At 38.2% G+C, this 144,179-nt stretch overlaps 6 protein-coding genes across 15 annotated transcripts in view; 4 read left to right on the top strand and 2 right to left on the bottom strand.

Annotated features, from left to right (window-relative positions):
* Positions 1-12,329, top strand: part of impdh1a (IMP (inosine 5'-monophosphate) dehydrogenase 1a) — a 19,580-nt gene extending 7,251 nt beyond the window's left edge. For 3 of the 5 annotated variants that reach the window (XM_057347793.1, XM_057347797.1, XM_057347796.1), the window contains exons 3-16: positions 1,400-1,448; positions 3,090-3,191; positions 3,284-3,358; positions 3,519-3,725; positions 4,048-4,135; positions 5,096-5,295; positions 7,160-7,250; positions 7,414-7,509; positions 8,581-8,724; positions 8,851-8,995; positions 9,264-9,407; positions 9,986-10,069; positions 10,232-10,350; positions 11,108-12,329. In XM_057347793.1, the coding sequence (XP_057203776.1) occupies positions 1,400-1,448; positions 3,090-3,191; positions 3,284-3,358; positions 3,519-3,725; positions 4,048-4,135; positions 5,096-5,295; positions 7,160-7,250; positions 7,414-7,509; positions 8,581-8,724; positions 8,851-8,995; positions 9,264-9,407; positions 9,986-10,069; positions 10,232-10,350; positions 11,108-11,202 (1,639 nt within the window). In that variant the 3' untranslated portion in view covers positions 11,203-12,329. The remainder of the gene's footprint in view (positions 1-1,399; positions 1,449-3,089; positions 3,192-3,283; positions 3,359-3,518; positions 3,726-4,047; positions 4,136-5,095; positions 5,296-7,159; positions 7,251-7,413; positions 7,510-8,580; positions 8,725-8,850; positions 8,996-9,263; positions 9,408-9,985; positions 10,070-10,231; positions 10,351-11,107) is intronic. The other 2 variants (XM_057347794.1, XM_057347795.1) reach the window with 2 other exon arrangements.
* On the bottom strand, positions 11,401-22,442 carry prrt4a (proline rich transmembrane protein 4a). The gene is made up of 3 exons (XM_057347792.1): positions 22,126-22,442; positions 19,906-20,637; positions 11,401-15,688 (listed from the first exon to the last, which is right to left on the bottom strand). The coding sequence occupies exons 2-3, from the start codon at positions 20,561-20,563 to the stop codon at positions 13,782-13,784; spliced, it is 2,565 nt and encodes an 854-aa protein (XP_057203775.1). The 5' UTR covers positions 20,564-20,637; positions 22,126-22,442; the 3' UTR covers positions 11,401-13,781.
* A 2,909-nt stretch (positions 22,443-25,351) lies between these two features.
* si:dkey-5i3.5 (uncharacterized protein LOC565091 homolog) lies at positions 25,352-35,084 on the top strand. 2 transcript variants are annotated; one of them, XM_057348599.1, is made up of 3 exons: positions 25,352-25,664; positions 32,969-33,467; positions 33,861-35,084. In XM_057348599.1, the coding sequence occupies exons 1-3, from the start codon at positions 25,497-25,499 to the stop codon at positions 34,220-34,222; spliced, it is 1,029 nt and encodes a 342-aa protein (XP_057204582.1). In that variant the 5' UTR covers positions 25,352-25,496; the 3' UTR covers positions 34,223-35,084. The 2 variants fall into 2 exon arrangements, with proteins under 2 accessions (XP_057204582.1, XP_057204583.1); XM_057348600.1 differs by lacking the exon at positions 25,352-25,664 and adding an exon at positions 29,032-29,163.
* Positions 35,085-43,508: 8,424 nt separating this feature from the next.
* On the top strand, positions 43,509-45,192 carry tmem243a (transmembrane protein 243, mitochondrial a). Its single transcript, XM_057348402.1, has 4 exons — positions 43,509-44,053; positions 44,192-44,242; positions 44,401-44,505; positions 44,651-45,192. The coding sequence occupies exons 1-4, from the start codon at positions 43,985-43,987 to the stop codon at positions 44,771-44,773; spliced, it is 348 nt and encodes a 115-aa protein (XP_057204385.1). The 5' UTR covers positions 43,509-43,984; the 3' UTR covers positions 44,774-45,192.
* Positions 45,193-47,083: 1,891 nt separating this feature from the next.
* On the top strand, positions 47,084-86,356 carry elapor2a (endosome-lysosome associated apoptosis and autophagy regulator family member 2a). 5 transcript variants are annotated; one of them, XR_008963954.1, is made up of 24 exons: positions 47,084-47,586; positions 49,622-49,742; positions 50,521-50,710; positions 51,091-51,238; positions 54,142-54,231; positions 54,366-54,471; positions 54,558-54,710; positions 54,811-54,899; positions 55,290-55,470; positions 55,558-55,686; positions 56,718-56,808; positions 58,046-58,148; positions 58,360-58,497; positions 59,013-59,276; positions 59,348-59,521; positions 59,595-59,778; positions 60,793-60,889; positions 61,040-61,141; positions 61,989-62,115; positions 62,216-62,394; positions 62,479-62,650; positions 64,853-65,015; positions 75,450-75,712; positions 75,855-75,942. XR_008963954.1 is itself a non-coding variant. In XM_057347483.1 (22 exons), the coding sequence occupies exons 1-22, from the start codon at positions 47,401-47,403 to the stop codon at positions 64,913-64,915; spliced, it is 3,087 nt and encodes a 1,028-aa protein (XP_057203466.1). In that variant the 5' UTR covers positions 47,084-47,400; the 3' UTR covers positions 64,916-67,321. The 5 variants fall into 5 exon arrangements, 2 of the variants coding, with proteins under 2 accessions (XP_057203466.1, XP_057203467.1); XR_008963956.1 differs by lacking the exon at positions 64,853-65,015 and adding an exon at positions 85,938-86,356 and having other exon boundaries at positions 75,445-75,901; XR_008963955.1 differs by lacking the exons at positions 75,450-75,712; positions 75,855-75,942 and adding an exon at positions 65,140-67,321.
* On the bottom strand, positions 71,916-104,867 carry grm3 (glutamate receptor, metabotropic 3). The gene is made up of 6 exons (XM_057347485.1): positions 104,708-104,867; positions 92,685-93,292; positions 89,805-90,678; positions 76,772-77,847; positions 74,687-74,864; positions 71,916-73,491 (listed from the first exon to the last, which is right to left on the bottom strand). The coding sequence occupies exons 2-6, from the start codon at positions 93,141-93,143 to the stop codon at positions 73,415-73,417; spliced, it is 2,664 nt and encodes an 887-aa protein (XP_057203468.1). The 5' UTR covers positions 93,144-93,292; positions 104,708-104,867; the 3' UTR covers positions 71,916-73,414.
* Between the last annotated feature and the right edge of the window lie 39,312 nt (positions 104,868-144,179).

Raw genomic sequence — 144,179 nt, 5'->3', positions numbered from 1 at the left:
TTTTTATTTTATTTTTTTTAGCTTTTCTGTTTTCACTGTCTTTCCTGTTTTAATGTTCTTTGTTCTTTTTATTATATAGATAAATTATATATATTTGTCTTTTATGGCTTTTGTAAAGCACTTTGGTCAACACCAGTTGTTTTTAAATGTGCTATATAAATAAAATTTGTATTGTATTGTATTGTATTGTATTGTATTAATTCATTGCCCCTTTAAGACAAAGTTCAAACATTTCGCTCTAAATTGCTGGTGATTGTGTGAAGTCACTTTGGATAAATGCATTTGCAAAAAGACTAAATGTAAATTTACTTCACTCAAAAATTAATAATAACATGTATTTATTATGAAAGAATTTTTATTGATCAACCAAAGTAAAATAAGCCGATTCATTTATTACATAATTTATTAGATACCAAAAGTTTACCAAAAGTTTTTAGTCAGATACTTATTGGTAGAACATTTGAAGTGGACTTATTAGTCACACAGTATGGTTAAGAACATTACCAACATATCTCTCAAAACCACATTCTTAGATAGATTACACTCTGTACCTTCTTTTGTCAAGACCAGAAGTATTTAAAGCAAGGGTGTAACTTTGGTTTGAGAAGTGGGGGGGACACAAAATAGGAGAAAATGTTTTTGATTTGAATCCTATCACAAATTCAAAATACCTATGTTTTGCGTTGTTTTTGATTGTTTAAATTGATTAAACCATAAAAGGTGTTTTTATTGTGTAGCAAAATTTGATGTTCATGAAGGGGAAAAATGCGAGTATTATTGACTGAGAAACAGAGGAAAACATGGCTTGTAAACCTGAAACTGCGATCGGAAGGAGACGAGCCGGATGACTTTCTAAAATGCTTAACGAGGTTTAACATACCTAAACAACGACCAGGGAAGCCCACGTTTCTGTCAAGCCTTATAAACACTAACTGCTGTTAAAAGAACAAGTCCTTATTAAACGGAAAAAGTAATAAATCACGCGTTACACGTTTCTTCCCCATAGAAGTCCATTATAAGGAAACAGCTTAGCATAGCCTACTGAAACAACGACCACATAAAAACAAATTTCTATTAAATTCTAATCAAAACCACGTGATTGAAAACAATCTTTCAGTTATCTATTTTCAGAGTGTGCACAAATTTTGTAGAAAATGTGATCTTGATCTAGTAATTACAGTCATCGTTGACAATACTGTGCATACAGGGGCTTTTGTTCTAAGATGTTCTAAGATAATATCATATTGGAAAAATCATAATCTTAATATTGGTTTGTATAATGCTTATTTTTTATTATGTCGTGATTTATAAAAGCCTCTTTGTGTGTAATTTCAATAATGTTCTGATTCATAAATTGCTGACGTAACGTCAACTCTACCATCTGTCCTTTTTCCATCAGTGACTTTCTGATACTGCCTGGCTTCATTGACTTCACATCTGATGAAGTGGTGAGTATTAACATCCAGGTAAACAGCACACAACCGACACAGACTTCAACTGTACTACTGCAAGCGAACCATTTAGTGGGAGGGGTTACTTTTAATAACCGTTACTTAGATTGAAAAATCATGTGAGGTGCTCTGCAGATGGAAAATAAGATCTTGAGTTTTTAGTGAGGAGGAAGATCTGCTGAAGACTCTGTGTGTGTGTGTGTGTGTGTGCTGACGGTAAGCCGATGAGAGGGCTGTGTTAGCATCTATATGTTCTCGGGAGAACCGGGCATGTTATCACAGGCAGAGACGACCAGGTGTGTGGATGTGAGAGAGACCAGAGGACAACACAAATAGCAGTCCCCCTGGAACCAAAACTTTAAGCACATTTTTAATTAAATACACATTGAGTTCCCTCTAAGTTTAAAGCTACAGTAATGATGACTCAGTGAAAACCAGGCAATCTGTTGTGATTTCTAACTATTTTTATGAACTAATATATTGTAGGATTAAGATGTGACACTCTCGACTGTGTTTGCATCTCTGTTGAGTATTTGTGTACATTCTTTAAAATGTAAGTGTGTATTGGATGAATGTTTGTTTCTATCCCTTTAGGGCAGTTACTGTAGGTTAATATCCTGCTGATGTACAGTAGATATACACGATATCGTGCTGTTTCTTTAAAGCACTTAAGAGATTAAGCTGAGCAGTGGGTAATGATGGGCCACAGGTGTAGGACAGAAGTAAAATAAGATATGACATGTCTTTAAGTTGACAAAACCAAGTGACGCAACTTGAAGTTTACTATAGTTACAATGGTGCCATTGAAGTAATAATTGAACCTGCAAAAAAATATATACAGCTGCAGAAAAAATGAAGAGACCATTCCATATTTCAGCATTTCTAGATGTGTCGTGAGCGTTCCAGTCCAGTGTCTGTTGAATTTCAACAAAATCAAACCTCAGGAGTGACAAAGTCATCCAACAGCAATGTGAAAGACTGACAGCATGACAAGACACATGAAAACTGTGATAAAAATCAAGGTTATCACTTAAAAAATTTGAACACAGAACTATAAATATTCAGAAAAACTGAAAATGGTCTTTGAAATTGTCTCTTTCTTTTTACGTGGCTGTATGTACATATTATTCTTAGCCTCAGAACATTAAAACCATTATTTTATTTCTGGACATTTTTGGGAAATGTCAAAATATAAATACATAATATATATAATACTATAATACATAATAATTATATAATACATAACTACTTATACATTTTTAAAGTATCTTTAGAGCCTTTTTGCTTTTATTCTTAAGAGGACCCTTAAGTGTTGAAATGAAAGTACGTGGTCAAAGTGGGATCGGGACATGACCCTGATCGGGCTCAAACCCGGGTCCCTGCGAGCCAACAGCCCTTATGTGTATTAAGAGCATTTAAAAATGTTCACTGACATCTGATAAACACCTTAAAGAAACATTAGCAACACACAAAACACAGTCTGACTTCATCCTTTTGAGTGTCAATAAGAAAAAAATATTTGGGTTAGATAGTGTTATTAAAACATCCATAGGACACTAAGCCCCTAGTTTACACAGACAATTTGTGCATTTTTTCTTTTTTGTGTGTGTATGACTGTCATGCATCATGATGTCTTAGGATTTGACCTCTGCCCTGACCCGGAAGATAACTCTGAAGACGCCGCTCATTTCCTCTCCAATGGACACAGTCACTGAGTCCTCCATGGCCATCGCAATGGCTGTAAGTTACACACACTGATGGAATTTCACTTGCTCCTTGCATGTATTAAACAGCGAGCGCTTGCAAATTTTACTAACTGGTTTGCCTTGTAGCTTATGGGTGGAATAGGAATCATACATCATAACTGCACACCTGAATTCCAGGCCAACGAAGTCAGGAGAGTCAAGGTTAGTCAAACGTTTAGTACGTGCATTGTAAATTAGATTTGTAAATGAACAATGTACTACCTTAAATTAGCATTATGCCTGCAGTTATTAAATGACATGCATAACATTCTAAAACCAGTAAATGTTTCGTAATGAGAATGTCCTGTGTTTTTACTGGTAGAAATTTGAGCAGGGCTTCATCACGGACCCCGTGGTGATGAGTCCACGACACACGGTCGGTGATGTGTTTGAAGCAAAGGTTCGCCATGGTTTCTCCGGCATCCCGGTTACAGAAACAGGCAAGATGGGCAGCAAACTGGTGGGCATTGTTACGTCACGAGACATCGACTTTCTGTCAGAGAAAGATTATGACAGGCCGCTGGAAGAGGTTTGTGATATGTAACTTTGTTTTAAAATCGTTCAAATTCTCATAATGTTTTAAATATTGAAAGCCACACACCAGCATTTGTATTTCCAGTTAACACATTTACATTTATGAATTTGGCAGATGCTTTCGAAGGCAAGCTACATCGCATCCAGAAATTGGGATTTTGATGAAAGATTATCATTTTTTAAATATAAAATACACTGATAAATCATGTAGATAAACATCATTTAAATAGTCATAATAGTACTGTTTTTTGAATTCTTTTATTAGTTATTTTCTTCATAAATGTTGTAAATAATAACCCAATACTTCTGTCTTTCAGGCAATGACAAAAAGAGAAGACCTGGTGGTCGCTCCAGCCGGCGTAACATTAAAAGAAGCCAATGACATCTTGCAGCGCAGTAAAAAAGGTGTGACCACTAATCTCAATCATATTTGCATGTATTTAGCAGATGCTTTTATCCAAAGCGATTTACAAATGAGGATTACATACGATTGAGACTTAGGATACAGGAACGTGATACTGAAGCAAAAAAGATTGCATCTGAGATTGTTTAAAGGGGTCATATGACACGGCTAAAACAAATATTATCGTTTGTTTTAGATGTAATGCAATGTGAATACACAATGTAAGGTTCAAAACGCTGTATTTTCCACATACCGTGCATGTTTGTATGTCCTCTTTGCCCCGCCTCTCTGAAACACGCAAATTTTTTACAAAGCTCATGGCTCTGAAAAGCGAGGTGTGCTATGATTGGCCAGTTAACCAGTGCGTAGTGATTGGTCGAATACTGCAAGCGTGTGAAGGAAATGTAACGCCTCTTACCATATTTGGAACATCAGGTTCCAAAGCAATTGTACTGACAGGTACGCCCACCTTACTTGCGTATACATTTGGGGGGTCTTAGTCAAATCATACCACGAACTGACGTAGATTTGTGGGGGTGTGGTTACACGAGGCGTTTCAGGCAGGTCTGGGTGAGCATTCGCTTTTAGATAGAATGCATCTTTTGTGCCGACACTTTAATTTTTGCAACTTTAATGCACGCATACATGCATGAGCAACTTATAACACACCAAAGACACAGAAAAACACGTATTCGCCAATGTTGCTTGGTTACAAGCGTTCTTCAAAATATCTTATTGTTTGTTCTGCAGCCGAAAGAAAGTCATACAGATTTGGAATGACACGAGGATGAGTAAAAGATTCCCCCCCGGCTTTAACACATTAAGACAACAACATTTTTCTAAATCAATGTGCATTGTGAAAGTGCTAGATAAAAAAACGGACTTGTTTAGGTGCCCTAACAAAGCATTTAAAATCTGTCTGCATGTTCTTTATTGACGTTTTTATTCACTTAACATCTCAGGTAAACTGCCTATAGTAAATGACAGCGATGAGCTCGTGGCCATCATCGCTCGCACTGATCTGAAGAAGAACAGAGATTATCCTCTAGCCTCCAAAGACTCTCGCAAACAGCTGCTGTGTGGAGCTGCCATCGGCACCCGAGAGGACGACAAGTACCGGCTGGATCTGCTCATGCAGGCCGGGGTGGACGTGATCGTTCTGGTGGGTTCTAATAGGAATGGGTGAGCGTTTATGTTGTGTATGTTGTGTGTAGGGGTGCACCGATACCAAGCTCATGTACTCGTACACACCGATACCAAAGACCGATACCTCACGTGACATACATAGAGCCCTATGATTTCCGCAATGCGGAAAACGCGGACGTAATTGAGGAATCCAGGCATTTCCTAACAAGAAATTAGCGCTGAACAGTTAACGTAACAGTTAACGAAATATTCAGATACTGTTTAAATGTGTATTCTGCTTGTTTTGCGTTACCGTGTGTGAAAGAGCGGTGCGGTTGCGTGTACCGAACGCATTGTGCTTGTGGAGCTTTCAGCGCCAGCGTTTCACTGCACGAGGACACGAACACATAAACAAACACCATTTGCGGCGATCCGTCAAAATAAAAGTCCGGTTTAACTTAAACAAACGCTCTTTGCGGCGTCCCGTCGAAATAAAAATCCGGTTGACTTGAACAAGTTATAATACACTCACATTTCACCACACCACCCCCCTTAATTTTTTTTATAATTTGACCACAGAGTATATTGTTTACTTTAGTAAACTGATGTAAATGTGTTAGTAAAATTGTGCTACTTATCTTAAAAAATAGAACTTGATTAAAAAATAGTACTTAAATTTAAGTAGACCTAAAAACAAAAGAAAAAAAGAAAATGTACCAGTAAGATACTGGTTTATTAACATTATTGTACATTATATATCGGTACTCGTACTCGGTCTTTTAAAAACGATATCGGTGCATCCCTAGTTGTGTGTCTTGAATTAAACACACCTGAACTAACTATTCAAGTTCTTTGTGTGTTTGAAATACTGCCAGATGTTTTAGGGCAGGGTGGGAACTGAATTATGCAGGATGAGATATGATGTCACAATCTAGGGCATTTATTTTGAATAAACAATACAATACATGTATGATGTACTCTATGATCCTGTAAAACTGCTTTGGAGTTTGTTTTCTTTCTAAGAAAAGAGGTTGATCTGTGGCTTGGTATGTTAATTTAGCAGGCCAGACTTGTGGTAGATAGCAGAGCTGTCGCTGGTATTTATGGGTCCCGGGACAGAATATTAAGGGTGTGCTCGCCGACCCCTCGGTGTACAGATGGATTTAGGAATTCCTTCATCACAGAGGCCGGACAGCGTTGCGTTATCCCCCCTCGATGACACCCCCTTGATGACAAAAAAACCTTTATCCATGTGCTTGCGTTCCCATTCTCCTGCATTAATGATGTGGACAGTCAGTCTTATTATAAAAATAAATTTGATTTATGTTTTGTGTGAACAAGGCCAAAATCACCTTTAGGTTTCATTCTGTCTCAAACACACCTGATCTAGCTAATCGGGTTATTTGGATTTAGTTTGAAAGTACTGACAGGTGTTTTCTAGGAAGGGTTGGACCTACATTCTGCAGGGTAGAGTGACACCAGCTGTTTGTGAGAGATGTAATGTTCAGAGTAAGAGCTTAACACACACACGTACACAATCAATAAATAAGTGAAATACAGGTTTTAGTATTTGCATAATGTTCTTAGTGTGTTTCAAACAAAGTTTCGGAATATTTATTATTTACATATTTAAATGTACTACAATTATGTTTCATTATTATTTACGTATCCAGTTTTCTTTTTGCTGTGTATATATACTCAATGCAAATTTAATCAATACATTAAGCAAAAGCAGTTTGAAACATAACTGTAAGAATTTAAAACGTATATAAATTTAGATGCCTGGTTTCACAGATAAGGCTTAAGGCTAGTCCCAGACTAAAATGTGTAAAATGCATGGTTTGATCTTAACTTTGAGGTGAATCAGGTGATCTGGATGTGTGATGGCTTCTCTGTTTCAGGACTCCTCTCAAGGAAACTCAGTGTTTCAAATCAGCATGATAAACTACATCAAGCAGAAGTATCCAGACCTACAAGTGGTTGGAGGAAATGGTGAGTTCTTTTTGAGTTGAACCCTATGAACTCCACAACTGTCACTTTGAAGATATTATAAAATACTTGTGTGTTTTCGAGCAAAACTTACGACAGTGGCCCTCCAGGATCTGAGTTAATAACTTGCTTTACATTTTTTACCCTTTGATTTTCTTCCACACAGTGGTGACCGCTGCTCAGGCGAAGAATCTTATAGATGCAGGTGTTGATGCTTTGAGAGTGGGCATGGGCTGTGGATCCATCTGTATAACACAGGAAGGTGTGTGTGTGTGTGTGTTTCTGGCGTAGCTCTTGAAATGTATTAAAAGTTCCCTGAAGATTGATAGAAGTTGTGGAAATGCTTTATGGACGTTTCAGCGGCAACAACATAAACAAACGTTATTTGGCCCAAACTTAACTCCTGGCAGACCTCTGCAAAGAATCAATAACTGTTGAGTAATTTTATGTAATTTAATACAATTAATATACAAAAAAATATTAACATAAATTAATATTAATATAAATTGAATATAAAATAAATTGTTTTGTTATAAACAAACATCGTTTGGAAGTTAACTTCGGGCCAGGCAGGTGTGTCCGATGAAACTGTCTATAATAAGCAGGGTTGCCAGATCTATATAACCAAACCAGCCCAACCGCCTGTCTAAACTAACTCTAGCCCAAATACCAAGACTTAAAGTATGTCACACCCATACCTAAAAATATATATACGTATATATATATTACAGTCACTGTTATGCATTACACACAATTTCTTAATGAAAATCACTGTATAGTAATAATTATGAACATTTAAGAATGACAGCTGAACAAAATGCATTTACCTTTAAACTGGGAAACAAAAAACAACTTATGGCAAAAGTTTAAAAGTAGCACAGTTCAGCGGGATCTGGCCACCCTGATAATAATGCTTTATAATTTTAATTAATGCTTTTAATAAAATATAAAAACGAATAGTTTATAGCAGGGGTTTTTAATTTTTTCATGCCAATGACCCCCAAATATGGTAAACCTTTTGCGAGGGACCCCCTTTCTACATGTCAATTTTTTGTATAAAGAACCATTTATACTGTTAGACAAATAGTAAGTGTGAAATTGTATTGTGAAACTGTAATAATCTTTCTCAAAAATGTTCTCCTTAGAACATTGTGTTAGGCCCCCTGGGGGTCCCCAGTCCCCAGTTTAAAAACCCCTGGTTTATAGTATTGTTAATATTTTAGTCCAGAACAATAGCCATCGGTTCAAAGTTCCTATTTAGTTAAATGATTAAAAATAATGAATAAACAAGGGTTTAGTAGAAATGTACATTGTGTGATTTGTGTATTTTTAGTGATGGCATGCGGGAGGCCACAGGGCACCTCCGTGTATAAGGTGGCCGAGTACGCCCGTCGTTTCGGAGTTCCAGTCATTGCAGACGGTGGCATTCAAACGGTTGGGCACGTTGTCAAAGCCCTCGCGCTGGGAGCGTCCACAGGTGTGTGTTTTTTCGTTCTGGCTGATTTGCCTGAACGATCATTGTTATTATTGGCAGCGATTTGTTTGCCAACATTTTACTGTCGTCTTCAGACTGTGCCCTTCCCTTCTGCTTGTTTTGTTTTAGTGATGATGGGCTCGTTGCTAGCAGCAACCACAGAAGCGCCAGGTGAGTATTTTTTCTCGGACGGCATACGACTGAAGAAGTATCGCGGAATGGGATCTTTGGACGCCATGGAGAAAAATAACAACAGCCAGAAGCGCTACTTCAGGTGACTCATTTGATCATTGGAAGGACTTTTCATTGTTTTTATTCCAAACTAATATTTTTTATTGCCTAAACCTATCCCTCAACCTTTTTGTATTTTTAGCGTTTCAATAAACCAGTTATGGCTGTTTTTTCTTTACAATGTAACTCAGACGAGGACACATTATAGTCACATAAATGCATGTGTACATAAAGATGTTAATAAATAGAAATGTATATTTTGTGGTAGTACATTTGAAGGACAATGAAGGATTTTTGTTTGTGTGTTACAGTGAGGGTGACAAGGTGAAGGTCGCTCAGGGAGTGTCGGGCTCAGTTCAAGATAAAGGCTCAATACACAAGTTTGCGCCGTACCTCATCACCGGAATCCAACATGGCTGCCAGGATATTGGTGCAAAGAGCCTGTCCATTCTGCGGTGAGAGAAACACTTAATAGACATTTTAATCAATTGTAGCAGTAGATATGTGACCCTGGACAACAAAACCAGTCTTAAGTAGCACGGGAACATTTTTAGCAATCGCCAAAAATACAGGGTATGGGTAAAAATGACAGATTTTTCTTTTATGCCAAAAATCATTAGGATATTAAGTAAAGATCATGTTCCATGAAGATATTTGATAAATTTCCTACCGTAAATGTATAAAAACTTTATTTTTGTGAGTGGATGGCCTGCTATAGTGCCTCTGATTAACAACTTCAAAGGCGATTTTCTCAATATTTAGATTTGTTTGCACCCTCAGATTCCAGCTTTGTAAACAGTTGTTGTTCCGCCAGATAGTGTCCTATCCTAACAAACCATATATCAATAGAAAGCTTATTTCTTCAGCTTTCAGATGATGTAAAAATCTCAATTTTGAAAAATTGACCCTTAAGACTGGTTTTGTCATCCAGGGTCACATATACAGTATGCTTTTCTTGGGAATACAGACCAATCTGTCAGGGTTTGTCTCCATGCTTGCATTCGTCTGTGTAAATCTCCCTTGCGTTATATAGATCGATGATGTATTCCGGAGAGCTGAAATTCGAGAAGAGGACCATGTCTGCGCAGGTTGAGGGCGGAGTTCATGGCCTGCATTCGTAAGTCTCCACCCACTCACGATTTAACCCCACCCACCTGACCCGTCATCGTCCCTTTCCTCACAGCATATACCCTCAACAGAATGGCTGATTTCACATTTTTTATTCAACTTCAGTCTAGCGGTCAGAAATTTGGCAATCCCGTCTTTGTGTTTTTTTAAGTGTCTCCCCGACACCCCCAAACCAATCCTACATACAAAGTCATGGAAAAGAGCTTTCATGTGAAAATGTCTTTCCTTCTTTTCTCTTATGCTGTCATCATAGATATTCTTTTGTGCCATGTAAGTATCCAGTCCTTATGTCTCTTATAATAAAGCTTTTGAGTTCTGGTGGAGGGGATTGTGTTGGAAAGAGCGGTAAGGTCTGGGATCTTTAGGGGGCATCGAGACGGCGTATCTCATCTGATGTAGTTTCCTCTTTCTCTCATGTCATGTAGACAGTGTCCACTATCCCAGTGTCCCGCTGTGGCTGTTTACTCAAAACACTTTCTTTGGGACTTGTCATACAGTACCTTTGAAATGATCTGGAAAGAAACACTGACAAACCTATTGCTACTTTAAGTGAATAGTTCACCTGAAAATGTAGACTTATCTTCATGTCGTTTTAAACGTGACTTGTTGTAAAGAATTTTTCAAGTGCTCATTTTTAAAGCTGCACTTTTTTGGCTAAAACATAAGTATGTAAAAATTTGTCTCCTTACCTTACGGCAATTCAAAACGGTAAGCTTCTAATAACGATTCATAAGTTGAGCTGTCGGGTACGATATGGCTGTGATATGTTTAAAATCAAAGAAAAGATAAGGATGTAAAGTAACGTTTCAAAAGGCAAAAGTTATGGATTGCAGCTTTAAAAGTCAGTTTGGTATGTGATGGCAAAAAAAGGAAGGAAAAAATAACTTTTAATGAGATTTTTTCGGTGAACTATTCCTTTCATAGGGTGTGTAACGTAATTTTTTTTTTGTCTAACTCTGACCAATGTAATATCAATAAAGCATCTCATGACTGTTATATAATACGTTTTTTTTTTCTGTTCCGTCAGTTATGAGAAGCGGTTATACTGAGGCGGGCAACAAGGGGCAAATAAGATCCGGACCCAACGTTCCATCACCAGCCGTCACCAATCACAGCAGCTGAAACTATGAATAAAAGCTGAGCCCATCAAAATACAGAATTCTTCACACTGGGAAAAAACATACACATTCACATAGAACTGAATGTACTGACTCTGATGCTCTTTATCTTATTTGTTTCCGGGCTTCCCTGTAAGAAATTAGATGTGGCAGTGGAGAGATTATTTTCAAAATTCTATGAATGTACTACATAATCATCATGTGTGTGTGTCAGAGAATGTGTATACAGGGTACAGTATGTTTTCATTAGCTTTGATTTAGCAGAGGTAGATGTTAGTCATTTTGTTAAGATCTTGAATTTGTATTTTATTTTATTAGCAATAATACTTTCTGTGAGGCACTATGGGTAATTATGTGCGTACCACATTGCCATTAGAGTGTTATGAATTCAGATTTAAGGTATGTTAAAGAAATACCTTTCTCTTTTCAGGTCACAATTCACTATAATTCACATCATGAGTAAGTTAGCTACTAGAGTGATGAAAATCAGGAATACTTTACTATTACACGCCTTACTCTAGTCAACACGGTACAGACACTAGAGACCGCCATAACTTTATTTCATAGCTTTACACATCTGCATCAGAAAACATTCAAAAAAGCATTTGCATACATATATTACACATTTTACTGTATAAAAGTAAACATTTGAGCGTTTACAAGGTCAGAATGTGAACACGGTTAAAAGTATATCTGATTCTGGATAAAATGATCCTGTCTCATAGAAGAAAAACTGTATTTCATAGTCTTAATTTTGTTTGTCTCCAAATGTCCAAGACTAGAATAATTTCTTAATTTTTTAGATATATTTAGATACCATTTTATAAAGACAGATGCATAAAGAGCAATGTAAATAAGAGGATTTTATTGCCACATAGTTTAATGTGTTTTTAGTAAGCGGAAAGAATGTGAGAAGCACCTCTAGAATTTTTAAAGGTTTAAATTGTGTTGAGCAGACACATAAAGCCAAAATGTGATGGGATATAGAGTAAATAATCTCAAGACAGGGATGTGAAAGGTGATTATTGCTCTGTCTGGTTTTTTTAGCTGTTTATTCTACTGCTGTACGGGATGCTAAAACTGTCAATCACAAGGATTTGCATTAATAAAGATGGTAGTGGCATAAATTGGTATGAACTCTCATGTATTTACGACTTCACAACCAATAGGGGGCAGTATTGATCCACCAAAATGGCTTGTAAAGATTGAGGATGTGTTCAAAAAGCCTAAGTGTATTGCCCACTGCAGATTGATCACACGGAGTCCTGCCACAGTATATTTTCTAAAATGATGCATATTATTTAATGAGGAACATTTTAGCAATAGTATGATACACTGATGTAAAAGAACTTCATTATATGCATGGTTAAATAGAGCCAGTTTAAAATAGTAATTTGGCATTTTTAATCCTGTTTTGTTGAAAACATACACTTTGTCTATCTGATTAAATAATGTGCACCACAATACACCACTAGTAAAAATAACAAATAATAAAAATATGGTTTCAGTTAGATGCATTGCATTGTGTAATGCAATTATCCATACTGTGTGTATTTTACTGTCGAGCACATTTGAGCAAATTCAGGTCTTCCTTGTATACAGAAAATTACCAAACTGTATACATAGAAGTGTAATAAATATAATAGTATGCTATTTAAAACTTAGAAAGAGAGTGCAATACAGTGAACATAACTTGGAAGTTAAATACTGACTATATCTTTGACTTTTATCCAGTATTTTTTTTTTTACAAAAAAAAAAAAACATTTTTAACTATGACCCTTTTTTTAAAAGAAAAAGTGACATAGTCTGTAGAAACAAAGTAAAGAACGTAAAGGAAAGAAAAAACAGCTAAACAAAAGCAGATGGCATTTAAATACAATCGCTGATTAAATAAAATAGCAAGAATAATTGTTTTGTCTTAATGCAGTCTTTTGTTTAATACTTTTCCCCATAAGTCTATGTGCCAACAGGACATCAATGTCTTAATCCAGAAAAAAGTTACCCAAGAGACAGAGCTGCCACAGTTTCATTGGGTTTGCTGCTGCAATAATAATGTTGCAATGAATGTAAGTCTCTAGTGGAATCAAAACACTCTGACCGACTTCTTATTATAAAACATGTTCATAAGTGCTAGCTTTATTGCTGAAAGGTACTCAAAAGCTCTATGTATACCCTTCTCCTTTAAATTATCTTGAATAAGTCTTTTAGTCAATCCAAGCGTTTAAACAAGGTTAAATGTGATAGACTGTAGCCTATGTCAAGTATGGAAGTAATTTCTGAAAAAACTGTCAATCCGTGGTTCAGAGGATTCCATGTCACGTTGCAGTTATTTACATGTTTCCACCACAATAACTATAGTTTATGTTAATATAAATAATAGTCAATCCATTTTAAAAACATGGTTGCTACACTTTCACTATAATAAAACTCGTTGTTGTTGACAACTTCATTGTCCTAAGAGTTTTCTTTTAAGTATGCGCCAGCAAATTCTTCTCTAAAAAAATCCCATCTTTTGCGTCATAATAAAGTCTTTTGAACTTTTGTTAACATCTTGCAGGTTGGGCATCATCTCCACTGTTAAACTACAGCTCAATGGTATCACTGCTGACACTCAGAGCATCTATTTGCCTGCATACATGAATGAATTCAGCCTGAACGGCCAGCTCATCAGCATGCGAATGTGTCTCTACATCTAGACTCCCTTTGGAGGAAGTTGAACCCAAGGTCTTGTACCGTCTCTGGAATTGCAGCCCTGGCTGAGAGCCCCTGTGTACGCTGTTCTGCGACTGCTGTTCTGAGTTAAACCTTCTGCAATAGTTTGAATCCTGGCCTCCACTGACAGACGGTCTCCCCGCGATAGTGCTCCATTGCCGGGGTCGGGTGAGTACGGTAGGGGGGTCCACATCCCCACAAGAGGCAGTACGATACAGGCTGGGTTCGGCTGTTGAGTTTCCCCGACAGGGCTGTCCATCCGGTGGCCCACGGGTGCTAAGAGAGAGCTGGGAAGAGCCGAACAAGCTGTGTTGAAAGAGAGCCTCGCTGTTCAGAGCTTCATCGATGCTACGTCGTAGGTCGATAGGAGAAGGAGGCCGCAGATCTGCCGTAGAATCGGCATCCAGGCTGGCGAAGGAGGGTGAATGGGATGCCCTGCCCTTGTTTGCGGTTTGGGTAGAGAGCTTGTGCTGAGGGCTGTTGGGATAGTGGAAGTCCAATCCTTGGGATTCACTGTGTGGGAGCTCCACCAGAGTGTAGAGTGGAATGCTCTCGCTTTCTCGTCGCGCCATGCCCTCGCACAATCCTAATTTTTCTGCAGGCCGCAGCGACCATCCGCATCGACTCGAGAGAATGGTGGCTTTTGCAGATGCGGCGCTCTCGATTTGTGACTTTTTGAAAAGCAAGCCGAAGCCACTTGGCTTGGTGAGAGGAACACCACAACAGAGGAGGGGGTGAGTTATTATTAGAGCAAGGGTCAGACATACGCCCGCCTCGCACACTCTGCAGCTCAGCTGGAAGGCCCACCAAGGCCAGGGCATCAGACCAACCATGACTTCATTGGTGAGTCCTCCGGCGTAAAGCATAGCATACAACCTGAGCCCACCACATGCTAAGAGAAAGAGCGCAGAGAAGACCCCTGCCCTGGCTGCCCTCTCCCACATACGTGCCTCTGTAAATGGACAATGACTGGCGTGGCATGCCGGACGCTCCGGGGAATTTTCGCTGAGCCGGTAGATGTGCTTGGCGTCTGCACGAGCGCAGCAGTACAAAAGCAGGTACGTCATGGACAAAAGTACGGACATCAACAAGAAGGCTGCGGGTGGTATTAGGGGCACAACTGGAAGTGTGGGAAAAAGTTGCAGGATTGCCACAGAAACCATCACCACGGCTACGTGCAACAGGACCAGCGCTGCCAACAGGCAGGAGCTGCGCTGCAAGGTATTCTGGGAAAGAAGCTGAGTGCAAGAACGTGCAGTAAGCAGTAGCAGCAGCAGGCCAAATGAAGCCGCAAGACAGGGATAGGCGGCCTCGTGCAGCAGTCGCGCAAAGCCTGCAGGGATGCGATCTTTTTGGCCGTACGGATCGTAGAGCAGCCACAGGGCCCGGCTCGAACCTGTCAATAGTTGGAGGAGGTGGAGGAGGCTGAAGTAGGCACAGCCAGAGGGCCAGCGCAAGGGCAAACACATCAGGCTGAGAGCGGAAAGCACGGCCACGAGGGAGAACACGCAGCCGAGCCCGTAAACCTGCAGCTCCCAGGCCAGGCCCCATGTGGCCATGGCAGCATTCCAGTCGGTCAGCAGAGGGACCAATAGAGGTGGGGTCAGGGCATCAAGGGGTGGGCTTATGATGCCAGGGGGTGTGGTTTCTGTCAAAGGAGGTGGGGTTGACAAGGTGGTGTTATTTGCACGACTCCTCAAGGAATCAGGGGACTGACAGATCCCAGGGCCAATCAGGTTGCAGTTTGGAATTGTGGAAGTGTCTTGCCAGTCATCACCTAGAAATCACAGAACAAAACATCCAGTTGTAGGGACATTTTATATCAGCATATTTAGAATTGCGAAAAGCTAAATGAAAGTTAACAGCAAATTGTCTCAAAGTTTAAAGAAAGTTTTTTTGTTAGCACATGACAAACAAAATGCTGCATTCTAGCCTGTTTAGACTAGAAACTTTAAAACTCTTAAAGAATTTAAATGAAAGCACATATTATTAATTCATCATAACAAGTAAGGTTTCCATGATGCCCCGTTTAACTTACAAATTATAACGCAAGGTGCATAAGACAGGCATCACTAAAATTATAAATGAATGTGTGTTAACAAAAAACACAACAGACCATGTTTAATAAATGGTTGTGTGCACAGTTTTAGCTATACTGTACGAACAATTTTTCCAAGTGTGAAACAAAAGCATTTGTCACCAATGTGAGTTCCGTGACTTGTCACAAGGGTTTTAATGCGCTGTGCTGTGACGTCATGCGCAGATCAGACTGCGCAGCCCTGCATAAAGTCGAGATTGGTTGCACTTGCACTGTGACTGGGTCAGCATGTGCTCGGTGAACTTGTATCTTTTATCCTCGGCAATAACAATGGAAATCGTAGCCAAACGTTAAGATATCTGTAGTAAAAACGAAAAGGCTAATGCAAATGGTAATCAACCCACAAAAATAATAGTTAATATACTTTTACAGTAATAAAAACCTTATTCATTTTCATGAACCATGGAATGTGACAACCATAGTAGTACCACAAGTCAAGCAATATTAATGCAATTGTTTAATGGATTTGAGTGTTGTCACGTAGCCTACAGTACTGTTCGTTCTTGAATCTAATGCTAGCCTCGATTCTAAACCGTTATGAAACTGGCTCTGAATAATTTCTAATACATTTGTATGTTTTTTATGTTGCATTCATGTTAAACTTTGTAAAGACGCTATGTCCCAACTGCAAAAAATAAAAGCTACACAGAAACGTTAGTATTGGTTATAATGGGAATTGTTTAGGTTAAAATGGAGAGTAATTTTTGTTGTGGGTCTCTGATGTGTTGGGTTCTATTGGTGGAATGTTATCGTGAATGGAAACCAATTTAACGCCAGTAAATCCTCCTGGAATAAGGCCCAGTACATTCTACTGTATATCCACTACATGTGTAAATTTGTAATGATGATTGTAATAAATACCTTTATAACTTGTATTTTTTGCGAGGGCAGCAGCGATAAGGCTATGATTTATTAGCTGGATGAAATGTGGAAGTAGGCTGTTTTAAATGGGGCGTACACATCCTCCCTGACACACATTCAGCACAGATAAGAGGGCATTGACTCTGCTATTCTCTTGTGTGTGACTATTTAAAACCCAGAAACTGACACACTTGTCAATGATGTCACCTACCTGCAAGTGAAAAGGGGGCTGAATGAAGCAGGCTGGTATTTCAAAATAAAACCTCCTAATTTATACGTATACCCTGTGGTCACTGTTGATCCAAAGTCACTTAATTTCTGTTTTCAGTGTTGATTGATTAGTATTGATCATCAGTAAGTGTTTCTGCGTTAGTAATGATTCAGAATACACAGGGGATGAAACTTGAGTCAGCACTACTTTAAAGCAGGTGTTATGTAAGGTCAGAGGATCTGGGGTTGTGTTACTACCTCTAAGGATTAAATTTACCTCATAGACTTAAAGCCGCAACAGAATCGTGTGGATAGTGGGGTTTGTAAGGCAAGCGTGAGCATCATTTTATTGTTTGTTCTAACTGTTAGTTAGATTTACTCCTGACAACAAACACTGGTACTTGAAACGCTAAGGAAACATTAAAGCCCATTCTGCAAGATGTAAACTGTCAAGGGTGATGCACAGGAAGAGAACCCAGATGCAGGCAGCGGTTAAGGGGTTAACAAGCAATATTTATTTTAACAAAAATACAAAAAGACCCACGAGGGGGTAAAACAACAAGGACAAAGGGATAATACTCACAGACAACACAGGAACGTAAACTAACTAAAACTGGACTATGACAACACTTGGCATAAACTAACAAACATAGACTAGACTTCGATTGAGAATCATGAGCAGGAACAAAATGTAAAGTCTTCAAAGACATGGAGAAAACAAGCAAATGGTCCAAAACAAACGAGCGCAGGACATAAGACACAAGGGTATAGGGGAACTAACAAGGGAGATAACAATAGGCAGGTGTCGGGATGAAACCGAAAGCTAAACGAGGAAACGAGAGGGGCGGGGCCAAAGACGAGACCGGAGAGAACGCACATTATGTCGTAACAGACAATAATGTGCTTCTCTCCACACCAAACAAGAGGTTCTGCCATGATCCTGCCACAAGACCAAGACAGACATGACATGAGGCAGAATCATGACAGTAAACAATACTGTTCTGGAAGCACTTCTTGTTTCAGTTCTTTAACACTACACAAGCATACCACCAACAGAACTTTAAAAAATGAATTAAATTGCTAAATGGACTTTTATGAAAACTAAATAAATAAACAGGAAGTGATGTTGGATCAGTGTTGTTTACGTCTCGCAAAATGGTCTATAGACAGTTTCAATGGACGCACACGCCTGTCTGTGTTTGGTTAAAATATAACAATTTAGTTATAATATAACAATTTATTTTATATTACATTTATGTTATATTATTTTATATTAATATTATAATAATATTTTATAGCAGTATTTAATAGATACTATTTACACTAACTATTAGCAGTAGGTTCTGTTTACATTAAGTAAAAATACCAGCATTTCTTAGCGATATGCTATTTACACTAACCGAAAATAGCTGTATTTTCTTTGGATTAAGTAGAAATAATAGTTAGATGCTATTGGTACTCATAAATAGTGGCAGATAACATTACTATTTGCACCTCAGTGTTGTTGTGCATTAAACATTATGCAAAAATGTAAATCATTATATTTATAAAAATGATTAAAATGATGGCAGCTTATTGAGATATTAAAGCCCTACACCTACACCTACCCCTAACCTTAACCTTAACCTAAACTTTATGGATAAAAATTCATTTAAAGTCTTAAATCAATTTTATTGAAAACAAATGCCTTTATGACATATGCTGTAATGTGATAGAAAAAGGTAAAAGAGCGTTTTCAGCGAGAGGCGGATAAGAACCCCGATCTCCCGTGTCAAAGCTATAAAGACTTTACACCTCATGTCACTGTTGCTGTTTAAAATGGTGTCATTCTTTCACTTTCTCTATTCCAATCACATATTGGTGGGGGGGGGGCTAGTGCAAATAGTCTCTGCCAACAAGGCATGTAAATAGACATGATATTATATTGTATATTAAATGAATTAAATAAAAATAAAACTACTCAATAGTTATTGATTCTTTGCGGGGGTCTACCAGAAGTTAAGTTTGGTCCACATAACGTTTGTTTAATTGCCGCTGAAACCGTCTATAGTGCTCTACGTACTGTAAGTACATTTTTATGCAACATTGCAAAGGTTTTGACGATGAAATAGTTAAAAACCTGCAGGATGTGTCTTTGTGACCTTGATCACTATACTAGTTGGTTGGTCACTTTGTCCCTATTTAACTTGGAGATATTTTTATTACTGTTATGATTTTCTGTTTGTATACATATTTAAGAGAGAGATACAGGAAATGTTTTAAACAAGTGAAGTGAAACCGAGAGCTCATGCTATCTTGCAGGCATACAGCTAAACCGATACCTCATCATCATCCTTTCATTAGATCTGTTGTGTTTTTTTTCATAGCCCTGAATAATCTGATTCCATCTGATTTAAATGTGTAGCTTTACATCACATTCTGTAGAATTTGACAGTGAGTCACTAGGGGGCGTGTAGCCGGCCCACATCTGCAGTGATAAACTGCTTGTTCGCTGCTGGAATACTGATGTTTTCACTGCAGCTTCAGGAACATTTGGCCGAGCACATGGTGCTGTTTAACAGCTGAGAATACAGAACTGCTGTACACATGCCGTGGATGTTTGTATATTTATCTAAAGGACATTATGTGTTCGTATGATTACAAGTTTGGATTTTACAAGTACAGTGACATGATTATCCCTGTGCTGTATGTGTTGGTCCAGTATAAACCAATCTGTGCCAGCACTGAAATTCATAATGGTTTAAACTGGTCATGTTTGTTCACACGATATCATGGTTCTGTCGTGAAATAAAGAGTTGGTGCTAAAAGATTGTTAATTCAATTACCTGTAGGGGCATCTGTCAGGTCTTTTGTTTTCTCAGATGGCCACAGATAGTCTATCAGCCCTCTTGGCAAATTCATACCATCTAGAGTTCCTCTGGCATATGGTGTCTGAGCAGGACCAGAGGACTTCCATGGTGTCTGGTAAGTTCCCTGTTTGGTAGAAATCTGGGATGTATATGTCTCTGCATAAGCAATAGGTGTTATGGACTCTGTACTCCAGGTCTGAGGTTTTAAATCAGGCTTTAGTGTTGTCAATGAATGAGTTTCAAATGACAGCGCAGTTTTGCCTTTCATGCTAAGATTGTCCTCATCAAATGCTTCCGTTTGAGGTCCCTCTTCATCTCTCTGGATGTCTAAAGGAATTTTAGGGTAAGAACTTTTGGTCCATGGCGCTCTTGAGGCTGAAAGTAAGACCGGAAGTGCTGTCACTGGACCTTTGGTGGTCTCCTTTGAGTTGAATAATTTTGTGGATAAACTGAGGATGGTAGGAGTATTCATCTCCATTTTGGTGTGCCATGACGTCCACGCTGAGCTGCTGGCTGGATTAGCGGTTGTGTCTGTGTCGGTGGAAGAGAGGGCTCTATTTAGAGATACAGCACTCAGGTTACCACACAGCCAGAAACTGAAGACCAGCAGGAGCGCTCGACTGTGAGGGGTCATACTGACACACTTCTCAAGATATTACATCCCAGAAAGTCACTGGTCTACTTTCACATTCTGTGTTGGATCTGAACCTGTGAAATACACAACATGACAACAGATCATTGATTTGGGTAACCAGATGCAGATTTCAAATAAACATTTGTTCACATGATTGGGTATATCTTGTAATGGAATTAAAGTGATAGTTCACCCAAAAGGGAAAATTCTGTCATCATTTACTCACCCTCTTGTCATACCAAACCAGAATTATAGTTTTGTTTTTAGTTTTTGTTTTACCAATATTTTTTATTAGCTATTATTTTTTAGGTTTTTATTTTTTATGTTAATTTCAGTTACATTTTTAGCCATTGTATTATTTATATGTTGCTCTAAAAATGTATGCATTGTTATTTTAGTTTTTGATTATTATTGGAATTTTAGTGCCTTAAACTTATTTCAGTTTATTTCTGAGGCAAACATTTTATTTTATTTTATTTTTATTTTTGGTGAATATTTGATTTGATTTTAATTAACAGAAATGCTTTCAAAGTTTTAATTTTAATAAACTAAAATAGCCTTGTTTCAAACCTGTATAACTTTCTTTCTTCTGCGGAACAGAAAAGATGATATTTTAAAGAATGTTGGTAACCGAACAATGGCGGTACCCATTCAATACGTATAGACACCAAACAAGGGACCAACATTTTTCAAAATATCTTCTGTTCTGCAGAAAAAAGAAAGTCATACAGATTTGAAATGACAAGAGGTTGAGTAAATGATGACAGGGTTTTTATTTTTGGGTGAACTATCCTTTTATGCTAAAGTATATTTATTTCTAAATTTTTAAAACATATCAAATTCTGAACGAAAAATGAACATTAAGTAATGATCCGAAGAGCAGAATAGAATGTAATGTTATATGTAACATGTAATGTATTATTTGTTTGTTTATTTATTTATTAAATATGTTATAAAGTGTGGAAAAAACTTTTTTATACTTGGGTTCCCAGGGTTGGCTGCAGGTTCTGGGTAGGAGGGAGGTTTGGTGTCTCTTTGTCTTTTTAAAGGTTAAAAACCCCTGCATGCTTTAGACACACAAGATTCCCTTTACCAAAATCACTACTTTATAGAGCAGGACAGGGACATTACAAACCACACTGATGTACAGTATACAACTGTCAGTTTTCTTATGCTTAGACAACACACAATATCTTATACACTATGAAACAAACAAAGGTCATATGCATTGCACTCTGAACAATCTTTCATAAGAGATCTGAAAACATATTAAGACTATAACACTGTGAATAGCATCTCTTAATGCTTAGATTTATGTGAAATGATCGGACAGTTAATTACCAGAAGCATTTAATCTCTCTTTACTTGCTTTTCTGTCTCCTTGATGCTGCATTTATCTTTTATGTTTGGGCAATAGAAAGAGATGCTGGTTTACACACCGAGCAAGCGCTGTTTCTGCATCTTCTGGCATGATCCAGTGACACATATTCTCACCGCAGCAATCCAACTCACACACGCACGCAGACACAAACTTTGATTTAAGATACAAGAAAGGTGCTCACCCTGGGACGCATGGATAAAGAGTCTAAAATAGGAGTAATCCTTCTTCCCGCCGTCCTGGTGCAGAAAAGATTTGATTCTGTCCGTGCCTGCACGGGCGTCTGTTTTAGCACTCTCTCTCTAACACACACACACACACACACATACCCATCTCAGTCCCTTTCGCATGGGCACACTATATCTGACACACCCCCTTTCTGTATCCCATCTCCCCTCTCTCTCTGTTCTCACAACATCAGCGTCTGTCCCAAAACGTCAGGTGTCTGATCTCTTTTTCTTCCAGATCTGGATTAACCATGTTGATGTTTCACTTTCTGTGTTATATCACTGAGCATACTGCTGGTGTAGGAGAAGCCGCAAGCTATCCACTGCAGAGATGGTCTGAAAAAAGGAAAACTGTAGAGAGACAGTATATTTCAAATGCAAGAGTATTAAGCTCTGCAGCCCATTCAGTTAACCGAATCAATACACAATATCGAATGTAATTTTCTGAATCCCTTAGAGAGACTGAGATCAATGTGCAGCCAATGAATCAATGTGTGGAAGGGCCACAACTCTTCAGAACATTTTTATTTTCCTAAATGTATCTAAGTTTGTACTGTTTGTATTATTCTGTAACCTCAGATGATAATGCATTGCTGGTCATTATTAAAACAATATTTTCATAATTGAAACATTAAAACATTGTGTTTTAGATGCTGATGCTTATTTTCTCACCAGTCTACTTTTTCTGTCTCTGGTTTCACCTTATAAGACTCATGTAGTATATGACCTGTCAAGTAAGGATATCTTCAAGCAGTGCAGCTTTAAAAGGAGCAAACTTTAAAAGGCAAGAGTGCCATTAGAATATGTGTAAGTACATAATACATATGTGGATTATTTTGTTTTTGCAAATTCATTTGCTGGTAAACTTTCCTCACACCTTAAAGGGACAGTTCACCCAAAATGAAAATTCTGTCTTCGTTTACTAACCCTCGAGTTGTTCCAAATATGTGTACAATTCTTTGTTCTGATGAACACAGAGAAAGATATTTGGAAGAATGCTTGTAACAGTTCTTGGCCACCATTGACTACCATAGTAGGAAACATGACAATGGTAGTCAAAAGTGCCTCAGAACTAATTTCCATTCTTCAAAATATCTTATTTTGAACAAAGAATTTTACAAAGAATTGTTTCCTACTGTGACCTGTAGCAATCTGAACTAAGCACATGCGCTAAAGTTTTCCGTTTAAAACTGTACTATGCCAACAGATTAAACATAGTCACGAAAACGAAACAAATTAGCAATCAAACCGCATTTTTTTGCTGGACACATCTTAAATACTCACAAAATTGAAATGGACTCGCGTTGGCGGTTGGTTTTCCTACGCCTCGCTTCACTCACACGCATGCGCTGTAGGCAGGATCAGGAAACCAATTCAATTTTTAATCATTAATTCAAGCACCTTTACTCTTATTTCATGTACAAACAGGACAATTTACATTTCTTCAAGGAAATAAAAATACATATGTTTATAAATGAGTAATATTTTAATTGATCTAAAATGGACACTTTATGGTAATCAAATTTAATGCCTAGGGGTTTGGGGCACAACCTCAAATTTCACACGTTCATCCAACTTTACTCTCATTACATGTACAACTTGGACGATTTACATTTCTTCAAAGAAACAAAAGGAAATCTGTTTATGTAATGTATAGTATTGTAATTTAACTAAAATGAACTATTTATGGTCATCCAAAGAATGCCCATGAACATTTTTTGAGTGTATGGTAATCAATGGTGGCCAAGAACTGTTTGGTTATAAGCATTCTCCAAATAACTTTCTCTGTGTTCATCAGAACAAAGAAATGGGATTTGGATACAGATTTGGAACAACTTGAGGGTGAGTAAATTTTTGGGTGAGCTGTCCATTATTTGAGCTATTTTATATGAATAATTTTTTTTTTCTATTTACTAATCTTGTCAGACAGGACATCCACACCAGTGTTAGTGTATAAGTGTGTACAAACACTTCCATTTTCATAACACATAAACACCCCAAAATAAAATTCCTTCATCATTTACTCACCCTCTTGTAATTCCAAATATATGACTTTCTTTCTTCTGCAGAACACAAAAGAGGATTTTCTGAAGAATGTTGGTAACCAAAAAACATTGGACCCCACTGACTTTCGTTGTATGAACACAAAACCACTGAAAGATTTCTCAAAATGTCTTCTTTTGTGTTTCACTGAAGTCTTATACAGGTTTAGAACGAGATGATAGTAAATAAATAATGACAGAATTTTTATTTTTGTGCGAGCTATCCCTTTACAATTTAATGAGTCCAGTTTAGATGGTTCAGATAGATTCACCGGGTTTGTTTGGTCAGACAGAACGAGCAGGATGTAGATCAATCCTTATTAAAACAGACCCCGAGAGAATGTAAACTGGGGCAGTCCCATAAAAATCTACTTGTATCAGGAATGGTTAGGGCTCATGCACTATAATGTTGGTTAGTAAACTGATGATGAAATCCTGTAATCCTATGAAAAAAATCACCATAAACTAACCTCCTTGTACTTGCTACATTAAAGCCTTACTTGATTATGCTTAATATATATTATTTATTATTAATTGCATCATTCTAGTAATATTCATGCCGATGTTAAATTGTTCAAAACAGGATTATCTTTCAGTGTGACAACAGATTCCGTATACTACAAAATGGTTAAAAGCACTGCACAGGGTCTGTGTACAGGAATGCACCAAATGAGCTGGAACTAAAGGGGTGTTTGGTTTTGAACAATGACCCAGATGAGCTGATTTAAACATATGACATCAGCCTGGTGCATAGTCAGATCCCACAGGCTACAGGATGCGTTTATGGCCCTACCAATCATGTGCATCAGTGCTGATGTGACGGGGGCTTGTGAGGTTGTGAACCCATGCAGCAATGCTGACTTCTGCGAACAAGACAGCCATCATTCTTCAGTAAAAAGCATGCAGATGGGTTTGTGATGCAATTGGAGTAAAGATATCACAGAGTCAGACTAACAAACGTCCTTCCAAATCCAGAAGTATCCCCAAATGCCAAATAATGGTCGAAAATTTCACAAGCGTCCTCAAATGCGCACAGAGATTATTATCTGACAAAAGCTTGGACATACGTGATTGCTGGTGAACTTTATCACTGCGCCACCTGCTGGGAATAAAGTGTAGTGTAGCCTCTATATCACGCTTGTTCTGTCGCATCATGCGTAAAATAAGAGCAAGCAAATGCGACTCAGCCTGTCCGCTTAATACACACGCTTGCAGTTTCTCTCTTGACCACTCGTCTACATGCACGAAGAATTTTCCGTACTCGTTCAAGTGGGTGTAGAGACAGCATGCGTGTGTGTGGAACCTTATCATTAAGCGATGGCACACATTTAGCAAGTGCAGAGATGTTGGTTCAGGTCGTGGCAGCGGTTCTAGTTGTCATTGTTCTGTTAAGGACGACTTACAAATACAGGACACAGCAAAACACTGAAACAGCTAAGCTGAGTGCATTTCAGGTGAGTGGAAAGTCTTATACGTATTTTAGAGTTTATTCCCCATTATTTCTATATTGTTGGTTGTGGGATTCATTTTCTGTGAAAGCTGCTTTCCAACAATGCAACATTGTTAAGCACTATAGAAATACGTATTGAATTAAAACGTGTCTCCATTGAAACAAGGTTTATGATGTTACGCAGTTCGGTTGTAAGATGAACGAGGCACAATAACGGGAGATAAACATCAGCAAACTGCATACATGTAATTTATATATGTGTGCACATTTGCAAAGATTGCAAGTTTGTGAAAAGGTTAATTTGTTAAGTACGCGTCAGGATGTAGCTGTCAGTTCAATGACAGGCTATTGGTGGCTTGGCCCCGATACATTTGTGCCAGTGATCTTTATCATCTCACTCAGCTGTCAGACAGCATGCATGAAGAATCGAGACAGGAGTATCTGCAGGTCGGAGAACTGGGCGTACCGAAAGGTAGGGGAGTGCCGAAAGGTCTTTTCAATTGGACACGAAAGCTGCTTGTTCAACATCAGCATAAACGCTATTGGCCTACATCTAAAGCCACTTTTTCACTGTGGTGTTTTTGTATCGAAGATTTTAAATATGAAACCATTTTTAAAGATACTGGTGCGTATTTTAAAATTGGCCTCGACGCGAATCTAATGTGTGAGTTCTCCGTGATCACCGGGCTGTTAGCGCCGCCAAGAACAGCTTGATATGGAAGCATATTGGTAGCAATTTAAAATTTGAATTTCAATACGCAAAATGGCAATGCAGTATGTAAAATGACAATGCAATTGTGTATTTAAATATACATTTTAAATAACATATGTGCAACATTAAGTGCAAAATGAAAATTCAATTATATCAATTACATTTGTCAGTTCCTACACTAGTTTTAATATGTTATTTAAATGGGTATTTTAACGCTCTTTAAGTTGCAAAATTAAAATGAAAATGCATTCCCGCGGAGCCAGCATCGCCCTCACACAATGACGCTATACCGGGGAGGGGGCGTGGCCAGCTCGAAATGCATTTTCAAGTCCACATTGAATTTTGCAACACCCAACGCGCTGTGTGTAAATGAAAATGCAATCCCAAATGTTCGACCTGTTAATGTTAATGCATTTAGGGAAAATAACATTTGAATTTTCATTTTGCTACAGGTTTGCTTTACTATCTTAAACATAATATATAATCAATCCGGGGAATGCATTTTCATTTTAATTTTGCAACTTAAATAGCGTTAAAAATACCCATTTAAATAACATATTAAAACTAGTTTAGGAATTGATACTGAACTAATTGATATAATTGAATTTTTATTTTAATTTTGCACTTACTGTTGCACTATGTTATTTAAAATGTATATTTAAATACACAATTGCATTGCATTGCACCAATATGCTTCCATAGCTTGATGGCAGCAAATACACCTCAAATTGGTCGCTGCCTATAATATCACTTAACGTTAAGTGGCAATAGGATTATTAGCCTAGTTTTGGTTACGTTTCATAATGTGCAATCGTTGGTCTGATGAATCTATTAGTTTCGAGACTAATCATTTTGACTGAGGTCAGTCAGAGTTTCATAACTATACACACCCAGGCCATGTATAGTGGTAGATTTTGTTCCCGGCATTTTTCTTGAAGTTGGCGAGCAATGAATATCATATCTGCAGTGCCTCTGTTTGGGCAAAAACCACTCTGAGACTCTGGAAGGATGCTTTCTGACAGAGGGGTGAGTCTGTTGGCCAAAACCCGAGCCAGGGCTTTCCCTGTGGTGGACAGGAGAGAAATGCCACGGTAGTTCCCGCAGTCTGCCTTGTCTCCTTTCTTAAAGATGGAGACAACCAGGACATCCTTAAGTTGTGCAGGAATTTTCTCTTGTTCCCATATTTTATAAAGCAGGGCATGGATGTGTTTAAGGAGATCAGGGCCGCCTTCCTTTAGGACTTCTGCTGGAATGCCATCCGGACCAGCAGCCTTGTTGTTCTTCATCTTCCTAATAGCATCCTGCCCCTCTTTCAGGCTGGGTGGTTCCCCCATGCTCTCATTTATAGGCTGTTGAGGGAGTTTTTCGAGGGCCTCCATCTCAGGAGTGGTGTCCCTGTTCAGAAGATCCCCGTAATGCTCTTTCCACCTGCTTGCTATTGCTTCCTTATCTTTCAGCAGGCAAAAATTAGTTGCTGCCGAGAATAAAGAAGATCCCAGTGTGATTATAGGATGCAGCATAAAAACAAACATATAAACGCATGTTATATGTATGCCTATAGCCAAAGCACAATCTGTTCTACGAAAACTAGCTGCGCGGCGGCAGCTTAACCACCCAAACAAAAACCATGGGCAAACCGGTCACGCGATTAAACACAACTGCATGCTGCACGGCAACAGCACAGAAATCAACCCGTAACGTTACATATTCTGCCTGTAGACGTAGCCACAATCTCAAATCAAGAAATAACTGTCTTAAATTTCTGCTGGCCTGCATGCAAAACTCCGAAAGTGGCATTTCTTTCTGGGTTGACGCTGCTGAAGTCCTGCATGAGGTAAAAAAGTCTGAAATTCGTTTTTGCGCCATTTGTACAAGACCGCTTATGACACTTGACCTTCACTAACGCAGTGACGTCATAAGACACTTGCGTTGTCATTGTAACAGTAACGTTATTAAAGCAAAAACAGTGACGTTGTTAATGTTTTCAATGGATATTAGTGAATAGACGCATTAATAAAATGCATTATATTTATATTTGATAAAACATTTCATTTACGAGTGTCTATTTACACAGAGTAATGTTACAAATAGCCCGCCCAAGGCAGCAATGCTTTTTACTCTAACCGAAAATAGCTGTATTTTCTTTGGATTAAGTAGAAATAGTAGTTAGATGCTATTGATACTTATAAATAGTGGCAAATAACGTTACTTTACCCTAAACTTTATGAATAAAATTTTTATTGAAAACAAAAGCAAGAGTTTGATTAGAACCCCAGCCTCCTGTGTCACACTATACAGACTTTACACCTTACGCCACTGCAGTCATTGTTCAAAATGAAGTCATTCTTACATATTCTCTATTCCAATCACACATTGGTGGGCGGACCTGGTGCAAATAGTCTCTGCCTTTATTTATTTATCTTTCACACTGTTTCAGTTTTTCTTTTCGCTCGACGCCAGGGGGTGCTGCAGCCCCCGCAGCACCCCCACTTCCCGCGGCTATGCCTGCAGAGACCCCTACTTGGAAGAATCGATTCTTCCAATCGGTACCCGCCCTACGTTGATGAAATGCTATCACACGTTACGTAGTACAACAGGTTTACAATCGGGTTTAAATACACCCGTCTTTTAACGCCGAGTTTGTGTTTATTAATATTGTCGCCGCTCAACAAAGCGTAATTTCTTTCATCTCCTCGTGCACGCGCCTACTTCATCCACGCGCAACGGCGTCTCCGTGTCACATTACGTCACTGCAGCATCCGCCACTGTTTGCAATTCAGTGTAGAAGCAGGTAAGAATATTGGAGTGTTGTACGAATAGATTTTATCGACAGATAAATTAACGAGCAGGTTTCAGAATTTTGCCTGATATTTGTTAATTTAAATGAGGGGAGGTGGGGGGTATTGGGGATTTGTTATTTTGTGTTTTGTTGTGGTTTCTGCGGGTTGCTAATGTAAAGCTAGTCATGCTAACATGAAACTGCGCTGAAATGTATGACCGACTGCTCGAAGTAACTAAATATAAAGGGTGCATTGAGTACAATAATATCTTACAGACATTTATCTTTACTTTAATTTTATTATTCAGCATTTACTGTAGATATTTATATAAAAGTTTGTGACTAACTGTGTTAGCTGATTTGAGTAAATTGATTTTAATTCCCTCCTAGATTATATAACATTTAGGTTTAAGGCTAGTCCCAGACTAAAATGAATGTGTGACCTGTCTTAACTGAATATAACTTGCCTGGAAATATCTTAAAATATATCAGTGCCATTGTTTTGTCTCGAGATGCACACCAGTAATGCATTCTTCTAAGGTATTTTTATAAAAGCGACACAAATATCTTAATTCAACTAAGACATAGTCCTGGTTTAAGATAAACTGTGTCTGTGAAACCGAGCTTTAGAGTTTAAATTGCTAATCTAGTCCAGTAAAACTGCTTATGGTCAAGGTCAATGACAAGAAACACAGGCCCCTCATGCTTAAAGAGAGAATAATAAAACCTCAGCTCAAAAACAACTTAATGATCGGCCCTATATACATTAGAAAACTATAAAATGATATTTATTAGAATGTGCATGATATTTACCAAAGTTCCAGTAATGGCCTGCTTGTGTTCTATATTGTGTATTGTTTGAATGTTTTGATGTTTAAGACAAAACCCTATAATTATATTTTGGAAAAGAAAAATAATCAGTCCTGATAATTACCATCTCTTAAAGGCGGGGTCTCCGATTTCCGAATTACGTTCGTTTAGACAAAGTCGGGCTGAGTACCAAAACAACCTTGTAGCCAATCAGCAGTAAGGTATACAGTGCACAAGACGGACATTAGTCGAGCCGAGCGCTGACGAAAGCGAAAGATGGGGGTATGGGTGTGTCCGTTTTGGTGATTTGAACATCAACAACGGCTAAAAAAGTTACTAAAGTTTAAAGTTATTAAAGTTGATCAGTCAGGAGCAGTGAGTCTGTTCTGTCTTCATTTTTTGTTGTTTGATGAGCATTAAAACAGATATATTTATTATGCTGCTGTCCCTTTAAGAGCCAGCGCGAATGGATCACATGCTTTTTGTTTCCCCTCTGTTTTCATGTACAGCAAACTATAATGGATTTATCAACGTGATATAGAGCTATTTGCTAAATAATAATATAAAATAAATTCAATTGGTTCAACTTGCATCAGGAGTAGGCTTTGAAATTGAGCTTGCACATACAGAATGTACGCATCCTGTGAGCTGTCCTCGACACGACGCTTCTTGTCCGGTGAGCTACTCCGTTAACTTACATGGCGCTTTGTTTGTTTACGTTACACTGAAAGCCCAACTGTCACCACTACGGCCTTGAGTGTGAATGTACATGTAAGATTCGCTGTTTGGTCTCTCTACATAGTTAATCTAGTGTGTGTCGTGGCCTCCGTGTCTCTGATAAGCACAGCTCTTTAAACTGGTGCACCGCTGGTGTAACTTTGTTTTCATTTTGTGCAAGTTACAACGTTTCCGTTCCGTGCAACAGAAACATGCGGTGTAACGGAGCCTTTACGATTAATTAACCGTGCCGTTTTTAAGCGCGGTTAATAGTGAACCTCGGTAATCGCTGCATCCCTAGTGTTGAGTACAGGAAATAATTGTTACGTACTCTATAGGGCTGGGTGGTATGATGGAATATTCCGTTACCATGGAATAAAATGTCAGCCGTAAGAGATTTTTCTGTTCCGTGTATTCCACGGAACGTTAATAAGTAGGTGTGGTTAACTTGGCGCTCTGCAAATTGGGTGTTATTCTGAGAATAAATCCACCCATAACAAATTAATGTATCGAAATGTGACCTTCATTCAGTCTGTAGTTTTGAGATCCGCTCCAGTCCGGCACTTTCTCTCTCACCTGCAGTGCTTATGCAAGGGTGCAGGAATCTGCGCGAACATATAAAAAAGCTCATTCTTACCACGTATTTCAGAAGTCTAATTGCTTTGTGAAGCTGTTAATAGTTTTAATAAAGTTTAACTTCAAGGCGAGTCAAGGTGAAACTTGCGTTGAAACGCGCTGTGATGCTCACCGCGTGAGCGCTTTGACGTGCCGCTTTCCACCGTTTTGGGAGACACGTGTAGAGTCACCAGAGACTCGCAGTGCAAAGACAAGCACCAGAATAAACAAACCTAAAGACAAAGACTCGCAACACACTAAAAATGCTCATCTAATAGAGAGTGAAGAGCGATAAAGAGTCAGTACAGACCCCATGAACACCAGTCATATACTGTACTCTTTGTTTGTGCATATATTCATTGTTATACATGTTGTCTGTCTTCCAACTGTATACATATGATATATCAGAAGATAAATATAAATAAATAATAAATGTCATTCAGAACTTAATCTGATATTACATTTTCATAACTTGCCTACATTTTAACTATGGTGGGCATTTAAATGAACTGTAATAAATAAATAAAGGAAATCGATCTAAGAAAAATGAGGTATAAGATATAGAATTATAATGGAAGATTGTTACCGTGAAATAAAATTACTCATTACTTGAAATTCTTGCCATTCTGCCCACCTCTAGTACTCTATGTGCTCAGAGGTCTGTCAACATTCTCTTGGAAAAGCATTCCAGTGCTGTTTTGACCCACATCAAATTACATGTGCATGTTTTCTGACAGCCAGATACTGACGTGTTGACCTTTGAGTATCACTGCATTTGACCTTGTTGCAATAATACTCCCAACTGTCCACTGGCATTTTCATTTTTCCTTTTGTGAAGTGAAAGTGACCTATTTGTCAAGTATGGTGACCCATACCCGAAATGTGACCTCTGCATTTAACCCATCCAGAGAGTAGTGAACACACGCACAGCAAGTCGTGAACACACGTACACCCGGAGCAGTGGGCAGCTATCACTGCAGCGCCCGGGGAGCAAGTAGGGGTAAGGTGCCTTGCTCAAGGGCGGCACCTCAGTCGTTACCCGCCGGCCCTGAGAATCGAACCGGCAACCTTCTGGTCAAGAGTCCGACTCTCTAACCATTAAAGGGATAGTTCACCAAAAAATTCTGTCATCATGTATTCATCCTCATAGCGTTCAAAATTTATATATGACTCTTCTGTGGAACACAAAAGATCCATTCAGTGGAAGTAATAGGGGGCCAGTTTTGTTTGTTTACCAACGTTCTTCAAAATATCATCTTTTGTGTTCTGCAGATGAAAGAAAGTCTTACAGGTTTAAAATGACATGAGGGTGGCAAATTAATAAAATAATTGTATCCCCTCAAAAGCAATCACAGGTCAATACATTTTTTAAATACACGTGCCAGCTCAGTGGTTCGAGCATGGTGCTAGCAATGCCAGGGTCATGGGTTCGATCCCAGGGATTGCACATACTCAAAAACAAATGTAAAGTATAATGCAATGTAAGTCGCTTTGGATAAAAGCGTCTGCCAAATGCGTAAATGTAATGTAAATGCAAAGTAACATATCTGTGGCAGGGGGCAGTAGTGAGCATATTTCTTCCGTGCCAGTGGACACATCGAGTATGTTATGTCAAAGTCAAGTGTACTGTTTCCAAAGAATAAACTGTTCTTTTCCAACTGTGATCTCTCTTTAGCTCACCTGCTCTCCTGATGTCATGCTTTCCAGAGCGGGAATCATGGTAGGGGTGACTGCCCACAAGATCAGTAAGCATGTCACCCTCCTCGTGAATGACATAGCGGCAACTCCAGCATCCACCATTCCACCTGGTCAGCCCAAACCTTTGTGTCTGTTGTTGCCTTGGCTGGGCTCCAGACCACAGGCCATCGGAAAGTATTGTGATATTTACATCCGCACCGGCTTTGATATACTTGTTGTAGAAAGTGAGGTGAGCCAGTTCTTGTGGCCTCGTTGGGGCCTGGAAAATGGTGCCCGTGTGCTTGAACTGTTAGAGAGCGATCGCTTTTCTCAGCGCCCCCTGCTGGTCCATGCCTTTTCCATAGGGGGGTACACATTCAGTCAGGTTCTTGTTCATGTGGCTGAAGACAACCAGCGTTGCCAAAAGCTGACAAATAGGATCAGGGGTCACATCTACGACAGCCTGGTCATGGGTTCATTGGATCACATGGCTGTCGGTAGGTGTTGTATATTTTTCTCAAAACGTTCCTGTGTGCATAAAATGATCAAAATGTTATGTAATGATCTAATGAGTAATTTTAACTTTAACAGTAAGTGTACACATCACAATAACCTTCAAACTGGTTACTGACCAGCTATTAATTGTTAACCAACAAGACTGTGATCCAGTGTTATTTTGACCCTTCCAAGGATATGTTAATTTGGTTCAGTGTGTTTTAATAGCTCTCTGTGCCAATGGGCACACATACTTTAAACTATCATATGGATAAATAAAAAACAGTGCTTTTTTGCATTATAGCACCCTCATGTGTTCATGATGTTAATTGTCAGACTAAATGATTCCATCTTTTTTCCTGTCTGATCGTTTTGTTGGTTTGTTTGTTCTCCAGGAGTTGGTAAGACCATGTTCCCCCGGCTGGAAAGTCTCATGAGGAGAGCTAGCCATCTGTATTTCCGTGCCTTTAAACGCCAGACAGTCGACTATTTCAACTTGGCAATCAGTGTGTTCTGGAACACTCCCGTGACGACGCCTGCCCTGTTTTTCTTTTCTGAGAATGATGTGCTGTGTGATTATAAGAGCTTGGAGGAGATGATAGAGTTTTGGAGGAAGCGGGGCATAACTGTGGAGAGCAAGAAATGGGAGGAGTCTGTTCATGCAGGTCATCTACGTACCCATCCACAGGAATATCTATCCACACTGGAGAACTTTGTGCAATCTCTCAATATGGTGCCTCTGAAGGCCAAAATGTGATTCTGCTGTCACTATCATTTATTTGATCAAATATCAGATTAGCCTGAAGTGCCTGGGTTTTATCAGTCACCAGACATTTTTGTCTTGTTGGGTCAATTGGTATTAGGTCAGATTCAGTGTTTATTAATCCTTGTTAGTGTTTTCAAAGATATAACATAACTAAATTAAATTCTTTTTTTAACCCAAATATGTAATACTTAAAAACAGTCTGGCGTGTTTTGGTTTATTTTTGTACAAGACTACAATCCCAAATCCATCCAGATTTCAAAAGCACTGTTCATTTAAGGGGGTATAACATTATTTTGTAAATGTTTAGGATATATTATTGATAATAGAAGTGTTAACTTAAAAGGAAGTTGCTGTGAAGATTTTTTTGTTTTACTTGTTTGCAAAAGAAAAAACTAGGGCTGGGACTTTATCGCGTTAATTACGATTAATTAATTACAGAAAAAATAACGCGACAAAAAAATAATGCATTTAATCGCAATTTATTTTTGCACTCCCAAACAGCGCGGAACGTTGCACGAGTTCCCGGCAAAAACGTAATACTGATGCACAGGACACAACACGAGAAATGGAAACCGATGAGAAGTCGTTGCTGGGATCGGTGGGCGGAAATTTTAGTTTTAAAAAACTACCGGGTGGAAACCTGGATAAAAGCACAGTTGTGTGCAAATTGTGCAAAAAAGAATTTGCCTATCACCGGAGCACTTCCAGCCTCCGCTACCACCTCAATGCCAAACATGTTGCAGCTAGCACAGACGACGCTCCTAGTTCGAGCAGGCAGTGTCGCCAATCCACACTCGAACACTTTGTTAACACTCAGTGATGAAAATAAACACGATTTTGTTGTTTAAGCTCATTTATGTCTCTATTCATTGATTCAGTCATATACCAAAATCCATTTAAATTGAAAATGTTGCTTCTTGTGTCAAATATTGATATGCGATTAATTGAGATGAATTATTACAAAGCCTCTAATTAATTAAATTATTTTTTTAATCGAGTCCCACCACTAAAAAAACACTTACTAAAACCTTCCAAATAACAAAATCTAATGATAATTATAAAAACTGTTAATAAATCTTCCCCTAAATCTGTGCATTTTCTTCTATATGTTTGGACAAGTATGTAAAATCCAATTAGATCAGATATGGTAAAATGGCCATGGCAGTATGTGATTTAAAAACTTTAAAAAAGTTATTTAATATTAATTTTGCCTTGGGGAAAATGCAGCATATGCTATTACAGCACATTCTGTAATAGCATAGTAATAGTGGGTTCCTCGCCACAGCAGTGCAGTGTTGGCTTGCTCACCGGGAGACTGCATTTATTTATTTATTTATTCATTTATTTATTAGATGTTATTTATTATAATGATCTTTCTTGGTCTATAAACACCATGCACTGTGCTGTGTTTTACCTTTGTGTTTTTCTTATTTGCTCCTGTAAAGCTGCTTTGGAACAATGCACATTGTGAAAAGCGCTATATAAATAAAATTGAATTGAATTGAATTCAAATACTATTAAAAGTGTGCAGTAATAACTATGAGCCAGAAGATAGCGCCATTGTTTCTTTAGAAGTTTATTTTATATAGCGCCTTTCCACAAGCTCAAGGTCGCTTGACAATGAGCACTTTAAAGCAAAAATACATTTTCAAACAAACATACAAATATACAGGAAAAGATGCTAGATTATTTATAATACATTTAAAACAAGTATGTTTTCAATTGTGTTTTGAAGATGGATAGAGAAGAAGAGTTACGGAGCGATATGGGTAAAGAATTCCATAACCTGGGGGCATTAACACTAAATTACCTTCCCCCTGGAGTGGACAGTCTATAACTTGGGAATGCTAAGAAGCCCCAAATCAGATGATCTAAGATACCGAGTTGGTATATGTGGGTGAATTAAGTCTTTGATATAGCCAGGTGCAAGACTGTTCAAAGCCTTAAATGTCAACAGGAGAATCTTAAACTGAATGCGTGAGGACACAGGTATCCAGTGAAGACTGTAGAAGTGGAGTAATGTGAGCAAAGCGCCTGGTCGAGGTAAGTACCCTATAAGCAGCTGCATTCTGGACATACTGCAACCTTTTAATACGCTTCCCTGGCAGACCGATAAACAGAGCATTGCAATAATCTAGCCGTGATGTAATTGGAGCATGCACTAGGGTTTCTGTATCAGGCAGATTAAGAGAAGAGCAAACTTTTAAACACTGCAGCAATATGAGAGCTGAGTGAAAGAGATGTGTCAATCAGGACACCTAGATTTCGAACAGAGGTTGAAGGTTTAAGAAGAGCCCCATGAATGTCAAAATATAAATCCTCTTTGTGTGTGATGCAGCTGATCCAATCAGCATTATTTCAGTTGTGCTACTGATTAATTTAAGGAAAATTAGCGACATGCCGTGTTTGATTTCAGCGATGTAATTCGTAAGTGTAGCAGGCAAACTTGATTTTTCAGAGGCAGTGGTTAAATAAATCTGGATATCAGCATAGAGATGAAAAAGACCATATTTATGAATTATGTCAACTAGTGGCTGTACAGTATATAGATAATTAAAAAGTAATGGACCGAGAACAGATCCCTGTGGAACACCTTGAGTGTGAGAAACAATGGCAGACCTATAGCCTTGCATGGCAATAAAGTATTTTCTGTCGTTGAGATATGATTTGAACCAAGAAAGAATAGTGCCCTTGATGCCAAGTTCTGATAGAAGAGAAATGAGAATGTGATGACAGACAGTATCAAATGCTGAACTTCAGTCTAGTAAAATGAAGATGGTAGTACACCCAGAATCCATCAAGAGTAGAACATCATTCATTACACGAACAAGTGTTGTTTCTGTGCTGTGCAATGGGCGAAAGCCAGACTGGAAAGGTTAATATGAACTTCAAACAATCATCAACCAGTGAGACAATCTCACCACAAGAAGCTTCTGCATTTATTTGGCTCTTATCCAGGTGAAGCCTTCAGTGAATACAAGTTGGGTGGTTCAATGAGATTCACCAGTCTGTATGTGGTCAGATAGAATGCAGCATGTAGTAGATCGATTCTTATTAAAACACACCCCGAGAGAATATAAACTGGGGCAGTCCCATAAAAAGCAACTTGTGTTTAAACTTGTTGGTCTGTCCCGACTCCTGAGCAGCAACCTTCCGGTCACTCTCGTGAAACCAACACGGACGTGAAACTGCAATTCATTGACTGGCCGCTGGAGACTGTCTCCAAAACCGTGCAGAATCTCATTGAGCCCCATGTTAAAATGCCAAACTTTATAGCAAAAACTTTTATAAAAATTATAGCAAATTTGGCCCTTCATGACAACTGTGAGGGGGGGTTAATTTTTGTACAACTCAACCGTTTAAATTATATTAAGCTTTGACATTCTGCATAATTAGGTGGTCACTTGAGTGACAGGTGATTTCACCAACCAGGCACCTCAGATCCACCCACATTCCCACCTTTTTGCCCATTTTCGATTTTTCGATTTTTCTTCAAAATTGCTCTTCACAAACCTACGGGTGAAGTTACTGACACTACGTCCATGTTTTATAAAGTCTATAGACGGTTTCATCTTAACAAAATAAACAAACGTTAGTGCGCATGCACACTTTAGTGACCCCAATTTAACTTCCGGTACACATTCAAGAACAATAGAGTGCCTGTAGATTATTTCTGTTTACAATCAAAAGAATCCTAGAATATTCACTATTCCCTACATTAGTTCACTAATAGTTCACTTTAAGGAGCGGGTGAAAACGAATGAGTAAAATCGTACACTCATTGCACCGGAAGCGCTGCGGGCGCCATCTTCTGCCGAGACGCGGAAATTCATTCAACGCGACCCTCACGATAGATTGCTAGAAGGCTAGCAGTGAGTGTACATCGGTTGTACACTCGTTATTATGATGCATCATGGGATTGAATGAATGTACTCAATTAATGTCCACTATGAATTCGGACACCACTAAAAATGGATGTCCCATCAAATAGTGCACTATATTAGGGTATAGTGGGCTATTTCGGCCAGAGTCTGCGCAGTAGTGAGCACGAAGTGGAGCACGGTATCGAGGTTCCGCCCATATTCCCTGATGACTCAATCGTAAGAAATTAAGTTACCACACCCCTTTTTTAGAACATCTTATAACTAACTATTTGAAGTGTAATTGGATTTTATAGTTTGGCTCTTGTCCCATTTGCCCTGCAGTGAGAAGCACTTGTAAATGGCAGCATAAACAGCACAACAAGACTCACATAACGCCACATCACAGACACACCTGAAGTGCTTCTGCGAACGGAGAGAAACATCAGCATCGCTGCTTCACTACACAGAGTGGAAGATAATAAGAACAAAAAGACAAGAAAAAACATGAAAACATTTCAAATGGGCATTTAAAAAAATATATTTATTCCATTATTATTATATAGCCTACGTGCGAATTGTCATGTGACTGTGCACGTTAGAAGGGCATTTTCGGGGTTCGCAAACTCACACCTACACCGTGAATTTCTGTTTGTCCGAATGCATACATTTTATCACCAAGAAGCCATGCCGTCCGAATAGGGCTTTTGGGGCGGTCTCATCAAGCGAAAACCCACGCTTGCAGTTTTTCACTTGACCACACGGATGAAGTTTTTCCCGTATTTGGCTCAAGTGTTTAAGTTGCTATGACGAGTGTGTAGAGCCTTATCTTCATCCGATGGGACATTTAGCAAGTGCATAAATGTCGATTCAGGTTGTTGTTCTCGTTGTTATTGTTATTTTAAGGACGACTTTCAAATATTACAAATACAAAACACAGCGAAACACTGAAACAGCTGACCTAACTTTGAGTGAATTTCGGGTAAGTGAAATGTATTATGTTTTTTTTCTATTTCCCCCTTATTTCTATATCTGTTTTCGCTGATTTCACTTTCTTAATCACGCAAAATTGCACTAAAGAAATACATGTGTTATTGATGAGTGTAAGATTTAAATGCTTTAGGCATGTGTTAGCCTATGTTTTATTATTAAATTATTATTTTATCGTTATGTTATTATTTAATATACTCAATAGAACTATCTAAAAAAAGGAACTATAAGAGCAGAATATGTAGACTACATAAAATGCACGTGCATGCAAACGGCAATTCTACAAGGCACAATAATAAGAGCTACACAGCAGCATACATATCGTTTCATTACTAATATGCAAAAATGTATGCAGATTTTCAAGTGCATGGTATTTCATGGCTTGCACTGAACTGCGAGGGGAGGCGGATGCTGCTGCATGATTGGCCTGAAGGCGGAGATGAAAGAAATTCAGTTTCTTGACACTGTGATTCACCTTCGCTTTTAAGCACACATGCAGTTGAAATGGACTGGATTCTCAGCTAAATAATGCAATAAATCGGGTAAGATTTGCAGATCGTTGGTCTGTAAAAGAGCATCACATGTGTTAAGTACACACGGGAATGTACTCTTAAGTACTTTCTGTACTAGTGGTGTAAGGGTTAGGTACTGTGTGTGCTTGGAGGTCTGTCAACATGCTTATTAAAGAGCATACCACTGATGTTTTGACCTGCAACAAAATACAGTCACATATTGCTCATGTTGACCTTTGAGTACACACAACTGCATTTGATTGGCTTTTTTCTTTTTATTGGCAATGAATTAAAGGGATAGAATAAAAATTCTGTAATCATGTACCCTCATGTTGTCCAAAACCTAAAATGTCTCAGTGGTTTTGTGTCCATAGAATAAAATAAGGGCCAGTCTTGTTTGGCTACCAACATTTTTCAAAACATCTTCTTTTATGTACTGCAGAAGAAAGAAAATCATACTGTTTTGGAATAGCATAAGGGTAAGATGAAAAAATGGTTTGGGTAAACTATCCCTTTAAAAGCAATCGCAGACCATACTGAGTACAATCATGTCAGTAAGTCTTTCATAAACGTGTAACATACATGTGGCCTGAGGGCAGTATTGACAAAACGGGTACGCTTTGTCAATGTCAGGTGTTCTGTTAACAAACTAGAAATTGTTTTTTCCCAACTTTGTTCTCTTTTTAGCTCACCTGCTCTCCCAATGGCATGCTTCCAGAGCGGTGACTGCCCACAAGATCAGTAAGCATATCACCTTCCTCAGGAATGACCAAGTGGCAACTCTGGCGTCTGCCGTTCCACCTGGTCAGCTCAAACCTTTGTGTCTGTTGTTGCGCCAGACCTAAGGCCATCGCCAAGTATTGTGATATTTACATCCGCAACGGCTTTGATATACTTGTTGTGGAAAGTGACTTGAGCCAGTTCTTATGGCCTCGTTGGGGCCTGGAATATGGTGCCCATGTGCTTAAATTAATAGAGAGTGAGCGCTTTTCTCAGCGCCCCCTGCTGGTCCATGCCCTTTCCATTGGGGGATACCAGTTCAATCAGGTACTTATTCATTTGGCTTAAGACACCCAGCGTTGCAAAGAGCTGACAAAAAGGATCAGGGGTCACATCTTCGACAGCCTGGTCATGGGTTTGTTAAATCACATGACTGTCGGTAGTAAAGAGATTGCACTGTATTGTATATTTATTTCAAAAAGTTCCTGCTTGCACTAACAGGGTTGTATAATTAAAATGTTATAATGATGAGTAATGAGTTATTTCATCATTTAACAGTAATTGTGTGTATAAGTAGGGCTGCATGATAATTTATCGCGATACCACTAAATCCTGTTGTAATCGAGGTGGCTGCGATATGCAGTGTCGATATTTTTTTAATGCGTAGCTTGTCCGTGAAGCACATCTCTGGGATCAGTAGGAAATGCTGCTCGATCTAAAAGCAGTGCGAGTTTGAGTCGCTTATAATGTGCATTTGAAAAAGCAACACCCGTCAAACATGATCATTATAAATATACTTTATTACAATAACAAATACCTGATGAGGCTTGAGTAACAGTGATAAAAAGATGTCCATAGGCATTTCCTAGATTCTAGACCGTGTTATGGTCTTCTTCTGCAGTGCGTATTTGGAGTTTCCGCACGAGAGCGCCCTCTGGCTTTCGGATGCAGCAGCATTTTCCTGTACTTCACTCAAAAGCTGTGCATAAATCACGTGATATTTATCGTCGGTTTATCGTGACAGCCCTATATAACAGTATAGTTGTTATAAAACAGCATGTTTTTGAAATTTAGATTCCAATGTTACTATAAACTGCAAAACTCTTCCTTGCCTTGACTTATCAAAATATCAAATTCGGCTTGCATAGATAGCGAGTCATACCTTTGAAATAAAATTTTGTAAATCACCTTCAAACTGATCGCTGACCAGCTATGAATTGTTAACCCACAAGACAAACATGCGACCCAGCGCAACTTCCAGAAACTTGATCATTTGATTCAGTGTGATTCACTAGCTCTTGAAAACCGTCACATTTCTAATCATTTTGGTGGTTTGTTTGTTCTCCAGGTGTTGGTAAGACCATGTCCCCTTGGCTGGAAAGTCTCGTGAGTAGAACTAGCCTTCTGTATTTCCGTGCCTTTAAACGTCAGACAGCCGACTATTTTAACTTGGGAGTCAGTGTGTTCTGGAACACTCCCGTGACGACGCCTGCCCTCTTCTTCTTCTCTGAGAATGATGCGTGTGATTATAAGAGCTTGGAGGAGATGATAGAGTTTTGGAGGAAGCGGGGCATTACTGTAGAATTCAAGAAATGGGAGAAGTCTATTCACGCTGGTCATCTACGTACCCACCCACAGGAATATCTATTCACACTGGAGAACTTTGTGCAATCTCTCAACATGGTGCCAATGAAGGCCAAAATGTGAAACTGGGATTCTGCTGTTTGAGTGATTATCACTAATTTTATTAAGGCAGCGGCTATTTGCACTAAGTGTAAATAGTAGTAAGTTCTGTTTACACTAAGTGAAAATAGCAGCATTTCTAAGCAATATGCTATTTACACTAATCGAAAAAAGCTGTATTTTCTTTAAGTAGAAATAGTAGATGCTATACTTATAAATAGTGGCAGATAACATTACTATTTGCACCTCAGTATTGTTGTGCATGAAACATTATGCATAATAACAGAGTTTAAATCATTATATTTATAAAAATTATTAAAATGATGTTAACTTATTGAGATATTAAAGCCCTACACCTACCCCTAACCTTACCCTAAACCTAAACTTTATGAATAAAATGAAGTTTACGATTTACATTGATTTTATTGTAAACAAATGTCTTTATGATCTGTAATGTAATAGAAAAAGTAAAAGAGCGTTTTCAACGAGAGGTGGATTAGAACCCCAATCTCAAATATGTAATGTTAGATAATAATGTTAGAAATGGTGTCTTTCTTAAACTTTCTCTATTTCAATCACATATTGGTGGGCAGAGTTAGTGCAAATAGTCTCTGCCTTTTATAGAGAGTGTGAAGCTGACATCACGCCCTATGTTGCATGTTGCAGTGGCGCCGCCATCTTGGGAGGATCATACTCCACTGCTATTATTATTTTGATATGTACCGTTACTTGTTTTGTTTGATATATGGAGAAATAGAAAGTGAAAGAACCAGGGGCTTTTCCTGAACGACTCTGTGTAATGCTATCGCAGTTTTTAACACGGTAAAACCGCCCTACCATAGTTATATTTCCTAATCAAACAAGAAAAACAAAACACTGCATTGAACGCACTAGCAGCGATCCTCCCAACATGGTGTGACGTAGCTTCACATTCTCTATTAAATATCAGACATCAGAAGTGCCTGGTTTTATCAGTCACTAGATATTTTTCTCTTCTGGGTTCAAGCGGTAGTAGGTCCGATTCTGTGTTGCAGAACTGAACAGTGTTTCTTAACCCTTGCTAGTTTTATCAAAAATATTTCAACATTTGTTTCAACAACATGTCTGTGCTTTTGGTTAATTGCTGCACAAGTCTTTAAAGCAACAATACTTCAAACCCTCCAGATCTCACACTGTCCATTTAAGATGGTATATCTTTTTTAGTTAAAAATATTTAGGATATAATGTTAATAGCAGTTAATCTCAAAATGAACTTGGTTGTGAAGATTATTTTTACTATGGAAATTTAAATTTTCGTTTTAAATCTTTTTTTTTAAATATAGGCTAAATAAACCGCTTGTCCAAACCTGCCAATGACAAAGTCTAATGATGTTTATAAAACACTGAAAATAAATCTTCCAATGTATCTGTGCATTCTCTTCTATAAGTTTGTATAGTATGTAAAATCCAATGAAATCAATAATATGCTAATATATGCCTGTGCTATGCACATTTCAATACTATACAAATTGCGGAGTAATAGCTATGAGCCACAAGATGGCGCGATCGCCTATGAATAAATATGACAGACGATTACAAACACTCATCAAACTCGTTTTCTTTTAATTGGGCTACAATATCCATACAATTAAAGATTTCGAAGATTTCTAACGTGAGATTTGAGCAGAACTCATCATTTAGCCTATACATTAATAGACAGAATTGTAAATGCACATCAAAGAGTTAAATTTGGCAACTTATGCATCGGTTCGCAGATCAATCAATTTTCTCGGCTATTTGCCCTAACATACAAACGTAAGCTCGTGACTATCATAACAAAGTTTAACTGTGTTCCGTTAGACACAGTGTGATATAATTGGGTTCTTTCACGCGTGTAAGTGATGTTTGGGCCAGAGGCATGATGGTTGTCTCTCTGGAGAGCTGATCATGAGTGCAGAGCTCAGAAATCAGACGCTTCTCATGAGCACAAACCCTCTCGATACAACAACATGGCAGATTTACACACGCGGATCAATGGCACGGAAAACAGACCGCTGTTTGAAGAGACTTCAGGGCGGGTAACAAAAAAGCGGCTTTGTTTTAAAAATCTTTTTTTTAAAGGAATGAGCAGTGCTATGTTTGCTTTTTATGTGTTCCTCAGACAAGCTTACTCACAAACTTAAACGTTTTCAACATGATGTTTGGTCTTCTTTCAGGACAAAATTGTAAACCTCATTGTTGGTGGACTCACATCTGTGTTTGTCCTAGTAAGTTGACTATAGTGGCAACACACTGCACATTAAATGTCATTGTTACGTTATATCACGGAGAGCCACGTTTGCTTGACAGATATTCTAATAATGCATGCTTTGATCAACCTTTCTGCTGATATTTCATACTGTGGTGTTCTGTTTCCCTTCTTCAGGTAACTGTCATCAGTTCTTTTGTCTTTCCTCCACCTCCGCCCCCATCACTAAATATCTTCTTTATGCTCTGCATTATCATGATCTGTTCCTCTATATTTGTGCTGGTTAGTGCTGTTCACTATTTTTTCATAATATTTATTATTGAGATCATGGACGTTTAACAGAAACATATATCAAATAACAACTAAAAATAAACTGTCAATTAATAATATAATTGATATTTCATTTTAAGCACTGTTTTTCTTTCAGATATTCTGGTATCGTCAAGGAGATCTGGATCCCAAGTTCCGTGGTCTTATTTATTATTCCATAGGTTCCATTTTTCTTCTGTGTCTGTGTGCCAATCTGTACTTCCACCATGTTGGCAGATAAACGTAAATACGTGTTCAGATTTGTATTGGGACAATTGATGCCAAAGATTGTCTGATGTGGATGTATTTTGGTAATTAGTTTTGATCTTCTTTGCCTAAAAATCATATCATTTAAATAGTATTTCACAGGAGTAAACTATGTGTAAAAATCATATTCAGCAAGACCAATATATGTAATTGAAAGACTAATGTATTGAACAATATTTACTGAATGACTGCAACACAGTGAATCATTGAACATACAATAAACAATAATTTAAAGGTTGACATTAAAATGAGTGACAGTACACTTGATATTTGAACTTCATATTGAACCTTTTTCAGTCTCTCGACTGCCATCTAGTGGTGCGCTGAAAAAGGACCAATTTATTTCCTGTGGAATTATTTCAAGTCAATGTAATGTAATAAAGCTTTGTATTATTCAAATGGACTCAACTCTCAACTTTATTTATTTATATAGCGCTTTTACAATTTTCATTGTTACAAAGCAGCTGCACATGAGACACATTGACTACAAGCAAAACAATCAAAGTTGTACCTGCAAAAACAAGAAAAAGGTGAAAACACAGACAGACACACACATACAAAACACTCCACACACACAATCATCGCACACGCACTCAACACACATCAGACAACAACGGACGCACACACGACGAGCCACAGCACACACACACACACAACACACACACGACAGACGCTACACACACAGACAAGCAGAAACACAGCACGCACGCACTACACACACGCTGACACAGTAAGAAGCACACATTTAGGATAAAGGAGAGAAAGCACAGGTCAAATATTAAACAGATAATAAATTCCTATATGCAATATTAATTAAGTAAAACTTTAAATCTAATTCTAAAGCAGCCCCCCTGCCAGGCATCAGGAACAGTATGCAAACGGTGGCGAGGAACCTAAACCTAATCGAGAAAAAAACACCTCAGGAGAACCCAGGCCAACCAGGGGATTCCAGTTCTCCCTCTGGCAAAAGCTGCTGCCTCTGCAACAAGCTCACAGTAGACTTGCACAACAAGGCTAAATAAAATAAATAAACTTACATAATAAGATAAATTATAGATAAGATTATCATTAATAATCTAATAGCATTTGAATTTTGTGGTGAAGACATGTCAAGCGACCGCGTCCTTCTTTATCCAGCTCTATCATCTCAGCTCTTGTCAGGTCCCGCTACTTCCATTCTCTCGCTCTACCATCAGGTCAGGCCATGAACTGCATCCTGCTCGCTGTGGTAACCTTGGAACAATGAGACAAGACTGGCTGAGAGTAGAGTACTGTTCTGTACTCTTTGATGCAACAAGTACATCAGTTGTGTTTTTGGTTCCGGTTGATCTAACTAATGCAGCCTAAACCCTCTGAAGATTTATATTATGGAAGAGTAGTGTATGCAAGAATACTATAAAAGTAGTTAACAAAATAAGCTTTTAAGCATTACTTTAAAAGTGCCCAGGTGACCGACAGGGTAGTCTCGCGTAGCCAGACCTTCATACTGAAAGGCCCGCCCAAGAGGCCATATGACTGACAGGTAAAGCAACCAATCGCGTTTCGTTTTGTGCCGCGTCATGTTTAGAGGCGTAAAAATGTCCCCGCAGTAACAGACCGATGCACGTTCACGAACGTGTCAAACAGAAACAACGATTATAAGTTTATGCCATGAACCTCGCATAATTTTAAGAATTGAGCGTTTAGTCGATCGTGATGAATTCTTATAGCAACCGTTGTAAACGTGACACCTTCTTAGATCAGAAGGCTTTGTTGTTTACAGGCGGACCGTTAAAGAACGCAACACGCATGTCTCCCGGAAATCCTGTGAAATTCAACCAATCAGATGACGACTTAGAACGTGCTGAAGTGTTTCCAGAAAAGTGTGCCTTATGCATCAGACGTTTAGCGTGACGTCTGTGTCTCGTTGCAGAAGGCTGCGTCCTCCGGAGGTCTCATTTGAAGCCTGCTACGTCATCGAGGCTGTCTCGTTTCATAAAAGCCGGTAGGACACTCCGTGTGCACCCTTCTAATGCGACCTACTTTCACGAGAATTCGGAGGACACATGAGGTGTATCCTTCGTTGCTAGAGACAACCCACAATTCTTTGCGTCGGCCAACGTCTTTTATTAATATAATAAACGGCAGCAGCTGCACATTCAATCAAATATGTGGTGTTTAAATGTTAACAGTTTACAATTTGTGTCACGCTTTTTAATCTTGTCAGGCATATTATGTAGTAAACGGGTTTACACGTGTTTAGTGATTTTTAAACGTTTTAAAACAGTAAGGCAAACAATTGTATATTTGTTTAACTCCTTTGGCATTGTTTAGGGTAGAAAGTAACCAACTTTTTACCTCTTAAAATCATGTAGAAATCATTTGAATTAATTTGACAGGTGTGCGAGTGCAACGTGTTGTCATAGCAACGTGGTACTTCCTGTTTCCTTTTCTGCCAGTATGTCCTACTAAGGACGTCTCGTTTAATTCTAAATTGAGAATCCTCCGTATACAGCATCCTTTAGAGGATGATACCTCTGGAGGACACAAGGACGCAGCCTTACGAAACGAAACACAGCTAGTGTAACACGATTTCGACGTCACATCCACTGGCCACGTCAGATGACGTTGCGTGTTGACGTCTCTGAAATGATGGGACAGTCCGGTTATTGCGCTCACCGGGAGATGGAGCGTGTGAAGAAAGCGTTCCTCTGTAACAGAAAGGATTTTCTGACCAATTTCTGCTCATGGATTTGGTGCATTTTACTCCTCAACGCGGTTGCTGGTAGTGTCCGTCAGTGTAAAGAAGTAAGAGACAACTTGACATCATTCCCAGAGTTTGTGCGTTCATTTGCGTAAATTGTGTTTGAAGCGACAGTTATTGTGATTGTTTGTGTGTGTGCTCCTCAGAGCGACTGTGCTTAGCATAAGTGAATTCTTTCCTATATTTTACGATAAACTAAAGTAACAAAATGACACGTGCGTTCACCGTTTCCAATTGGGGACCTCCACCTTCAACACTCGGAAGGAACAGCGGCAGGTGCATCAGTAACTTCATTAGGAAAATTTAAGGACATCGTTTGAGTGGTTTATATTTCTTTATAGAAGATTATTATAGATTTTTTTATGTTTTTTTTAACAGTGCAATTTCTTTAAACAGCTTTCTTATTGATATAGTAACTGATATGGGTTTTGTCTGAAATATATTGATTGGTGTCAGATTGCCTTTTGGGATAGTTATCCATCCACTCTGAAACATCCCTTTCAAAAAATATTTTGGGTGATAACGATCTGTCTTGGATGTGTTTTATCTCAAATGTTATTTTAATAAGTTTCAATTTGAGTGTCAAGTGTTATCACAGAGATGTCAGCACTGTGTTCCCACCTCAGGAGCCTGATGATATGATGCTAAAAATATCCTCAAGAGCTGAACACCTCGGGCCACTTGTGTGCTCTGTAACATTATGGAAACACTGACGTCTACAACTTTGATTTAAAATCCTTGAGTGTTCTGTGATCCGGTTGACACTGAATTCTGTACGGTCTCTTAATTGTGGAAAAGGATCAATGTATATATAGATATATTAAACTTGTTGGTTTACGCATTATTAAAAATATGCACTATTTTTACAGTTCCCTTTATATGAAACATGTATGTACAGTTCATTTCAATTAACTTTCCGATTCATATGCATTGTAAAGAGTTGTTGTACATTTTTGGTACTTTATTTTTTTTAAGTCCAAATCTCTGCCCTGCCGTATGTTGACCCGCAGGGCATTCTGGGATTCATTATCTGTTTCCTCCTGATGGCGGTCTTTCCTTCCCACTCACTCAAGAAGTGCTGAAGGACCACACCACAGCATTATTAAAAATGATTTGGCAGTCTTCTAATGCATTTGGCCAGTCATCATGGACACAAAAGCAATGAATCTGTTAGTGAGTAACAGCTGAATCATTGTTGTGTTGGTATTGATTCTAAATCTGGATCATACACTTGTTTAGTGCCGTAAACTGCGAGTTGTTTGTGTCAAGTCTGCTTAGTTTACTAAACTTAGTTTCTTCGGTCAGAGGTTTTTTTTATATACATTATTAAATAGTAATTGAGTAAGGATTGTAGTTCTAAGGAGGTTTTAACGTCTCTAGCCTTCCTTTCGGTATGTTGATGGTGATCAAGGGTCAGGTTCAAAAGGGGTTTGAGTTCTTTGGTATGGGTTTATAGATGTGTTTAATCAGTCATAGATGCACAGTAACCCATACAAAGCGAGGATATTTTTCCTGGATCGTGGCCACGTCTTTCGTTCATCTCCTTCTGCCGACTCAGCATGGTGACGGACAGGTGCTCTAAGCCCGCCTCTTCAACACATACAGTATGTTGCATGAATGCACATGATCCCCATGGCTTTGTCTCAGTTTAGGACGTCCACGGTCTGTTAACTGTCTTTCTGATGCATATTGGACAGAACACATTTGCTTCTTCATCGGCACGTAAACTCAATTGAGAATGGGCGCAGTGTTTCCTATTGCTCTCTATCTGTCTAAGTGGGTAATTCTACACCAAAATAAGTGGACATGACTTCATGATGACGGTCAATAATCTCACTCTGTGAGACTATCCTATGCTTCGTTGATTATTGAGGATAGTGTCTTGCAATGAAATATGTACATTTTTCTGCTGGTGCAACAGGGAAATAAACACAAACTTTAACATTAAATACAACATATGGAAGCATTAAACATCCATGTGATTTGCTGTCTTATACTCAAACATCACACATGTACACCCAGAACACAAGCACCTATATGGTCTCTGTTAATTTTAGATTGTGATGGTTTTTTTTGTAGGGGGACTATTACTATCAGTACACAGAATGTGACGGCACAGGATCCAGATGGAGAGTGGCCATTCCTCTAAACCCCAAACAGTGTGCAGGATTGCCAGACCCTGTCCAGGGCACAGACTGCAGTAGGTTCACATAGTGTGTGTGTGTAAAAAACTGGCAGTCTTTGTGGGTGTTTGTGTGGCTGTGCATAAATGTCTCTGCCTAATTGTGTCACCAAAAGGATTTTCAAAGCATGTTTTTTTTAAACAACTTTTGGTCACCCCTTATCAGCACAGAGGAATTTCCTCTTGAGAGAAAATATGTCTATAGGCCCCATACTGTAAAAGAATTCTTTAAATCTCGTGTGCTCATATGCAGTGTTTTGTATATGAACCAAAGACTGCAATTTTAGATGACATTAAATCAAACATCACCCATATTTTTATAACTTAATAATTGAATTGAATGGAAAGCCTTTATTATCATTGTATACTGTATCTCTGTATACAACAAAATCAGGAGCGCTACTTCTGACTGGTGTTAAAAAACACAACAAGAGACAAATAGGATTACTATTTGATTAAAACTAGCTGAGTAAAGTTTCCAAAACAAAGTAATAATACAGCAGTTATTCAACATTTATGGTTCCGCAAAACCAGAAATGATCAACAAAAATAAAGATTCAAATGGAATGGAAGTGACCAAGTGATATTGCACAAAACTTTGGTAAGCTTCATCTAAGAAAGAATCAACCAATTAACTTTTTACGATCCCGTAAAAATCTTGTTTAAAAAAACAACAACAATAATAAATATCTATTACAAACTGTTTGACACATCTAGCATTTCATTCATTCAGATTCTTCAGTGTGACCTCTGTCTCTCATTGGCTGTTTCTCCTTATGCCCCTCCCTCTCGTCAGCGTTCTCATGTGAGGCCGGGGAGTTTCTAGAAATGTCTGCTCAGGAGTGCACACAGTGTGCTGCCGGCACTTACTCTCTGGGCAGTGGCCTACGCTTCGATGAGTGGGACGACATCCCCCCTGGATTCAGCACATTAGCCACAAACCCTGATAACTCACCCAGTGGTCAAAATGCATCCACCTGCAGCAGGTGAGTGACATCACAGGGGGTGTGGTCAGAGGTGCCTTGTGTATCAAAATAAGCATAGGGACTTGTATACTGTACAAACTGAATTCTATCCCCGAACCTTAGACCTACTCCTTACAGAAAACATTCTGCATTTTTACAATAGCAAACAAATAAGTAAAAATGTCCCTACGAGGAAATGTTTACCAGGACCACGCACACATTCAGCGACATAAAAAAATAAGTATTGAACTGGTAATAATAAACTTCACTTTGTATACTACAGTGCATTTAAAGAACCCTTTCAAGTAACTTTATATGAGAGTATGATTCTTTCTATCCAGTTATTATTTTAAAGCGAAAGTTACAAGGATGTGTGCTGTTTGTTGTGTTTGTGTTTGCAGTGCAAAGTGGCTTTCACAAGGTTCGTATCTAGAGTCCCACAGGGATGAGTGTATCGTGTCTCTGATCTACACTGTGCATTTAAAGAAACCCGGATCTGTGAAATTCGACTACCAGTATGTGGACAACAGCATCTTCTTTGAGTTTTTTGTAAGTTTGCAATGAGCAGATCATTCAGTGCGTGATGTTTAAAATACATTTAAAGTCCCAGTGAAATAAAAAATGACAATGCCTATTTTTCATGAAATATTGCAGCGTTTATTGTAAATAGTTTATCAATGTGGGTGAGTCTCTTTTTAAAAATCGCGTGCCCTCATAATCTTGAGTTAAAATCTGAAAATGCACTTCCTTCCTGTAATGACTATCCATCTTAAAGTCCCAGTGACATTAAAAACGAGAAATCTTATTTTCTCATGAAATATTGCAGCGTTTATAGTAAATAGCTTATCAATGTGGGTCATTTTCTTTTTACGTTTACATTTATGCATTTGGCTGACGCTTTAATCCAAAGCGAATTGCATTGCATTATACTATGCATTTGTTTTTTTTTCAAGTATGTGTTATTAAAATTCATGTACCCTCATAATCTTCAGTTAAAATCTGAAAATGCACTTCCGCCCTGAAATTACTGTCTATCTCAAATGACATAAATTAGATGGCTTGGGCGGAGCAGGGCTCTAGACTAACTTTTTGCACTGGTTGCACTGGTGCGCCTAACTTTTTTTCTTAGGTGCACCAGCACAAAAGTTAGGTGCACCCAAATTTTCGACCGCATCGCATTTAACACCGCAGATTTACAAGTTCACTTTTTTTAAAATCGCTGTCCATATAGGCAATATTGACTTGTAAATGATTAACGAACAATCTGGTCAACATAAAGTTCTTTATTTGAAGCACAATTCTACAAGAAAGCAGGGCTCTAGACTAACACTTGAGAGAGGCGGCACTGGTGCTACCAAGTTATTCAGTTGGTGGCACCAGCCCTTAATTTGACAGCACCAGAATCGTGGGGTGAGGTAAGAAAAAAAAATCACTAAAACTTCATTAAAATGTGTTTAATACATTAATAAATCAATTAGAAATGAATACAAATCATTGTTTATGATTAAATTATTTTTATTGTATATGTAAACTCTCTTTCAACACTTTACCACATTTAAAGCACATCTTTCTTAAAGCTACTTTCTTCCTTTATTTGTTGTGAACGACTCCTATAAGAGAACACAATTCCTTTAATATCAGTGAGTGTTTTTGTCCGTTGTTGTTTGATGAACATTATAAACAGAGATCTTTATTATGCTGCTGCCCCTTTAAGAGCTCGCGCAATATACTGGAACACGTGTTTTGTTTCCCAACTGTTTGGTCACGAAACAAATAATATCTTGTTAATATCTTAAAATCTTGTTAATATGGGAATTTTTAGGTTATTTTGTGTTAATATGTCCGTTTCAGAGTAAGAAGGTTTGAAAGAGAACTCCGTTTAGTATTTTGTGCTCTGACTCTCTGCGCGCATCTCAAACAACCCCGCAAGACCTGAAGGCTTTTAGTGATTATTCTTCATGAAAGCTGCATTGATACATGTTTGGCTTCTATCAATAGCGACTCACAAATAAATAGTATTTAGCGTGATGTATAACGTTTTGTATGCTTTGCAGTATTGTTAGAGATCTTTATACAATAGTTTAGTGCATAAAGTTTAAACACGTTTCCTGCATTAGCTTCACATGCATACAATACTTGCAACACATTTCGTTATCTTTGCTGTTTTGTACCTTAGCCGGGGAAAATCTTGTATTCTGCATATTTAAGTTGCAAGATTGAGCGCTTCACTCGTCTGCTCTTTCGGTCCTTCGCCTCTTACCGGTAACCCGCGAATTACGTCTTTGGGGGCGGGGCACTGATAGATAAGTGAATGGTTGAAGGAGGGGAGACGAAAATGAGTGACTGAATGCGCAGCTTGCGCAATATAACATTTCTGCGCATTAAATTTATAATACGCAAAAATTATATATTGATCAGTTTGACAGTCGCACCGGTGCGACCATTAAGAAAAACAGGCAGGAAAAATAGTCGCAAAATGAGACCATTTAGTCGCAGTCTAGCATGTCGGAGCATTGGTAATGATTTTCGGACGGATCAGGCCTTAACTTAACATTCTTAACGAAAAAGTTGTCAATCGTTCTTTTCATCTTCTCTCATCATCCTCGGCTACATCCACTCTGTTTATCTGACGGGCCTAGGCTACTCACCTCTCTGTCCGACTGCAGCACAGCATTTTCAAACGTACACACACATACAGGAATATCTGGACCACGGCCAATCAGAGGGGGGTCCGCCCTTCACTATCTCTGATTGGTTTAGACCACGATATGGGCCTAATGTGTCTGTTGTTGAACCACAGGGAGACTTTCGCAGAGACTTTTTTTCCCCTCGAACGGCTGGTCGCACCGGTGCGACCTCAGATTTTTTTTAGTCGCACCATTGAGAAATTACTGTCTATCTCAAATGACATAAATTAGATGGCTTGGGCGGAGCATCCGTTAACTCCTCCCCTTCAACTGTCAGTCTGCTGCCAGTTTCATTTCAAAATGCAACAGCTGTCTTTACACATCAAATCAATTCGCAGTGAAAAACGCAAGCCACGCTCACTAATTTTCTCCTTTGAAATTCTTTTTCACTCAGAAATGTGTCAGAATCCGAAAGTAAAAACGATCGCAACTTCCGGTTCACAGGGACTTTAAATGATGTATGTTAGACGGCTTGGGCAGAGCATCCGTGTACTCCTCCACCTTCAACTGTTAGTGTGCTGAAAGTTCCATTTCAAAATGAAACGGCTGTTTTATACATCCAATCAAATCGCAGAGAAAGTTGAAAGCCACGGCCACTATTTTTCTCATTAGAAATTCTATTTCACGCAGAAAAGCGTCAAAATACGGAAGTAAAAACTATAGCAACTTCCGGTTCACGGGGACTTCAAAGTAGATATGCAATGTTGCATTGAAAGCATTACAATAATTTGTATTTGTTTGGTGCTTTAATGGTATTTGGAACAGATTCAGAATGACCAGTGTCAAGAGATGGACCCGGATTCAAATAAAAAATGGATCAAATTGACCAGTCACGGAGAGTGGGGAACACATACTGTAAGTAAACACACACATTCAAAAATGTTCACATTCTCATGCTTAAAATACTGTAAATATTGACTCATTTCTGGTTGTGGCACCTAAACAACACATCTAAAGTGTAGAAATGAAGTTGATTGTCTTATGATCAGTTCAGTTTGAATTCTGGCAATAATATCCTTTACTGGAGGACTACAAGAATCACAGTCGGGGCTAAAGCAGTCAAACCTGTGCTTCTGAAAGACATAAGGCTTGAAGGTGACAAGATTTTACCAGTTCCTTCTTTGGAATTCACTTCTTGTCACTGAGAGACTACACAGACCGTTCTCTCAATTGCTACTCAGGTGTTGCGTACACATCCGAGTGTTTCCCGTGTAAGCCTGGCACTTTTAGTCGCACCCCTGGCTCCTCCTCCTGTGAGCCCTGTCCCCGGGACACCTACTCCGGCCGAGGGGCCAGCTCCTGTACTCCATGCAATACAAAAACACACTACGCCTGTGAGTAAATGTTCTTGTGACATATTTAAAATAATTTTCCCTTTGATAATTTTGTAAAAATGTTCATATAATATTTCACGTGTGATGCGTCTCGTAACAGCTGAAGGCTCTTCAATGTGCAGAAGCAGACCTCCATGCTCAGAAAAAGACTACATCCAGACCTACAGCACCTGCGACGAGGAGAGCAAGGTAAATTTGATGAAAATGTGATTAATGACAGAATCAAGTTATGACATGCAGGGGTTAGAGAAACTATCCACCTCCATTGAGCTCTTTCAACCACTTTCATTTTAAGAATGAATAAACTAATAAATAAATATCAGAAATATCATTTTTAAATTTTCTTTAAATTTAGGATAATATTTAAACCTAGTTGAAACTACATGCATGCCAAATCCGCAGAATATTAGTTTACAATGTCTTCTTGTGGGCAAAAATGTTTCAAAAGATATTGTTGTATTTGTTTTGAAAGATTCAGCAAGTTGGATACATAATGTAAATCTACCACATACTTTTGCTACATTATAATGATCCGTACAAATAAAATAAGACTTGGCTCTCACACTCCCTCTCTCTCAGACTCAGGTCATATATAAATGGATAGAGCCTCAGATTTGTTTGGAAGATGCTCCGGGTGCAGTAACACTGCCACCTTCTGGTCAACTGGAGGCATGTCCCCCTTGTAATCCTGGTTTCTATAACAACGACAAAGCCACCTGTTCTCCCTGCCCACCTGGGACCTATTCTGATGGGGTTAAAGGTCGCTTCTAAAATTTCATTTTTTGACTTCATTTTTATAAGCATGAATATGATTTTAAACAATACATGGATTGTGTGGCATCCGTAGCATGCCAGCCTTGCCCGGCTGGCACAGAGCCTGTCCTCGGCTATGAATATAAGTGGTGGAACGTGCTGCCTGCCAACATGAAGACGTCCTGTTTCAACGTGGCCAACAGCAAATGTGAAGGCTTGACTGGTGAGAGATTACATGAGGATAGCGTGGTGTTCGAGAATGCGGTTGTAATGCCCGTTTCTGTTAGTAGATGCCGCTGTTGTGCTTCTGTTCTGCTCCGTGAAAGACGGAGATGACTTTGATCACTTCATTTGGCAGAAGGGCTTTTAGGGCAGGGGTTTGTGATCTTAGATGCCACAGACCCCCAAGAATGAAGTGTGTAAGGGACCCTCGTTCTAAATTATAATTAGCATGTATCTGAAACAAATATTATAAAAGTTACGTTATGATTTATTATGTTTATTTATTTATTTATTATATTGTTAGATGTGTTAATTATTTAGTGTATTTATGGATTTAAAGTGGTAGTTCATTCAAAAATGAAAATTCTGTCATCATTTACTCCCCTCGAGTCATTTCAAATCTGTATACATTTCTTTGTTCTGATGAACACAGGAAAAGATATTTGGAAGAATGCTTGTAACCAAACAGATCTCAATGGGGGCATTGACTATTTTTTTCTACTATGGGAGTCATTGGGGGGCGAGATCTGTCTGGTTACAAGCATTCTTCCAAATATCTTTCTCTGTGTTCATCAGAACAAAGAAATGTATACAGATTTGGAACAACTCGAAGGGAAGTAAATGGGTGGACTATCCCTTTAATCTGTTGTTTATTTACAGTATAGTAGTCTTTTAAGTTTAATAGAATATAGTTTATACAATAAAATAAGTGTAATAATTTTCAATTGAAATCATGTTACAATTCAATATAATGTATGTTTATTCTAATCTTAATCTATTTATTTGGACCTATTTTTTTTTTCTTCCTCTTATAGTTATTTTTTAGACCTCCGCAGGACCCCGTCTCTCCCAAGTTTAAACCCTCTACTTTAGGGAAACAACATTACTAAATGCTTATCTTGTCTATTTTTGAAAATGTATGGTATTCAATTTATGTTTCTTTATATCTGCCCTGTGTTATTTTCTCTTGTGCCTTAAGATTTGTGCACAAAAGCTTCATTTCAGTTCCGTGCGTGTGTGTGCGTCTGTTAGGTTGGGAGGTAGCAGGTGATCACATTCATTCTGGAACAGGACGTTTAGATAACGATTATCTCATCTTAACCCTCAAAGTGCCTGGATTCAAGTGAGTATGAGCACTTGCCCACCTTCTCATAAGCACGCTGATATTCAAGTGCCGCCCACAGAACATTGTGTTCATTGGCTGTTTTAATAAAGCTTTGTGCCGTCGACGGATAGTTCAAACATGATGTGCTGGACTCCCTCTCCTTTGGTGCAGTTCGCGTTGAGAGAACACATTATGATTGAACCTATTCTTAATAACAATTAAAAAGTGTTTATTATTATCCTTGTTTAGAAAACATATAGTTCTGGTTGTCAGTGCTGATAGTCATGGTCAGTTGAGGTCAAGGGATGCAGAAGACATTTATGCATTTAACAGACACGTTTGTCCAATGCTATCCCAGTAGAGGTGCAGTAAAAAAGCATTTTCAAGGAATAGTTTACTAAAAAATATTTGTTTTATTTATTCACCCTCATGTTATTTAAGAGCTGTATGTAACTGTTTCTTCTGAGAAACGCATAAGAATATATTTTGAGAAATTTCTCCACACACTGGAAGTCAATGGGGTCCAGTGTTGTTTGGTTACCATCGTTCTTCAGAATATCTTCTTTTGTGTTCTTCAGATGAAAGAAAGTCACACAGGTTTGAAAATGACATAAATATTGAAAGAATTTTCATTTTTGGGTGAAGTATGCCTTTAATAAACATTTGTATGCTAATGTTTTCGAGTGTTTGTTTAATAAAAGCAATAATGCATATGAGACCATGCTTTATAATATTAGCAAAATGTAAGTCACCACACTTCCTTTAAAGGAACAGTTCACCCAAAAATGAAATTTCCGTCATCATTTACCCCCGAGTTGTTCCAAATCTGTATAAATTTCTTTGTTCTGATGAACTCGGAGAAACATATTTGGAAGAGTGCTTGTCTTTGGCCACCATTGACTAACATAGGAAAAATGGCGTTATACATTTCTTTGTTCTGTTGAACACAAAAAATGATATTTTAAAGAATATAGGAAATCAAACAGTTCTGTGGCACTTTTGACTACCATTTTGTCCTACTATGGTGGACAATGGTGGCTAAGAACTGTTTGGTTACTGACATTCTTCCAAATATCTTTCTCTGTGTTCATCAAAACAAAGAAATTTGCACAGATTTGGAAGAACTGGAGGGAGAGTAAATGATGACAGAATTGTTATTTTTGGGTGCACAGCACCTTTAAGTGTACCGTATTACGTAACAAACCTGTGCTCTGTTGAAAAGTCTATAATACATCTGTATGGTTTGTTGCATCAGATCGCCCATGTCAGCTCAAAGGACGTCTGGCAGCGAGTACGGCCGCATCAGTTTTGAGTTTGAAAGCACCTGCTCGGCAGACTGTGAGCTTTTCTTCATGATGGTGAGTTGACTGTCATCTGTGCGAGCGTGTTTACGCACCGTATGTGTGTCACACAATGTTCTGTATGTTGGTGGTTGCTATTACAGATTTCTGTACGTGTTGTCCAACAACCGTGCTGTGATTGACAGAAAGCGGGCAGTTATTTGTGTCTCGGCGTGGGCAGATATTCGAGTCTTAACGTGAAGTGCTGTTGGTTTTGTTGACGTTGCAGGATGTGAACAGACGGAGCACAAATGTGGTTGAATCGTGGGAAGGGAGTGCAACGAAACAGAGCTACTTGCACATCATGACTGAAAACTCGAGCATCGCCTTCACCTGGGCTTTTCAGCGGACGAGCCAAGCTAATGATGTCAGTACACAAACAAACACACACACACGGATGGAAAGTATGTTTAAAATGCTTTAAAATGCACGATTGTATCTGCTGAATAAAATGCATTATAAATCAAACCGCATAAAAGCGTCTCCAAGCCTGATCAGCTGTTGTTTGGCTTAAACCGGCCAACATACAAGCAAAAAAAACCCCCAAAAAATCATGTTCTTTTTATTGTGAATTCCAAGTAATATCAAACTGCTGTTGGGTTGTTTCGATTGATTAAGAATAATAACTTTTAAGAAATACAGTTAACGAACACAATAAAACGCAATAAAAACATGATTTTTGAAAAAAAAAATCAAATATTTCTTATACAATATTTAGGGTTTTTCTTTTGTCTTTTAGTGGCAACCACACAGCAAAATTAAAAAAGATCACTTGGCACACCTTAGCAACAGCATAGCAACACAATAAGATGATTTCCAATGATTTTCATTGGATAATACTTTTCTTAAGGAGTTCATCATTTCTCTTTCTTTGTCCATTAGGTACGTCAGTATGCGAATGACATGGTGAAGATTTACTCCATATCGGTCACTAACGCCATAGACGGGGTGGCATCGGCGTGCAGGGCATGTGCCCTGAGGTCACGGCAGCACGGCTCTTCCTGTGTGCCGTGCCCAGCTGGGCATTACATCGATAAAGAGACCAACCAGTGTCTAGAGTGCCCTCCAAACACCGTCCTGTCTGGGCATCACATCTATGGCAAAGACGCTTGCCAACCATGTGGGCCGGGCAGCAAAGGCAACAAGGTATTGACCTTATATACAATACAGTTGTGTAATAACAATTGAGGTTATAACAAGTCTTATTTGAATGACAGGAGCACAGCGTGTGTTTTAGCGACTGTTTGTTCACACACACTGAGCGGAATCGGACTCTTCAGTTTGACTTCAGCGCTCTGGTTTCCGCGGGGTCCATTATGAACGGACCGAGCTTCACTGCCAAAGGCACAAAGTATTATCACCTCTTTAACGTCAGTCTGTGTGGAGCGGAGGTACTACACACACACACACACACTTGAAATATATAGGATGTACATTGCTGATTAAAAAAAATGCATTTTTAAGGGTCGCAAGTCAGCGGTTTGCAGAGATAACGTTACAGACCTTCCCTATGACGATGCTGTAGGTGGTCAGTTGGGCAGTTCAGTGCAGGCCTTGATCTGTCAATCAACAATTATACCTTCTGACGGGCGGGGCTTAAGAACAGCCCTTTCTTCTCAGTCCATTAGCCTTGCGGACACATTTCAGGGTAAGAGAAAGATCACTTTATGTCTGAAGGAAAGTTGGAGATTGCGTTCTGACTGTGAGATAGAAAAATGCTTTTATTCATTCGAATGAATTATTGGAAACACTGCTAAAGTTTTAACTTGAGATGAATTCACACACTCAGTTCTGAGTAAATAATTGTGTTCTTAATGGCTTATTCAATTAGAAATCAAATCCAGATGGGACTTTTAAGGAAAAGAAGTGTATTAGCGGAATTTAAAGGGAGTCAAAGCTCAATACAGCAAATATAAAATATCACCCATGAGAAAGACACGATAGCAGTATAACTGATGTTAATGAAGACCGAAGGGCACTGTTTTCATTACGTCTTTAATATCTAAATGCACTATTGTTTTAAAGAGGTAAATATACTGACATACTTTTCCTGTTTACACTAATGCTAAAAAATCATTTACTTTGTTTTACTCGGTTTAACGCTGTTAAAATCATCTCTTTTATTCTCTTCTATTGCAGCTTTAATACTCTTCTTACTTATAAATGTAATATTGTGTATGCTTAGTGTTGGCTCTCGAGGCAAAATGTGTAATGCCCTCCTTTGTTAGTCGCTTTGAATAAAAGTGTCTGCTTAAATGAATAAATGTAAATATAAACTGGGAGGTGAATTACAGAAAAATTAACCTGCGAAAATGCATGTGACCTGAGATGGAATGCAGTGTTTACATAAAAACCTTAGATATTTTATACAGTTCTAAAAGTAAAATGAATGTTTTCATTAAAACATCATCACATACTAAGTTATCTCAATAACTCAAATAATCTCAAATAAAGAGGCTGTTTTTTACATTTGATTTACATTGTCTAACAATAATGCAACATCAAGGAAGCATAACCATATCATAATAACCGGTGTTTTTGTTTGATGACATATGTGATTTATTATTTGAAATCACAGATAGCCCACCCGCTCAATAAAGCTCTTGGTGCGGTCATACGCGTGTCCTCTAACACAAGTGCTCTGTGCGTGTTTGTGCCACAGGAGCCACAGTGGAGAAATCACTCAACGGAATAACCGTCAGACCGGAACTTTTCCCATCTCCGTCCAGGAAAATCTCAGATGTGCACTTCTTCTACCGGTACTGGGAGAAAGATTGGCATCAAACCCAAAGTGCCTCTCGTGCCCTCTCTCACGGACGGCTGTCTGGGGATTAAGTTTTACGGGTTTCATAATAGGATGTGCTGTTTGTCCTCGCTTATGTGTTTAATGGCGTCTTTTATTTGTGTAGTTCCAAACAGGTCACGACCTCGTGTCCGAGAGGCAGAAATGCAGTGGTTTCACTGCGCTGTAATCTGGAGAAAACAGCAAGGGGAGAGATATCCGTGCCGAGGTACACAAACACATACTGTATGCATGCAAAGCACACTGTAGTTTAATGCGTTTGATATTTTGTTTCATTTCTTTTTCATACACTTCATTTTTCATTTATGAAAAATTGTCCCTACAGTACGAATGACTTAAAAAAACATACATCACGTTTAGACGATTTTAAAGCAACAACATGAACAAATGGTACTGCGCATGCGCGGTTTGTGACCCAAACTTAACTTCCGGTACACATCCGCAAAGAATAGAGTCCCTGTAGATTATTTATGATAACAAGCAAATAAGTAAATTACATAAACTAGCAAGTTAAAAGTATGTCTAGCCAGTTTTATTTTGGGTTACCAGAAGAACCGCTGGCCAAACTTAAATGCGACAAAGTTACACAACCCATTAAAGAAATAATCAATGAATATACAATAAATTAAACAATTGTTTATTTAATACACTTATTATACAATAAAATATGAATTTAAATTAAATAAAATATAAATAGTTATATTATTAGCCTCTAGACCGACCAACAAGCACAGACCCCGGAAGTTAACTTCGGGCCAGGGTCGTGCATCCGATGAGACTGTCTGTATAGATGCAAAATTATTGTAAAGGAATTTATGTGGGTGCTTTTTAAAATAATTTCATGTTTTCAACTCTCTTATTTAAAAAAAATGTATTCAATGCATGCAAACCCAAACGGAACTTAAAACACTTTCTAAATAATAAATATATTGTTTTTGTTTTTGTCACTTAAAATTGCTTTATATAAGCGAGTGAAGATGGTCTTCCTCTTAATTCTGTATTAGCGCACACTTCTGTGATTACGTGTGGAACTAACGTGCCCTTTTCTCTGTCAGTGAATGTCCAGCGGGGACGTGTGACGGCTGCACATTCTACTTCCTGTGGGAGAGCTCCAGTGCATGTCCACGCTGCACCGGTGCAGATTATCACTCCATAGAAGGAGCCTGCAAGGCAGGAGTTCAGGTACTTCACATCATTAGTGCTATTGATGTTCTCCTGAAGTCTTATTAAAACCTGCTTCTTAAAAACATGTCTTGTGTGTGTGATGTGTTTTCATTCTTAGGTCACCGTATACGTGTGGACTGAACCTCGCCTGTGTACTGCAGGACTGGCTTTACCCCCGAAGAAAACAGCTCCATGTGAATCAATAGACTTTTGGCTGAAGGTTGGAGTTGGAATTGGAGCTTTATGTGCCGTTCTGCTGGTCTCCCTGACCTGCTACTTCTGGAAGAAGAACAAGAAGTATGAGATATTTGTTATTAGGAAATACATAATCATCGCTCTTGTAAATGTTAGTTCAAGCGTCATGTTTCTGGGTTTTGATAGGCTGGAGTATAAATATTCGAAGCTGGTGATGTCAGCCAATAAGGAGTGCGAGTTACCGGCGGCAGACAGCTGTGCCATCATGGAAGGAGAGGGAGAGGAGAATGAGGAAGAGGAGCTGGTTTATGCGAACAGATTATCTCTTCTGGACAAACTGAAGGCCATTGCTACCAAGGTGAGTCAAAGCACAGCATAGTTTTAAATGTTGTTGTTGTTAAAATATGAAAAACTTTCAGCTGTTTTGCAAGAATTAGTGTTTTTCTATAAATATGTCATTTTTCCCACTTACCGAACGTCACAAAGTTGTTTCATGGGAAGTACATAAAAAGTAGCCAATAAGAGCCCAGAATAGAAGTCCTTCAATACTGTTTAAAAAGCATCTCAAGGTGAGACCCAAGATGGTGGCCCATAAGATGCCTGGAGTACTTTCTAGTCAAATCTAGTCATATTGGTGCCTACTGTGGTTTGAAGATGCTAAAATATTACAGCTTTACGGGTTTGAAGAGTTTTGAATAATATAATTCATATAGTTACCTTTTGATATTTCATTGTTATGAGTTTTTTTCCACATTTAGAATAACAATAAAGAATTTTTGAACAGTTGTGTATATGTACAGCCACGAAAAAAACTAAGAGACCAAATTTTCATTTAATCAGCATCTCTAGATGTATTGTGGCCAGTACTGTCCAGTGTCTGTTGAATTTCAACAAAATCAAACCTCAGGAGTGACACAAAGTCATCCAACAGCAATGTGAAAGACTGACAGCATGACAAGACATGAAAACTGTGATCAAATTCAAGGTTATCACATCATTTTTTAAAAACTTTTCCTAAATACATGTACAAGTATGAATGTTGTACTGCTTAAAAGTGAATCTGAACTTGTTTTCTTCGCAGTATTTGAGGTCTGAAAAAATGCAGAGCATCTTTTCTGTTGTTTTGACCTGTTTCTCCCATTTCATTTTCTTCAAATGAGTGCAAATAGAAACAATACTTTACTTTTGAAATTTGGGAGAAATATTGTTAAAAGATTTTACAGAATGAAACAAAAGTAATACATTTACCTAAACACATACCTATAAACGGTAAATTCAGAAAGAACTGAAAATAATTTTGAAATGGTCTCTTCATTTTTACCATGGCTGTATGTTTAATGAACTTCCATTGCCTTCTGAAATGGTGTACCTATGCCTCATAAAGTCACCTTGCAAGTGTTTGTTATTTTTGTGCCCTCTACTGGTCATTAATGGAAGTGCTGAAGTCCTGAACAATTACTCCCTTCCACCGTCTGTATTTTCTTTGGAGTGTCTGTATTAGTGAAATGACCTCGATTCGACCCCTTCCGTCTCTGTCTCACCCTCGCTCAGTCAGAAGCTCGCTGTGAGAGTCTGTGTAAGGGTGTGTGTTTATATCTTGTCGTTTAACTGGGGCAGTTGAAGGAGCTGCTGAGAGGCTTCCAGAAACATCTGTAAAATTAAAGACTGTTGAGTCGCATAGGCAGGTGCGGCGTGTCACGCTGCGTTCGCAGCCAATTAGAAGAGTTTGAAAGCTGTTGTCTTCAAGCAGAACTTCCACTGTCACTTAAAATTTCACTCCAAAGAGATGCCATACGACCTCCCGTGGGAACGCGCTCGGATCTCCCGCAGTATGCTGTGTCAGTTCGGTTGTGGATGTCTCTGTGGAAGTGCATTCTGGGATTGCCTTGTCTGCAAAATGTGTAAATCATAAAGCGATGCTGTCTTAACGGGACGATTCACCCAGAAATTCTGTCATTGTTTATTCACCCTCGCGTCGTTCAAAATCTGTATATGACTCTTCAGTGGAACACAAAAGAAGATATTTTGAGAAACGTGTCAGTGGTTTTGTGTCCATACAATGGAAGTCAATGGGGGCTAATGTTTTTTGGTGACCGACATTCTTCAAAATACCTTCTTTTGTGTTCCTAAGGGTGAGTAAATAATAAAAGTCCCTTCAAAGGAATAATTTTATGTTAAAATGCTATAATAACTGTCCTGATGCTTTCTGTCATGTCTTGTTTTAGACCAAAAATTTGCTCGGGTTCAGATGGCTCAGTTTATTTGTGAATAGCGCAAACTCTTTAGCGTCACGGCCGTACCGATGCTATAGCAGGTCATTTGTCTTTCTGTTTAACAGACCTGGTTTACCGCAACACTCTGTTTGAGTTGCACGCCGGTTGCCTTGGCAACGCACGGTGTCCGTGGACGGTCCTTGGCCTTCGGGGGGGCAGGCTTTTTAAAGAGAGCTGACCTCAACGAGGAGCGATTCTGCGCTCTGTTTGTGTACATTTGTCGCGCCGGCGTTCAATGGTTTGTTCCCGTTTCAGCTGCGTTTTCAAATCCGTGTTCCTGTTTCTAGGGCAACAAGAAGAGCGGAGAAGCTGTCCAACTCTCCCATACAGAGAAGTCTGTGTGGGGATAGAGGAAGAGGAAAACAGGACCATATCACATACAGTGGCCTTTAAGACATGCCCGTGAAGTTATGGCGTGAAACCCGCCCTCAGGAACTGGAGAAACACTCCGTATGTCACCATGTATTTTTCTGTACGTCACCATGTGTGTTTCTCTTAACAGTTGGTTTATCTTGTCGTTTCTTGTATGTGTGCGTTTTTGTTGTAAATGCATGAACATTCCCTCCCTCTCAAGCACCCGTGTTTCTCCTTAAGCTTTTTGGAGCGACGGCCACAGCTTTACAGGATTCCTCCCTGTCAGAACAAATATAGCCGTGGGTCTCGGGAAACGCACAAATACAACCAGACATTAAGCTTTACTGACAGACGCTTGCAATCCCGGCTAAACAGCGCAAGAAAGCCGCCCGTAAAGTGTGTTTAAGCGCAGCTGAAATAAACATGTTTTATTTGTTTGGCTCAAGTAGCCCTTGTCATTGCGGGACGGTGACATTTCAAATGGAGTACGACATTTGAAATGAACGAAACCTGTGAATAAAGAGATTACGGAGAGGCAGACGGCGTTCCACGGGAGCTATTTTTGTGATTTGTGACGCGCCTCTGTGTCATTGTGATTAGGGAACAATATAAAAACAAACACACGGAAGATTAGAGGGAACAAAATTCATCCAGAACAGCAGCTGCACTAGAAAGTAATGAAACATTTGCTGGATTTGTTACCTAATTAAGAAACTTAATGAAGTGATTGGATCGGGGGGAGACGGGGGGGTTTATTCATCAAATTTTAAGAACTGTGACATGCGGTCTTGTGAGAGAAGACGCCATTATTTCTCGTTTGAGGTCAAACCCATCATTCATTTTTTTTAGATGTTGCCAAAATTATGCACATCATTCATTTTGTGATTTCTCTTGTGTGCGTGTTTGTAACTGAAACGTGTTCAGATGTGTGTCCCAAAACTTTTTTTTATAATATGATTTTGATACAACGTATAATAAAGGATTGTTTGCACTCTCATATGTTTGAGAACGTCTTGTTGATCTCTCATTTCTAATCGTGTTGTGAACACCATACTGATGATGTTTTAGTTTTTGGATCGTTTCTCACATTTCATATCCCCGGTCCTCGAGGGATCAATCAACGAGAAGTCGCTGTTACCATGGAAACAGGAATCGCGGAGATCTTAGTAGTGTCTGCCCACTTCCATAAAGCTTCGCGAATATCATAATCGAATCAGTCACCCCGCACTCTCAATCAAGTTTGTAGTCCTACATTCTCAATCTCAACTAAAGTTTTTGCACGCGATTAAATATTGTTAAATCAGTTTGTAGTTATGAATAAACTTATGTTTATGTATCCTGGTGGCTGGTTTGATAATCATCCGCTGTGCCTAATGGAACATGTACTGTAGTTAATATTTGCATAACAAGTTCAGTGCAGTCAGTTTTTTAAGAAAGTTTGTAAACTCGTCTTTATTTCTGTTCCTTGTGTTCTCAAACCTTTGTCATTTTTTTCTATGGAACCCAAAAAGTATGACGGTTCATAATGACTGCGTCTGACAAGATACATCACGCAAGCACCGGTGAAGTATTCACTATAACTCGTGTTCTTTATTGGGAGTCTCTTTCTCGTCGTATGGCTTCAGAAGATTTGGAAGAAAGCACAAAACCCTGGCCTACTTTTGTGGTGTTTTATTTGCGGCTGGACACGCATGGTCATATAAACTCTCTATAGACCACTTTGGAAGGCGTAAACAACGCTGGTTCAACACTGGTCCAGTGTTTTAAAACTGCACAAACGTTTGAACATAATACAACCAACAAAACAAATGTTATGTGGCACAAAGTTAAAGGGGTCATATGACAGGGCTTAAACGAATATTACCATTTTAGATGTAATGCAACGTGTATAGACGATTTAAGGTTCAAAAACGCTGTATTTTCCAAATACAGTGCATGTTTGTATCTCCTCTTTGCCCCACCTCTCTGAAACGCGCAGATCTTTTACAAAGCTCATAGCTCTGAAAAGCGAGGTGTGCTATGATTGGCCAGTTAACCAGTGAGTAGTGATTGGTGGAATACTGCAAGCGTGTGAGGGAAATGTAACGCCTCTTACCATATTTGGAACATCAGGTTCCTCTTCAATTGTACTGACAGGTACGCCCACCTTACTTGAGTATACATTTGGGCGGTCTTAGTCAACTCATACCACGAACTGATGTAGATTTGTGGGGGTGTGGTTACACGAGGCGTTTCAGGCAGGTCTGGGTGAGCATTCGCTTTTAGATAGAATGCATCTTTTGTTCCCACACTTACATTTTTGCAATTTTACGTGTCTAATACATGCATGGGCAACTTATAACACACCAAAGACACAGAAAAACACGTATTCGCTCCATATGACCCCTTTAACTTCCGGTAGACTGTTAAGTAGTTTTAATTGAATTGAATTTAAATCAATTAATAAACAATATAAATGATATTGTATATAAAGTAAATTATATTATAAATAAATATTAATATAAATGAAATAAATAAATTGTTATTATAACCAAACACAGACCGGATGTTAAATTTGGGCCAGGCGTGTGCGTCTATAACCAAATCAAAATGGTAAATCAATATCTTGAAGATTTAACTGTATATGTAATATTATACGTAAAAAATAAAACCGGAGGTGCTGATGAATCTTGCAAAGTGGTCTATAAACTGTATTAACTGTAAATAATAATAATAAGCTGCATAATGAGTCTTCAAAAATGTTAAAAAGAAAAAGTTAAGAACAAAGTTTCATTTGTCGTTTAACTCCTTTTTTTAAACATTTGAAAAGGGATTGAAACCATAGTTTTCCCCAAAGCGGTCTTCATTAGCTCAATACTTTTCTCTCTGTACGTCACATCTTCACTTCTTCATATTTCTCTCTTGATTTTCCCCATCACTCATTCCTGTACCTCCTCTCATGGCTTTAGAGATAATGTGGTATGAGAAGGAGGAGGTCGTGTCTAACCTGGAAAAGTGGAGCGGTGCTGATATCTCCCATAAAAGCTTTGACTCTACAGCCATTACAATTCCACAGAGGACGAGGAAAGTGCAATTTGCACAAGTCGCCACAAAAACTCCCTCACTATCTCTCTCTCTCAGCCTTTGCTTTAATGCCAACCCCCCTCACTTCATTCATTCCTCTCTCGCTCACTTTTCCTCGCTCTCCTCGGAGGAAGCCATGTGGCTGATAAAAGGAAAGCTTTTCAAAGGACGCAGCACTTTCCATGTTTTATTCTGGCCAAAAAATTGCATTTAATTTTCCCCACTCATAATCTCCGCTTCGTCCCCGGAAGCCAGCCGATTGGACGTCAGCGGAATCATTTGGAAGGTCGAGACTGCACCCTGGGAACTTTTTCTTTATTACAGCGAGTTAATGCTATCATCTGAATCCGTCGCAGCGGTTGCGTTTGAGATGAGAGTACATTGTGTCAGTGTGTCTGAATTGAGATAAAGGTTTGTGTATCATGAACCCCATAACCCAGACGACAGTGACAGAAAATGAGAGAAAGGGAGACTATGAAGCGTTAAGTTTTGTTTATTATGATGTCATATGTCCTTATTGCACACTGCACCATGGGTACTGTTCTATTGCTTTGTGTTCAAGCCGAAAAGTTCAGTGCCTTCGTAAAGTACACGTCTTTTGTACCTTATTGAGTTAGTTTTTTGTGATTACTCTTGAACCCTTACATACAAGTCATTTTAAACTGTTCTTGATGCACAAAATGAGAGACCGACCAGGATAGGGGGTCCAATCTTATAACACAGTCATTTGGCATTGACAACCGTATTTACTAACAAGTATGACTCTTGAATTGTCCTGTACATCAGTGTTTCTCAACGGGGGGGGGGGCTCAAGATGACTTAAAATGATTTAGATAACACAAAACAAGCATTAAAATCTAAACTAAAAATCAAGTCTCTTCGTGTTTTTTAATTAATATATGCCAAGCTGTAGAATATTTTATCGGATTTAATTGAATATTGTAAAAATGTGGTGAATATTTTTTTGGGACACTGGGGGGGGCTTTAAAGTAAAAAAGGTTGAGATTCACGGCTGTACATCCATTAGCAGCTCAAAGCGGATTGAAAATCTGTATGGACACGAAACTGAAGTCAATCCCAGTGTCGCAGTAACCAGTAATGTAGGAATTCAGCAGAACGTTCCAGAGAATTGGCATTTTTAAGGTATATTCAGAAATAAAACTGCCCCTCGCATGTTTGTTTATTTGTTGTGATATTGCTTTTAGCTCCGACGATATTAAACCTACGCTCATCGAGGTTTAATACCGTCGCTGTCCTTCCAAAACCTCCGATGTCTCAATTCGTTTTTAGGAAATGGAAATAACACAGTACTTTTTAAATGATTAATGTTGTGTTGTCAAAGTTGACGAGCACTTTTTAATACCTTTTATTGGTTAAATATTTGCAAAACTCTGTGACAAACAAAGGGCGACCAATAATAATGAATTATGGCGAAAAATAAAAATCACAAAATATAGAGATTGGAAGGACAGCAGCGATGTTTTTTACCATGTGACTGCAAATCTATTTGTATCAACCAAACGTGCTCTTAAATTTTAGGCAATAACTTCATTTAAAGAATGTGGTTGTCGCCCACATTTCGGATCGAAACTGTGTTTGAATCCCCAAACAGGACTGACATCTGCGGTGTGAACGTAGACTATGCCTGAGACATGTATCCCACCAAATCTCTTAAACTTTGCTTTACGTGTTCTCGTGCAGCGTGCTTCAGACACAGTCGGCTGATTTTGCAGTAAATCCCTCTATCCACACTATGACTCGAATGAAATTGCTGCAGTGGGTGAGTCCTACAAAGGATGAGAGACTCTCTCTCTCTCTCGGTTTCTGCGCAGACTGCAGTCTCCGCTCCCCCCTAAACCGACTGTAAGCCACTCAGACGAAACCGCTACATTTTGACTTCTCTCAAAAACATTCCTTAAGAGGCTAATGCCGGAACCAGGTCCCCTAGCAACTTAACTTGCGTGCGGATTTTGGGAGGGTGTTGTGTAAGCCTCGTAACAAAAGAGCAGGGATGCTGAGCGTTCTGCTGGATGCTTTAAGGGGCGGGAGACTGCTTTACATATCCAGATACAGACTCGCATACATATTTACTGTGTTGGTTTGAAACGCAAGGGGTGCGTCCCGTGCAAAAGATGCTAGGTTGTTGTTTGTGGTCACTGGGGTGTTGATATAGGATTGCTAAGGTGACCTGTGTTGTTTCTACACTCTGGAAAAATGCAAAATGCTGTTTCAACCCAACCGTTGGGTTTAAAATGAACTAGGTTGGGTTGTTTAAAACACATGGTTGGGTCAAATATGGACATTTTCGAGGTTCATTTAAAGGTTTGTCTGAATTTTACCCAACCATTAATTGAAACAATCCAGCATTTTTTGGAGCGTAGGGCACTGATGGGTGGTTGTTTACTGGCCGATGCAAAGAGTCCCTAATGATTCTGGGTCCCTTGATATGGCTCTGGTCCCTTCTTTAATTTAATTTACTCACTATCAAGATGTTTCAAACCTGTATAAATTTCATTAAACCCAAAGACATTTGGAAGAATGTTTGATCCAAAGAGTTCTCGGGCACTATTGACTACCATAGTAGAGAATAAACTCCTATAATAGTCAGTGGTGCCCCAGAACTATTTGGTTTCCCACATTCTTCAAAAGATCTTCTTTTGGGTTCAACAGAACAAACAAATTTTGAAACAACTTAAGGCTCAATTAATGACAGAATTGTCATTTTTGGGTGAACTATCCCTTTAAGGGTTTTTATTCTGCCTGTTTATTGTCCACAAAGTAAAAATAAGTCTCTTCTGTAAGCTGCACGATTGGAGATAACGTTCATGCAAAAGCCATAAAACCCATTAATGGTTTTGCCAGTATTTGATTCTGTGTTAATAGCAGGACTGTGTCTTATAGCCAGAACTAGTGAAGCGTGTGAGTACGTTTGTGTTTTTTGCCTTAAGCAAGTCATCCTGATCCCATTGGAAGACGAAATCTGCTCTCGATTGGCTATTATTTCCCCCCTCACCATTATTTGCTTTTGCTGTTCCCTCGTGCACATTCACCTCCCGGTGCTGTTCAATGACACGCATGTGACTGCCGAGCGGATGAATTATGAATGTTGGTAGTTTTAGCATTTCTAGGTTACTGTTACATGTTTGTTTACTATGTCTCTATGACAGGCCAAGAATTGGTGATCGCACAATGCCATGATACAGTAAGACAGTAACGTGGTATTCTACACAATCCCCCCGGACCCCTTGAAGACCCCGAGCTAAAAACAAACACACTTTTAACGCTAGCTCCCCATAAACGTCACCGAGCATCCTTTCGTCCACACGATCCAACACAAACACACAGAAATGTATAAAACTTCTGAAATGTAAAAAAAGACATCTTTAAAAAATGGCTCAGGCCCCTTCCGCTCAAAGGCTCCGAGGAACCTCTCGTATTAAAACTACAGGACAAATGATAAGGCACAACGAGCCGATATCGAACGACGGAGTACATTTTACATTCACTGCATCACAAAGCAATCCACACATCAGAAATGCGACTCATTTCACTAAAATGGTGCCGGAGGTGACGCTCTTCACGGCTATCTAGAAACCTCTTGTTTGCACCTGAATGTGTTGACTTTCATGTAAATATATTTTCATGTTACATCAATATAGAACATTTGTTTACCACGTTTTCTTTTAGTTTTAAGACTTATTTTATATCCTAACAATTCAGTGTAATTTGAAAATACAATATAAGTACATTTTGTAGATATACACAAATTATATTTTTATATACCGTTCCGTTGAGGTCATACGTTTAAATACATCTTTCAGAATCTGAAAATGCTGAGAATTCAAGAAAAATAGGAATTTTTGATTTGAAGCTATTTCATATAACTGTTTACAACACACAATAATAACCAAATGTACAAAGAAACTCCATTCAATGGTGTAATAATGTTTGGTTTTAAATACTTTGCGATGTTACCTGAATGATCAATGGTTTTTTCCAATGTTTTGTGATAGTTGTCTCTTGTTTGATCTGAGCCATTAAACTGTTTACTGTTCTTTAGAAAAATGCTTGTTTTTCCATCTTCTTTCTTGACTCTTTTTGCATTAGTGACTGTATGATGTTGAGATCTTTGCACATTTGAGAGACTCGCACATTCACTGAAGGCAACATAATGCATTTAAAAGTCAGCTTTGTAAACTTTTGAATAGGTGATTTAAAAACAAATGTATTTATAATATTGCGATTTCTCTTATTTTTCTTACATTATAAACATTTTTCAGATTCTGCAATGTGTTCATAAACGTACGTCACACAACTGTATTTACGACTTTACAGGTTCTGGTTTGTAATTCAGCATATCGTCGCTGTCCTTTTGAAACCTTGTATGTCCAAATTTGCTGTTTTTCTGGAAATAAAAAAAAAAACACTGTACTTTTTAAATGATTAAATACTGTGTTGTCAGAGTTAACAAGCACTTTTTGTTGGTTAAATATTTGCAAAACAAAGGGTGACTAATTATAATGATTTATGGCAAAAAATAAAAATCACGAAACATGGCGATTTCAGAAGGACAGCAGCGATATTCAACAAACGGTGCTTTCTCCAGCCCACGTTCTGCTGTTGAAAGGTTCACGTGTGCAGAACAGTTTCAGATTGTGCACCTGACAAAGGAGTGTATGTCGACTTTATCAAATCAGTAGATAAGATGAGTAGCTCACTACAGCACTTATTCTCTCATTCACAGAAGGCTTGTCATCAAGGTAGTGTAAACATTAATACATATCTGCGCCTCAACATAAACATGCTCGCATCCTTAAACACGTCGCTTCATTAGATGCAGTTAATGTAATATGCTTTTACACGTTTTGAAAGTTTAATGATGTCATAACCTCCAATATCATCCAATGCCTACAATGAGACGACGTGAAGTTGAAAGCATGAGCGCTCGCCCTCTGCGTGACCCTATCAGCAAAACTCTATACTGTCAACTTGTGCTGTTAAAACCATCGGTTTAGATTCTGTACAAAATATATACAACATAGAAATACATACAGTTTAGGGTATTACAATGAGGCCTACAAAAGAAAACAACCACAAATTGTGTCCAGTATTGCAGGCGGAGCCGGTCTGTCAGTCACTACTGTGGCCCAATGAAAAACGTTTACATCATCACGTCATGGCCGTTTACAACAAACGTAATAAATCTATCAAACAAAAGTTTCCAAAATCTCTCTAAAAAGGTTTTTTTTTGTTCTTTTGTTTCTCTACAACAATGTCAGTTAATATTTACAACGAGCCCTAAAAATAATTTAATAGTACTCATAATACACACTTTCTACACACTGTAGGCAAACCTAGTTCTTGGGCGGAGCACAATGTGTGCTGATTGGCTAACAGTCGCTATGGAGGAGGAGTTTTTGGAGGGGGCGGGGTCACAGAGAGGAAGTGGTGGAGTCGACAATCTCTCGGCCGTTGCACACTGTGGGAACGTAGTTGGCGCTCACAGATGCTTGAGAAAGAAAGAGATTTAAGAGAAAGAAATTGAGCATATTATGTATATTGAAAACCAAAAACAGACATTTGTATTATTCAGATATATGTATTATTTATCATAAAATAGTGATGCAACATAAGCTCCAAAACGCAACTCAACTTTTAATATTGTTGGCTTGTTAACTAAATTGCCTGTTTTTTCTTATTTATAAGGCGCAAAATAAATAAATAAACAAACATTTACCTAAAAGAGGATGTGAAAAAACAGTGAACCCCGTCATATGTAATTGAGTTACATCTTCACATTACAGACACCATAAATTTTTAAAAGGTAATGATCACAAAAATGAATTTATTGCTTGGTACTTTTGTCTGGTTTTGCAGTAAAAATGTCTAAATTCTTAACTCCAGACATATATTTTCTGATCTAATGTATTAAAGTCTTGTTTTATGAATAAAGTTATCAAAATGAAATAACTTGAATTATGTTTATTAAGTACTTAATTAAGGTTTGTTTTTATTACCCCGTTAGCAGATATTTTGCTTGTTAATTTGTTTCTTTTAGAAAAACATGAGTTAATATCTTTGATCACTTTTCTTGTCAAGTTTATCTTAAGAATGTTTTTATTTTTTTTACTGCAAAATAAGACAAAAATACCTTTTCTGCAGTGATCAGTCTGAATTTTGAATGTTTATTTTTTGTGTTTTCTCAGTTCTTTCTAATTTTTCAGTGTTTTCAAATTAGTGTGCACGTCCCAAACACACTAATATTTTTAATTTATATTTCTATTGTACAATACAAGATTTATATTATTATATTATATTATATATTTTTATTATATGTGTTATGTTTTATTTTTGACTTTTTTATTTTTCTATTATATATAGTATGGGTTGTCGACAAATAAACCATACAAGTGTCCTATAGTGTGACAGAAAAGATTTAGAAAAAAAACCATGCCGATAAATCACTCTTATGCTATTTTATATTATAAATATAAATATTAATTGAGAAATAAACAATACATTTGTCCTATGGTGTGGCAGCGAAAATGTATAAAACCAAACTAACAATGAAGATAATTCTCATCACAGTGAAGTTTAATAGGTAAGTAGCTTATTAAAACAATACTAAAAACAACAAATTAATGTATACTGTACACTCCAATGTTAATATGTATTTTTTGGTTCGTATGTACTGTAGGTCTTACCATGGGAAGCATAGCTGGTGGTAGGCCCGCTCACGCTAAAGCGATTCATGTTCAGTCGATGACTGGTGACGTTCTTCTGCGGCTGGAACATGATGATGTGGACTTTAGGAGCAAACATGCATCCCAGCACCACAAATCCACTCAGACTGACAGATATGCACATGGTCGTGGTTTGGACCTTAGAGAGAAAGAGATGAAAAACGCAATTCATTTTTTTCTCCACTCACCCCCTCAATTGTCTCTATGGTGACTCCCATTCATTCCAATAATCAGAAGCTATTAGTGGGAACTGGAGAAGCTCTCGTGCTAATGGAGAGGTGGAGCGCGGGGGTATAATAACAGTGACATTTAGCACAGTGCTGTGTAAATACCATTTGATTAGGCATTAGTTGAACATCTCCCATTAGCAACATAATTTTCCTCCATGCGGTTTGAGAGATTTTTCCTCTGACAAGGCCTTCTGCGGGGCACGCCACTGTGAGCCGAGCGTAGAATAAGAGAAACAGCTTTGAATTAAGTGTGAATTTCTTAACCCGGGGCAAATCTAGACTTTCTTTAACAGCTCAACAATGTTTCACTTAAGAAACGATTCCACGGAAACTAAATGAAGTCTCGGATTATCACGGCCTGTTACGTTTATGTCCTGCTAAAAATAAGCAGATATAAGCCGTCCTGTTAGTCCTATCCGTTTCTAATCTGCTGAGATTTTCTGCAATGAAATCAGTGCGTGCGATTTACAAAGCTCTCTCTTTTGGTAGCACAGGCATCAGCGTTTCGTGTGAGTGATCTCTGAGGGCCTGAGAGCATCTCTTCTCACTTCATTGACTGTGGCCTACAAAGACCCCCGTTCTCACTGCTATCTGCAAGAATTCCTCCTGGCGTCAGCAGGACGTCTGTGTGGATGTCCGCAGTCCATTCCCTGCACGTCTCTTGAGTGGCAATGCTGTTGAGATACTATCAGAGCGGACTCATTCCACTGGATTCACTTGGCGTGGTGAATGACAAGCGTGTTATAAAGACGCTCAGGTACTGTCAGAATAAATCGTTCAATGTGATATATTTGTTGCGTCAATGAGCTATTGAGAACTTTGCTGTAGACTTAAATTTCTCAACAGATTTTTATCTGACAGTTCTGCTTGGTTTGGGTGTTTTCTAATACGTGTAACAGCTATCTGAACAGCAGGCATCTCGCTGTCCCGCAAGCACGTCTGCAAGGTAACAAAACCATCTTTTTTGCATACTAACGCATTTTTCAGGTTTTTTAATTAATATTTATATTGTACAATACAAGATTTATTATATTATAGTTTAATTTATATATTATATAATATGTTGTTTTTATTTTTACTATTTAATTTATTTTATTTTATATTATATAAACATGTACATATACGGTATGGGTAGTTTACAAATAAACCATGCATGTGTCGTATGGTGAAAAAAACAAACGAACAATGAAGATAAATATATCTTATATTATTTTATATTATATCGTAATATAATACAATATATTATTAACAGTTTGTTTTCTAAATTTTCACTATGTCACAACATAGGACACTAATATTGTATACACGGTATATTTGTCAACCACCCATATACGTATGTATTCTGGATAATTTTATATATTTATTGTATAACATCATTGCAAAGTATCGACATTTAAGAAGTACAATTAAGGTTTGATGTAGAAGCACAATTAACTAATAAAGGACTTTGAAGAAAGTTTTTAGTTATTCAAATAAATGCTTTTTCCATTTTCTAGGTACTTAAATAGGACTGGTAAACTGAACTTACCAAGGTCGATTTACATGAAATATACTCATACTCAGAACAGACTTACTTCAAATCATTTTGTCATATTATACCTTAGTTTTTTTCATTAGATAGCGCATTGTACATTTTACTTATATTTTATTTTATTTTATTTATATATTCATTGTATATTTTACAGTGTAATTTGCATCGTTTTGCATTTACATTTCACTGAACTGGACTTTAAAATGAATAAAAAATACTAAAAATATACTACTAATACTAAAAACAACCAGCATTTCTGCTTGTGTCAGATTTTTAGAAACATACCCTGTAATCGCTGGAGGTAACATAGAAGATGGGCAGGAAGGCCAGCCAGATGATGCAGGTAGTGTACATGGTGAAGCCGATGAACTTCGCTTCGTTGAAGTTCTCCGGACACTTGCGGGTCTTAAAGGCGTAGACCGTGCAGAGCACCACCAAAACCACGTCGTAGCTCAGCGACAGCAGCATGCTAGAGTCCCGTACGTTACATTTCAATATGACAGTCTGGCGTTTCTCCGGCGTGGTAAACCGCCGTGTGCCGGGCACCTCCAGCAGGAACCAGACGGACACCAGCAACAGCTGCGCTGAGATCAGTGACAAACAAATGAAAACCTGCGAGCTGGGACTTATGAAGCGAGGCCGCTGAGCCCCGCCCTCTTTCACTCCGCTGAAGATTCGAGCGATGCGATTGGTCTTCGTGAGCAGGGCGGAGTAGCACACGGCGAACGAGGTGCCGAGGCCTAACCGGCGTAGCGTGCAAATGACAGGCGACGGTTTGGCGATGAAAATAAAAGTCATTGTGTAAGACATGGAGACGCCCAGAAGCAAAATATAGCACAGCTCACGGCCAGACGCTTTGACCAGCGGCGTGTCGTTGTGCCGAATAAAAAAGACGAAGACCATTAAGGTGCAGATGAAGCCCACGCACGCGATAGAGATGGGCCCGATGGCCCAAGCGTCCTCCCACATGATGTAGTCCTCCGGCAGGTCATAGCATCCGGTCAGATCAGGACGGGGCCACTGGCCGGGTGCACAGGGCATGCAGGTGAATTCGTCAGGCAGGTATTCGTAGGACTCGCACGGAGTACAGATCCAGCAGCAGTATTCCCCCGCTTGCATCTTTTTCATCTCATTGGGAGCGCACGGGTCGCTGCATTGAGAGGTGGGCAAGTCTGCTCCCCTCGGCCAGCCAATCATGGCCTCGTTAAGGGAAAGACTCTCCGCCCACTCTCCCACCTTGATATAAGCATACTTGTCGCTGCCTGGCACACGCTGATAGTTGAAGATGTTGTAGCGTCCTATCCCATCACCATATGCGTCAAATTTGACTTGGTTCTCTGAGCCAGGTGGAGAGAATGGAGCTGGAGAGAAAGAGAAGTAAACAAGTAAATAGACCAAGTGTCAATCGTTTTTTAATAATTTAATATTATTATGTAATTCCAAACCTGTATAATTGTCTTTCTTCTGGAGAACACAAAAGAAATATTTTGAAAAATGTCGGAAACGAAGACAACATTGTCCCCCATTCACTTCCATTGACACAAAACCACTGAGACTTTTCTCAAAATATCTTATTTTGTGTTCCACAGAGAAAGTGAGTCATATACTGGTTTTGAACGACATGAGGGAGAAAAGAATGATGTATTTTATAGTAGTTCTGGTAAAAATGCTCTTTCGAGCTCTTGTTCAGAAAAGTTCGTTCACTGCAGTGTAGATATCTGTATGGATTGATTTTGCATCCCACTACTGAGAGTTTCATTTCACACCCACCCACGCCAGTGAAATTATACTCTTGAGTAGTTTTTTTATCTTCAAATTTTCAAACTTTGTATTTCATCACAGGGTACTCTTCACACAACTGACTGCAAGAGAAATTTTGCCCCATGTGAACCGTAATGCAGACCTCTACTGTGCAGCACACAACCCTAACAAACAAAGCGGACACAGCTTTAATTAGTTTTCTTTCAACAACTTTTCTTTTAATGAAAAACAATTACTCTAGCAAACAATCACTTTTATGATCTGTAACTGAGAGTTATTACAGTTTTGTTTTGAGTTTTATTGTAGTTGAATTAATATTTTGAATTAGCTTTTAGTTTTATATATTGTTCATTTTTGTTCACATAGTTTAATGTTTAGTAATTCGATGTGTTCTTTTTTTAAATTTGATCTAAATGTATATCTAAATATGTACTTTTTTATTTATTTGTTTATTTTTAGGTTTTATGTTAATTTTAGTCAAATGTTTAGTCATTTTGATGTTTACTTTCATTCTTTATTAGGTTATGTTGAGTTTTATATTTTAGTGAAGTTTTTATTTTCAGTTAATCATTTTAGTGCCTTCATTTAAATTCAACAGAAATGATAAACGTTACTTCGGCAAAAAAGTGGAATAAGTTTAAGCTTCTCAAACAATATTAAGGCCAACATTTTATTTGATTTCAATGAACAGAAATGTTTTAGTTCACCCAAAAAAAAGTCTGTCATCATTCACTTACTCGATTGTCATTTCGAACCTGTATGACTTTCTTTCTTCCGCAGAACACAAAAGAAGATATTTTAAAGACAAGATATTTTAATTTGCGCAGGCACACATTCACTTCTATTGTATGGACACAAAACCAATGCAAGTGAATGGGGGCCAGTTAACAACATTTCAAAATATCTTCTTTTGTGTTCTGCAGAAGAAAGAAAGTCAAACATGTTTGAAACGACAAGAGGAAGAATAAACGATGACAGAATTTTCATTTTTGGGTGAACTATCATGTTAATAGTTTTAGTAAACTAATAATAAAATAACCTTGATCTTTGCAACAAACAAACTGGAGGAAATCTTTTGGCGTGAACACGTCCTATGGTGTGTAAAATGTCAAAGCACTGCTGTAGGATGGCCATCTGACTTTAAGCAGAGAATATGTATAGTGAGTGAGATTCAAGCTGCTCTCTATCAGGGTTTATGTATGAGTTTTATTTTATTTGTATTTTTTGTTGCCATTTTGGCTTTAATTGTACAGCTTTTAGTGGTAGAGAGGACAGGAAGCGAAGTGGGAGAGAGAAGGGGGTGGGTTCGGGAAAGGACCACGAGAAGGGAATCGAACCGCGCCACATGTCGGAGCACTGCCCACTAGGCTATCGACTCCGACTATGTATGAATTTTATCACTCATATGAAGTCTCCCACACACCTCTGTAGCTTGGGGCTCTGAGAGAAAGCGTCCTTGGTCAGCACATTGCGAAATAAGACACGGCTAAATGAGCACAGATGAGCTGATGCTTCTGTCTCGCGTTTCAGCCTCGGGGAGAAGGAGATATTGTGAACCAGGAGAAAATAGGAGAAGAAAATGTCCCTCAAGGGATGATGGTGAACTTGTCACTTTTGTTTATATAACATCTTATATTTCCATCTTGGCAGGAGAAAGAGGAGATGTATACCATGGTCTATATACTGTACAAGAGGTACTTTTAAGAACACACCATGCTGATAGCATATCCACAAAACTGTGATAATACCATGAGACCACTTCATATAAAACACACACAGACACAAATGGAGGGCTACAGCTGATCCTGGTGCAGTGTGTTTTCGGTGTAATGGCTCAGAGGGTCTCTGGGAACCGGGTGGAGGATGATGATTCATCAGATAAGGAAAACAGGTTAGATGTTATGAACCCCATCATTCACAGATAACGTCAACACCCACGTGCACCCCACACGCATACAGCTGAGGTGTGATGAAACCCTCGCGCCGGCGTTCTGTATTCCAGAACTGCATCGCGCACTGCATCAGATTAACCTTCTGTGGCCCATAGTTTGTTTTTCTGTAGCTCATCTGTTCACGTACAGATCTGATGCCACACAGCGTGCACTTATGTTTCACTGGTGACGGATGCACAGTGCAACTCTGTATTGAATAATCAGCAAAAAGGAAAATGAAGTGTAATATAATTACGCCCTACAAACACTAATTGAAGTTCATTTGCTTGCACTGAGCCATCGAGAGTGTGGACGTACCTTTCGTAAAACAGCAAATGTGTTTCGTATTAGATTTCGAAACACGTATTAGCAGGATGGAATGATTTTTTATTGGATGAAATAGTTCAAATGAAGAGTGAAGAAAAAAGGTGAACAGGTGTTTGGTATACGCCGCTTCACGTCGTGCCTAACAGCGCCCCTTAGCTGTTATAAAATGCACTGTAACCCACTGCTTCTTGGGGCTTATTGCTTTAATATAGACCAAAATATATTTTTTAAACAGGCTGTAAACGTGTTTTTTTTCTGCTGTAAAGTTGCCCATTTTAGCATGGGGCTCAATGAGATTCTGCTCTCTTTCGGAGCCAGTCTCTAGCGGCCAGTCGATGAATTGCATATTAAGTCACTTCCGTGTTGGCTTCACGAGAGAGGTCAGAAGCTTGCCGCTTGTTTAAAACTGCAATCCATAACTTTATTTAGTTCAACATAAACAAGAATCGGTTCTTGAAAAACGTCTCCTGACCTTACCACAATTCACAATGGCAAGCTTGTAATAGCCTACTGATTTATAATTTGAGCTGTCGGGTCATTTTTGGCAAGAAAGTTAACCTCCAGTAGGTACGCTGTAAAAACTTTGCTGTAGTTTTGCAGCAGGTTTGCCAGTAATTTACTGTAGATTTAATTAGTACTGTTTTCAATTTGAGTTAAACTTTACTTAAACCAAAATAAAAACACTTTGGCCCGGTTTCACAGACAAGGCTTAAGGTTAGTCCCAGACTAAAATGAATGTGTGACCTGTCTTAACTCAATATAACATGCCCAGAAATATCTTCATAATATAAATCAGTGCCATTGTTTTGTCTCGAGATGCACAGCAGTAATGTATTTTTCTAAGGCATTTTTATAAAAGCCACATAAATATCTTAATTCAACTAAGGCTTAGTCCTGGCTTAAGCCAAGCCGTGTCTGTGAAACCGGCCATTTGACTTTAGAGATTCAAAATGAGCCAGAAGAGACACAGCAACACTGCAAAAAATGACATTCTTCCTAAGCATTTTTGTCTTTTTTTTGTAAAAGTTTTTGAAAACTTCTTAAATTACGATACATTTACATAACAAGAAAAGTGATCTAAGATATTTAGTCTTGTTTCATGAAAGAAAATATAAGAACTAGGTAAGGTTATGTTTAAAACAAAATTGTAAATTAAATCTACAGTAAGTTACTGGCAAACCTGTGGCAAAACTACAGCAAAGTTTTAAAGAGAGCTGGCAACATGGAGGCAAAAGTTACATATTGCAGTTTTAAGATAAAATATAATATAGTTTTGATTTGTTGTTGTTTTTTGGTTCACTACACAATTCCCAATTCCAAATTTGACATATTTTCACATTTTGGAATCTGAATATGTGCTCAAACTTTTGCTGTATCTGGGATCTAAGGTGGATTATATATGGGCATATTTCTCCAATTCTTAAAGTGATTGTTCACCCAGTAATGCAAATTCTGTCATCATTTATTAACCCTCATGTCGTTCAAAACCTGTATATGACTCTTCTTCAGTGGAACAGAAAAAATATATTTTAAGAAATGTCTCAGTGGTTTTGTGTCCAAACAATAGAAGTAATTGGAGGCCAATGCTGTTTGGTTACCAACGTTCATTAAAATATCCAACACAATCTCATGGCAAAAACGTAAGTACTACGATGTGGCTACATTTTAGTACGATTTGCTTTCGTGCCAGTGATGTTAGGGGTGGAGGTGGAGCTTTACTGTTGCTTCTTTTCTAGTAATCGCATGTTTTTGTATGATTCACAATGTACAAATTCATACCAATAAGCCATATTATAATATAGTTACAAATTACCGTGAGATCAGGTTGCTCTTCTGTTGTGTTCTGCAGAAGAAAGAGAGTCATACAGGTTTGAAATGACATGAGGGTGAGTAAATACTGAAAAAAATGTCATTTTTTTATCAGTATGATCTTACAGTAATTTATGCCATTTGGCTTCTACATCATAATAAGAATTGATGCTCGTTCTACAAACAAAATAGATTTATGTACATTTTCATCATATTGGAAATATAGGCAATTGGTGTCAGACAAAATATTGTTGCATCTCTGATATATTAAATGATTTGCCATAGACACATCTACAGTAGATACACAAATCAGTCTTGCTGTCTGATGTCTCCTAAAATATCTCTGTTGATCTGAGCCGTCGAGTTTAACATTTTGAATGTTTCTCTCTATTATTGTTCGACACAAATCAGTGTTTACAGCGTAGAGGGACACAAACGCTCGGATATGAGGTCTCCTTACAGAATGATTTCTGAGGAGCGTGAATTTCTAATTTAACTGTTTCATTGTAACGAACAAATGTTCTGGAAGCTATGGGAAATCACAAACATGTTTACAGCTTTTGAAACATTGATGCATTAACAAAACATTGTACGTGTAAAAAAAAATTGGTTTATTTTGTGGTCACATCAACGGTTGCCCTGGCATTGCATCAAAAATAAAACAGTCTGTAGGACAGTCTGCTCTAGTGGCGCAGGTTTCAGCTTGCATGCAAGGGGACCAGGTTCAAATCCCGATGTAATATATAATGTTATTCTTTAATAAACCAAAATTGCAGCTGTATTTGACAGCCGGTGGTAACATGCACTTTCACTGTATGAAAAAACATCCTTGACATTTTGATAAAGCTCCTTTTGCGTTCCAAAAGCAAAAAATAATATAATCGAGTGATGTGATGATGGGTAGATGCTGACGGGTTTCTATTTCTATTTAAAGCAAGTAATATGCAGAAAGTGTAAAGTAAAAGGTTGATTTCTGCCCTATTGGGTTTTATAACGGTTCATTATTTATTTACACTTTTTTAAAATAATTTTTAAAATTCACATGGCTCGGAATTTACGGATGCAATTGTCCTGGCATGACACTTCAGTATGACAGATCACCCCTGTGTTCAACAGAATAGTGCTAACCTCAATTTTAGTACGGTGGTAATAAATCTAATGTCACATTAGCAACTTTCGCTCTTTCGCGCGCTCTCTCTCTCTCTCTCTCAGGTAACATACGCCTGTCAGTTACTCTTTAAGCGCCACAGTAACATTATTCTTGGTTTTGACAGAGACACAGAACGCTGCCGATGTGACATCACTTCTGTACGTGATCCACTCGACTTCAAGGTACTGCAACGTGTCAATCTGGCATCCGAGACATTTCCGAAATTCAGGGGTTCAAAAAAACGACGTATCTTCACCGTGCACACCTATTTAACTGACAGTCAGCATTCAGATACAGCACTCTCCTCAAAGACACAGACGGGCTGAGATTGACACTTGAGTTCTGAAGAGTTCCTTCAGACAGAAACCAGGGCACAAAGAACAGATACAGAGAGACGTGTCGTGCGGAGATAGTCATGAACACATCCACAGCTCTTACCAGCTATGTGCAGAAATGTTTGTTCAGCTGCTGTGTCTGAGTCAGAGAGGAAAGTGTGTTTTTGGAATAAGCAGCAAGGGGTAGCTCCGCCCACTTTAAAGACTTATTGGTACACATTATCAAATAACTGTACATCAGAACATCTGTGATCATAAGAATGTTTCCAACAATAAGCAACTTGTCTGAACATTAACTGAAAAAATTAGGGGACCATCCCAAATTTTGATTGAATCAGCATTTCTTCAACAGTCCAGTGTCTGTTGAATTTCAATAAAATCAAACCTCAAGAGTGACGTAAAGTCATCCGACAGCAATGTGAAAGACTGACAGAATGACAAGACGCATGAAAACGGATAAAAATCACACAAAAAAAAATATTTTTGAAAGTTTCTTAAATAAAATATTACTGTTGTATTGCATAAAAGTGAATATTAACTTGTTTTCATTGCAGTATTTAAGGTCTGAAAAAATACAGAGAATCTTTTCTGTTATTTTAATATGTTTCTCCAGTTTTTATTTTATGCAAATAAATATAGAAGTTACCAATTTTTTAAAATATTTGGGTGAAATATTGTTAGTAGTTTACAGAATGAAACAAAAACGACCAATGTAGCTAAACACATACCTATAAATAGTAAATTTAAAAAATATATATAGTTACAAGTTGTACACTTTTAAAAGAAAAGGATGCTTCAAAAGGTTTTTCACAGCGATGCCATTTTTGGTTCCCCAAAGAACCCTTTTTACACCAAGGTTCTTTCCAACTTTTTTCTAATCTTTTTTTACTACAAAGAACCTTTTGGAAAACAGAAAAGAAGGTAAAGATTTGGGGAACCATTCAGACGAAAATGGTTCTTCTACGGTATCGTGAAGCACCTTTTTTAAGAGTGGCTAACTGTGTAGGTGACGAATGAAATCTTATCTATAATATTCAGTCAAAAATCGAATGAAATCAATAAACATGAGTGACATCACCGATCTTTAATTTGAACTAGTCCGATGAGAGTCAAGATATATAGTTATCATTAATTGTGTGACATCGGATAAAAAAACACTCATCTCTAATCATAATTAGTCCCATAGGACGATTGTTGTTGAAAACATGATCAAATATTTTATTTTTGATCCGATATCAAGTATAAAATAGGTGCATTTAACATAATATAAGCAAGTCATAATTTTTAGCATTTAATAGTTCTAAACTGCTAATGATGATCATTTCCTAACTGTAACGACCCAAACATTAATAAATGAATCACCTTGCAATACAATAGCAACACTTAAATCCACACATCGGAGTGTGTATTGTATGAGCACAGAGATGATATCTAATCTCAGCTTTCCCACATCACTATACACACACAGTAAATCTTCCATAGAACAAATACAAGAGTTCTGTTTCTTGTGATGGCGGTTTAATGTGTGTGTGTGTGAGTGAGTAATGTGTGTCTGTGATAATGGTGGGTGGATGAGCGATTGCTTTGTTTCCTAGTGTATTATCATGATGCTGTGTGTGTGCGCAAGGTAAAATCTCTTCAGCGCCAGGCGCTTTTGTTGCTCCTAAAATACAGTAGCGCTGAAATAATAATCTTTTGTTGTGAGGCATGATAAATATTTACTCGGGATCGGTGAATTTGGAAGGCGGTTAATTAGCTGTAAGTGATCTAGTGGCTGTGGATGGAGGTGATGGGTAAAACTCAGCTTTCATTGTGTGTGTCTGCCTGTGTGTTTGTGTGTCGGTGGTGGGCGGGCAGTTGTTTTGTTTCATGGTGTGTGGGTTGAAAGTGTCTGAGAAAAGGAAAAAACACAAATATCCTATTATGTCTCAGGTGTGTCTTTGTGTGTAGCTCCGTTTCAAAACCTGAGCGACCTACCTAGACGGTTAAAGCATCATAAGGGTGAACCTGACGTGAAGAGTCAGAACATGTAGAAAGCACAATTATGCTGCATTTTAAGATAACTTGCTTTGGCCCAAAACAAAAGCAGCATTGTGTACCTTCCTTTAAACATCCTTTCTCTTGCTCTGGTTCAACAGTTGACAAAACAGCCTCCTCTAATCTTATTGGATTACCTCATCACTTGATGCCATGTGGTGACCTAATTGCTATAGCAACGTCATGTTGCCACAGCGTGTTAGGGTATTCAAGAAACAGAGCGACTGGAGATGTGACAGGCTCCTCACAACACAGAAAAACTCTGACGCAGAGGGTAAGGTCTTCACAACACTACTGTCAACATGAACTGTGCTGTGAATCACACTTTGTGACATTTAGCTAACTGCTTCTAACACTTTTAACATGCAAAGATCCAGAAATGAAACGGGAGAGAATTCCTTTATATGTATAAACATATGGGCTGATCTTGTGATGAGATTTTGTTGAGGTGAGGGTCACCATATGTGCAGGTACAAATTAAGAGAGCACTCCAGTTTTGCCTTTATTCAGCATTTCTGTATCTACTATGACAAATTCAGTCCAGTGTTTGTTGAATTTGAACAGAAACAAACATCAGGAATAACAAAGTCACCCAACAGCAATGTGAAAGACTGAGAGAATGTAAAGACGCATGAAAGTTGTGAAAAAAAATCAGCCTTATTAAATCACATATTCATTTCAAAACCGATCCTAAAATACATGTAAAACATAAGTATTTTGTTGTTTAAATGTGAATATGAACTTGTTTTGTTTGCAGTATTCAATATCTGCAGACATTGCATCGTTTTAGTTGTTCTGACTAGTTTGTCCCGTTTTAAATTTTTGCAAATACATATCTAGGAGAAATGTTGTCAGTTTACAAAATGAAACAAAACAAAAATTAATTAAAGAAAAATAGAAATCTGCGTCTCTCTCTCTCTCTCTCTCTCTCTATATGTGTGTGTAAGAGACCATTTCAAAATTATGTTCAGTTTTTATAGATATAAACAGTAGACTTTTTTATTATCATTTTTGTTTCATTCTGTGAACTACTATCAATATTTCTCCCAAATTTCAAATAAAAATATTGTTTCTATTTGTATTTATTTGCAGAAAATAAAAACAGGAGAAACAGGTCAAAATAAAAAGATGTATTTTCAGACCTCAAATACGGCAAAGAAAACAAGTTCATATTCACTTTAAACAATACAACAGTAACATTTCTACATGTATTTAGGAAAATTAATTTTTTTATGTGATAAACTGGATTTATATCACAGTTTTCATGTGTCTTGTCATGCTGTCAGTCTTTCACATTGCTGTTGGATGAATTTAGGTCACTAGTCCTGAGGTTTGATTTTGTTGAAATTCAACAGACATTGGACTGGAATGACCACAATACATATAGAATACATCTGATTAAATGAAAATTTGGAATGGTCTCTTAATTTTTTCGCAGCTATATATATATAAAAATATATAAACTCACAAAAATATAAAAAACTAAAATATATATATACTATACTATACTATGTATATTTATATATATAAACATGATTCAAATATCATGTTTTTTATTATGTTATCATGCTTTTTTGTGTTTTATTGTGTTAGTTAGCTGTATTTTTTTACAGTTATTATGGCCTAAATCAAAACAAACCAACTGCAGTTTGATTGATATTAATTGGAATGTACAATAAAAAAACATGATTTTTGAAAGATTTAAAAAACGGAGTTATCTCATTTTGGAACCATATATATATATAACTCTTACTATTTTTTTTTAAAAATATTAGCATGCTGTCATTTAGAAATGAATAACAACTTGTTTTCTTTTCAGTATTTGAGGTCTGAAAACATTCTTTTGTTATTTTGATAAGTTAAAAACGTCAAATACTTTTAGAGCGGTTTAAATAGAAATATGATAAATACAACTAACTCTTATTTCAGCCGTGTCTTTCAGGTGCCACTGGACTTCTTTCTACAGCCAGAAAGAAAGCGAACAGCAACAGTGTGATCTTGTAAGTTTGAATGTTGGGTGATGGTGAGGGACATAAGTTTGGACTCTAGGCAGAAGACCGTGAACTCAAAATCCTTCTCCTCTCATCTCTTCCCTCCATCCTTTTCTTGCCTCTTTTTTTCATGGCAGATCATCTACGAACTCCCTTCTTGTGATTCCAAGCACATCCAAAATCATTCTCTCTCTCCACAAGCTGCCCATCCTCTGTCTTTCTCACTTTCTCCCTCTGTATATCCTTCTGCACGATGACGACGATCTTTCCTCCTGTTCTCCTGCATGGCTTTGCCTCCTGCCTCTCTCTCAATCGCCCCAGACAGCAAACCCCACATGTCTTTGATTCTGCGCTTGAAAAATGAAGATGGTGAACTTCAAAGAGAATGTTCTTCTTCTGATGCGTACCAGCCCACTCAACCTCTCTACTGTCATTTTATCTGCTCTATCTCTCTCTCTTTTCTGTGTGTGAACATAGCTTTATATATCTCTGCTGTCTTTCATTCATGCACATACTGTTGCGTTACCATGGCAATGGATGATTATCATATTTATGTGCGCTTAAGTTAGTGCTTTATTAGATGCTTTTATACAATCGGCTTGCAGTGCATTCAGCGTGTACATTTTATCAGTACGTTTCATCCCTTAAATATGAACCAGTGACCTTAGCGCTGCTAGAACCATGTTTTTTACCATGGTATTTATGTGGTACTCCAAGGTAAAGTAAAAAATGCCATAAAATCTTACAATCAAGAGTGCAGTGTGGTCATACTGTACACCATCATCATCAGTTGTTTGTTTTGAACGATCATTGAACTAAATAAGGTTCACAGCGATGCGATGGAAGAACTATTTTTGGTTTCCCAATGAACCACATTCAGTCAAAGGTTCGTAAAGAACAATTTTCTTCATTACCTTTTCATAGTGCAAGAACCCTATCCGAACCTTTTTTGAAACAGAAAGGTCTTTATTTATAGTTCACGCAAAAAATCTTTCATCATTTACTCACCCTCTTGTCATTTCACATCTGTATGACGCACTTTCTTTTGCAGAACACAAAAGAAGATATTTTGAAGTATGTTGGTAACCAAACGACAGCGGTACCCGTTCACTTCTATTGTGTGGACACAAAACCAAAGTCACAGCCATGGTTCGATTATCAACGTTCTTCAAAATATCTTCTTTTGTGTTCTGAGAAAGAAAGAAAGTCAGGTTTGAAAATGACAGGGTGGACTGTCCCTTTAAGAGTGTATTATATATATATAACTATTTAATGCACAGTTGTGCTATTGTCACATCTCTCTCATTCCTCTCACATAATGAAATTATTTAAATCAATATTTCATATTCATTTATTTATTTTCTTAGTAAATAGCGCACATATTGAGTAGGATCATGTATAAAATAAACCGCTTCAGGATGAATCAAACCCCACTGCTACAGATAAGCGTCCTGTCAGAGTTTGTTTTGTGATAATGGCTGACTGACGCCACAACTGACTCTCTTCCTTTTTAGCATTTATTGTGTATTTGTGCTGCTGTTTCCCCAAAATTCATATTTTCCTCCCTCAAACTGGCTATCAAGCACTTTCCTCCTCTCCGAGTTTGTCTTTCAATGTGTTTGCGCACAGTCACAGATAAGTGTGGCATAATCCCATCTACCTGCCAGCCTAAGCGTGCTGAGCACTTTTACATCGTTTATTTGTACCTGCCTCTCTTTCTTTCTCTTCTTCAGCCGTCAGTCAAAGCCAAACTCTCAGCAGCCCTGATAGAAGACGCCCGACTCTTGCTTGATTGCAACTGGGAGACACACTGTGTCTAATTCCAGAGCCTGTAAACCTGTCTTTACCCTACCGCAGAGTGACACCATACACGGCAAACACATACAGTCGGTTTACAGTAGCGCTTTCAGAGAGGAAGGAGTTACAGAAGGTAAATGAAAACATAAAGAGTGAGGAAAATCAATCGTGTTCTGTTACCTCTGAAGTTGACGTGAAGCAGGTAGTCCCGGTAGAGCTTTCTGCCATCAAGACTGCGCATGGCATCGCATAGCCGTGTCGTGTTGACGCACAAACTTCGCTGCATGCGGTGCAAGGCATGCGCCATGGCGTACACGGCGTTTACCACAAACATAATTTTCGATTCAGGCTCAAAGTTTGAATCGTTCACTGTCAATTCCGGGTCACATGGTGGCTTTGGTGTCCCGGTCCCTGCTGAGGAAGTCCCGCCCAGTGAGCATTGAAACTTTTGCTCCCAGAAATCTTTAAACCACGGGTTGCGATGGTTGTTAAGCGGGGTTAGGCTCTGGAAAAACCGGTTAAATTCAGGTATAGGGTGAGCGGACAACTCTAACGTGATCGCACCGTCCGCCGCGAACTCGTTCCCTTTCACGATGCTCTCTTGCGCCCCCCAGCCGTCGCTGGCCACCCAGAGGAAAGACGCGTTTAGGCGGGCAGCGGCCGCTATAAGTTCTCGTGCATCGTCGCTACGCAGAAACAGCACGGCGACGCGAGCCGTGGGCTTTTGTAGGAGCTGAAGGATGACTGCCTCATACGAAGAACGCTTCGCGCTCGATCGGCCCACTTTCTCCGATGTGGCGATGCAGATGTTTCTCAACCTGGCTTGTTGCTCAAACGCTTCTATACCTGTCTCTCCGTAGTCACCCTCGGAGGCAACAGTAGAAACGTAGGTCCAGTTAAAGGCACGCAGGATCTCGGCCATGGCCTTGGCCTGGTAGAAGTCGGGAGGTACGGTGCGTGCAAAATAGTCGTAGCGGGATTTATCGCTGAGCTTGGCGCTGGTGCTAGCGTAGCTGATCTGAGGAATTTGGAATAACCGTAGCAGGTTGGCGACCTGGGAGAGACACAAACACATCGAGCATTGCATTACAAACTCTGTTTAAATCAATAAGTTAACACTTTTGAATTAATTATCCATAGTCTCTAATAAATCAAATATTCTGTTTCTATTTTATTTGAATAGATCAAGTCACATTAGCCCAATTAAGAGCACACAGGCAGTCTCAGAAGGGCTGAGCAGAGTGGAGATGTTTCTCTTTGGTGAGAAACAGCTTGGCACGTCCATATGACACATCCCACGCTAAGTGCGCAGAAATGCGCTGGATAGCGTGTCTTTCCCCGCGTAACGATGGCGTGCACAATCACAGCTTGCGGCTCTGAATTAACTCATTACGTCAAAGCTAGAGTTGACAGTTCGGTCCTGATGAATGCATTAAATATTTCAAATACAATATTAGCAGAGCTGTCAATTTAACATGTTAATTTTATGTGATTAATTAAAAACGCAATCAATCATGCCTGCTGACCCGTGCACCGTTCTATAATGAGTTTATAGTTTGACAAATCAACGGCTGTGGACTGTAGGCCAGTGTTGGGCTGTTCAATGATATGGAAACAAAACTAAACAACATATAGTCTTCTGCAGCTACGTTTTTGTAACTGATTTACTTACTTGACTCAATATTGTAATATTGTTTAATGTTCTTTATCTGTGGGCTTACCTCGGGAAAAGGAAAAGAGTTCATTTGCAAAAACAGATAAATTCGTTTTAAGTTATCTGTTCTTGTAAATGAACTTCTCAAATATTGATGTATTTGACTGAACTTGAATTAATACGCAGATTAATGATTTGCATATGTCAACAGATTGATTGAGATTTTTTTATCTATGTGCAGTCTTGAACACTAGATAAAATGTTTACAGTTTCTGTTGCTAAAACAATGACTTGAGACTTGAAAAATCCTTCAAAAGAAAAGGTGTCACTTGTTGATAATTGGGTGTAAAAATAGCTATATTTATATATCACAATGAAGAAAATCAACAGCTGATCTTCGGAGAGGTTTTCGGGAGTCCTAAATTGCTCCTGGAAAAAAATTTCCCCCGTTTTTTAAACTTCTATTTAAGTTAAAGGTACAGCAAAACCTAATTTTGCTTGATGAGAGATGTTCACAATTGTTGAGATTGTTGATCCTGAAACAGCATTCCTGTGGAAAAATGCTATCCCTAACCATAACGTATGTCTAAAATCAAAAGGAAATGATAGATAAATATCAATAGGCTAGAAGCACCTAACCCTCAAATCTGATTGGTTAATTGAAATGTTGTCCATGGATCAACAACCTGCATTACTTTACCCCTTTGAATGCTGTGATGTAACCTAAAAAGAATATAGAGGAATGAAAGAGAGAGTCTGCCAGAGCGAGGGAGGCTGGACTGCCAAACAACAGCTGGCGTCGTGAGAGAAAACAATGCCCGGTCGCTGGCAATGAAAGGAAAGAAACAGATACAATGGTTATCTAACAAGAGACCACTGTGAGGTCGCAACACTCTTAGCTCTTCGCCAGAAGTGCAATATCTCTAAATAAAATAACAGGGAAAGAGAAAGCGAAAAAGGAAATAGGACCTAAAGGAGTTTAGATACGGATTTTGGAAGTCAGCGTTTGCTGAGCCACAAATGGGAGGGTGTTATGCAAATTGTATGCAAATTCCCAGGGTTCTGTCATCAAAGGTACGAGAAAGCAACACATAACTGTAGCACGAAACCATACATGCACAAGAATGAAGGAAAAAGAGCAAACTGAATTCACAGGGATAAAGACTGGAAAAGGGGTGGTGCAGTTTTATATGAGGGCGGCACTTTAAATAACGGATTGTGTATCTTATGCTGTAGTTGGTAAGCTTAAAGGGCTCTATTCTTTTGCCAAGTACGCTTCAAAAGAAATTAGAGCCAAAGCTTCAAATACTTCACTAAAACCAATTGATGAATTCATCCAAACTTCACACAAATGCAAGAGGTTCACCCCCAGAAATGAACTATTAAAATTTGTCGATTCTTCTCACCTGTATAGAGACACTGCTATATGATCCTCCGATGACACCTGTTATGGCTAGAGGACTGTCTTCCTGAAATGCGTAGGAGCCATCTGGACAGATAAACTCAGTATCGTCCACTTTTGTAAGAGACGCCCTGACGAACTCCAGCGCCTGTTCCAGAGCGTACGTGTCCCGCGAGCACGTGTCCAGGATATGGACGCCCAGCGCCACGCCTGGCAGCAGACCCACGTCCAGATTGATCTGATCGATGGCGAAGAGCATGGCTTCGAGACGTTGGATACCACGGTCTTCATTGATACGGCCGCATTCATCCATGCCCTGACCCTTTTCATGGATGGGAAAGAGACCGCCCAGCACTATGTCTCCGTCTATCTTAATTTCCCTGCGGGGAGAGTCTCCGCTGGAGAGCAGCACTCCGGCCCCCAACAGAACCAGGAGAAGAGCTCGGACTGCGGACGACATCATTTAAGGGAAGACTGAAGAGGTGTGATGGTCAGGTGGGGAGAGAGAGGGTGAAGAGAGGATGTCAGAGACCAGAAAGAGGCATGAAGGGGCAGCAGGGAGCTCCTTCTGGATACTCATGGAGATCCACAGCATTGGATTTTGCCTTTGAGCTGCAGAGAAACAGACAGGGATAAATTACACAAGTACAAGCTACACAAATAAATGTTTTACTGTACAATTGAGATAATAATATTAAAAGCAATGTAAAAAGAACTTTATGATACGCTGATATATATCTGTACAAAAAAAGTTGTTATTGATTATTGGTAGAGACAGTTTCCTCGGACGCACATGCCTGGCCCAAAGTTAACTTCCGAGCTGTGTTTGGTTATCATATAACAATTTATTTTATATTTACTTAATATTAATATTTAAAATGTATATAAATATTTCATTGTACATAAATTGTATTAAATTAATTTAAAACTACTCAACAGTTATACAGTAGATTCTTAGCGAAGGTCTACCAGAAGTTAAGTTTGGGCCACATAACATTTGTTTATATTGATGCTGCTGAAACCATCTATAAAAATGGAAAAACATTTTTATTTTTATGTTTTTCCAATGCTAATATCTATATTTTATGAGAACAATATATATACATATAAAAGCTACCATTTTCTTTATTATTTCTGTGAACTTATGTAGGTTTTAGACATCCTTACCTTTCCAAGATGTTTTGTAATATTTGTCAGTTGTTTTGTATAGTAAAAAGTATATTTGAAGAAATATACTGTATAATATGTAAAATTCTTTTGAGCTTGTAATGAAATAATCAAATCAAATGAAACTTCAAATCTATCAACCCTGTTACCTTTCTGAAGATGTATATATTTTATTATTTATTAAATTGTATTTTGCTTGAGATGGTGTAATGCAATTTATTAACACTAAATTGTTTAATATAATAGGAGCGGTTTCCCGGACAGGGATTAGATTAAAACAGGACTAGGCCTATTTGATATAGGATATATCTGAAGATATTTCAGTGCAAGGTGTTCTCAATCTGGCAAATCAGACAAGGCTTAAGGTTAGTCCCAGACTAAACTGAATGTGTGACCTGTCTTAACTGAATATAACTTGCCTAGAAATATCTTAAAATATATCAGTCCCATTGTTTTGTCTCGAGATGCACACCAGTAATGTATTTTTATAAAAGCGACATAAATATTTTAATTTAACTAAGGCCTGGCTTAAGCTAAACTGTGTCTGTGAAACCGGGCCCGCAACATTTAAGTTAGTCTGTCGGGAAACCGGCCCATATTGTTTAAATCTAAGTTTTTTTTTAAATCACTTTATCAATCTGGAAAAGACACCCTTTGGCAAGGAAAATATATTTTCCTGTATATTAACTGTCAATATTGTATATTTATTGCATTGCATTGATGCTTTTGGCAGACACTTTTATCCAAAGCGACTGACTGCATTGTACTATACATTTTGTTTCTAACTATGTGCAATCCCCTAGAATCGAACCCACGACCTTGGAATTGCTAGCGCTATGCTCTAACCACTGAGCCGCAGGAAAGCCAATTATATTCAAATGTATGTATAATGTATATTAAATAATTTAATATATGTTTGAAAATATATATTACAATATATGGAATAATACATAAGAAATACTGTATTTTCCAGATACTTTTGTTTCGTACTGATAAAATGTCCTGTTCGATATAGAAGACATGACAAAAAGTTTAGGATAATACAGGCTCCCTTGTGTTTTTAGGGCCAGTTTGTTCAGCTCCGTAATCACAGTTTACCGTTAACAGCTGAAAGAAGATTCTGTTGAAAACAGGCTGCCAAACACAAAAACAAATTTCAACAAGCGCACCCATCACCAACTCCCCCGCGTCTCCCGTACCCTTACGAACAGATTTGTCAAAACAGACTCCAAGTATGGAAAACACCCAAGAAATATAAACTCATCAGCAGCTCAGAGCAACTGTTGAGGTGAAGACGTAAGGTTTGAGAAAAACATCTCAGAGGGGGGGAGAATTTGCTAAGAATGAACTGCGTCCGCTGATGTTTTAGCACCTGGTTTTCTCAACACACGGTGCTAAGTCTTGTACGTCATGTTATGTAGCGTCTTTTAAATGAAGATTAGTGTTTCTTCACTTTCGGAAACGCCTGGATTTTCCAATTGTTAATTTGGAGCTCAGATGACAGAGTTATGAAACGCTAATTAAATCTTGAACCTACGACTGTTAGAAAATCCTACAGATTTAGTCACCGGATAAAAGCGTCTCTGAGAGCTCGGCAAAAGAGAGAAAGTTATCTGGCACTAATTGAAGTCGGGTGTGTGCTTCATTAGCCGTAAAATGCTGAACCCATAGAAAAGGCAGGATTGATATCTAAACCTTGGTTTTGATCTAGGGCTTATAAAAAAAACAACAGCCCTAATCTGATTTCTTTTCCCTTTCGGAACGGTGGGCGAGTGGGAGCGATGGAGGCGGGGGGTGGATTCACAAAGTGTGCGAGATGGCTCACCGGGTTTCCACAGCTCTGGCAGATGCACAAAGACTCTCAGCCTGGCCCGGAGATGGGCTTCAGGGCTGGATAACACTCAACCGCAGTGATGCTATCTCCACCGCGCAATGCAACACAAAGCACAACATGCAGGCCTCTGGCAGCATCACACCATCGGCAGCTTCAGTCATTATTTTCCACCGTCCCGATTCAGTCTGCCAGCCACACAGTAACAATGGTGCCCTCGCTGAGCGAGAGCTGCGCGGCCGCCATCGATTTAAAGCGTCTTCCTCTTTCTCCTGAGACACCAGCGGGGGGTCTGGCGGGCCGGGGGAATGGGGAGGGAGACGGCTTTTCAGAAGTGGACTGGTGTCTTTTTACACATTGAATCTTTGTGAATACACAAGAAATGTGTGCCTGTTTCCCCTACATACACCCTGCTGCTGAACATAACTCTGAAAAAATGTAAGAAGAGTGTTTAAAAGTCTGTTAGACATCATCCACAGGTTCACGTGTGGAACTGCCTGAGTTGTGTTTATTTAATTAGAGACACCAAGGAGGCTTTTATCTGTATCTGAAAAAAAACCTCAATCAAGACCATAGACACACTAAGATCTAAATGAGAAATAAATGACAGTCAGCATCAAATCATGAACTTTCTTAAAGGAACAGAACACTCAAAATAAAAAATGATAGCAATCGAAACTTGTGTGTTGTTTTTATTTTCTGTAGAATAATAAACCCCCAAAACTAAGAAATATTATGATTTTTTTTAGTTGTTTTAGCTCATTTTAATGCATATTTTTTATTTTACTTTATTTCTTTTATTTTAATTTTGTTTTGTGTTTATAATTTTAAGTCATCTTAAAGGTACAATGTATGACATTTTGCGGTGAGAAACTGTAGTTTAGAGCTCCTGTAGAAACAACACGGCGAATTCAATGCAAGGGGACTCGCAGTGTATGTAGCCTAGATAGAAATAGCTCTATAAAAATATAACGCTTCATTATGTAAGGTCTTATACACATTCACTAAATTGTGGACTAACCAATCCCTTCACCCCACCTAAAAAAAAACCTCAGCTGTGACCCCCATAAGACTTTGAGCAGTGGAGAATTAAATCAGTGAGTTAAATTGAATTAGTCTACTTCGTAAATAAATCAATAGGAGCGGTTTTGTGGACAGGATCAACTAATTCATTGAAAACATTGGACACAACAGAATGATTTGTTCTGGAATCGAACATCACTTCTGTCATTAATTCTCTATGGCAACAGGTCTGCTTTTTGCTTAACTTAAATAACCATCTTACAGGTGATGAGTAAACACTAGAATTGTTTTTGTACTATTCCTTCAGTAAATGGTCTTATTGTGCACAATTCACGGTGCATGTCCTTGCAAAGAAGAAATGTTAGTCCTCAAATAATCCGATAGTCCTCGGTATGTGTCATGTTTAATTCAATATAAAAGCACCAAATGATATGCTTATATATGTAAATATGTTTGTCTTAAATCGGTGAGAATATAATAACCAGCTGTACGTTATAGTACACAAAGGGAGCCTTAATGCAAAATTGATGCTAATGAATTATTTACATATTCTGCCAAGCTGGCATCTAATTTTAAGAACAGGTGTTAGCATGTGAAAAACTTCTCAGAGAGGGCCAATTAATCACATTTGATAGCCATCTGAATTTTAGGGAGATAATAATTAAAAACCCTTGAGTTTCGCTCATTAAAAATCAAATTCAAACAAGTTATTTTATATTTAAACGGGCCGTCTCTTGGGTCACGGCTCTAGTGTGCGCTGCTCTCAATACAGAAAAGCTAACCTAAGGTCAGCTTCTGAAAATTAGTTATGATATTCATCCAGACAGTCATTATCAAACTAATCAAAACGCTTTGATTTTGACAAAACACAGCACTAACATCTCGGTGACGGGAAGTCACGGGCGTTTTCGTTCCCTCCCTCAGCCACCTACTGAAGCCTATCTTTAAACAGTTCCTCTTGGCTAATCATATTAATTAGTTAAGAGGGGTACGAAAGAAAAGCGGTACGGGGCGTTTTTGGGTGCAGAGAGGCTCAGGAATTAATTGGATTTAGCTCGCAGGCAGTTCCTTAACAGCATGCTTAAATCAAACAGTCAGCTCAAGAAAATCAATCCCACAATCCTGTGCCAATAAAAGGGAAAAAATACCAAAATTCTCTCGTTTATCCAAGCATCAAGCGCTCATCCGTGAAAACGATGAAATTGTTTTGCTCGCTACAAGGTTAAAAAAAGAACAATTATTTGGAAGTGATCTTTAATGGAGACAATCTAATTCCCTCTGGAACAAAATGCCTTCTACTAAATTATATACTTAGTGTTCAAAAGTAATATTTGGTATCATCAATAAGGAAGGCATGATGAGAGACTTAAGGATTTGTTTTGGTGTTGTCATGATAGTTGTTGCTGTGAATTCTGAGTTATATATGTCAAATATAATATTGTCAAGCTTACACAGGTGAGGTTTTGCAAGAATAACATGTCCGGCAAAAGTGTATGAATTTATAACTGCCACAGAGGTAAGTTGTAGATGTACACTTTCCAAGAAACTTTGAACAAATCATTAACTTTTTAATTTTCAATTTTAATACGTAATATACTTGCTTGCACAGAAAATGGCTTAAAATGTAATGGCATAAAAGGGACAAATATTTTTTTTGTCACTTAAAAATATAATAAAAATATTTTTTTTCATATTTTTTCATATTTTATATTTACAAGTCATGTTTTTTTTTTCTCAGAATGTCACCAGAAAGCACCTCAAACTTTTTCAAAGCCACCGTCTATGATTTTACACAGACTCGACACCTCCCAGTACACGCAAAACCGATTTACTGCTGCAAAATAAGAGCTTGCGATTGGCTGACACGTTTGACATAGTCCAATCATTCATCAGAACTTGCATTTGCACACTTGTAACATGCACAAGATCTTTGATAACTCGTCCCCTTTGTGAATTTCTCCTCAGATGATGAAACGCACCAAACGAGACATCGGAGAGTCTTAACCAGCATGCCAATCGATTCATCTGCCAATCAGCAAACAGATCAAGGGAGGACATTACCACAGCACACTATATTGAGCTATATAGCACATGCTTTAAAATGGAGTTGAAGACAAATTACGTATGGAGGATGTTTTATTCGCCCATGCATCTGATAGCAGATACAACTCATTACGAATCTGTTTTCATCTAAATCTGTTTAAAGTCATCATGTGTTGAACTATAGTTGAGGTCATCCATCAGGTCTCTGGGTTCGTACAGAATCATTTTATGACTTCAGCTTCAATCTTATTCAATCTGGGTTATTTTCAACCTCGTGTTGGGTCAAAAAGAGACGAACCCAACCGTTGGGGTATATTAACCCAGAAAATGTTTCATATTTGATGCAACAATAGGTTAAAGCAACCTAGCATATTGGGACGAGACAACCCAGCATCTGTAAAATATAAATTATACATAAAATATAGTATTTTATATATTTTTATAGGCTTTTATTTTTTTCCTATGGAAACACAAAAGAAGATATTTTGAGAAATGCCTCAGTGGTTTTGTGTCCATACAATATACGTCAATGAGGACCAGTGTGGTTTGGTTACCGACATTCTTGAAAATATCTTCTTTTGTGTTCTGCAGAAGAAAGTCATACAAATTTGGAGTGACATAAAAGTGAAGACATTATGAAAGAATGTTTATCTTTGGGTGAACTATCCCTTTAAGTATAGTAATATAAGTATGACAAAAAATTACATTGACGTGTGTTGTGCATATTGTGTGGTTCTCATACAGTGTCTTTAGGGACACTTTCCCACAATCAGGGTTGGGTTCGGGGTACTAAACCTGAGACCTGGCACCACTACACACCCGATGGATCAAGCACCACTAAAGGAAGTAGCTGTTCAAAACCAAAGAGCTCCTTATTTGTTTCCCATGTAGCTTAATCTCTCTTGTTTTGGGCAGTGATGGCCAAGAGTCTGGCCTGCTACTTCAAAGACCAGAGGTTCAATCTCACATGACCATTGTGCTTTTGAAGACGCCACATATTGTTATCAAAGTCGCTTTGCAAGATGGACTCTGAAATAAATGGATCGCAAAAAGCTTTAAATTAGCCCCTAATACCAATGAAAAGAAATGGCATTCAAAACCTTGAAATTATTCTTGTAAAAATATTATTATTGCTCATACTTTGAACAAATTTTAAATTGAACAAACCGCAAACCTCAAATATTATACTTTGATGTGACCCTTTGCTGAATTTGGTTTTTATTATAGGGAAACGTATATGATAAACAGTCTTAACTGATGAGACTGAAGCCAGTGTTATGTTACATAGTTGTGGAAAAAATTAAGAGACCGTTCAAAATGTTTATTTAATCAGCATTTCTGTATTGTGGCCATTCCAGACCAGTGTCTGTTGAATTTCAACAAAATCAAACCTCAGGAGCGACAAAGTCATCCAACAGCAATGTGAAAGACTGACAGCCTGACAAGACAACTTTGAACTCTTAAATACATGTAGAAATATTACTGTTGTATTGTTTAAAAGTGAATATGAACTTGTTTTCATTGAGGTCTGATAAAATACAGAGCATCTTTTTTACCTGTTTCTCCAGTTTTTATTTTCTACAAATAAATGCAAAGAGAAACAACATTTTTATTTAGAATTTGGGAGAACTATCGATAGTTCTCAGAATGAAACAAAAATGGTCACTAAACACATACCTATAAATAGTAAAAAGTCGTTTCGAAATCGATCACTTAAGTTTTTCTGCGGCTGTATGATAGATTCATTGTACATTAGAGAAAGACCTTTTAAACAGCCATAGTCGAGGGACACAATTAAATATTAAAAATGCATCTATAACAGATGTAAAACACTGATCCATAAACAGACCGCTGAGCAGCGGGGAAAAGTCCAAACGCAGCAAATCTGAACATGAGGACAAGTCTTACAAGACCAAGTGACCTACATGGTGTGTTTTATTAAGACCTTGAACAGAACTGAACGGAAGCCACATTTTCAGAGATTAGAAATGATTATTTTGTATAGTGTTCTGTGAATTAAAGGGACAGTTTTTCTTAACATTTCTAGAGTGAAAGTGAATGGTGAGAGGTCTGTCAGGCATTGAAAAAAGGAAAAGTGACATCATATAACACTTTTATACATTGTTAAGACAGCGTGACAGACTCTGGTAACCCTTCACTTTCAATATATAGGCTACAAAAAACGGCTCAACTTTATTTTGAGGTGAGCTGCCACTTTAAACTTCTGTTTTGCAATGAAAAACAGAAAAGCATATGGTTTCAAAATGACAAGTAAATGTTTTTTGGGAGGAGGAACTTTTCCTTCAGAGAATCCAGAGAGAGAGAGCATGTCAGGATGCTGTGACTCAGCAGGGGACGCGGCCCTGCAGTGGCGACTTCCAGAAGTTCCCTCAGAAGCCACAGGCTTGAGCTGATAAAACACATCATTTATTTAGTCACACTCACACAAAATAGATCAATCTTCTCACACAATCAGCAGCGCGCTCTTCGAGAACACAAAAGTAGTTTTGTTCAGTTTGGGCTATACGCGCAAACTTTTTCACTCAAACTGTGATCCCTCCTGCCAAGCCGTCGCTGTCAGTAATTACTATCATTAGAAAGTCTTCATTCCAGTCTGGGAGAGATGTACGTTACGCTATGTTTAACATCTTCAGTGCTTGAGATGTTGTCTGGTTCAGTCAAGTAAAGTGAATTTTAAGGGAGATACTTCATCACAACTGCAAAACTGATTTTTTGCAGTTAATAAAACACGCTGAGGTTGCATTCTACAACACAATCAGAAGAAACAAAACGAATGAAAAAAATCTTCTGCGGTGAAAAATAAATATGCTGAAATGTATTTATTTCAGGCTAAGTATACTGCAAATCCATTTACATATTTATGTACTTAAAGGAATAGTTAAAGATGAAAGATATTTTAATGAAAGTCTGTAACTAAGCCGTTTTGTCTTCTATATGCAGTACAGTCTTTTGTCCTACTACAGGAGTCAATGGTTATCAAAATATTTGCTCATCTTTTCTTCGCAAAAAAGATATTTGTCAGGTCCTAAAACTAATCGACATAATGCACAACTCTCAGAACTAGGAAAGCACAGAGCGCTCGTATATTTTCATGCTAATTGTGTGTTTAAATCTCGTTCGTGGCTCAGTTTGCTTTGTGAACTTGTATAATATACAACTATTCCTCCGAAACAGAAAAAAAAAACTACAAAGCTGTTCTTTTTGCTCAGAAATGGGTTTACTTGGCAGCGAGTGGGACTGGCAGACTGCTGAAATCTCTGCATATCACCTTCTCTTTCCTTCTGCTCTGCGTGCACACAGGCAGACACACTCGAACATCTCTTTATTGATTTGATGCATGACTTATGTAACAGAATTGCTGTTTTAAAGAGGCTAGCCTACTTTAAAAAATCATTTTCAGTGGGAACGCCACACTCTCGCCGCCTCTATGCCGTGCATCACTTTCTCACTGTGAATGCAATCACAATGAACTGTCAATGGAAACATGCTTCAGGTAATTACAGGACGCTTATACCGTAAGAGGGACGCGCTTTGAAAGCGCATCCTTGTGCTGTTTTTGTGTGCGTGTGCAACCACAAGAGCAACTGACGCCGCAGTGATGACATCTTTAGTTTACAGCTCCATACTCTTTCCATATTAATGAATATGAAGTCAAGGCTTTTGAAAGCATGATAGGGCCTTGGAGTCTCTTACTGAAGCAGAATTTCTAACAGAGCTCTGCACCCAAGGGCTTCGTCGGGGGAGAAAACGCAGTCTAACAAAGGTAGATTTCCTAAGCTTAGAGAACACATGCGTGGGAGGAAGAAAAATATAAGCAGTCAGGATTCTTCGATGCTTATGGAGATAAACAGCACACGCATCACTGCACAAATACGTGCCGTGGTTTACGGCGCTGGCTTTTTTGGGTCGGACTTGCAATGTCATTTGTCGCACGTTTTGGATTGTTAGAATGTGCATGTTTGGTGACGTGATCCAAAAATGAAACACGGTATAAACAGAACTGTGCTTCAGATGATCAAAACATTACATTTTTGTTATTCTTTTTAAAGTGCATTTTTTATTTGCACCAATATGCTTTCACTCCAGAGAACTTATTTGCATGAGGCGAGCAGACCACACTGTTGAAAGACTAATTGTTATTATACCACAATGCGTTTTAGCTAATGTAGCACCATCAATACAGTTCCGCTCTAACATTCATAGCAATGAAAGTCACTGCACCTTCTTCATTTAAACGCACACAAATGTCTAAACGTGCGTTCAAATGCTCCGTTGCACACACACGCATGCATGCCGATGGAGAGAAGCACGGTTGTGCACACATGCATAAACTTGGAAATCCCAAGAGACAGTTTCACTAACAACTTTGATGCATACTAATTAGCAGAGGCTATTATGTGCACTCATGAACATGTGCAATTTTATTACAAGCTGTAAATTATAGCAGCACTGCAAGGCATGGACATATGTGCATGTCTATAGAATGTATGCAAAGAATAACATACACACAGTGCATATTAATAGAGTGGTCCAGCTTATTCAAGGCCAACTTCTTCAGTCCAATATAGCACAAAGAGTGTGCGCACACACACAAACCAGACTTTCTTTGCTGATTTTCAAAACAAGATATGTTAGGTTGTCCAATTCATCCCTTTTTTGTTGTTGTTAAAAAACGCAAATGCTTTGGCGTATTTTAAAGTATAGTAAACATTAGGCACAAAACATTACATACGCTTAATGACGCATTCTGTACACGCAGCCCAGACGTTGAATGAGTGTTTGTCTGTATGGAGTTGAGTGAAAGTGAGGTTCTCTTCTAATGTGTGCTTTGTTCTGTTGCGTTCTCCTGGTTACCTACTTATTCTAATTGTTATTCCAAACGAGTTAAAGCCCCACCTCTGTTGCGCGCAGAATATCAGCACATCATCACGCTTTACAACCTCACATCTCACTATAACATTCATTGCTCCAGCCTAACGTAACGCAGATATTAAAATTCAGCGCAGACCCCCGACGCAATAAATTATGAATCGTCCTCGTCTTTCTCTCTGGTTATCGTAGAGATCCAGGTGAAATCTAAAGCAAAACAACCACACTGGTGATGAATGTCTGATGTACAAGAACGTATGCGCGCGAAAAAAAGAGACTGCTGCAATTAGTCCATCAGCATCTAAAGGGACTTACAGTAAACTTACACTAACAGTTCCCCTCTGGGCACCTGATGAGGTTGTGCGCTTTGATCAAGGGTACAATGATGGGTTTTGTTCACACCAGTTGCCCTACAGGTAACACCACGTTTTGGAGAACCTAAACAAGCATGCAAAACATGTAAATAAACATGGTATCATAATGAATATGCGACCCAGAAGTTCAAACGAAACTTTTGTACGTTTTCATCTTCAGTTTTCCTATAATTGAACAAAAAACAATGTTTTATAAAATTCACAAAAATCATAGTTTTGGGATGTCTTTACGCACAAGAATGAACAGATATCAGAATGAATTGAGCGCATTACTTTTCACCAAGAAGTTTTGATTCGCTTTAGAGTGTTTAAGTTTAGTAAAGACGCACTTCTACACATGGCGTTCGTGGAAACTACGACACAAAACCTGCCAGGGTCGATCTTATGCGAGTAAAGCCATGCAACGCAAAACTTTCCAATGTAGTCCTAGCGTTAGAAAGTGTCGTTTTCTCTCTGAATCTGTAACATTTTAAATCCATTATGTAGACACGAAACAAATATTGTCATCAAGTTTTACGCACATTTTTACGCATTACTCATGAATTAATGATGCCACATCACATTTATAAAGCCCATGTTGCAGTTGATCTACAGCATCATATCAGGCTATTTTCTTTTTTGCATGCACCCTCTCCATTCTGATAAAACAGCAGCAAACCTCATTCAAAATTCTGCGTGAAAAAACTCCCCTTGCGTTACCTTGGTTAGATATTCCTTTTGTTGGCAATCGCGCATTTTCCCTCTTCTTTGCGTTATTTCAAACTGTTACTTAACTCCGTTAGTGTGGGTCCGCAAGTGGGGAGCGCGGTAGAGAAGGTGACAGCACTCCTCTCACCCATCGGAGAGAGAGAGAGAGAGAGAGAGAGAGAGAGAGAGAGAGAGAAATACTGCCGTTGCTGTAGAATACACACGTCTGGCGTTCGGGATGCTGCCTCGCCTCAGGATGCTTCTGTCTCCTAGCAACAACAATCGATCTAGAGAGGATGTATTTTTATTGGCCAAAGAAGGGAAAGTCACCTTTCAACAATTAATACGAACTGCACGCTCAAACGGACAAACAACAGTTACCTATATAATGCATTAAAAAGTGCAAGGTTAACAGAGAGAGAAAGTGTGTGTGTGTGCGTGTGCGTGTGTCTGTGTGTGTGAGAGAGAGAGAGAGACTTTACCTGAAAGAGCACACGGTCAGGGTCTCAGGTGTGCTGTATGCGGTCACCGCTGCACTGATATTATTTGTCTGCATGGCCATAAACAGCAATTTGTTATATTAACACATAGATCAAGATTTCAAACAATAAAAGCATTTAAAGTTTTTATGCTTTAATGCTAAAATGTTAACAATAAAGGTCTTGTCATAAAAAGTGTTTAAATGCAACAAAACACTGACTGGTTGTTAGTGGGGGGTATCAACTGCTCTCAGTAAGCATTTATGTTAGACATGCAGCCAAATCACATTCATTCTACATCCATTAATGGTCACATCTCAGAGCTCATTAACTAAACATAGAGACTACGGTCATCTAAGATCACTGTTAAGATAACTTATTTAACATATGCAATCTGTCATATTATAGTGTGTTTAAACACTCCTCTTGGTCCTGATATTTGTAGATCTGTAGTTGGATTCTGTCGCTTTAATTCTTTATACCTCTGCTAATCCCTCCATTCTGCTTCTGCCATGTCATCGTGTGTCATTAAAATGCAAGTATTTAAGCCTGTGGTTCCCCTAGAATGGACTGCAATTGGACAGGCCAGAGGCACGTGCGTGCACCGTTCTGCCTCCGTCCACGCTTAACAGCGTGAAAAATACAAAATGTTCATTTGGGAGAAATGCAATAATTGATTCGCTATTAATTATTCATACCATTCTTCTGAGGCTAGTGAGGTGTGACGTAGAATTTGAAAATGTGGATGTCTAATTCCTGTATTGTAGGGAAGCAAGTACTAATTATACGTGTGCGTGTGATAAGCTATTTGGCATGCACGGTGGAGTGTTTTTTAATGTTGTACAAGAACTGTTGTCAGCCGGATCACACACAAACACACACACACATAGAGGTTTGTTTCACTATAAGAACAACACAGACTTTCATTACATTCATACAAGATGATATTTTATTTTCACCATCACTAACTCTCACACAACCGACCTGTTGATATTATTAGATTTAGATCAAAACATGATCTGTCTGATTTAACCGTTGACAGATCATATAAAATGGCCGTAAGAAATGTTTTTTTTTAACAACTTAAGCTTTCATAAATATAAACCAATTTTTCAGTGAGTTCATATGAGCTATACATGCGTATATCATCATGCGCTAAACACATGTCAACTTAATTTTACTTACTGACTCCAAAAACACTTTTTAACATGATCCACATCTAAACAATTGATGGCGTTGAAGGGATATTTCCGGCATTTCAATGTTGACCTCCAATGGTGTACGTTTTAGATGAGTTATGAGCATCAGGGGGAAAGAGAATAGGCAACATTTATTAATACCACACCAGGGCTGTCTCTAAACAAATGAGACTTGAGAGGAATTATTTCAGCAAGGACCCTCCCGGGTATGCTGTTAGACCTCCCTCACTCTCACTTTTTCTCTCTCTCTCTCACGTAGTGTCCTCTAAAAGTGACAGATAATCTAACGGGCCATTTACAGCTACATACGAGATTTACAAATGCGCCTGCGTTATTGCATGGGGATGCATGTTGTTGGGAATGAATTGTGACTTCCAAATGGAAGACTTTTATGAGTCGCCAATGTGAATTATGTAACCTCCATGTCATTGCTTAATATGTCTATTGAGGCATGTAATCGCAGATTTTATAAGTCCTCGCTGCGGTTTTCAGAGGTGGAATGTGTGGCGTTTATACAAATGGATATGTGAATGCATGCATAATGATCTACATACAGGTCTGCGGGCAACATTTACTAAAAATACAGCGTTTAACACAACATGCTGTGAATAATGAACATGTTTCATCAAGAACCCCATGAAGTTAACATTGTTATTTTGTGCTTTTTAATACATGCCTGTTATAGTGTACTCCTAAAAGTAAACAAACTTTAAGCAAACAAACACATTTTAAATTTACAGTTATTTGCCTCTAGCTAAACAAAACAAAAATATGTATGACTCATCGGCTCATCGGTGTGGTAGAAAATCAAGTTATGCCTGTACGTGACATAAAAAAATATTAGCTATTTAAAAAATGTGTGAAAGGTATGATACGATCATATATTTACATTGACGCATTTGGCAGACGCTTTTATCCAACGCGACTTACGGTGCATTCAAGGTATACATTTTATCTGTGTATGCAATGCTCGACCAATGAAGTAACTGGTAGAAACATACATTTTTGTAATGGGGTGAAAATGAAGAGTCCATTTGCAAAAACATATAACTCTGTTTTCAAAGATTTTTAAGGCTGTCAAATTGATTGCGATTAACCACATCCACAGGTTTGTGTCGAGTATTCAAACAGACCATTGTATATTAATTTTTATATTTTTCTTAAATATATGCGTGCATGTATATGTTTTTAGAAATACAAAATGAATATCCACAGTACAGACTTTTATTATGTAAACACAAACTTTTATTCTGGATCTGATTAATTACGAATCGTTTGACAGCCCTAAAAATGTTCAGTTATCGTGTTTTTTATTGTGAATTCTAAGTAATATAAATAAAACTGCAGTTGGTTTGCTTTGGTTAAGTGATAACAACAAAAAAATACAGCTAACTAACACGAAAAAACATGATAAAACATATGTGACCCTGGACGACAAAACCAGTCTTAAGGGTAAATTTTTCGAAATTGAGATTTTTACATCATCTGAAAGCTGAAGAAATAAGCTTTCTATTGATATATGGTTTGTTAGGATAGGACACTATCTGGCGGAACAACAACGGTTTAAAAAGCTGGAATCTGAGGGTGCTAAAAAAGCAAAATATTGAGAAAATCGCCTTTGAAGTTGTTAATCTGAGGCACTGTAGCAGGCCATCCACTCACAAGAAGAAAGTTTTTATACATTTACGGTAGGAAATTTCTAAAATATCTTCATGGAACATGATCTTTACTTAATATCCTAATGATTTTTGGTAAAAAGAAAAATCTGTAATTTTTACCCCTACAATGTATTTTTGGCGATTACTAAAAAGTGCCCGTGCTACTTAAGACTGGTTTTGTTGTCCAGGGTCACATATTTTAAAACTGAGTTATATGTTTTTTTGCAAATTAACCCTTCAAATACAGTGTAAACACAACAGAAAAAGAGAGAAACCGTAAAGCACAGGAATCATTGGCTAACTGGATTGCCCTTGACCCCTGCCTCTCATCATCTGAATAGGTATGAGCGTCATGATAAACCCGTCAATCAAAGCTGTTTCCCGGTGTTGTTTCTCAGAGCCCCGCTGCTGGTACTGCAGCTTTGATGGACGGCTCAAAGGCAACTCAGGGCCTCTGAAGAATAGAGGCTTTGTACGTTTGCATGGATGTATGCAGGACAGAACTGCTTTGTTTGGTCAAACGCCTCTCTCTCCCTCTTTCTCACACACACAAACACACAGAGGAAAGCCGGCCCTTTTGTGTATGGTGCCTCTCCATATGATCTGAAAGAGAAAAGAGGAAACGGAAGTAAAGTTTGGTAAAAAGAGGGAGGATGAAATTAGGGAAAAGAAAGAGAAAATTTAGAGAAAACAACATACAGTATAAGAAAAGGCAAAGAAGGCGGAAAGGAACCTAAACGAGAGGGAGAAGAAAATAGAAAGTAGGAGAGAGGGAAGGCCCACCCCCTCACACGTCCCCCCACTGATGTTTTAATGTGCAGAATTAGAGTCAGTGTGAGAAAGTGAGAGAGCAAGACAGTGAAAGAGAGACATTGACACTTCCCCCACATAGGGCGAGTCCATCTGTTATCTCCTTTGTAGACACGCATGGCCTTAATGTTCAGCTGAGTCCACGTATTAATACGATTATAAATGGCTCATTTATCAAATGCACAATGGCACCCATGCTCCACTGATTGATTATTGCTCAGCGCATGCATGCACGGCCACGCAGTTACCGTTGGCTCAAAGCCAACATAACAAACCTAATAATCCCAATTTTGACTAAACTAACACAGGATGATTATTTCCTGGAATGATGAGAGTCATCTCTGAGAAGTGATCTACAGGGATCTACAAGAAGTCCTCTTCATGTGACTTGTACTACAGCTAGTATGGTTTGCAGAATACAGCTAGTATAGTTTGTCCTTACAAAATCCTCAATATTGTCTTTATGATCTCTGAATCCAAAGTGTCTTTTTTTAGTGAAGCAAATGACTTACAACTGACTTGATATTCACATAAACATGAGCATTGGACACACGCACGCATTTAATAGAGAATTTTCATAGAAGTAATACATTTTATGCTGTACAAACTGTATATTCCATCCCCTATATTATTTGCAAGCACAAAGTCATTGGTATTACTATTCCTATCCCACACACGGTAATGTTTTACTGTATCTGCTTGAATGCTTTCCCACTTTGCTAATGATATTTCTTTACTTTTTACCCTAAAGCTATTCCCCACAATTTCCTTTGACATTTTTGCATTTTCATTAAAACATTGTTTTCTGCGTGTTTTAGGCTGTTTAAAACCAAAATACCCCACAGGCTCTAGTTATATTACTGAAGGCATCTCATAGACTCAATTTCTTATTATGATAATGACATTTAATATCATCATACCTAAAAGTAACCCTCACACAAACCTGCTGATATTCTAAAAGTTAAAGGTCCAGTGTATGAAATTTAGCGGCATCCAGTGGTGAGGTTGTAAATGGCAACCAACGGCTCACTCCACCCCTACCTTTGAAAGCACTACGGCGGCTGACACAGAACTAAGATGTCGTCACGTTTTCGCTTCTTTGCCGAAGGAGATAACGTATTTACGAAACGCGTTCCGAGCAGTTTGTCCATTTAGGGCTACTGTAGAAAGAACATGGCGAATTCCATGTAAGGGGACCCGCGGTATATGTAGATAGAAATAGCTCATTCTAAGGTAATTAAAAGGTAACGCTTCATTATGTAAGGTCTTTATACACCTCTGAAGACATAGTTATGTATATTATATTGCTTTTCTGTCAATAGATCTTCCAAAAAATTACACAGCACCTATAAAGCAAATCATATTTTGTAGCGAAGATGTTTTTGATTGTCAAATTTAAATGTTTTGCTATATCCTGGCCATGTTCCATCTGCATTTTTTTGCATTCCATTTGACTTCGTAGATAGAACGTATTTGTTTTCTAACAAAAAGTCCCAAAATGCACACCACGTAAACTAGAAAAAACATCATAAGTTGTCACAGAATAAGAATATGTGAAATCAATTTTGACCAAAATGTCAATTTATAATTCCAAGGCGACGATATTAATAAAGACATTTACCCAAATCTGGCGCTCACAGGTAGAGCCAATGTTGACCACAACTGTTGCATGCTGTGCTCAGCTGTCAGTGGCCAGCGAGTGTGAAGGTGAAACGTCATGTGTTGGGCTGATCTGGGGACAGGCTATGAGAATGACTGCAGGGCTGGATGAAAATGAGTTGTGGTAACAGAGGCATGAACAGTAGATTGAGGCTGTAAAAGTCCTCACCATCTCTCAAACAACGTCACTGACCTCGAAGTGTTTCGATTGCAAGCTCTTGACCTATTTCACATGCATTAGACAAACTGAAATTTAGGCAATTTTGGGAGAAAGAGCTGTTACAAACTGTGTTTTAAAAGCTCAAAAGTCAGAGACTGAGTTCCAAAAGTCCATTTCTTACATATCAAACAACACAGCAACACATTTCAATGTTCCTGTCCTTCCATACAGCTGCTTTTAAATGAATGTCCGAGACCACAGTCCCAAAATCCTTCAAAGTTGGATAAGGATTATTTAAAGAATGCCGCTCTCATTTTAATGAAGGTGAATCCAGGGTTTCTCAAAAAGGGAAGTGAAGTGTGAAGGGTCTCATTTAAACAGAGCCACCTGACACGCATGGATGAGTGTTAATGTGGTCTTTCATGCCAAAACACCTCTCTTTCCCTCCGCTAAAAGCTAAGATGTCATCTTAAAAGCACTCGCCTGATGCTGTGCGTCGTTCAGAAAAATATTGGCAGACATACACCGAACGCCCTGTAAGTCTGATGCAACAATGGGTGAAGTGTGTCATTTGAAGGTTAAAATACTTTCCAAGTTTAATAAGCAGTTTTTATCCAAAGCAATTTAGATGATGCTTAATCTCGCGTAGCCAGACCAGAAGCTCTCGCCGCTTTCTTTGGCCAAGGCCCACCCAAGAGGCCATATGACTGACAGGTAAAGCAACCAATCGCATTTTGTTTTGTGCCAAGTCATGTTTAGAGGCGTGGAAATGGCCCCGCAGTAACAAACCGGTGTATATTCACGAAAGTGTCAAATGATGACTTCGAACGTGCTGAAGTGTTTACAGAAAAGTGTGCCTAATGCATCAGACGTTTAGCCAACGGTCTGTGGGCGTGCCGTCTGAGGCTGAGACTAGATAACGCTATACAGTACATACAAGTATTTGCAATCCCTGGGGATCAAACCCATGACGTTGCGGCTAGCACCATGCTCTTTCAATTGAACTACAGCCCTTATACATGAAAGAAAATATTTCGACTTTCTCTCTCTTGCCTCTCTCTCACTATTATTTCCTTTCTCTTTTAACTGATCTGTTTTGTTCAAACTGATTTTTTTAGGTATTTAAATAAACATTACCTTGTATATTTTGTATAATTTAGGGTAAATCTTATTACTTATTAGCTTCAACTGATTCGCTGATCTCCGATTGAGATGTTGAACTGTTTTTAAAACGATTCGGTTTAAATGAGTCATTCATTTGCGAGTCAACTGATCACATTAGGCTTGTTTGAGATGGCCAAATTGTGTGCAGAATTGATCACCGGTGATCAGCGCAAGATGCATGCCGGTTAGAAATGTGTCCGCGTTACGTCCGCCTTGGTCAGATGTCATGCAGATGTGTGCCAAAAACCAGGCCTGGCCGAAATCCGCAGGCGAGCGAAGTTGCTTCCCCGCGAACGCGTTGATGAAAAGCACGATGGGAAACGACTTGCTGACGACACAGCTTAAATGCTCATTGGGCGAGAATGTCAGCTGATATCTTTTTTCTTAAGTGTCCATTAATAAGTCCATTAACTGAAGTAGTTGTTGTGTTTTATATGTGGAAAAATGTGAAGTGTGAAATATATTGTCCTCGTAAGCACCTTCATGTAAAAGCAGTGGCAATTCGATTTGGGAAGTGTCCGTCTTGCCTGCGCTGTTTTCACTACTCTCGTCCACTTTTCAGGCGAGGCAAGGTGCATCTCTATTCACAAGCATCAGAAAGACAGTAAACAAGTCTTCTGCGATTGGTCGACACATCACACACACTGCAATTTTATCAAGACACTAGCGCGCTCACCTGTCTGCGGGTAGGAGACCGCAGCGACGTGCACTGAGGGATGGTGGGTAAATCGAGGAGATTTGTCTAGCTGTCCAGCCTGTCAATGTTTTTTGCTCACACAGAACTGATAGATTTGTCCTCACGCTGGGAAAAGTTTACAGGCCACTTCTGCCGTGCCGCGGGGTTAATGCGCCACCTGTGGTGGACAAGTTCAGACCCGGAGAGGGTCATTAACTTCTGGAGGTGACCCACAGTGTGCGAGGCTGAGCTGGATGCTAAAGCCTGAAGAGAGAGGACTGTGCCGGGCTTGCTCGAATGCCTCCGTTCCTCAGCCGCCTATGGAGGAGACATCTGCCACCCCGGCTGTCTTCTCTCTGCTCCTCTTTATCACATTACCTGAATCGCATGAGTTCATTTCACGGACACTTCGTAGACCTAATTCGATTACCTGCAACCCATTAGCATATGATATTTGTGACAGAACGTAACATTAGAAGAAGCTACAGGCCATGACGTCGGAAGGCTATCAATCTGTCCGTGAGATACTTTTGGAGGCAGACAGACATAGAATTAAAACAGAAAAATAGTGCTACAATCATAAAATGGCTATGTATACCGTAGTTTCACCGTAGCATGACATGTTTCCAAGTCGGGATTTTATCCATTGTGAACTTACTGGAGGGTGAAAAGTGGACACTACTGGCAAGTAGATGGCCGGTGGGGATGTGAAATAAGAAGGCTTGGTGATATTAGAAAGTAAGTTGTTTATAAAGGTCGAGAAATGTGGAGACAAGTGTTGTATATGGTGCATTGATGAATTATAAATACTCCAGATTTAAAGGGACATCATTTACTCACTTATGTCATTCCTAACCTGTTTGATTTTCTTTCTTCTGCAGAACACAAAAGAAGATATTTTGAAGATCGTTGTAAACCGAACAACATTGACCCCCATTATATGTGACCCTGGATCACAAAACCAGTCTTAAGTAGCACGGGAACATTTTTAGTAAAAGACAAAAATACATTGTGTGGGTCAAAATGATCGATTTTTCTTTTATGTCAAAAATCATTAGGATATTAAGTAAAGATCATGTTCCATGAAGATATTTTGTAAATTTCCTACCTTAAATATATAAAAACTTTATTTTTGTGAGTGGATGGTCTGCCACAGTGCCCCTGATTAACAACTTCAAAGACAATTTTCTCAATATTTTGATTTTTTTGCACTCTCAGATTCCAGAGTTTTAAACGGTTGTATCTCAGCCAGATATTGTCCTATTCTAACAACTCATATATGTATAGAAAGTTTATTTATTCAGCTTTCAGAATATGTAACAATCTCAATTTCGAAAAATTGACCCATAAGACTGGTTTTGTTGTCCAGGGTCACATATGGACACAAAACATTTTCGAGACATTCTTCTTTTGTGTTCCACTGAGTCAAATACAGGTTTTGAATGACATCAGGATAAATAAATCATGACAGACTTTATTTTTGGGTGAACTATGCCTTTAAGCATTTCATGTCTTAGCAAATCTCATAAACAGAGGTACAGAAACAAAATATACCAAATGAGCTGAAACAAAACAAACAAACAAAATCGTGGAGAACTGACATCAGTGTTATGAAATGGTGTGTGCACGCTCGTGTTTCGAGTGGGTGTACTATCTCTCTGGGTTGTTCTGTAGGTCAGAGACAGGAAGTTAATTCCCCAGGTTGGGCTCCTGACGGCCTCGTCTCTTTGATAGTGTCAATCTTCTCTCTTTCTGTGAGTGCCGCCTAAGATCTCTGCCACAGATTCATCCTCAGTAGCGCCACAGTCACAGCTGTAATGGGGAAAATGTCACACAGGAGAAGAAGCTTCCAGACTCTTTTTAGCTCCTCTACCGAGCCTTTGTTAGCAACAAAAAGGAACTGCTGACATATTTTATTATATAAGCTTAAAGCTCTGCCCGAAATAACTTGAAAATTCTCATTCAACTTCGCAAACACGAAGATTTGCTGGATTTTACGATCGCCGTCTTATAACAAAGGCTGATAGATTTAGCGTGCGGTTTAATGCGAGGATTATTGACGGCTGGTCAGTTGTGTCAATCTTACTAGTCACTTTGTCAGAACCGTTGAGGAGTGTTCTGGGCGGAGAGGATGGCGCAGTTCATTATCTGTCTTTTGAATATTTAATTCTTCGATTTGATAAAAAACGATGTAACATTTATGAAGCAATCTATCTCATCGTAACACAGAGACATTAATTTCGTCTGTGGTGGCTTCCCTCGGGTCAGAGAGATTCTTCGCACACCCTCAAATCATCTTACACTGATGACCTGAAAAGTATTATGTGGCTCTATGGTAGTGACGATTCAGACGGTAATGCAGACACCATAGTACCTAGTTATAGTTATTTCCACGAGGGATCAAAAGTCACAGTAGAAAAAATGCTTCTATTTGATTCACTACAAATCACATTATGAATGATCAGAATTACAATTTAAGGAAAAAGTTGAAATAAACACATACTTGGATTCAAGAATTTCTAGGTATTTGTGTGTCCAGTCTTTTGCTATGATATCGTGTTTGAGCTGGCATGAACTCAGAAAGTTCATACTAAACCTGATGGTCCATGTAATCTCAGCATGTTCTGAAAATGTTCCAATGAGCATGTTGTGAACTGCAATAGAAGCCTGAAAATTGGACATTTAGTACAATTTCACACGGTCAACATCACAATTCTGCTCGCATTTGGCTACTTAACATTTACAATCACTTCAAATCAGGGTTACAGGTTTAACAAAGCTCTAAAAACTAACAAAATGTACAACTTTCTGATTATTTCTAGGTATAAATATAGATTTCAGCATGCATGGTCTTTCTTTTAGCTGACATACAGCTGTGAAAAAAATAAGAGACTACTGCAAAAGTATTTCAAAATGATTTTGTTGCATTCTGTGAATAGTTTTCCCCTAATTCCAATGAAGAAAACTGTTTAAAATAAATCAAGTACACTGTAAAAAATGATTTGTTGTTTTTTGTTGTTTCAACTTAAAAAAATAAGTTACCTTGTTGCCTTAAAATTTTAAGTTAGTTCAACTTAAAAATATTAGTCAACACAACGAGTTTGCAACAAATTCATTAAGTGAACTAATATTTAAAAACTTAAAATTTTAAGGCAACAAGGTAACTTATTTTTTTAAGTTGAAACAACAAAAAACAACAAATCATTTTTTACAGTGTATATATTCATGTATAATCAACACAATACTAATGTTTTTACAAGTATTTCAGTATCTGTTCAAAAAGGAATATATGGTGGAATACGCCTGATTTTCTCACAATATCCATGCGTCTTTGCATTCTCTTAGTCTTTCACATTGCTGTTGGATGACTTTGTCAATCCTGAGGATTTTATTGAAATCCAACAGACACTGGACTGGAATTGCCAATACAAGCAGAAATGCTGATTAAAGGCAAAACTGGAGTGGTCTCTAAATTTTTTCCATGGCTTTTTTCATATTTAAATGGCACTCGCACTTTAACAATACTATGGTTACAATTTTTTAAGTACTGGTACATACTTGTGACATATTGGCCACTAAATGCATAATGTGACGAGTGTGTGCTAAACAATGCAGAATAGCAAATCTTTTCAGACTATTTGTAAATATATAGTTTAAGAAGTTAGGCCACTTTTCAAATTGCACAAAACATTATTAGGGGTCTTAGATAGTTACACATTTCAATGACAGACATATCTGATGCTGTTGTAGCAATTTACTTATCAGTGCACTTGTTTGCGTGTGACATTTTGGAGTCATGTCCCTAGATGTGTGTGTGTGTGTGTGTGTGTGTGTGTGCGCGTGTGTGTGTGTGTGTGTGTGCGTGTGTGCGTGTGTGTGTGTGTGTGTGTGTGTGCGCGTGTGTGTGTGCGTGTGTGTGCGTGTGTGCGTGTGTGTATAAAGCATATGGCCAGACTGATGGAATTTTCACTGTGTGTCCGTGTGTGCGAGAGAGAGAGAAAGACAGAAAGTCTGTGATGCTGATCTCATAGTTTCAGATGTCCCCTCTGTGGTCATCTATATCGTCAGTGCTGCTCTCTGTCATTTGCACACACTCCAACACACACGGCTAATTAAACGAGTAAATGACTATACACCTCACCCCTCCGATATCTTCAAACCAGCCAAAGTTTTATATCCTTTTCATCAGGTTTCTCGTCTTTGCTTCAGGGGAAATGAGGGTCAGTCAACCCGCTCTTGCTAAAACTTTCCACGAGAAGAACTTGTTCCTCTTTGAAATGCTCTTCACTGATCTGAGTTCGACTTCTGATGGAGTCATTTCAGGTTTTCCTTCCTCCAGCTTGGCTTGTTCTCTCCTTATTATGTCATTATGAGCCCTGCTGTTACGGATTCAGGTAGTAAGAAATCTTTGGGCATCTTTAGCATTCGGAAGGTGTCCAAACAGAGACGTGCCAAGACTGTCTGTTCTGTAAACATATAATTGGCATTGTACCTTGCAAATGTTACTACACAGAGAAACGCCTATAGAATATAGTTGTCAGTCTTGTCTGGAGTGCTATAGACTGGTTTGTTCATAAATAATTTGATTACCAAAAGGAAGAACAATCAATATTGATGAAGGCTGTATGATGGGAACAAGAGGTATGACATAACCACACTTTAGCAAGTAATAAAGCACATTACATGAGTTTTATTTAGATGAATATGACAAAAAATGGCTGTTTTTGAGATATAAACTGAAAATTGTATTTGACTAAGAACGGTTGAGGAATAAAGAATAAAGATCTAAATGTAAGTTTGGGTGAAGCCTGATTACTCTCTCCTGTCAATCATCACTCAAGCTTATATAAGCCGCCACCCACCTGTCTCTATAGTGACAGTTCTTCTGGCATCTTCCCTTCCATTAGGACAGGACCACCTCCTTCAAAGACAGAAAGCCAAATTTTATTTCTATTCACATTGAATGTGCCATGTAATTTTGTATGAACACAATGTACACACGTGTGGAAGCATGACAAAGACATTTTTTCCCACAGCCATAGCATTGACTTTGAGGTGGCAGTGGAACACACACAAGCACTAACAGATTCTCCTGACAGAGCAGACACACTGGCCTCTCATGTCTTTTTTGCTCATCATGAAAATAGCCTCTTCACAGCCGCGGAGACGTCTAATTCCATCTCTGTCTTTGTCACCCGGACTGTTGGACTCTGTGAAGGTTTACAGAAGAGAGCGCTGTATTGTTTGTCACGAGATATCTCCTCATCGTTCCACTTACACTCTGCAATCGCTGTGTCAAACAGACAAACATGCTGGGAGTTTATTGATTTCTAATATTAAATGGCTTCTTCAAAGTGGGTGAAATCCTAAATAGATGATGGATGATATTCACTTATTTGTTTAGGCACAATAATTGAAAGATGCACACAATGGTATAATCAGCATTCCATTGAACACACAGACCACGCAGATCTTCCTGCTTATGTAAATGATTAATTTTAAACTTGACATTGATTGATTTCTAATAAGACTTAGCCGCGTTTTATTATTGCTTTAGCATGCGATATGAAAGTTTTTCATTTCCTGTAAAAGGAGGAAGCGGATGGCAGCTCTGCTGTTTTTTTTTCACTGTATAAATTCATTAGGCAAAATGATTAGTTGTGAGCAACAGTAATAGTGAGGCTTGCTTCAGCATGCTTCACTAATAATAATAAGCGATCAATGCAACATTCATATTACTGTACATGTGACCCCATCAGTGAAATCCAGGCACAAATTGAATAATCTATTTATGAGATTAAACTGATAGTTCACCCAAAAATGAAAATTATTTCTTTGTTCTGCGGAACACAAAGGAAGATATTTGGAAGAATGTCTGTAACCAAACAGATCTCATCACCCATTTACTGCCATATAGGGAAAATAAATACTATGGCAGTAAATGGGGGATAAGATCTGTTTGGTTACTTACATTCTTTCAAATAAATTCCTGTGTGTTTAGCAGAACAAAGAAATTTACACAGGTTTTGAACAACCCGAGTGTGAGTAAATGATGGCAGAATTTTCATTTTTGGGTGAACTGTCCCTTTAAGGAGCATCACAGTAGTCATAGCCATAAAATCACCTAAAAATGTGTTTATTGCTGCAAATGATAGATTGTTGAATAGATTTCATGATAAAATGTATACTCATTTTATTTCTAACTTAATAAATACTTAAAATTCATAACTTTATTGAAATAATGTCTTATTATTTTGCACAAAAATACCGAAAGTTACGGTAGCTTCCTAAACATTGATATAAATATTTGACATGGCCTTACAGTCAACATTAAAGACATCTAGGTTTTAATTTTTCCCGGATGTTCTTTACATTTTGTAGGATTATTTCATGCATACAGTAGCCCTACATGCCAAAGTTGCTATACCAAAGTATCAGTTCACTTTTTTATTTGTGTGATGTGACTTTTTAAAAAGGTATAGGACATTATTCTAAAAACAATAATTGTTTTTAACTTCCTGAAATCATAGAAAACAGCAACAAAGATCACGACACTGCTTCTGTTTTCCAAGAGCTCGGCACTCATTTCAAACCGTGGGCTGTGTGTTCTGTGACAGCAGATTGAGACGCTAAAGGCACACACTGTCTCTTTTGGCAGTCAGTTCAATAGCATTGACATAAAAGCATTTAATAACATTCTAATCACACGCTCTCGGCCCTGCCAAAAAAACATTTCACGGCTGAAATTAGCGCAAAATAACAAGAGAGTCCTTGAGAATCTGTTTTGCGAGTCTGTTGAGATGCGGAAGAAACATTCAGTAGTGTTATCTCATCTGAAAATATCCAAAAATCATAAATAGGTCAGGTATTAAACGCAAACACTCGTACACTCCCAATCCGTACATTACAGAAAAATATACTGAAAATAAGGAATATATGAAGAAAAAATTATGTTAGTTTACTGACTCTCACATTATCCAAATACATGACTTTCTTTTTTGTTTGTTGTATTCAAAAGGACTCCGAAGAATTGTGCATCAAGATTACTTAAAGTATTGGACTAAATATTACTTGAAACACTTCAACTAAATGAAACTAACTAGAAGAGTGCGTTCAGGACGTAAAACATTTGATGACTAGTAATTTTCTTCTGCTAAATTCAGATAAGACAGAGATATTACTTATCAGACCAAAAACCTGTAAACAGAATATTACAGATTACAACTTGCAAATAGAAGGATGCACAGTTACCTCAGCAAATATAGTTAAAGACCTTGACGTTACCTTGGACAACAACCTGTCTTTTGAAAACCACATCTCAAACGTCACAAAAACAGCCTTCTTCCATATTAGAAATATTGCCAAACTGAGGAATATTCTGTGCATTTCTGATGCAGAAGAACTAATTCATGCATTTATGACTTCAAGACTTGATTATTGTAATGCACTACTTCGTGGTTGTCCTGCATCATCATTAAACAAACTACAGCTAGTTCAAAATGCAGCTGCTGTCTAGAAAATTCGACCACATAACACCAATTTTATCAGCCCTACACTGGCTACCCATGAAGTACCGTATAGACTATAAAGTACTTCTAATCACTTATAAAGCATTAAACGGTTTAGCTCCCACTTATCTAACAGAGCTTCTATCACGCTCTCTACGATCACAAAACTCCGGACTTCATATAGTCCCTAGAATAACTAAATCCACCAAAGGGGGTAGAGCTTTCTCATAAGTAGCACCTAAACTCTGGAATAGCGTTCCTGATACTATTCGAGGGTCAGACACACTCTCCCAATTTAAATCTAGATTAAAGACACATCTTTTCAGCAAAGCATATGATGCATACCAGTATTATCTCTTGTTTATAAGTAAATGAACACCAGCTACGCTAATTGTTCTCTCTCTGCCCTCCTCCCCTTACCTCAGGATACCCATCCCTATGTAACCACAGATTATGCCGGCTCACGTAGGACCACCTAGTGTCATCCTCCTGTGAGAGCCTGCGGACTGACTGACCGTCGGGATACCCATCCAGGAAACTATACATTACACCAGCACCAGCTGATCGTCACGTGCCATCCTCACCTGTGGACTTCATGTGTGCCATCCTCCTGCGAGATCCTGTGAACTGATCATCCTAGCTCCAACCCAGGCAATCTCTGTCAACAATGAAGAGCAAAGATGGTCCCTTGTCATTTTAATACTAATGCTAATTTTTGTTTATTTTTGTCTTTCTTCCTGTAAAGCTGCTTTGCAACAATGAAATGAGTCAACAATGAGTCTGTAGCAACTGGATGGAAAAGAGTGACCAGGACGATTTCTAAATTTCTCCGTTTGTGCTTTACCAAAGAAACTCAACAGACATGGGCGTGAATAAAAAAAGACCGAATTTTCTTTTTTTTGGCGAACAAATCCTTTAAGAACCCAACCCTTTCAAACTGAAAGGACTGTCCAGGGTCAAAGTTACTACTTTAATGGAAAGTCAAAGCATTTAAGGCTTGCTATGACCTAACCATTTTAATCAGACAGCGAGCTGGATTAGAGCTGCCACGGTTTAACTGCTTCTGTTTCAGAAACATTGATCTACAGGAGTCAGATAAGTAAACCGTACAGAGAGAGAGAGAGTCCCCGCTGGATTAGACACGCTGGGCTGCACAGACGTTAAACACACACACACACACACACACATACGCACACGCACACAAACAAACACTCAACGTGTGCGGAAAAACTCATGCGTTTGTTCGCTGATGACTTCTGTTGTGATACGAACACATGCCAAAGGCAAAACAAGAATCTGTGTCTCTATGTGAACAGAATACAGCGCTCTCAAGTATCTTTCCCTCACACGACCTTCTCCTTCCTTATTGGCAACAAGCCTGTGTACGTTTGTATTTGTTTCACCTTCAGATTCTTGTGTCGCATCCATCAAGCGACGTCCCTTCCTTTGTTTATCATGTGGCTTAAAGTCGAATACGTTTCTGAATTAGACTATCAAAGCAGCTGTCGCGTTTCTCTGTGGATGTTTCATTCTTTCTCCGCGAGGCACGCGCTGGGCCTCAAGTCCGCCCTTCATGTTTTCTGGGGCGTCATACATTAATCATATCAGCATTCAGCTGTGCAATGGCACATTTCCCTCGTGAGCTGATTATTTACATAAATCAATGGAACGTACGGCCAATCAGATCCAAACTCAATGCCCCATTAATAAAGCAGGTTAATGTAATCATCTGCGATGGCCTGAATTTTGGTGCTGTAAATGCTTTCTCGTTTAATGCGATGGCTTTTGAATTACGAACGTTTTACGGCGACGTAGCTCTGTTATCTTGGCTCGATGTGCAGCCTGCGCTTCATAAACTTCATGGGATTGTAAAAGTCCATTATTCAATCAAGATGGGTTTGTTTACGATTATCACGCTTAGATGGGAAGTCGATGTCAAGTCAATTCAAGTTTGTTTGGATGGCACTTTAAACAATACAAACAGTCTCAAAGGAGCTGCGTAGAAATGCAGAGTTGTAATTTGTGTCTTTCTTTATAAGTAAAATTGTCAAACAAAGTCAAGTGCTATGAACTGCAATAAAAGTAATAAGAGGTTGATAAAGGATGTTGTTGAAGGTCCGACATTTACATTATTAATGCATGTACCAGGGCATAGTCAAGTCCACCTTTGTCGAGTCCAAGACGAAGACTCGAGACCGAGTCAAGACCGAGTCTAAAGAGGTTCGAGTCCAAGTCAAGTCCAAGTCCAAAGAGGTTCGAGTCCAAATCAAGACCGAGTCCAAATGAGACGGTCCAGACAGAGACAGAAAAAATAATCCTCTTCAAAAATTAAGACCACATACTTTACAGTATTTGTAATGATCAAAAAGCTGATCAAATTAGGTCATTTTATTTACTATATAGAAATTTCACCAGTGTCATATTAAGCCGAAGTGCAACTTCAGATTTTCAGTCTTTTTATTGTAGTGTAACAATCACATTCTGGGCTTCAAATGGAAAATGTTCCCATCCTCAGCTTGTTGACTTGTCAGTGATAACTTCATTGAATCAACATCACTTTTGCCACCGCAATTAATGTTGAAAGAATGTAGAAGTTTCTACAGACATCATTATTGTGATCAGTATTCTTTAGTTGGGTTCTTGATTCTTGTGTTTTAACGTTAGGTTTTCATTGTCTGTTATAACAGTGTGCTAAAATACAATTGTTGAGGCACAGTATCTTAGCATTGTGACCAGAACACTCATTTAGTATAATTTCATTTAGTATTATTTATAATCTTTTTTTACAGCTTGACACCCATCACAAAAAGTAACCTACTCAAAGAGGAAAGACAATTAACTTAATGAAAGTCAAGAGTTCAACTAAACCAAACATAAATGCTTCATCAATGGTTTTGTTTGGAAGGAGAAAATATCATCGGAACTAGAACATTTGGCGAGTCCAATAACCGAGTACGAGACGAGTCCGAGTACAGATACCAACGAGTCCAAGACAACACCGAGACCACAGAAAAACGTCTCGAGTCTGGACTCAAGTCTGAGTCCGGACTCAAGTACTACAGCACTGGCATGTACTCCAACAGGATCGAACCCATGACCCTTAAGTTGCTAACTCAATACCTTACCAGGGCCAACAATGATGTCGGTCCAGAAACACATCCTGTTTGGCAAAATCTCAGTCACCACATGAACATGATTTGTATTTTGTTTCTATATGAGTCAAATTCAGCTTAGCGTTCAAGTTTCGCCAGGCCGCTCCAAAGAGAACCACCCCTGACTCACAGCAGACGTGCTCGCCCTCATCCACGAGTCTGAAAACACTGTTATGCAAAGCCTGGAGTGAAATCAGTCACGGCCACACAGGAACAAAACAGAAAATATGGGCTGCGGGTGCAGGTCGGGATGCGCGTACATGCGTGGGTGTGTAACTAATCAATAGTCAGTGGGGGCTACTGCCAGGCTTGAGTGTATGAAACAACAAATCTCTCCGTGGCCTTACACACTGTAAGTCTTTATCTATTCAATGTGCCCGTGGAGGTGCCTTCAAGCGCACTGAGACAGATAAGCAGACGTGTGTTTGTGTTTGTTTAATCGCCCACAGGAGAGGCAGCTCTTAAAGTCTGCAGTGGGCGAGTGAATGGTATGAAAATAATGCATTTGAATGCGAAGACAAACTCGCTGCATGTCGCACTATGATGGGTAGATGCACGCGGTCACCTTCTAAAGTCAGCGCTGTGTTTCTTACCGCCTCTTACTTTTCGTTATCCAGTACAATTGATTGTTAACTCTCTTGTCCTTCTCTCTCTCTCTCTTGATCAATTCGAAATTCTGTAGAATTTTAATTTTGTCTGTCATATTAGCACCTGCAGCAATAAACAAATCCTACAGAAACACAAAAGAGAAAACTACATCAATGTAAATTGAGTAAGTAACATTTACAAAAAAAACAGCACATGGCAAACAAAGGACAATTCATTCTGAGAGGAAAAATTGGGGATGAAATTCAACATGAATAATTAATGGAGCGATGTGGAGATTTTAGCGGCCTCTTGAGGTGAGGTTGTGAATTGCAACCAAGGGCTCACACCACCCTTCCCCTTTGAAGCACTACGGTGGCTGACACTAAGATGCCGTTACGTTTTCTCTTCTTTGCCAAAACGTGCTCTGTAAAGCAGTTTAGGGCTTCTGTAGAAACAACATGATGAATTCCATGTAAGGGGACCCGCAGTGTATGTAAATAGAAATCGCTCTTTATAAGATAATAAAAACATTACACTTCATTATGAAAGGTCTTTATACAACTCTGAAGACATGTATATTAGATTGCATTTCTGTCAATAGATCCTCCAAAAAATTAAACACTAGACCTTTAATATTTATGCTTGCTTATTATCGTGTCACAGGAAATTGAATCATCAGTGTCTTTTATCATAAAGGCTCTGCTAGTGCCCAAATTCATTTTTCACAACATACCGACTTCTGTATTGGCGAGATAAAGACCCACCCCCAATTAGGTTTCGTTTGAGTTAGGATGCTACCTATGGAGACAGCAGACAGCAAGACATCTCAGCAGGGTTAGAAACAGAGCATAAATGTGCCAGTATAATGGATAATGAACATATATCTGGTGACAGAGTCTCTCATGCAGGCCTGGAAACAGAACATTGCTAAATATTTGTTTATTCTTTCTCGGCTATTCTTGCTGTGTGGAAGCAGAGTGGGAGTGACTGATGAGTGAGTCAGGAGAGAAACTCATACGCCTGTGTGTGTGTGTGTGTGAGAGAGAGAGAGAGAGAGAGAGAGAGAGAGAGGGTGAGAGGAAGACAGCGATAGTGCAGGAGTGTGTAATATTTCACAGAGTGGATATATCTGTGCTGCTTATTTTGAGGAAAAACATTCACACGCACTCCAGTGTATTCGATCTCCCGGGATCATCTTCACACATCACTTGACATGCAAAAACCAAAGTGGGCTTCAGTCACAGTGGGACGCATGTACCCACGTGTGTGTGTGTGTGCGCTGAATATCTGTACCATTGTACAGTATACACACACATAAATATGCCCTCAAGAAATAATGCAGCTACTAAAGGTACCATCAAAACCCCAGTTGTCACACACACTTACATTGCTGTATTACTGTAATATAGGGGACTGGACAAAAAAAGAGAGATAGCAACAGGGAGGTACAGCTGGAGCCATATCTGATTCAAAGGATATGCAACTCACTGCAAAACTAGCGGTGATCATGTGATTTTGTGCACATGCATTCAGGCAAATATATATTCTGGAACACATATGATTTTGATAGTGTCTGACATGATCATGTTAGTAAGCTAACAATGCAGATACAGTACAGCATACAACACACACACTGATTTTACTGAATTTTAAGGCAATGCATTTTAGGATTGACCTAGATTTTGACCAACAAAAGGTATCTTTAAAGGTTCAGCGTGTAGTTTTTTGGAGGCTCAATTGACAGAAATGCAATATAACATACACATTATATTAATATACATGTTGTCAAAAGGTGTATAAAGACCTTATAATAAAGCATTATGTCTTTCTTACTTTAGAATAAGCTTTGGAAAAAAACAGGTCTAAACCAGAACTGTTGACCACAATACAATATTTTTTACAAAGCCTCGTGTTTTTAACACATCACATACAAAAGATTACGTAATACATATGCAAGATTTTACTGTCATCTCTTTGTGAATACTTGTTCATTTAAGGGGAAGATATAAATGGATGAAGTAAATGTTGTGGTGAAAATACGCTATTTTAGAATAAACGTAAGGAGGAGGTTTAAATCAACTGTAAAAGGAATGAGGATACAAAGAAAACACAAAAAAATAATTCTGACTCGTGAGCTTTTAAACAGTAGGGGAAGTGCTTTGTTTTATTTCTTCGCATGCCATTTAAATAAAGCTATAAGCTAGTATTAGCCTAAATGTTGTGACAGATATAAAAGATTTGTGATAACGCAGCGCAAGAGAACCCGTGAATTGAGTGTCTCTCTCGAGCCGGGACAAAAGAGAGTACTGCCGGTAAGCACATGACTTTAAACAAGCTCTGACTAAAAGTGAACAGTTTATCATTAATTACATGATGGCTTCAGCGGGATTCTTTCAGTCCCTGACTGGATAAACTCCTGGCTGGCGTGCTGCCTAAGAGGCCGTTTACACGAGACCGTTTTCAACTTAAAACGCAAAAAATTGTATGCGTTTTGGCTGTCCGTTTACACGGAAACGTCGTTTTAGGGGACTGAAAACGCAAACTTTTGAAAACGGGTCTCAAAGTGCCATTTTTTGAAAACGCCGCCGTTTTAGTTTCCATGTAAACTGCAAGACGGAACTTTCTGAAAACGATGATGTCACGTGCGTATGCGCTCAGTCGCGCGAGTATAGCCAAACATTTGGGTGTTATGACTCCGACCCCACAAACGAAAATATCTGTTTTGTTATTAATTTTTTTTCCTAAGTAAATTTCACATCCACAAATGCAAATTTTCTAACTGTAAACCTGTCTTCTCGGTCTTAAAAGAAATGGAAAATCATTTGAATGTAATTTCAGTATGTATTAATAAGAAAGCTATAAGTACTGTTAGGATTTGCTCTGCCTTTGATCTCTTGTAATTATGTTTAGATGATTGCCCTCTTATCTTTATTTTTATCTTTTTTGTGACTCATTTTCATTTTTTGTGGTTGATATGTGTTGTACGCTTATTCTTATGTATGTTTCTGTTCTCTGCAATTAGAAAAATATATATTGGAGTATAGCCAAACAATATGGCGGCTTCCAGTACTCTGAGCTCTCGCTGCTCGACTGTGCCTCATTTCGTAAGGCTGCGTCCTCCAGAGGTCTCGTTCGAAGGCTGCTACGTCATCGAGGCCGTCTCGTTTCATAAAATCAAGTAGGACTCTCCGGAGGCACCTTTCAAATGCGACCCTCTTTGACAGGAATTCGGAGGATACATGAGCTGTATCCTTCGTTGCTGGAGATAACCCACAATTCTTTGCGTCGGCCAACGTCTGTTATTTGAATAAACGGCAACAGCTGCACATTCAATCAAATATGTGGCGTTTAAATGTTAACAGTTTACAATTTGTGTCACGTTTTTTTTTCAGCAAGCATATGTAGTAAATAGGTTTACAAGTGTTTAGTGATTTTTAAACATTTTGAAAGAGTAAGGCAAAAACTGTATATTTGTTTAACTCTTTTGGCATTGTTTAGGGTAGTAAGTTGTCACGATAGTGCGTGGAAGAACCCAAGCGCAGGCAGGCAGTAAGGGGTTAACAAAAACAAGACTTTATTTCTTAACAAAAACAGAAACAAAAACACCCACAATGGGGAAAAACTAAACTGAGGAAAATACAACAAACAAAAACTTCCCACGAGGGGGCAAGACAAAAACCAAAGCACACTAAAACAACTCACTTAATAAAACAGGTTCACGGTGAAGGCTGAGACGCGGGTCAAAACGAAACACACCAAACATAGCACATCCATAAGACAATCCAGGAGCACAGGACAAAGAAACATATATAGGAAAGACAAACGAGGGATAATGACACAGGGCAGGTGTGGGTAATAAAACACTCAGGGAAAGATAACAAGGAAACGAGAGGGGCGGGGCCAATGACAAGACACTGGAGAGAACGTATATTATTGTCAAAAGGACAACAATATGTTTCTCTCCACACATAACCAAAGGCTTTGTCATGGCTCTGCTACAGGACCAAGAAAAACATGACTAAATGAAGCAGAGCCATGACAGTAAGTAACCTCTTAAATCATGTAGAAATCATTTGAATTAATTTGACAGGTGTGCGAGTTTAACATGTTGTCATAGCAACGTGGTACTTCCTGTTTCCTTTTCTGCCAGTATCTACGAAGGACATCTCGTTAAATTCTAAATTGAGAATTCTCCGTATACCGCATCCTTTAGAGGATGATACCTCTGGAGGACACAAGGACGCAGGCTTATGAAACGAGACACAGCTCATGTATTAACGTTTCCCCAGCAAAATGTGGATTTGCTGCACCAATAAGACCAGCGGAGACACATTATTTACATTCGCCAGACTTTAAACACACATATACGTCGACCAACGGTATTAAAAAGCATGTTTGGCTTATAACTGCATGTGTATGTGCCAAGGCACGTCCAGTTTCTTTACACAACAACATCGCATCCACTGGCCTGGCGTGTACTACAGTGTTTTTAACCGTTTTCCTGGATCCGTGTAAATGCAGATTGTTTTGATAACGCTGTTATGTGTACGTGAAACTTTTCAAAAACACAAAGGAAACAGTTTTCAGTTTTTCATCGTGTGAACGTGGCCTAAGATTACGCGGTTGTCCAGGCGGGGCCGACGGAAATATTGTGTATTTTTAGGAAATGCTGAACGAAACTGAAACTGAATGAAACATTCACATATTTAAAAACAAAATAAGAAAAAGGTGATAAAGTTAAAGGGAAAGCAACCACAAAAACAGTCTGGAGACGTTTTAAGCAGCGAAACAAGTGGGTTTACGCTAATATAGATCTTCAGAAGTCGTTATACGCAAACAGCGCTATGGAAAAAATAAGCATACAGCATATACGTGCTTATGGTCCCGACTACTCCACTGATCGGGAGGTAATCCTATCCAGCTGTTCTGCCATTTTGAACCCTATAAAACACAATAAAAGCAATGATATAATAATAAATACAATAACAAATAGTAGCGAATAATAAAAAGTGCATAATATTAAAAGTAATAAAAGTAGGCTTTTTTATTAATGAATTTAATTTCTATAAGCAACGAACTCTATAGTCACAAGTACACCGTGTACAAGTGACAGACATGGGCTTAGAAATGAAACAATGAGATAAAATAACCGGACTCAAGCATTTACATGACAACTACTTTCAGCAAAGCTTCAACATTCCTGGAACTCAAAAAAATGATTTTTTGATGCTGTTCACTTAACTTGAACAAATCACTTTCATTTAACACAATTGTATAGGTTTCTAGCTCAAACTTGCACTAAAAAAAAAAGAAGCTCTTTGGTTGAATATAATTCAATCATGGACAGTGGTTCCACATGTTTGAGTCATGTTTTATTAACATGAAATTAACATGTAGAGAGAACATGAGTGAAGCATGTAAACTCAACATGAAAGTAACATGTTAAGTGAACATGACTGAATCAAGTAAACCCAACAAGATAGTCTTCTGCACAACTCTTAAAACAGACGTCACAAAAACTCTTTAAAATGCCAACACAACAGAATACTCAACTCTAATAGCCTGATAGCAAGCAACCATTAAATCAATGTTAACAAATATTGATTTGTCAATGTTAATGGCATTGAATCAAAATAACTTTTGCACCCACAATTCATGATGAATTTCATCAAACCATTATTGTGATCAGTGTTTGCTTTAGTTGGGACCTTGATTCTTGACATTGTTAAGTCAGTTCCTCCATTTCTCCTGTTCTTTTTCCACAGTGTAATAACAACTAGCAAGATTTACTTGTGTAAATTTATGCAAAATTTGCACACAGATTTTTAAAGTAAATTTTACTTAAAAACTGTGCAAAAACTTGACACAAGTCAAATTTCAAAGGTAAAATCTACTTTCAAAAACTGTGTAAAAACACTTTACAAAAAAATGTTAAGTAAAATTTACAAAGAAAACTGCAAAACTTGCACAAATGTACACAAAATTAAGTAAATCCTATAGTTGTTTTTACAGTGCATGCTTGTGAATGTGTTTACCAAAAGCACATGTAAAGCATTAAAAAGTGATGTGTCACAAGAGGACAGTTATAGTTGTTTGCTTTTATGGTGTGTTATAAAAAGAGGAAGCAGCTTTAAATTTATAGTAAGATTGATGATTGATTGATGCGTTCTGGTCACAAATGCAAAATTTCTGGGGCAAAATAGGCGAAGTTTTTTTTGACACGTTTAAACATCAACACTCATCATACAAACCTCAACAATGGTGACAATCATCAAACTAATTCAGATAAACATATCAACTGCAATGCATGCTGGGAGTCATGAATGAGTTTTGTACTATGATGTTACCCAGCATGCATTGCAGCATGAAGCTTTCTTTTGTTGATTGTCACCATTGTTGCGATTCCTACACTGATTCTTGATGTCTAATTGATTCAACAATATAATTTTCCTCTATATTATCACATATTGTTGACAATAACACAGCAATCTCATGAACAACATATCAGTAACTTCACAATGATTACACTGGTCCTGCTGGTCCCTCTTCTTCTTTGCAGAAACAAATGTAGAACAAAACTATTTCGATAGGCAAATAAAATCTAACAATAAAAGACAAATAAAGAGCCCAACTAAAGCGAACACTGATCACAATAATGGTGATTTGCTCTTCTACATGTTAATTTCATGTTGAGGTTACTTGATTTATTTATGTTCTTGCTACATGTTAATTTCATGTTGAGAAAACATGACTCAAACATGTGGAACCACTTTCCATGATTGAATTATGTTAAACCAAAGAGCCATTTTTTTGAGTGTATTTCCATTAAACCAAGAGCAAAATTACACATGTATCTCAGCTCGGCTGAAGTAATTGTAAGAGAAGGTGGCGGCAGTCTTAGGTGGTCATCGTAAATAAATGGATTTTCTGTTACTGTTGCATAAAGTGTCAAATGAAAGAGGGCTTGTTCTAACAAGTTTGATGGGACATCATGTTGAGAATGATGGATTTATGATTTTTCTTTAGCCCACAATGACACACAAATCTTAGGTATAGTTATACAAGATATGCTTTCTGTGTAAATGCATGCCTGTCTGTTATCTAGCTTCGAGTACAGTTCAGGTTTGTAGTATATTTTTATTCTAATTTACCAAAAATAAACTCTGTACAAACCTCTTTAAGTATAAGCTTAGAGAGAATCAGTGGTTTATAATCCTGATGTATAAATATGCAAAGAAACAAATTTGCCATTTAAAGGAACACTCCACTTTTTTTGGAAATAGGCTCATTCTCCAACTCCCCCAGAGTTAATAAGTTGAGTATTACCGTTTTAGAATCTATTCAGCTGATCTCCGGGTCTGGCGATAGCACTTTTAGCATAGATCATTGAATACAATTAGCCAGTAGCATCACGTTCAAAAATGACCGAAGAGTTTCGATATTTTTCCTATTTAAAACTTGACTCGTCTGTACTTCTATCGTGTGCTAAGTGCTTTAATTTTTTTAATGGAAAATTAAAACTTGCGATTTTCTAGGCCGATATGATTAGGAACGAACTACACTCCCATTCCGGCGTAATAATCAAGGCCGTTTGCTGCCGTAACATGGCCGCAGCAGGCCCAGTGATATCACGCAGCGCATGTGAAAATAGGCTAACTTCCGGCAACATATCCAATGTGACCAACTGCTTGCACAAGGAGCGTGCCTTGCAACCATGGAGATATTTCAGGCGCTGCGTGATATCACTGCGCCTGCTGCGGCCATGTTACGGCAGACCCGGAGATAGGCTGAATAGATTCCAAAATGGTAAAACTCAACTTATTTACTCTGGGGGAGTTGGAGAATGAGCCTATTTCCAAAAAAGTGTTCCTTTAAATGTGCATATACGCAGTTTTACATGCACATATCATGACTTCAAAACAAACTCGTGGCTGTACATATCAACACTTTAAAAAAAATAGTTCATCCAAAAATAAAAATGATGTTATCATGTATTCACCTTCGTGCATGTCATATAAAACCTGGAGATGACTCTTTCTTCTGTGGAACACAAAAGAAGATATTTATAAGAAATGTTAAAGGTGGTTTTGTGTTCATGGAAGCCTATTGGGGACCATGCTGTTTGGTTACCAAGTTTCCCAAAATATCTTCTTTTGTGTTCTGCAGAAGAAAGTTATACAGGTTTTGAATGACATGAGGGTGAAGGGAACTACGCAAAATTTTATACACAAGGCTCGGCCGGGGATAATTCCCATTATGATCTCTGGTGTGTTAAATAAGGGACACTTACAATCCAGTGCGACGCTGTGGGTCTCCAGGACCTGAATTAAGAACCAGCGCCATGGGGACTATACAGCACCATCAGCGTGATGAGTCGGGTTCATTATCGTGTTCTCCAGTTCTGATGATTTAATGACAGTAATGACTTCACATAATGACACGACTCTCTTCATATCTGCCCCCTATTAACTATTTAAACTCAGCTAATCATTAATCTGTCTCGCTTCTTATTAAGTAAAATATTTATTAGCCCCAATGAGGAAATCCATAATTCAGACAAGACGTTTTCTCATCTTTTCTATACTGGACATTAAATATTCATGTAATCACATATGATAAATTGACTTGTGATGTAAAGTCAGTGATATCCTTTTATACTTTTGACGAATCTCCTTGTATCATTGGATCTATTGACTTATAATTTGCGTAAATTCTGTTTAGCTGTTGTAGCTCACTTCATATGCAGCAAACATTCCCACATTAAATCCAAACCACACAATAAGCACCCCGCTAATGCAAGGAGGAAATAATCCGATGCACGCCGGCTGAAACCTTGACATGTCAAAGTTTCAAACTTAAAATTGTATTGCGATGAGAGACTGAAGGAAAAAGAGGAACAGAAACGGAAGGGATTAAAGATGGGAGAGAAGAGAATTGTGGGTAATTGGAGGTCAGGAGAGGCTTTTTTGGTGGGTTGAAGTAGAGGCCACACATTGCCCATTTCTGCAAAGCACTGGAGCATGGGAACAGCCTCTGTCTCTATAGCTCCTCTGAGGAGACCACTTCTCCAGCCTGCTATCCGCACACCAACACAATACCCACCGCTTCTCATAGACTCCGTCCCCTCCAGCCATTCCCAAATCCTGCCACACAACCGGCACAAACAACCGCCAATGCCCAGATTAGATGAATTCTTTTACCGTTTTCTCCATGCACACGTTTGAAGAGGCCTGAGAGAAACTCTCACGAATGTAGGAATACGTGTCACATAGTGAGAAACTTTCCTCTCTAGTGTTCGCTTGGATGATTCACACTCTTTTTAGCACAGAGAAGGTTCAGTAAATGGATGGCTGAAAAGATTTTTTTTACATATTCCCATGGTTTTTCATAGCACTATTATAAATGTTTGAAAGTAAAAGAAGCTTTAAAGGGACAGTTCACCCAAAAATTTAAATTCTTTCATCATTTACTCACCCTCGAATCTGTATCAATGTCTTTGTTTCGATGAACATGGAGAAAGATATTTGGAAGAATGCTTGTAACCAAACTTTTCTTCGCCACTATTGACTACTATAGTAGGAAAAATGTTAATAGTAGTAATAGTGCCTCAGAACTGATTGCTTACCTACATTCTTCAAAATATCTTCTTTTGTGTTCAACAGAACAAAGAAATTTACAAAGCAATGTTTCCTAGTGGTAGTCACATGAGGGTTCTTTAAAGTGCAAAAAATCATTGTGATCATTTTTGGTTACAATTAAAAAATGTAATAGTTATTGCTAAGTATAACAGGTTAATTCTGCTACTGGTCAGACAAACCAACAGTCCCGCCTTAAACTCAAAAATGAACATATATTTTTTCAGAAAAATGCATACAAACCGTGGGCTTCTGTATATTATTTTGCTATTGTACGTGTTTTTCGTCTATACTGAGAGACATAAATACAAATGATTCCTGGCAAATTGTTCATTACTTTTGCTTGGACTGATCCCAACCTTATCTTGGCGCTCGCCACTATAAATAACAGGACGTCTGGTGGTAGAATCTGCTTGTGGAATGCGATATCACATCCCATCACAATTTCCCTGACCACCACTCAAAACACTGAACTCAATTAAAATGCCAATCTGTCATCCATTGGAATATTAAAAAGAGATAAAAATCCACAGCCTACTCAATTAATAGTGGTGAGGATGTATGTAATAAAGCTGCACATCTCGTACATCGCATGTTGCACCCTAATTTAAATTTCTAGCAAAAAATGTCATGTTTTTTTCAGAATTACTGCAATAAGATTATTGCATACCAGCACACATGCTTCAGCGTGTAATTGAGTTCAAGCATGCTGTAACTCATAATTGATGGTTTGTTGACCAAGATGGCATCCCACAACACAAGTCCCACTGTAAATGAAAATCAGAATACAGGATCAGGAGTAGACAGCTAAACTTAACTATCATGGACTATCAATTCAACACACAATAACTTGTCATACTGAATAGAGATTAATAAACAGTCAGAAGTTAGAAAAAGTGAGTGTTGCATCCTCGTGCAAAACTCGCTTCACAATCTTAGGATGTTGTGGGTGGCCGGTGTGCTATTCTGTTGATAAGGAGTGTTTTTTAGTATAGTCATGCTGTTGTCTCTATAGGGCATTGTTAGATGGTTGCTAGGTGGTTTCTTTGCCATAAGACAAAAAGCCCATGAAGCTCATGTAAGTACAAAATTATAGATCTAGCCCTCTCTTTATGTATGGGGGTCTATGGGATTTATTTAACAATAACAGTGATATTTACATCGCAAGCACCACTCTTAAATATCCTTATCAGATACTGCACAAAACTAATGCCTTATAATGCCCCTCTTGACTGAGAAAGATCAATATGAAAATCACAAAGCATCCCAGCCTACTGATTTACACTTATTTTCAGAATGAAACAATTATTTATCATCCCTCCTGTTTAATCAATAAGCCCTTTTCTCTGAACATCATTAATATAGATTTTTTAGTCTAGATTATGAAGTTACACTTGTGCTTGCATCAATCTCTCTCTCTTTCTCTCTCGAGCTATATGATGCTGTCAAAGCAAAGTTTTCTTACCAGTCTGTTGCAAAGTAATGCAGCATGGACAGCATTCAGTATTGATACTCTTTCCCCAGTACGATACAAATAAAAACCAGAAATTTTAGCATTAAGCAGGTCTATGTTTACAGTATCAGTTATGTTTCAGCAGCAACATCATAAACAAACGTTATGGCCCAAACTTGAATTCCCGTAGACCTCTGCAAAAAATAAATAACTTTTTAGTAGTTTTAAAATAATGTAATACAATTACAGTTTTTCTCGATTGCTTAAACACATTTCTTGAAATTATGCCTAGTATTCTCAAAACAGTGAACACAAATCCATAACATCTCACCCAATTCCCCAAACATCCTATTTTCAGGTCAAAATGAAGCTCTCTTCTCTAAACCATTCAAACTTGCTGAAAAACCAAACTTTTCCCCCAGATATGACATACAAGCCCTCATAAACACCCACACTGCAACATAGTCTTAAACACTGGTGAGATAAATTCAAAACACTGTTATTAAAATCTCTTTGTGGGACTTAAGAATAATTTGACAGATTAGTGTTTATTAGAATATACAACATAAAAGAGTGCACATAGAGCAAAGTACAAGAATGAGCTTTAGGAAAAAATAAAAATAAAACATTACACTATTGGAAAGTAGATGAAGATGATCTTACAAGACAAGAAAAGTTCAAAAACCAAAGAACAATTTACAGTAAACTGGTCATGCAACACAATTCAGTACACATCTGCACAAATAACATTTACATTCAGGCATTTAGCAGATGCTTTTATCCAAAGCGACTTACAGAGAAGATAGAGGAAACAAAACAGTGAGGCGATTTGTCAATAGGAGGCGATGTAAAAAATATGGCATCCTCTGCAACTTTGGCCCAATTTCTTAAAAGTGTACTATTTTCTGCAAAAATACGGAACAGGTAAAAAAGGCTACAAATGCACATTTGTAAACTTGATAATCACAAATTTGAGGGTGTACACATGCTACAGTTTACTGGATACAGAATAGTGAAATTTCTCTCATATAAAGTGTGTACTGTGATTATACTGTCTATAATGTTTACTGTAAGTAGTATAAAGCGCAGTAGATGATTCTAGGATGCACACTTACCTGTGCTCCTATTGATATTATCCTGAGATTCTGGTTGGTGTGTCATCAGTTTTGCCACTGAATGTTTACTGATGGACAAATGTGTGCTATTTGAGTTTACAACTTGACACTTCAGTTAATTATATTGTGTGTTTGTGTTATCTGAATGAGAACATGGTTAAACCTTTGCAAAATGAGGCTGTTTGTGTGTGGGGTTTGTACAAGTTGGTGTATTGTTCTGAGAATGTGTTTATAGTTGTCAGAAAATGGTGAGTTGTTTCATGAATTGTGTGTTAGCAATCGAGAAAAACTGTAATATACAATAAAATGTTATTATGAATTCATATTAATATAAAATAAATATAAAATAAATTGTTATGTTATGCGTATTATGCGTCCGATGAATCTGTCTATAGTGTTATAAAACATTCAGTAAACAGACATTGTCACCTTATAGAAACCCTTGGTGTAAAAACAGCATTATTATTTACTCACCACATGTTGTTGGAAACTTGTCTGGTGCTATTGTTTCGGTGGAGAGGAAAAGAAGAACGGTTTTTAGAAAAAAGCAACAAAATATAAATAGCTGGAACTGACCTTAAATGCCTTAATGATTCAAAATGTTTGACTGACATGCGCCAATGCAGAACAGCCACATTTTGCATTAATTTACACACTTTACCTTTCACAAAATCCAACGAGGAATTTCACATTAAATGGATGAAGGAACACTAAAAAGATGCTCTGTATATAGGGTCAAGTGCATATCTGTTCTTGGTAAACTGGACTATTTAGTCATTAGCTATAAACCGTATTCCTAACAAATCCTTTGTCATGTAAATAAAGTTTAAAAAAGCAACACTAAAAGAATAATCACATGAAGGTCATCTGGTTGTTTTGTAAGCAAACAATATTAATTTTTTTTGTCAAATGGTCTCAAGGCAGCATTCTTATCTAAATATATCTAAAAGACACGAAAAAGCCATCAGAAAGATCATGAACAATTGTTTTAAGATCCCATAATCCCATAATAACAAATGATTGGGATTTACTATTGCTGAAGCAAATTTAAACCGCAGTGTCAATATGTGCAAATGAATCAGACTTCTTTATCTTTCGCCCTATTTGAAGAGATATGAAATAAAAACATCCCATGTGTAACAGTTATATAGTTTTTCTGGATCTATTTCTATAGGTATTTTTTACACATTTTGATGCCAAAATGTTTTGGACATTTTAATCACATCTTTACAATTAATACCTTGAATTTGTTGTACACTTAATTATGTTTTTAAGAGAACTAACAAAAGACCATATACCAATTTCAGTGAACAGAACAGTGTAACTTGGTAATACTAGAAGGGACCCATCTGCTGTTCAACACCAGCCCTGTACAGCCCCAAGCCTTTTGTGCTTTTGACAGTTATGAATTACATCTGGAGACACGTTTGCACAGCAATTATGAAATGTACATCACACAGGGAATAATGTCTTTTATCCATTAAATAATGTGTAAATGAGGCTGTTAGTGTAGTGTTGATGTAGCGAGTAGTATCTTGGTCTTTTGAATAAATTATTAATTTGCTTTTGCGAAGACTCATGACTTTCTTACAGAAGAAAGAAAATCAAACAGGACAACATGTCAATGAGTACATCTTCAATTATTATAACAGAATATTAAATATAAAGGGAAATATCATTTTAAATTTACCTCGAAAAACACTCTTTATTCCAGTAATTTAAGATTGTGAAAACTGGCAAGCACAGACACTAAAATCTAGACTAAATCTTTCTATTCAATCTGTCACCTTGGTGACCAATATTGAAAACCACAGGACGGCGAGGACGCTATTTTTACTTTGCAAACCAATTTCTGTTAAGAGTCGTGATTCTGTGTACCATTATCCCCGAAATGAAGTCATTCCTTGTCTTTACCCGCACAGTCCGTCCCTGTCATTTGTTTTCATGGTTTTTTAATTCCCAGCAGCTCAACGTTCACCACTTCAAAACTCTGCACACGCTTGCAGACGTGGAACTGGGCAAATATGATTCTGTTTTTAATTAACTAATCATACGCAGGTTTACAGAGAAAAGTTTTGTTCAGCTCTGCACGTGATAAATTAAGTAAAAAGATTTCTGGCTTCTTTTACAATATAACTGTACATTCTCGTCCCAAAATTATGGTTTATCATCCATGATGCGAAAACCTCAAGTAAGCTAAACTAAATAAAAGCACACCCCCTGTCATCCAGCAATGCAATTTCAAGTTATCATTCACGTTTATAATGCAAATATTAGGTTTAATAACCCAAATACTAATAGTATTGCTTTTTTTTGCGATCACCTTTTCACACTACTTTCCAATTAAAACAATTTTGGCTGAACATCAATGAAATGGCTTTATACCGGATCTCAAACACCTGAAGTGCACATATCATTCTTTAATTGTGTCCACATTATTCTTGACCTGGGCGACTTGTCTGTTTTAATGCCGGCTCACATTAATTCATTAGCTGGGCTAATCAAAGCCGTGATAATGCAACACAAGTCTGTGATGTGCTAAACAGGAGAGTTCCTCATCTGGACATTCATTAATTCAAACCCTTACCTTCTGTAAACCAATTCTGTTTCCTATTTTTCTCCACTCAGACAGAAGGCCCTTGAGGGTTGGGATTGTGTAGACGACGGGCTGTTGTTTCGATATGTGCAGCGTCTTTGTTTAGAAGAGCAGCCAGTCCGTGAAATAAATGGCTGATGATGTCGACACGGACGGGGTTGAACATTCTGCAGGTGCGGGACTCTAAAGGTGTCCTCAATAGCCTCAATTGTGATGATATTTGCATTATGAGGTCCTGTTGTTTTGGTTTGCATTATCTCTGTCCACACCAAAGCACATTATTATCACGAAACAAGGTCTGATGCACCTGCGAAAATGATACCTGCAGATACAGCACTTTGGTCATTTGAAGCTCAGATCTGTTTAATGTATTCCACCATTTGCCCATGAAAAGAGATGTTTTGATCATCCTGTGGAAGAGAACGCACATACAGAACGGAATTACACAATTACATTACACAATGAGCCGTTTTGTGAGTGTAGATGCTACAGTACTTGTACATTTACATTCTCGGCAGACGCTTTCTTAAAACAAAAATTACAGGACAGACTGTATATCATGTAAGTGAATCGTGCATCTCAACATGGAGATGTCAAAGTGATGAACTAATTGCAAACTCTACAGAAATAAAAATGAATGCTTTTATTACGTTTAAAATATTAAGAATGCTTGGTCATGACTCACGACATGACCCTATAGGAATACTCTACCCAAAAATGAAAATTCTATCGTCACCCCCATTTACTGCCATAGTAGGGAAAATAAATACTATGGGAGTCAATGGAGGATGAGATCTGTATGGTTACTGATCTTATTCCAAATTTATTCCTTTGTGTTCAGCAGAACAAAAAAATGTATACAGATCTGGAACAGCCTGAGGGTGAGTAAATGATAACAGAATTTTCATTTTTAGGTGAACTATGCCTTTAACTTTATCTGAGATGAGAATTTTGTTTTCATGTTGACTTTAAACACTTAAAATGCAGATCAAATACACTGCAACAAGTACAAGTGTTTTATTCAGTTAAATCAAGGTGAGTCAATTTAACGCCGCTTCAATTCAGAAGCCAACAATACGGCGTGTCACATCTGACTTTGGCGCTCGAAATGGAGGTCCACAGGCTTTTCACTTTCTGCAGACAATGAGAACATATTCAGAAGCTTCTCGCCTGTGGGTGTGTGTTTTTTACGGGCATTAGATAAAGCAGCCCGGCCTTGTCAATCTCTCGCGTTCCTCTATGGCCTCCTGCTAATCTAAATGGAATCTTGGGTGGAGGTAATGGTGAAGGAGACCATCAAGATTGATGGACCACCGATATCTCGAAACTCCATTAAAAAAACAGTAACTCACTCAGACACAAATAATTCGCATTGGAAACAGCAGAGTATATCTTACAGCATCTTGAAATTCCCAGAATCGAAGCGGTGTTTGGATACACCACAAGTGCTTTTTAATTCACTTTAACACAGTGCCGATTGTGGTAATTAGCAGAGCGCCGTGCGAGCAGAGTTTGTACCAGCTCTCCAAAACATTCATCTATTTTAATAAACTAATGCTTGGTGATGCTTCCACAGTTCAGCTGTTAATGAATGATAAATTTGTGATCCAGTGTGCAGAAGATCTAAAACTAAACATGTGAGAGGAAATGTAGATTAAACTCGAGATAAATTTGTATGGTCTGGTCACTCTGGTGGCTGATCAGACTATCACAGCCTCCAGCATTCCCCAGGACAAAGCTGTCAGACAGGTGAGAACTTTTAGAACGGGTATCAATTAAATGCTATATATTTCTATATTCAACCGTTTTTATGAGTAAAAAATGTATATTAGAAGTCTCATACACATTGATCAGAGTTGCTCATATTGAAGCAAGTCATCTGAGCCATAAATGCCATGTGACTGATTGATCTAAAACCACAGGAAATGACATCCCGGCATTGCTTATGACATGCCCAAGTTCTTCACTAGCATATATCCTGAAGTCTATTCAAAAGCAGCAGATGTGGTGAAACACTAAAAAAATCAGAACAGGCAGGGCCTACATGCAAAAGGTTGCACCCAAACCTTGCAACAGCAAAGAAAGGTCATACGTTTTGTGTCACGTTTAACCCTTCAGTAAAATATGAGCTAAAGACATCTTTACTAACAATGTGACAACAAAGATACATTTTTTCTTTTGCATTTCAAAGCGGTGAGGTTTTGGTAGCCAAATGCATCGCTCCCCATGTTTGTCAGATATCACAACATTCTTTATGTCAACAGAGAGAGGACGTATGAAAATCGTAAAAGTCAATGTATGTAGCACAGCTGCACACATTTGAGTGCAATGAGATATGAAGCAATTTTTGAAGTCTCACGCCATGAAACCACTGCAGCGAAAAACGAAAATAAAAATGTTGCAGAATCGATTTGCAATATGATGTGCATTGCAGAACATAAAAGTCGGACCATCGTAATATGATTTGTATACAAATAATTATTTTCTTCTTTACTGATTTCCTATGTATTGTATGTCTCTGAAAATGAATCTGTAAAAGACTTTAACTAAAACCTAATGAGTTAGAAAAGAACTTAAATAAACACACCTCTATTTACTTCTCTACTTCATTTAATGAACTGAGTTGTTTGACACTCACTGGTCCTTAGAGAAAAAAGCAATTGCCTTCACCTTAAATTAACCAAATTAAAGGAATAAATAGAGTCGGCTGGTCGAACACAGACAAACTAGATTACATCCACTCCTGTGTTGTCAAATTTGAATGCTTGATCAAACCTGTTTGGATTGTAGAAATATGCTATTATGTATGTTCATAACAGGATGTGTGCAGGTTTGATTCTAGTGTCTTGTTTAAGTAAATATATTCTGATTTGTAGTAAAACGTATAACAAAGCTGTATTTTTTTTATAAAACCATGGTTAATTTTCCTCATGATGTGTGTGTGTTACACAAAGGTTACTTGTGTAAGTTTTTAACTGTTGTTTACCTTTAATAATATCATCATCTGGATTGCGTAAACTATCTCCACGTCTACGGCGTCTTGTGGAGGCTCGCCCCAATGTAGCAGAGACGCAAACAGACGCATGTATTCAAGGGAAAAGCCTTATATCTATATCTATTACATGTAAATCAAGCTACAAAATGATATAAACGTGCTTTTGTAGTGTTATTCATTTTCTTAGAAATCGATTACAAGAATACTTGTTGGATTGAGAAAATTACAGAAGCCGCACTTAAAGGGAACCCGGTGTATAGAGAGATGTATGGCTTAATGCGTTGTAATAGCCTTACACTACTAGCATTTGTCATTAGAAACACATCAAATATTTTCAGTTCTTAAAAAAACCCTAAATGTAATACTCATTTTTAACCCAAGGAGGCCGCCATGTTCTTTTTCGATGAAGTAAACTGGTTGTACACACAGCAGCCAAACTAAACACCGACACACTAATCAGTTCTTAAGTAAATATAAGGTTCTAATATATATATATATGTGTGTGTGTGTGTAACAATGTTCACAGCAAGGAAGGAGGTGAACGTTGAACAACAAAACTTTAATAAAATAAACAAACAACAAAACGAAAGTAAAATGCCGGCAGCTCCCTCACGATTGACTGCCGGTCACACATAATAAAACATAACGTAAAGTCCAGGCCTGGTTCTCTCTCGTCCTTTACTGTTGTCGCTCCTCCTTTTATATAATGCTAAAAGAAGAAAGAAAGAAAATAAAGACGCTATTTGGTGTATTTTCCTACATTTTAATATTGTTTGTCAGAAACTACACAAACATGCATATTAATAACCAAAATCATATAATGCTAAAGGAAGAAAGAAAGAAAATAAAGACGCTATTTGGTGTATTTTCCTACATTTTAATATTGTTTGTCAGAAACAACACAAACATGCATATTAATAACCAAAATCATTTCGAATTTATCATATACACGATGTTTTAGCCATTATACAATGCATTTTATCCAGATTTTGACTTTTTTAGATATTCTAAACCACAGCAACCAACGCATCTCCAGAACGCGCAGTGCTTCCAAAGCATTCTCAGGCGCCATGCACCAGCTGGTCGTTTTCAGAAGAGCACCAGGTATTATTATTTTAGCTGGCTAAAAACGCTTTGGTGGACACAGTTTAATTGATTAATTTATTGGTAAGCATATAGCCTATTAGTCTATTTTGCATTTATGCAATATAATGTAGCCAAACCAGAGAATGACGTCCAGAGGATTCCTGCATTCCGAGATACGTAATTTGCGTAGCAGAAATTCATAGGCGGGGATTATGTTAATTGTGAATGAGCGTGCATGCGCGCCCTGTTCGCGAATGATTGGAACTCATTAACATATAGACATTTTACTACGAAATCTGAAGTTTACGAAGTATTTCTGAATCCGTAGGAAAGTTTTCGGGTAGGTCTGTTTTACGCGCAAATTACTCGGAGTTTACTCATATATTTACGAATGTTTCATGAATGAGGCCCAAAACGTTTATATTTCTTTGGTTCCAACAGATCTACGTGGATTACAAAAAAAACGTTCGTCTTTGTTCACTTTTAAGCTTTTATAGGGAAGTCTTGACTCTTGACTGGACTAATATGGAAGCGCCGCTGACGTACTATTGCTGCCTTCACGTGCTCTCGGAAATTCGATAATTCCCACTTTTACCCGGAAGTAACGTCTGGATTTAGTAACATTAAAAGTATATAGTAACATTAATGTTACTAATGATTTATAATGGAGATGTGAAGGCGTCTACGGCGTTACAGGTATCATGTATCTGCTAATTAAAAGAGCACCGTTCCATAAATTATGTCCATGTCCAGGTTGAAGTGGGATATATTGAATTTCTGAGAGAACGTGGCGACTCCGGGTGGCGCTATCAAAAATAGCAATATTTGTTTAAGCATCCTGTCAAATCAACGTTAGTTTTATCGGCTCTCGCTAAATCCTTGGTGTTTCGAGTCTGACGTCAACACCCAAACGTGTTTTTTCGTCAATTTTAACAATCATAGGTAGTTTAAATGGTTAGAGTAAGGTTAGGGTAAAGGTTTCGTAAGACTTGAAACACCAAAGATTTAGTCAAAACCAACAAGCCACGCCCACGGATCTGACTCGAAACACCAAGGATTTAGTGAGAGCCAGTTTTGTCAACGCGACTTTATGGAAGCGTTCGGGAAACTAGTGAAGTCATTATTCTGATTACAGTGGCACATAAATGACACACTTCACCTGCATTTGGTAAGAACATTATTTTGTGGCGGTAGTGTGATTTTGTGGATTTGCTTTTCTGTCCAAAGTCCCAGACAATCAAACGGAAGCATACATCATTTTGCTTTGTGCAATTTGAGAAGAGTGTTTGCTCGCCCAACCATAAGCAGTACAGCACAGTTGGATCATCCAGCAAACCAATGATCCAAACCAGACTTAGAAATGAGCCAGATTTGTTTCAAAAAGGAAAAGTTTTAGACTGGCACAGAAAAGTTCAGATATGTACATTTACATAACTGTTATCCTTTATTTAACAGATTTAAAAATAAAACAATACAAATTCTGATGGTTTCCATTATAAAATATCACATGTTTACCATTAAAACCATTACAAAATTCGGTAATGTGTTTTG

Source organism: Triplophysa rosa, linkage group LG12 (genome assembly GCF_024868665.1).
Source record: "Triplophysa rosa linkage group LG12, Trosa_1v2, whole genome shotgun sequence".
Lineage (NCBI taxonomy): Eukaryota > Metazoa > Chordata > Actinopteri > Cypriniformes > Nemacheilidae > Triplophysa > Triplophysa rosa.
The sequence above is the reverse complement of the archived record's forward strand: the minus strand, read 5'-3'. Positions and strand labels throughout refer to the sequence as shown.

What these genes read in the sequence shown, in the direction of transcription:
- prrt4a (XM_057347792.1), bottom strand. Translation starts at nt 20,563, where the DNA reads ATGACCCCTCACAGTCGAGCGCTCCTGCTGGTCTTCAGTTTCTGGCTG. An exon ending in CCTGACAGATGCCCCTACAG is followed by an intron (nt 15,689 to 19,905) that starts GTAATTGAATTA and finishes TGTGATTTCTAG; the next exon opens with GTGATGACTGGCAAGACACT.
- si:dkey-5i3.5 (XM_057348599.1), top strand. Translation starts at nt 25,497, where the DNA reads ATGCGTGTGTGTGGAACCTTATCATTAAGCGATGGCACACATTTAGCA. An exon ending in CTAAGCTGAGTGCATTTCAG is followed by an intron (nt 25,665 to 32,968) that starts GTGAGTGGAAAG and finishes ATCTCTCTTTAG; the next exon opens with CTCACCTGCTCTCCTGATGT. An exon ending in ATTGGATCACATGGCTGTCG is followed by an intron (nt 33,468 to 33,860) that starts GTAGGTGTTGTA and finishes TTTGTTCTCCAG; the next exon opens with GAGTTGGTAAGACCATGTTC.
- tmem243a (XM_057348402.1), top strand. Translation starts at nt 43,985, where the DNA reads ATGGCAGATTTACACACGCGGATCAATGGCACGGAAAACAGACCGCTG. An exon ending in TCACATCTGTGTTTGTCCTA is followed by an intron (nt 44,243 to 44,400) that starts GTAAGTTGACTA and finishes TCCCTTCTTCAG; the next exon opens with GTAACTGTCATCAGTTCTTT. An exon ending in GTTCCTCTATATTTGTGCTG is followed by an intron (nt 44,506 to 44,650) that starts GTTAGTGCTGTT and finishes TTTTTCTTTCAG; the next exon opens with ATATTCTGGTATCGTCAAGG.
- elapor2a (XM_057347483.1), top strand. Translation starts at nt 47,401, where the DNA reads ATGACGTTGCGTGTTGACGTCTCTGAAATGATGGGACAGTCCGGTTAT. An exon ending in GAGAGTGGGGAACACATACT is followed by an intron (nt 54,232 to 54,365) that starts GTAAGTAAACAC and finishes TCTTATGATCAG; the next exon opens with TTCAGTTTGAATTCTGGCAA. An exon ending in CTATTCTGATGGGGTTAAAG is followed by an intron (nt 55,471 to 55,557) that starts GTCGCTTCTAAA and finishes TGGCATCCGTAG; the next exon opens with CATGCCAGCCTTGCCCGGCT.
- grm3 (XM_057347485.1), bottom strand. Translation starts at nt 93,143, where the DNA reads ATGATGTCGTCCGCAGTCCGAGCTCTTCTCCTGGTTCTGTTGGGGGCC. An exon ending in GCTTCACGTCAACTTCAGAG is followed by an intron (nt 77,848 to 89,804) that starts GTAACAGAACAC and finishes CTTTCTCTCCAG; the next exon opens with CTCCATTCTCTCCACCTGGC. An exon ending in TTACCTCCAGCGATTACAGG is followed by an intron (nt 74,865 to 76,771) that starts GTATGTTTCTAA and finishes TTTCTCTCTAAG; the next exon opens with GTCCAAACCACGACCATGTG.